Source organism: Epinephelus lanceolatus, chromosome 3 (assembly GCF_041903045.1).
Source record: "Epinephelus lanceolatus isolate andai-2023 chromosome 3, ASM4190304v1, whole genome shotgun sequence".
In the NCBI taxonomy this organism is placed as follows: Eukaryota; Metazoa; Chordata; class Actinopteri; order Perciformes; family Serranidae; genus Epinephelus; species Epinephelus lanceolatus.
The window spans coordinates 42,088,894-42,233,072 of record NC_135736.1 but is presented as its reverse complement, the minus strand read 5'-3'; the positions used below and the strand labels follow the sequence as shown (position 1 = coordinate 42,233,072).

General features: G+C 41.4%; 7 protein-coding genes and 2 non-coding genes across 15 annotated transcripts in view; 5 read left to right on the top strand and 4 right to left on the bottom strand.

The window, feature by feature from the left end:
* Window positions 1-5,277, bottom strand: part of c1qtnf6b (C1q and TNF related 6b) — a 25,150-nt gene extending 19,873 nt beyond the window's left edge. Inside the window, exon 1 of one of the 2 annotated variants that reach the window (XM_033623571.2) lies at window positions 5,130-5,277. The gene's annotated coding sequence lies outside the window, so the exon portion shown is untranslated. The other variant, XM_078166392.1, reaches the window with a different exon arrangement.
* Window positions 5,278-35,548: 30,271 nt separating this feature from the next.
* trnar-ccg (transfer RNA arginine (anticodon CCG)) lies at window positions 35,549-35,621 on the top strand. The gene has a single exon. It is a non-coding gene; the product is annotated as a tRNA-Arg (tRNA).
* A 3,265-nt stretch (window positions 35,622-38,886) lies between these two features.
* On the top strand, window positions 38,887-38,959 carry trnar-ccg (transfer RNA arginine (anticodon CCG)). The gene has a single exon. It is a non-coding gene; the product is annotated as a tRNA-Arg (tRNA).
* Window positions 38,960-43,217: 4,258 nt separating this feature from the next.
* Window positions 43,218-66,413, bottom strand: tmprss6 (transmembrane serine protease 6). Its single transcript, XM_033623233.2, has 18 exons — window positions 66,187-66,413; window positions 64,103-64,226; window positions 62,564-62,706; window positions 62,274-62,341; window positions 60,277-60,464; window positions 60,088-60,129; window positions 59,489-59,693; window positions 57,947-58,083; window positions 57,643-57,755; window positions 57,423-57,532; window positions 54,004-54,146; window positions 53,803-53,901; window positions 51,906-52,019; window positions 51,571-51,687; window positions 50,358-50,526; window positions 49,456-49,733; window positions 44,639-44,775; window positions 43,218-43,859 (listed from the first exon to the last, which is right to left on the bottom strand). Exons 1-18 carry the CDS (start codon window positions 66,259-66,261, stop codon window positions 43,695-43,697), a joined length of 2,427 nt encoding a protein of 808 aa, XP_033479124.2. The 5' UTR covers window positions 66,262-66,413; the 3' UTR covers window positions 43,218-43,694.
* A 1,169-nt stretch (window positions 66,414-67,582) lies between these two features.
* On the bottom strand, window positions 67,583-92,903 carry LOC117254604 (uncharacterized). Of its 6 annotated transcripts, none has more exons than XM_078166389.1 (11): window positions 91,975-92,903; window positions 81,058-81,115; window positions 77,499-77,766; window positions 77,295-77,406; window positions 77,086-77,206; window positions 75,824-75,911; window positions 75,602-75,732; window positions 75,193-75,391; window positions 74,812-74,902; window positions 74,579-74,657; window positions 67,583-72,453 (listed from the first exon to the last, which is right to left on the bottom strand). In XM_078166389.1, exons 3-11 carry the CDS (start codon window positions 77,593-77,595, stop codon window positions 71,458-71,460), a joined length of 1,914 nt encoding a protein of 637 aa, XP_078022515.1. In that variant the 5' UTR covers window positions 77,596-77,766; window positions 81,058-81,115; window positions 91,975-92,903; the 3' UTR covers window positions 67,583-71,457. The 6 variants fall into 6 exon arrangements, with proteins under 6 accessions (XP_078022515.1, XP_033478853.1, XP_078022516.1 ...); XM_033622962.2 differs by having other exon boundaries at window positions 77,499-77,742; XM_078166390.1 differs by lacking the exon at window positions 91,975-92,903 and adding an exon at window positions 87,443-89,125.
* Window positions 92,904-93,993: 1,090 nt separating this feature from the next.
* Window positions 93,994-102,870, bottom strand: LOC117254562 (3-mercaptopyruvate sulfurtransferase-like). Its single transcript, XM_033622915.2, has 2 exons — window positions 102,148-102,870; window positions 93,994-95,036 (listed from the first exon to the last, which is right to left on the bottom strand). The coding sequence occupies exons 1-2, from the start codon at window positions 102,725-102,727 to the stop codon at window positions 94,738-94,740; spliced, it is 879 nt and encodes a 292-aa protein (XP_033478806.1). The 5' UTR covers window positions 102,728-102,870; the 3' UTR covers window positions 93,994-94,737.
* A 1,060-nt stretch (window positions 102,871-103,930) lies between these two features.
* On the top strand, window positions 103,931-109,414 carry rps19bp1 (ribosomal protein S19 binding protein 1). Its single transcript, XM_033622916.2, has 4 exons — window positions 103,931-104,106; window positions 105,609-105,794; window positions 106,304-106,401; window positions 108,665-109,414. Exons 1-4 carry the CDS (start codon window positions 104,052-104,054, stop codon window positions 108,812-108,814), a joined length of 489 nt encoding a protein of 162 aa, XP_033478807.1. The 5' UTR covers window positions 103,931-104,051; the 3' UTR covers window positions 108,815-109,414.
* A 139-nt stretch (window positions 109,415-109,553) lies between these two features.
* On the top strand, window positions 109,554-125,611 carry LOC117256019 (apolipoprotein L3-like). Its single transcript, XM_033625306.2, has 9 exons — window positions 109,554-111,855; window positions 113,226-113,336; window positions 113,736-113,843; window positions 117,259-117,360; window positions 117,450-117,489; window positions 117,577-117,628; window positions 123,098-123,227; window positions 123,465-123,653; window positions 124,718-125,611. Exons 1-9 carry the CDS (start codon window positions 111,781-111,783, stop codon window positions 125,138-125,140), a joined length of 1,230 nt encoding a protein of 409 aa, XP_033481197.2. The 5' UTR covers window positions 109,554-111,780; the 3' UTR covers window positions 125,141-125,611.
* Window positions 125,612-126,682: 1,071 nt separating this feature from the next.
* On the top strand, window positions 126,683-131,371 carry atf4a (activating transcription factor 4a). The gene is made up of 4 exons (XM_033624724.2): window positions 126,683-126,841; window positions 127,844-128,023; window positions 128,406-128,723; window positions 129,548-131,371. Exons 2-4 carry the CDS (start codon window positions 127,975-127,977, stop codon window positions 130,555-130,557), a joined length of 1,377 nt encoding a protein of 458 aa, XP_033480615.1. The 5' UTR covers window positions 126,683-126,841; window positions 127,844-127,974; the 3' UTR covers window positions 130,558-131,371.
* The last annotated feature ends 12,808 nt before the right edge of the window (window positions 131,372-144,179 follow it).

The following is a 144,179-nucleotide window of genomic DNA, read 5'->3' as shown; positions in this document are numbered from 1 at the left end:
CTTCCACTTTTCTGTCTCCATCTATTCCTCGCCGACCATCTTCACGTTAAGCCTCTGAACTCCACAAATATGTTACAAAAATCCTCTGAAAAGCGAGATGTAAAAGTGAAACAAAAACAAAAGGCGGATATGAGAGAGAAAAAATAAACATGGGAGAGAAAGATGAGAGAGATAACGGAGAGATTCCCGAGGGCTTTTACAATGATGGATGAATGTTAACTGGATTTGTGATGATGGATGGAGCATGACTGTGAGAAATGAAATGACTGGAACTCTGGCCGCCATGATATTTTTATCCAGCTGCTGATAGTAAAATATAATCAAAACAGTTATTATCTGAATCTGCTTCAGTATCACAGCCAGCCAGATGTCAGAGGACACATTTCTGCTCACTTATGGAACATATTTGAAATATTAGTTCAGATTCATCATTTTTATTTGCATGACCCACATACAGTACCCATGATTATCTGCAATGGCCACAACTAAATTATGGCTTCAATTAGTTGGTTACAAACTTCATAAACCATCAAAAGTACACAAAATAAATTGCAGTATTCGTGTCATAAAGACAAAGGCATGAGCACTGAGTGGTTGTTGCAGCCCCATAGTGCTCACATTGGACCAAAAATTGCACCGTGTAGGAAAGATAACAGGTTACTTGGATTTCTTTCTTTTTTTTTCCTGTATGTTTTAAGGGAAACACGTCATCAATGTGTGTCAAAGCCCACTCACCCTTGAAGCAGGAGCCATTATTTCAACAAAACTGATTCAGGAGCAAAGGATGCTGCAGAGGAAATGTCTTCATCTGTGTGGAGGGTATGATCCGCTGCATATGGTGTACAAACATTATAGATGTTTTAACAAAGCTGATATACATTTGGTGCATTGCAGTTGCACTGGGAAGTCGGGGTATCCAGTTGAAAATTCAAAATCAGAAAGTTGGAGGAGTCTCACCAAGCCCGACCTAAAAATCCAAGATGGCTCTGCGATGCTGTATGCATCAGCAGTATTTAAAGCTGTAGTAATATACTGTTTGTAAGCACCTCTGTCTTATTTGTGTCTCATTTAAACAGTTGTACACACAGTCTCGTCCAACCTCTTTGTGTGGACATGTTGCTACAGTGTTTGTGTGCATAAAATATGGCGTTGTTATCAACTAGTATCGCTAACAATGGCTAATCTTGATCTTTCAACTTCTTGTACTGGAACACAATTAACTTGTATGTGATGTTATTCCCAGCTCGGACCCGACTTCTGAGGTTAGTGGAATACAGCATTTGACAGATTTATCTTTGCTGCCATTTTGTCCCAGTGACCAACCATGGTACTGCAAACAAATTACAAAGACCGACCAGTGCTAGTGATGTCCAAATAAGCTTCATGAACCACCAGTTGTCTTGACTGAACCCACTAGATGGCGCTCTTGGTGGAATGAAAAAGGCTCAAGGGATGGTAATGCAGCTTGGTTTTAACTAGCAATGGCCAAATAACACTTCATGAACCATTTCCTTTATTTTCTGAGTCCACTCCGGCACTCTTTGTTCAGCAAAGGGTTGAAACCAAACTGCATTGCCATCCCTTGAGCCTTTTTCATTACACCAAAAGCGCCATCTAGTGGGTTCAAAAAATAAAACTGGCTGTTCATGAAGCTTCATTTGGACATCACTACCGACCACCATTACAAAGAAGATATAAAACTGAATGGGCAGTAGGGAGAGACCAATATGGATTTTTTAGGGCTGATGCTGATACCGATTTTTTTCCATCACCCTTAGCCGATGACCGATTATGGACTGGCGATTTTCTTGAGCCGATATTTGGGGCCGATACTGCTTTTGCTTCCTCAATTTACATAAAAAAAAATGACACAATGATAACAAATATTACAGGTCTCAAGTTTAAAATAAGAAAGATTTATTGAACAGTAAAAAATACTAAAACAAGATGGAAAGTTGAGGTAGAACAGGTAGAATGTTGTTATTATTATTATTATTATTATTATTATTATTATTATTATTATTATTATTATTATTATTATAATACATTCAAATAAAAAAAAGAGTTCAGTGCTCTTAAATCTTCCAGTAATGTCTTTATAAAATAAACAAATATTTAAGCTGAAGCATAAATAAAACAACAACTACTGTACACAGTAGGATTCAACAGCTTTGTTCAACTTAACCACATACTTTCAAATGAAAAAAAGTGCCAGAGAAAAATAAATCCGCGAACCCACGCGCGTATCAGCTGATGCTGATACAAGTAAAAAACTCAAATATCGGCCTGATATATCGGCCGGCCGATGTATCGGTCTATCCTTAATGGGCAGCAGCTTGGAGTCTGGTATCCATTTAAAAGAATACATCCGTGACATAGGCTTTATAGAATGGGATTCAGCCATGTTTCTGTTACTTTACATCCATCTTACATCAGGCTCATTAACATTTTCATTACCAATAAGTGCCAGAAATGGCTGCTTCACCTAAAAAAGCCATCGAGTACATGTTGGCCATGCATGAGACTTTACATACTGTAAAACTTCACAAAAGTCTTGTCCCAATTAAACGCCCAGTCCCTTTCACTGTCCCTGTGTGGCTGCACATTTTGACAAATAAGCGCCTGTCTCAATTAGACGCCTGGTCTGGTTGCCAAACAGTTCATTTTGTTTGTTGAAGTTCTTCAGATGTATAAAACCAGGTTGTTGGCTACCTCAGATTATGTGTCAGTTTCTCGACTACCCTGTAAGTTATTCATATTCCTTTAGTCCATAAGAGTCCTCAGATCAAAAGAATCAAAAGGGTTTTTCATACAAATTAATCTAAGTTGTGAGTATAAACTATAAACAGCAAAAACTAGTGTTTGTATGCCGGGTGCCGTAATTCTTGACTCTCTCTCTCTCTAGCCCTTTTCAGATAGGAATTGTGCAAATTTGCAGGAAAGCCCAATCAGTCTTCTTTCAGCATTGGCAGTATAAAAACAAAATCAGGGAGTGCAGCAAAATGTTGCCTACCTACTTTTCTTTATACAGAATGCGCCTTTTTCGGGGCAATGGGGGGCGTGAGCAAGTAACAAAACATGTAGCTCAGCGTGTGACGTAAACAGTGATGTGGGAGGGAAGCTGCGGCTGGTCAGTCCTTCAGCGATTCTCTCGTAAGTCGGCTGTCCTTCACCGTCCCCGTCATCTCACGGTTAATGGCCTCTTCGTTTGCGAGGGCAAGGAGGGCGTGCAATTCTTTGTCTCCCCATTGGCTCATCTTTACAGTGTCTGTCAGGTTTGTGTTTCCCTCTTGCTACTAGCAACTTATTCTTGCTATCAGCTGTTTCCTGTTTATCCACCGCCAGTGGGTCGCACATGCAGCATCATCAACAGCTCCTCCCACAAGTCATCAACAGCCCCCCTGGAAGGCCGCCCCGTTCTGTTTAAACCAAAAAGGTTCTGCCAATATGTCTACCCTACGAGACAGAAAATTGAGCACCTCGGATCAACTCGCCAATCACGCTCGCAGCTTGCTGGCTGTCGGGGCTAGATCAAATGAATGATTAATAATTGGTATGTTATCTGAAGCCTAATTTTATACAAGTAATATTCATACTAGTTTAAATAAATATTTGATTATATTTCTCGTTTATTTCTTTGCTGAGCAACAGTTTTGTGTGAAAGGAATTGAAGGCCTGTCCCACATATAGGCCCATTAACTTCAGTGATTCAAGCAAATAATAGCTGGGGCTATTAATTGTAGTTTAACAGGTATACTTCTCAAAGACGAAAATAAATAGGGAACGCATAGGGATACCTGCAAGTCCAAACTAGCAAGCAAAAAATACTTTTAGCCTACTTACATATGATTGCTCTAATTTGCCCTGCCTTTGTGCAACGTATACATTTCACTGTCTGTTTTTCTCAGAACCTAATAATGTCAAATGATCCCACACACTGATTTCTTTGAAACTATGATCATGGATATGTTGAAAGTCAGGTTGCAGCGGTATACTGTGAAACGTATGCTACCGTGGTATGAAAATTGACCATACTGTGTACATTTGCTTATGTTCGGTATTGACAAAAAATGCAACCTGACAGTGAATCTCATCTGTGCATCTCCGTTCTTCCTCGACTGTCTGATGAAAAAGAGAATTCCTTTTGTTTCCATTCTCTTACGGGGAATTGTAACATATAATTTTAATAAGAATAATACTAATAATTGTGTAACACCGTGATATTTTCTGAGACATTTATTGTACCATGAAAATCTATCTATATTTATTTTCCACACCGTCCATGCATGAGTAATACCTGCTGTTTATAGATCTGTTGCAGGCTAGACAGACAAGTTTTGCAGGGGAAAAACTTCTTACTCATGAATTGTGGTTAGAATACATTGTGACAACAAACATTAAAATAATTTCAGCCCTTCTTAGAAATAGATTCCATCTCTACAACAGATTAAAAGATTTCACAGTGTGTTTGGTAACTTGATATTTCCTGACACCTCTGTGTGACAGGAGCTGAGTTACTGCCAATTCATTATAGCTATCCTGACCTCGTGTTACCTCATCAGCCCTCACCCCTCCTCAGGCTTCAGGACCCCCCCGGAGCCGTGTGCACAATTTGCACTATAGTCATGATGACAACATGCCGCTAATCAACTGAACACACACAGCCGCGTAATAACCCAACCACAACACACATGCAACACTCATAATGAAAACGTTTAAGGAGCCACGTCTACAACGCCAGAGCATCAGTTTGGCATGCAACTGCGCTCCGGATAAACCACACACAACTCAAGTTACAGAACATGCACACACACACATGCGCGAGCGCCGTGCGCTTTGAGAAACGTGTCAGTGAGCCGGCGCGTGAGACCGTGCACGAAGATGTTAGAGGTAACTTTTCCTAACAAAAAAAAAAAAACCTGCTGCCGAGTTGGCGACTTGTGAATAACTTCTTCAATCCTGCACGTCTCTGCAAGCACGCAAACGCGCCGCCGGGTGTTTCTTCTTCTTCTTCATAATTTTTTTATGCAGCTCCGGAGGGTTATGTTGCAGAGTCGCTTCGACCGCGAGACGGATTGTCATAAAGTCGTTGTCACATCGTGTCAGAGTGTCTGGTCGCTTTTTCTTACCTGGTGGAGTTTCACTGAAGTTGAGGAGGAAAAAGCAGGCTGCTGGTGTCAGACTGAGAGGAGGAACTACTGAGGAGCAACCTCACTCTCATATACACTCTCCCTCCCTCTCTGTCTCTACACACACACACACACACACACACACACACACACACAAGACACACACACCTTTACTCCCTCCCTCATCAAAGAAAGTCAACACTGTCCTTCTCCCCCATTATGTCCCCTCTACCCTTTTCCTCCTTTTCCTCCATCTCCTGTCCTCCACCCCTCCTTGCACACCATCACTCTTACTGAAGACACTGCTGCACCTCCATCCAGAAGTTTCATTACAGAGAACATGAGGGAACTGTCATCACCCAAACAGAAAAGCAGGTCAACTCTCCCTTTCCACTTTCCCTCTCTTTTTCTCCTCTGTCCACAATTTACTTTTCTGTGTCCATGACTCAGATTCTGGCCCGTTAACAACCGCCTTTCCTTCAATTTGTCCCGTGTCGTCCAATTCCGCATGCCAAAAATAACTACATCATATCACCTCTCCTGGACTCCCACTGTAAGTTCTTAAATCATGCTGCAGAAGCTTCTTTTATATTGCTGTCGTTTATATGAAGCTGTCATCCCTTTCAGCGCTCTCAGCAGATTCTCTTCCCCTCTGTGTAAAAGACCCTGTCAAGATAATCTGGCTCAGAAAATAAAAAAAATGAAAGAATTTGAAGAGTAGTACAGACAAAGTTAATCAGATACAGATCGCAAAACTGTGTTTGTTCCTCCCACACAGAAATGTATTTTTTTCTGAATTAAAGTTAGTGCTTCTCTTACTGTACTTTACATCCCATCTGTAAGTCTTGGGAATTTCAAAGAACGATCAGCTCTGAAACACATGGTGTTCCTTTCCAGATGAATCCAGCAGACAATGCCGGATCTAACATCTGGGTGACCTCTGTGCCTAGAGTCCCCGTCTGCCAGTGGGAAATAAATATATAATATGAAATTGAGCATCCGCCACATATGCACTTGTATTTGTATATAAATGGAAACCTTTGCCAGAACAGACAGCTGTGATTTGTTTGTTGCTTAATACATGTCCGTATGAAGGAGAGGTGTGTAAATCCATGCACAGTATTTAGCATGTTTGGGTTGGGAAAAGAAAAAAGTGGAAACATCCATTGAGTGATACAGTAAAACATTCAATTCAGTTCAGTTCAATTCAATGGAACTTTATTTATCCTGAAGGAAATTGTTGTGCAAGACAGCTTCAAATTACTGTAACAACCACAATTTGAACGATTCACAACCAGTATCACCCAGACAAGCAATTGGTTCCCTGGATCAGGGTCACTCACTGAGCCCAGTTTTAGAACAATACAGTATGAAATGTCTGGTAAAATATACGAGATAGAAGTTTCTCTACAAGCCTCAAAAGACCACGAGGACACAGCGAAGATTGCAGTGCACTGAAGAGTACTGATCATGTTTAGTACCAGCCTCAAGCAATTTCACTGTCGTAGACAAATTTCCAAAGTCAGAATAAACTCATGAGCTTTACTTTAGTTATAGTGCGCTCCTGGATCTCAATTATGCAAGGTCAAAACACACAGGTTAAAAATTTGCCCCTATTATTTTCCTTTTTCTGTGTGGTTTGCTGGGTGTTCTGTTGCAGACAAAAAAGCTCTTCAGAGAATCATCAAGACAACAGAAGAAGTCATTGGGTGCCCCCTCCCCTCACTGCAAACAGACGCACTCTCTCAAGAGCCAATAACATCATTGACTGTGTTTACAAGGTCTTTAGTATCCCGGCTTTGAGCATATACGGGACATGATGTTTACATGGAACACAGAGAAACCCGGTTATTCATATCAGTGTATACATGATAAATACCAGTAATCTGTTTTCTGATCACTGCATCCTATCTGCGCAGGCATGTGTTACGTCTTTTACGTCTTTTGTTTACAACAGATTGAGCGGGAAATGTGATATATTTATTATATTTAGAAGTAAGACAAAAATGAGTGGCTTCTAGCGGGCTTAGTGTTAGTAAATACTCACGTCGCATTACAGCTATGGCTCAACCACTTGATCTTCAGCAATGGGAGGAGAGAGCGACAACAAATATTGAATATGTCACCTTTGATAGGTATTCAGCTGTCACTGCCACCACGCAGTACAAGGCTGCCATGTTGCTTGTATATCTGGTATGTCACTCTGGCGCCTGCGCACACGGCAGGCAGCCGTCAGAGACCGGGATAAGGCGTATACATGCTCCAGTATCCTTGCTTCTATCGGAGTACTCCAGGTGACAAAACCGGGTTTCTTGAAACCGGGAAAAGGGCATAACCCGGTTTCTGAATTCGGGATATGGTGTTTACATGCACAAACACAAAAACGGGATACTTAAAATACCCAATCAAAACCGGGATACTAAAGACCTTGTAAACACACTCATTAAGGACAGCACACATCCCGGCCACCACCTGTTCGAACTGTTACCCTCTGGTAGGCGTTGCAGGTCCATCAAATCCAGAACTAGAAATAGCTTCTTCCCAAATGTAATAATTTCACTAAACAAACATAAGCCCTTTTTAAACAGGAATTGTGCATATTTGCAGGAAAGCCCAATCAGTCTTTTTTCAGCATTGGCAGTATAAGAACAAAATCGGGGAGTGCAGCAAAATGCCGCCTGCCTACTTTTGTTTATACAGAATGTGCCTTTTTCAGGACAATGGGGGGCGTGAGGAGGGAAGCCTCGGCTAGTCAGGCGGTGCTAGTCAGTCCTTCACCGTCCCCGTCATCTGACGGTTAATAGCCTCTTCGTTTGCGAGGACAAGGAGGGCGCACAATTCTTTGTCCCCCCAGTTGCTCATCTTTACAGTGTCTGTCAGATTTGTGTTTCCCTCTTGCTACTAGCTGCTCGCTAATTCCTGCTATCAGCTGTTTGCTGTTTATCCACCGCCAGTGGCTCGCACGTGCAACAGCTCCTTCCACAAGTCTTCAACAGCCCCTCCCGTGGCGGAAGGCCGCCTCGTTCTTTTTAAACCAAAAAGATTTCACCAATATGTCTACCCTACAAGGCGGAAAACTGGGCGCCTCGGATCAACTCGCCAATCCGGCTCTGTGTGTCTAAACGTTCGCAGCTTGCTGGCAAAACGGCCCAACATTCGCGGAAAATCTGGGAGTGTAAAAGGGGCTATAGTTAAACAAATTCAGTCCACTCACTGCCAACTCTTGCACGTCAACACCTGCACTTTATTTCATTACAGCTATTTTATTGCTGTATTAATTGTACGCACCATGGTGGAGAAGCACTCCTAGTTTAGTTGCATTGTAAAGTACAATGACAATAAAGACATTCAGTTCTCTTGGACTGTGGAAAAGGAGGTGAAACTGTAGCAGTTGTGGAGTGAAGAATTGGTATCTAATTCTTTGTTTATCTGATCCACTAACCAGTGCTTATTGTAGTGAGAAATCTTAATTTTTGGAATGGTTCGCCTCTCATTCCCATGGTCTCCTCCCACTGACAAAATTCAAAATGTAAGGTTTGTATGCAAATGCAGTTTGTCTGTATGGATTATACTGATGCAGAATTGGCATTTATCTTGTGTTTCAAAAGCTCTGTGTTTTTGCAGACATGTAAGAAAATGTTTACATGTCATATTTCTTAAAGGGAGTTTGGTGTAATATTTTCAGAATGTGAAATAATCTAGGAAACAATCTAATTGTAGTCCTGCAAATAGTGACCCTGCGAGATCCCCAGTCTTATTTGTGTGACTAAAAACTCATATTGTTTCTAGATGTGAGAGGGTGTCAGACTTTGGCTTTTTTAAAAATCTCTTTAGAGTCTTGTAGTGTATGGTAGGCATAATATGATGTTCAATCAGGGGGATGGCTCCTGTGGGGGATATTTGGGTGAAATATGTGGCCTCCATCGTTTCACATCCAGGAGCTCACAGATATGTGTGCTACACTGCAGGCAAGACTTGAAGGTGCTCTGAGGTACACGGCTACATATCACAAACGTCTGCCTGTTGAAGCACATTTGGACAGAATGCCATCAAATACAGATGACTCAGAGGCAGCAAAAAGACATTTCACGGCTGTGGCTGGACACTTTGAAAGCTACTGGCTAGGCCGAGTTGTTTCCACATGGTTGTTTGAGCATTTGCTACTTCTGTTATATCAAATAAAGCTTTTACTTTTAGTGTGGTTTAAAGGCATTAAGTGGTATCTACTGGTGAGGATTGCGAATTGCAACCGGGCGGAAACTACTCTCGGTTAGAATTCCCTCAGTGTTCTTTGTAAGGAGGTTTTTACCAAATTATCCGCAGAGATCTCCTCCTCTCCAAAACAAATGTAGCAGGGGTCTTATTTGTAAAACAATGCATAGGATCTGTACTATCTGTTTCTACAATCAGGCTTTCATCTCACCATCTGCGTCACCAGTTTCCTGTCTCCAAAAGGTTTGGAAGCATGGGTCAAACTAAAAATGGTAAAAAAAAAAAAAAAAAAGAAACCTGAATACAGCAGTTTCATGTTACAAATCAGTGTTTCTCCTACGCTGCTTTATATGTTTCCTGTTTTACTTGAAGCAGAATTATCTGCAGAGGTCTCCTCTGATCCAAGACAACACATCTGGTGATTCAAACTAAAAAAAAAACACTTAATAAAGCAGTTTCATGTTACAAATCAGTGTCTTTCTAGCGCTGTTTGGCATGTCGGAGACAGGCTGCTAGCATAGCACCTGCTAATGTGTGCTCACCTTTTTCCTCTGATAACTCAAGATCCAAATGTTCAGGAGGTTTTTTTTACCAGGAGCAAAGTTATCTTCAGGGGCTCAACTACGGTGGCCAAATCAAAAACGCAAATTGAAAATCTGCAAAAATGTGAGTGTTTTTTTGGGGGGGTTTGCAGTGAATGCTTGCAGCTTCAAAGAATAATCACTGGCTTCCTATATCTCGTTTTATGTCTGTTGCTCTTTGATACGTAGTAACTTAAATATTGCGGTTGAGAGGTAGGCTGAGGGAATCATCAAAAAAAGCAAACACCAAACACTCAGAAATTACCCCTTGATGATGGTGTAAGATCAACTGAAGGGGGGATTTCCATTGAAAAGCAGACTTGTGTGAAGTCAAACTGGAACACTCCTTTTTAGTGGTCCTGCCCTGGAGCCCACGTGTACTTAACACCCTCATTAGTTTAAATGCATATGGAAGGATGTCTGTGATGGTTAAAAAAAAGAAGAAAAGGCAGCTATTATGTGGCAAGCACACCCCACGCAGCCTCATAAAGACCATTTGTTACCAGCTCCACTTCACCAACTCACTGCCTCTGTGAGTTCTTGTAGCATGCTTTAGTGCAGTGTCAACAACCTGGAAACACTGACTCCAAGACCATTCCCATAACACATTTTTGGATGATGTCAAAGGTTTCTGGGGGGAGGCACTGACCCACATTCTGCCATCATCTCCCGTTCTCCTCTATAGTCTAGTCTGTGAAATGGCAGCATAACAGCAACATGCCTTTTTCCTCTTTATATTTTTGGTTAATGATGTCTTAGTATATCTCCCCCTCCCCAAAATTTCCCATGCTCTATCTTTACCCCACTTCCACTGCCCTCCCTCTTCTCTGTGTAGCTATCCATCAGCTAGACTTTCCTCCTTTCCCTCGAGGGTCTGGCTGTGTTCTGCTTGTTCTGTTTCCTGTCGGCCTGCTCAGCTTGGTGAGTAGCCGACCAGATGCCTCAGAGGTGCAGAGACAAAATACAGCAACACGTGAAGAAGAGTGAAGTCTGTGTGGTGGGAGGTTGTGTTTCTATACTGACGACAAAATGTTTTGACAAAGCTTCAAAGATGGAGAAGCACAAATTATTACCAACCTCCACTTATGCAATAAATTTACAGTGACATTGTATTATGTTTGAGTAATATCTATTATTACAGAACATGACTAAACCATATAATAGGCAGATAATTACTAGTGCAGGGAAGGGCTTTGATTCTTAGCGCAAACCTGATTTGGTCTGACCTGATGAGGTTGGGTTTAGGTTTATATTTTCCTTGACACTGCAGAGGCTTTAATTGGTCAAGTTTTGATTTATTAATTGTATAATTTATTGCATTTCCCTCAGGTTAAGTTGTTTTAAAGTTCTTTTTTGTTAGGCTTATTGTGAAAATGAACATTTCGTGTCACATGGAGCCTGAATTTCAGGGCCCATAACACTGTTATAGCTTAGTGCAGAGATGATTGGTTTTGTTTAAAGGTCCAGTGTATAGGGTAAAGGGCGATATATTGGCAGAAATGGATTATAATATATTAAGTATGTTTTTTTTAGTGTATAATCAACTGAAACTAAAGCCCTTTTTAGATAGGAACTGTGCAAATTTGCAGGAAAGCCCAATCAGTCTTCGTTCAGCATTGGCAGTATAAAAACACAATCAGGGAGTGCAGCAAAATGCCGCCTGCCTACTTTTGTTTATACAGAAGACGCCTTTTTCGGGGCAATGGGGGCGTGAGCAAGTAAATATGTGTAGCTCAGCGTGTGACGTAAACAGTGATGTGGGAGGGAAGCAGCGGCTGGTCAGTCCTTCTGCGATTCTCTCATAAGTCGGCCCGTTCTTCACCGTCCCCGTCATCTGACGGTTAATGGCCTCTTCGTTTGCGAGAACAAGGAGGGCGTGCAATTCCTTGTCTCCTCAGTTGCTCATCTTTACAGTGTCTGTCAGGTTTGTGTTTCCCTCTTGCTACTAGCTGCTCATTCCTGCTATCAGCTGTTTGCTGTTTATCCACTGCCAGTGGGTCACACGTGCGGCGTCATCAACAGCTCCTCCCACAAGTCTTCAACAGTCCCTCCTGTGGCGGAAAGCCGCCTCGGTCTGTTTAAACTAAAAGGGTTTCGCCAATATGTCTACCCTACGAGGCGGAAAATTGGGAACCTCGGATCAACTCGCCAATCCGGCTCTGTGTGTCTAAACGCTCGCAGCTTGCTGGCAAAACGGGCCAACATTCACCAAAAATCTGGCAGTGTAAAAGGAGCTTAAGAAAGGTTGTGCTTTCATTACACTAGACTGAGCCACTTATATTATATAGGTAACAGGTCCTAGTCTACAGAGATTTCCATGTTGCACTGGCATTTTTCTGCAGTAGCCCAGAGCGGCCACACCGAACACTGGCTCTAGAGAGGGCCATTTACAGCATCACATCGGCCACCATACCTAGCAGCCTTTCCAAGATTAGAGTGTCAGAAAAACACAGTTTTTTTTTTAAACTAAACTGCTTTATTCAATGTTTTTATGAGATTAAACCAGTTTGGTTTGTTTTGGAGAGGAAGACCTCTGTTGATAATTCGGCAACCATTAAAAATCTAAAAAAAAAATCGTAACTCATCGGAAAAAAAGGTTCGCACACATTCATGTGCTTGGTTAGAGGCTCGTTTCCGACATGCCAAACAGCATCAGAGAAACACTGATTTTTAGGTAGAAACTGCTTTACTCAGCGTTTTTGCCAGATTCAATCACCATTCCATAAAGTTCTCCTGAACAATGAACACTGAAGGAATTCTAACCGGGAGAAGTTTCAGCCATTTGCAATCTGCAATCCTCACCACTAGATGCCACTAAATCCCCCTAAATCGTACACACTGTTCCTTTAAGAGTTGGATTTAGGTCAAGGGTAGAGCAGGTCAGGAGGTGAATGAGTTGTGCAGTGTTCGAGTAACTCTACACAATTATATACGCACATGTATGGTGTAGACACAAAGTATAACATGGATTTCAGTTGACAAAACTGTATTTCTTTTTTATGACGGATAGACCTTGGAGGAGGAGACCTTGTAAACGGACAATGTTCAGTTAAACTTAATAACACTGTCACTTTCTGAGCCCGAGCAGGCAATATAAGGGAAAATTGCATTCCCCTTCCAAAAGGGTAAAATAAAATAAAAACCATGTCATAAAATGGATTTGTAAGATGTAACACAATCGCTGCATGCAAAGCAGAAGTTGCAACCTCAGTAAAATTCCATTGGAAAAGTATTCTTTATTTAGACATCTTTATTTTGGCAGCTTTGCTGAGCACACAAGTTCAAGAGTTCAACACTTGATTTGTGCCAAACTGGAACAGTTATGCAGAGAGGCATAACACCCTCACACATATTCATATAGAAAACTTAAATCCATCAAGTTTAGAGCAATGAACAATAAAAAGTGCAAAAACAACCCCAAAAAGTGGAGGTGACAAGACTGTCCGTCACGGCCCGACAGCTCTGCAGCATTTATAAATTAGATTTTAACATTATTTGCTTTAGTTTGTGGTTGTCCAGACCTGTGATGTGAAGGGAGTGGCTCATGCTCTCCCACCAATAGATATCCACAGAAACACCCTGGGCTTTGGCAGTGCTGTTTCACATATACACAAACACTCTTTTTCAGCTGTGAGTCATCTTTATAGTTACCCACAGTCACACTTTACAACCACGGTCTTCATCTGCTGCCCACTGAGTTGTACCATTTACATCAGGGTCAGACACAAAGAAAGTTTAGGGTTTGGTTGATCGTACTGGTTTTAATATTTTAGTATTTCATAATCTTTTTTATGTTTCTAATTGTTGTTACTGGTGTTATTCTGTTTTATACACAGAGGCAGCTCAGTGTGCTTTTACAAAGAGAAGTTGTTAAAAAAGACGAGGAAAAAAGTACATAAAACTCTGCCATTAAGTCCACATAGGAAGAATAAAAATCCTTTGGAGAACACAATCCAATAGTTGGTAGGGATGAAAAGTGAAAGTCCTTGTTTAATTTCTTAAAATAAAGAACAAATCCATTCTGACAGATATATAGCTGGAGCATTCACCTCGGGAATTCAGAGGCAGCACAAAAGTTAGAAAACTATGAACTTCGCAGGCTTTGTTTGGAGCTATGACTCTGTTGAAGAAGATGACAAGAGATGCTAAAAGATCAAAAAAGGAGAACATAGTGATGAGTTGATTGTTGAGGAAGAGGAGGCTGCTATCACTCACTCACTCTTTCAGCCCTGATTTAGCCAGCGGGTTTGTAAGTTGAACCGGCAATCCTCAAAGGCGGCATTACCGTGTGTTTTCTTTACAGACGATGCCTGCTTGGCATGAAATACACTTCATTTCATCTGATTCTACAATCACTGTTCTGCTGTGCTTTTGGCCTCCATATGTTTCAAGTTAATCCACACTTCCCCTTCTATTCATGGGGTTCCAGCTATACTGTGCATGTATGCATATTGATCATTAACAGCAGGCCGGGCAGGATCAGTGTGTCACATGACTTGGCTGCAGATGTGACTTTTCATGTCTTTGATCATTCAGTCTGTTGAGATGATCAGTTCATTGTCAGAGCAGAGAGAGGAGTAAATAAGGACACTGTGTCTTTTATGGTGTGTTAAACCGACATTAGATGAATTTAAAAGCTGCTTTGATCAATGTCTTCTTTTATTAACAATGCATGAAATTGTATTTTTGTGATTGGCATTGCTTTTAGTAAAAAAAAAAATCCATCATCATCCAACTCCTCAATTTTCCTGAGCTGAGTAAGTATTTCAGAGTATTTCAGCTCTGGTTTTCCAGCCCACGACATTATAGTTTTGGTTCACTCACACTGTTCTCATCTGTGTTGTTTCCAGCCGTGGCAGGCAGTTGTTTTCAGTGAAAAAGCTCTAAAATCCACCTTACCTGCCCAGCACCAAATGCAGATAACGTTAGCATTAGGCCTCGTTTCATGAAGCGGTCCACAAGCGTAGCGGCAACACACGTGTATTCACACCAAAACCGAACAGATGTGTCACGCAGCAGCCGTTGCTGTCCTGTCATAATACACACCACAACCTGAACAGTTGGTGGCAGTAGTGCACCATGTTTGCAAATCTCCAATAAACCCCAAATAAGAAGAAGTGAGTTTGAACCCAAAGCCCAGGTTGGACAGGTTCGCGCGCCAGTGATTATTCCAACGCTTGGAGAATTAATTTTTAGCACTAGTCTTTGTCTGCTTTGTATTACTAGCCTCAGCACAAAAGCCCATTCGTCTCAGTGTCTATGGTGGCCGAGAGAGGTCACAACACACACAAACACGAAAGCAGCACGACTCGAGTAGTGCGTAGAACAGATGCATTGTGAATGCTCTAACTTGTTGACATGCTTGCCGAAAGAAGACGCAAGTACACAGCGACCATTCGCAAGCGCTACGTGAACGCATCGCTTGCGGTGTAAATGAGGCCTTAGTTAGTGAACACAGTGGAGCATTTAGCAAGTAAAGCTGACAGATATTTTCTATTTATTTTATTTAACCTTTATTTAATCAGAAAAACCTCTTGTGATTAAAAATCTCTTTTTCAAGAGTGTACTGGCCAAAACAGGCAGTAACATAAGTTACAGACAGATTACATAGAACAAAAATACAGAATAAAAAATGTACAGCTCTAAAACAAGCAATAAAAAACACAAAATAAGATTACTACAAATAAAAGCCAAAAAGTATGTCAATAAACACTGAAATGAACCATAAAAACGCAATAAAGGGCAACTACACATGATTACAAAGACCTGCTAAGATACACTGTGACATTGGTATATAGAAGATTAGAAGATTCCTATAACGGTGCTTTGAAACTGCCGAGTGGAACCAAAGTGTTTGCCAAACTCTGTACGTACCCTCTGGACAGACAATAAAAACATGTTCTGTGAACAGAGAGCAAAGCCATTTTCAGTTTTTTGCTTAATATACACACATTTGTGTCCCTTTGTGGTTGTTTTGGCCCTTTTTTATGGTTGTTGTGAGTCTTGGTGTGTCTCTTGCATCTTTTGTGCATCTCTTCGTAGATGCTTTGTGTTTCTTTGTGGTAATTTTGCCCCTTTTTCATAGTCATTGTGAGTTTCGTTGTGTCTCTTTGCAGCTCCTAGCATCTCTTTCTTGTTGTTTTGGGTCTCTCTTTTCTTTTCTAAATCTCTTTTTGGCCATTTTGAATCTCGTTGTAGTTGCTTTACATCTTCATTTTGTGTCTCTTTGTTATTGTGTTGCCCCTTTTTCATAGTTGTTGTGAGTCTAATTGTGTCTCTTTGCAGCTTTTGTGCATCTCTTCGTAGTTTTTTGTGTCTCTTTGTGGTTATTGTGAGTCTCTCACTGGTTGATACATGTTAATTGAGTGACATTTTGCATGTAAAGGCCACCACGGCTCCTGACACTTGGGCCCCTGGGCCTGTGCCTGGTAGCCCCATTCAGTAATGCATTCATGAGGACAGCTGGGCTCTTTCAGGTAGCCGTGGTGCCAAATGCAAGACATGGGGCAGAGAGTGGCAATATTCAGGGAGGCATCTCCAGTGGAGAGAAGCCAGGGAGCAAACGTGTCTTTACATTTTCCCTGGTATTGCGAATATTTGCGACAAAAAGATCAACAGAAATGCATCAGACTGTGTGCAAGGCTTCTGTGCATAATGACTTTTATCAGATGATGAATTTAAAAATGCATATGCACACTACAGCCTTGGTTTGCAAAGGTCTTTAATGTTAAATTGAATTGGTGAAGCCCACCCGTAGAGGTTGATGAAAGCGGTTGTACTTCCCTTCAGCATGTTGCCTGCTGCAGCTGTGAGCTACAGAAATAACACTCATTGTGGAGAAATATTCCCTGTAACTATTGTAATAATACATTTCAGTGTGATGTAAGTGAGTATGTGTTCCTCCAAGCAACTCACATATCAAAGTGTTCACAATCCATCTGGTACCTCGTGTATGAATATAAAACTTTTATAATACCGCCTGTCTCTCTGTCACATTGTCTTTTGTTCAGTGTGAGCGTCTCTGTCTCTCTGCTTCGCTTTGTCTCTCAACATCGTTACCAGTTTCTTCTTTTTTTTTTTTATGATTGTGGAGTTGTATCATCTCCCAGCTCTGCGTGACACCTTTGGGTCCCATCTGTGGAAACTCAACATGGAAGAAGATGAGACAGATGGTGGGAGAGACCAGGGGAGTCAGCAGTGTGTGTGTGTGTGAGTGTGTGTAATGATTTAGAGGAGACCGCAGTGTGTGCTGTGTGTCTCTGCAGTGTGTCTCTCTCTCTTTTACTTTGTCTCTTTTGAACACCTTTCTTGCTGTGTGTGTTGTGTGCAGGAGAGTGTGTGTGCATGGTTGAGAGTAATAAATTAGGTAAAAGCTAAGAGCCACCTCTATGAAGCTGAAAGCTTATTGCCGAGTTGCAGCACATGTGAGTGCGTAGTTATAGGTGTAACACACATGCAACCACAAGCACACACGAACACACTACAATCCTTTTTTTAATTCCACTTGACTTTAGACAGACTCCCTCTAAAAAGCTGTATGCGTGCGTTTCACGAAGACTTTTTTTCCTTGGGGGTCTGATCTTAAGCTCTTGTAAAATCACAAGTGGATGGAAGGCTTTTAGGAGGAAGATTTTAATATCCAGAGATATAAACAGATAGATACTGCGAGGATTTTGTTCCTTAAAGAAGTATTTTACTGCTGGAAAGATGGTCTTTTCATTAAACTGGGTTGTCTGCAGTATTGGTGCCGTATGATTAGAAAAATCTCAGAAAAAGAGCTGTGGCATTTTGCTCAAGAGATGGAAGCCTACAACTACCAGAAAGCTCTGCACCGCACACGACTGATAAACGTTGTCGCTGAAAGGCTGTTTATCCACAGGAAACAATATGGTGGCCATCTGATCAGCACGTCTTTGTTTTACTGCTTTATGTCAGTATTTTTAGCCTCTGTTATGGCAACACAGGAAACAGTATGGCTCACACTTTCTGTTCTTAGATTCTCAAATGACAGCCAAACAGTGCAGTAAAATGTTTCTGAGGACATTTTAGGTGAGAAATAGGCAGTCAAATCTTAATATTTGATCAGCACTGTCTTAATGTTTGATCTCAGTGTTTTTTTAGTCTCCGTTTACACAGAGAGTATTGCACCAGCTTCTTCTCCACAAACTCTCGTATTACAGCCAAACAGTACACTAAAAATGTTTCTGAAGACATTTAAGGCAAGGTGTAGACAATACAGTAGCAAAAATCTTGGTCTATATTTGATCAGCACCGCCTGGTTTTAATGTTTCATGGCAATTTTTTCAGCCTCAATTTTTACAATCCAGGAAACAGTATGCCCACTTCTTTTTCCCAAACTCTTGTATTACAGCCAAACAGTGCACTAAAATATGTTTACTCCTTGAGATCAGGTAGAGAGATCCACCAATTAGTCCTCTCAGGAGAAAATCCAGGAAGAGGAAGGTTATTTAAGTGTGGGAGTGGCCTATTTGAATCCCTTTTGTTTAAGACCATGCTGCAAGGTGAGTGTGTTTGCTGATCCTGTGAGTTTATCAATCTCCTTTAACTTTAGCTTATATTGGAGTTATGCTATGTAGCGTGTGAGTATGGTGAATGTGCTAGGAAAGGTAGTATCGGCACTGTCTCTACCTGGAGCTCGCATGTACAGAGCCTGGGTTTGTTGAAGGTGGCAGTGCTGTTTGGGCTGAGAAAGCCATGTGTAAGTAAGGTAAAGGAGGTTGTTGGGTTGGTGCGGGGAGCAGTGAGAGCTGGCATTAGGGGAGTGTCTCTGGGACGCCAGAGATCACTGTCTAGCCTCCTGGAGGTGTTGCGGGATCAACTAGACGAAACACTGGTGAAAGGAGGTTCCCACCTGATGACCCCAAAGACATGTTAGTTATCACTGCTCACTGGTCTGTATAGTTAAGCCTTGCCATAATAGCTTATCATAGGGCTTAGGAGGTTATTCACTGAGTGCTGATCCTTTCTCTAGAGCACAAACTTCTTGTGTTTATTTGAATTGAATTATGTTTATGTTAATTCTTGGTTTATGTTTAATCATCACTGCTTAGTTTTAGCATTTAGTTTGTTCTGAGTTTGAAGGAGGTGTTTCTCTCTTAATTGGCTTTTATTCTCTTTGCAAAATGCAAAAGAGCAATCTGTAGTTCAAGCAACAGCACGGGAGCCAGCAAAAATCCAAGCAGGGAGATCCAGGTGTTGGTAACATGGAGGAGGGTTTACCACAGTTTGTTTACACATACTTAAGCCCAGTTCAGACCAGTGATTCACGACAAGATGATGCCGTATCAGAACGTTGCAGAGAAAAGTTGCAGTGTTGTGAACTGGCCGGCCTTAGCTCGACTCAAGCCAGCTGATGGTGTCACCTGTGACTTAGCTGGTCAGATCGTCAGCCGGTGGTTCTGGAACATAAAGCATGTCACCTGTTTCAACAGCCAGACAGTTTATATTGAAGTATAGTCAAGATGGTCGCAGACAAGCTTGCCGAGCACTCTGTTTCTGTCTCCATGGTGTGCCAGTGTCGGACAGTGGGTCGCTGCTGCTGCTCGCTTATACTCCTGTGCTTATGAGCCTGAAAAGCTGGGAATCAGAACAGAAGAACAGAGAGTTGCTGCATTGAGATGATACACCATATCATGTAGTTGCATTGGTGTCAACTGGCAGGTCTGAAGAACTTTGCAGAATGGTGCATTGCAAGTACTTGCCTGTTTTAACTCGTCTCATCACAATTCTTTGGTCTGAACTGGATTTTACACACAGTGGTTGAAAATCTGCAAAGTATCTCTTAAGTGCATAAAGATGCACCAACACATACACTCTGTTTCTGTTCCTACATCATCCTCCATCATTGTCATTATGCTTCTCTTTGTTTGACTTCTATTTATCTCATCTGTTTTTATCTCCCTTTCCTTCACATCAGCACAGAAATTAAGAACTGCATTCAGATTTGACGATATTGCAGCCAACAGCTTACATTTATAATGAACTATGTATAGTTCAGTGCCTTGTCCTTCATTCAGCCAAGTGGAAAGTAAAAAAAAAATCATACTTAACCAAGTGTTTTGGTTGCTTAATCATAGTTTGTTTACCTCACTGTGATCTGTCCTTAACCTCAACCATACTGTACATACCATGCGTTAGTACTGAGTGTTCAAGAACATTCTCACTGAGGCATGATATATACAGCTTTTGCAGAGTCGTTCAGTGTCAGAGTTCTGTTGGGCAATATGGTTACAGCCCTACACGTCTAGCTCTGTCCCTGAATTCCTTGCTAGAACAAACACACTTAGCTACAGTGGAGCTACAGTCAGCAGCCATGACACTGAATAACTCTGATGTACTGCGAGAGACGCAGCTCTGGCCCCAACTGTATACACCAAGGTTTCCTTCTGTGTGCTTTTGTTTAGTTTACTCTTCTGTGACTCTGAGTTCCACTTTGCCTCCTGACTGTTTCTGTCTGTTAAGTTAATTTATGAGCTCACATACATGTAGTCTTCTGCAAAGACTCTTTGTTTAATTGCGAAAAAATTGTTCGGGGTGTTCTGCGCTCTGCCCCTGATAACAATTCAGGTCTGTCCAACCCCTCTCTCTCAAATTCAAGTCTTGTAGGACTGTATGAACAACCACTGGATCAAAGCATAAGCACAATATTACCATAGATACACTCACAAGCTACTTTATTAGGTACTGAGTTGGATGGACTTTTGCTTTCCGAACTGCCTTTTTTTGTTTTTGTGGCATGGATCAAACAAGGTGTTGGAAACATTCTTAAAGAACTTGGTCCATTGACAGATTTATCAGCTGCACATCCATAATGCAAATCTTCTGTTCCACCACATCCCAGTGGTGCTTTATTGAATTGAGATCTGGTGACTGTGGAGCTCATCTGAATACCATGAAATCAGTGTCATGTTCAAGAAACCACATTGAGATGATTTGAGCTCTGTGGCATGGCACGCTGTCCTGCTGGAAGAAGCCATTGGCAAATAGGTACACTGTGGTCATAAAGGAATGGACACTGTCAGCAACAATACTCAGGTGTGCTGTGGCATTTATACAATGCTCAGTTGGTACTGGAGTATGGCTTTAAAAATCATTTCCAACCTCAAACATCACCAGTACTAGGGTTTGTTCATTTATGTGATTTTTGCTTTGAAAGTCACATTTAAGAGTTGAGTGCACAAAACAGCTACATGGCTTTAAAATATGATTATATTTTTCAGGTCATGCTTCTCGTTTAGTCTCTGTCACCATTTGTCTGAAATTTCTGTCTTCCCAGGTCATTTCCATAAACCCACTCTCTACAACTAGTTTCCATTTCATTTAACGCACTCTGAGGAAAAGGGAAATGTTTTGTAGCCCCCGTCTCCAATAACTCTGCGTTTATGAGTCAGGCACATAAACCTTGGAACAACCTTCAACAGATTGCTGTGCTCAAAATCAACAAAATCAAGCCAAATTTGGATGCAAAGGGGCTTACAAGTTGTTATACCACACGTAAATTTTTACTTCACTTTTAATTAAATGGCAATTCATGTAGGAATAGTGGGAATGCAAAACAGGGCTAAAACCAAGCATACGAGCTCACTGTATGCACTCTTCCCTTGATGAGTAATAGTGACTTGCAATACAGTATTTTCAGTATTTGAGTTTTTGTTACATGCATGTTTTGTTTATGTGAGAGAATTATGTTATTGGACTCCCTATTTTATGGAGATTCACGTACATGTTGCATTTTGATTTTCCATTAGGAAACAGCAAGTGCACAGCAACACAAATATTGCAGGGTAATGGAAGCTAATTGTCTAGAAATAAGCAGGTATTACAATGTCACTCAGTCCCTGAGGGGGGCTGTTGTAGGGGATTACAGAGGTTTAGAATTCATTATTACAGATGACAATCTTGAGGCAGAGTTGCCGAGCACGGTTCCAGTTCTGCAAACATGCACCTGCAAAGAGCAGTACTGGAAATCACCCGATGACAGTTGTATAACCAAGTCATAGCCGCAGCATGACCTGATCATAAACACACAGGCTACACAATCAGTCACTTTAAGGTGCTTTGTGCTCAACAGGAACATGTGACATGATTTCAAATCATATTTAACCATAGTTTATTTGGCAGAATCACTCACTTACTATGTTGACATTGCTGTGCAGAAAAGAAGAATATCAAAGTTGCTGCTTCAAGACCCAACATGTAAGCTGGTAGCCTGGTAAGACCATCCTGATGACGTGAGGCTGATGTTCTGTTTCACTCTCTGCATCAGTCTTGTTCCGCTGTTGCCCCAAACACTTTTCAGAAATTACAATCCAGTTGGGCCAATCAGGGAACTGCACCGTAGCTGACAATGTAAACAGCCAATCAAGGACTGTGTTTTAGCTGATGCTGTAAAATGCTACAGAATATTTTCACAGCTTTACCTTGCCATCAGACAGCCCTTAACAACGGGAAACCAATGCAGCAAAGTTATGCTCTCTTCAAAGCCGGCAGACCCCATTGATAGAAACATGTCATTTTACCCCACAGACCACAGTGAGTCTCTTTGCTGCCCCTTGATTGGGTAGTTAGTTTGTGTTATTGTGTGACTTTCAAAACTGACCTAACTGTGGCAGTTCTCCTGTCTGCCTGTCCAAAGCATAAAATCAATAACAAACAGTTTTCAATGTAGCCTTAAAAATGATCACAAAGTTGAACTCTGAATAATTATCACCACAAACCAAACACTATGTGCTTTATGAGCTTCACAAAAATGGAGCTGTTGAATTTGATTGTAATCAACTGCACAGATATACACAACAAACTGGTTCCTATGATATCTGACAAATTAGTCCCATGAACGTAAAGTTATGTGGGTTAGGTTTGGGAAAAGACACCTGGTGATGACGAACCTTAAAGTGACTCAGGGTTCACACATTTCCGAACATTGTTCTCTTGGGGGAAAGTCCTGTGTTTTGTGATCCATCCACCACTCTAACCTGCCTCCTTATGCAGACATCTTCCTTCTTTACTCAGCAACCTTCACAATTACATAGGTTATACACAAATTACTGGCTCATGATTGCGTGGGATGTATACGAATTGTGTTGCATTAATTCTCCTAAGTGTATGTAAGAACAGTGCATGAGAACAGCCGGCAGTGTGGACGCAGCCAGAATTCTAACTTCTTTGCAATTTGGAGCATTTTGGCTTCTTGCTTTGCAACATGCCAGAGGGGAACAACATTTCACCTGTGTGTGCGAGATAAGGCCTGTAGTGCCTCACTTCCTGCCACAGATAAACGCCAACTTAATGATGACACTGTCAGACAGTGAACAAACCAATTCATTAGGACAGAGAAATCTTTCCTTTAGCCAAACACTCTGTAACATTTAGCAGGAGGCACTAAGGCTGAGGCATTTAGTTGCTCTGTAAAAGATACCAAGGGACCTTTAGACAACTGGCTGACTTCAGTAAAGTGAAGAATCAGGGAGTTTTTTATCAGTTTACTGTTGCGCAAAAAGTGAACTAGGTCATATCTGTCTTTTATGCTCCAATTTCCATAAATCAAGACAAATTTCTCTTATGGGAGACAATAAATGTGACCTTGAACCTGACTTTATTTTTTAAAAGAAAACAAATGTATTCAATGCTGTACTTATATCTGGACTAAATGCCCTGTTTAAAAACATTTTGATAACTTGGCTTACAATGAATGACTGGCTGTGTTCCCATGTATGACACTGGTGTCATGTTTGACTGGAATAATGTCCAAAACAATGAGGCTAAGGCTGCAAAGAGAAACAGATTTTCCTTTCATTCCTTGTATCCAACTATTCAGAGATCTCACTGAACATTGTAGAATGTAATATCCCCTCATCTGTCTCTCTCTGCGTCTTTTCACGCCCACCATTTTCCTTCTTCCATCTCTTTCTCACTCTAATATCTCCCTCACTCTTTCAATCCAATTTTCTCCTCATCCTTCCTTCTGTCGTCCCCTGTCCCCCTTCCTCTCCACCCCCACTCCTTTGCATCGTTTAGTTCTTTTCATCTCCCGGTCATGCTGTCTGTTTGATTGGAGCTTGCTTATATAGAGTTTTCCATCCTGTGGCTTTGGGGTCATTCTCTGTCTGTCTGTTTCATTCCCATATCCTCCTCCTATATTCCTTTTTTTTATACAAAGAAAGCTTGCCCTCTGTCTTTTCTTTCTCTCCAATTTCTTCCCTTTTATTCTTTTTTTTTGCCCTATTTTCTCCCTTTCTCTATGCTGTCACATCCTCTTGTCTTTTTCCGACTCATATTACTGTTCCCTCAGCTCTTATACAACCCTCTTTTTGTACTTTTGCCTTTGCTTCTGTTCCTTAACCTCTCACTCCTATTCTCTCATATGACACAATCCCATCTTACTTAAACCATAAGTATGTCACTATTGCGCTCATCTTAGTACGGCATTTAATACACAAGAGATTAATGTACTGGAGTCAAACTGTGACCTTCTGTCATACAGGAAACTTTGAAACTTAAAGCTCTTTCTGTTTATCATCTAATAGTAAAATTTAGGGCTGCCACCCAGGGGCGGAAATCCCGGGGGGGACAGGGGGGACATGACTCCCCCTTCAGTAAAGCTGTACCCCCCTAAAATCATTTGAGACACAATTAATAATTTTTGAACAATGCAGTAGTATTTATTAAAAGCACAATGTAAGCGGTGCTCATTATAAAAGCGCAATAATGTGCTATTGAAATCTTAAAAGATTGAGTCCCCCCCTCCCATTCCTAGTAGTGGTATATCCCACACTCTTTCCAATGGGCGGGGCTGCTTGGCAGCAGTAGCAGCGTGTGGCTGGAACCGCTGTCCACATCGCAGGGTAAGATGTACACTCACACAGACACAGTTTAACCTAGACAAGTTACAACGCATCCCATTTACTGTTACAACAAGCCCCAGGCCCAGGCTGATAATATAAACTGTCTGCAACATTTCTCCTGCATTGTTCAAAAGCCTACTCAATTACGAGTGCTGCTAAGCTAAAAGCTAATGATTAAGCTCAGAGTTTAGTGATAGAGAGGACAGGAGAGAAAGAAGAGGGAGAGGATAGGACAAGAGCAGTGGGTACCTGTCTGTAGGCTCTCCACCTGCCAGTGAGACAAACATGAATGACGTGCAGTCTAACTGACAAGGAGCGGTCATTATGCACAACTATTACGCACGGTTGTGGCGGAGTGGCTCATATGGGTACCTGTCCGTAGGCTCTCCACCTGTCAGTGAGACAAAAATGAAAGACGTGCAGACGAGGAGCGGTCATTACGCGTGACTATTACGCACGGTTGTGATGGAGCGGCTCGTATGCGTACCTGTCTGTAGGCTCTCCACCTGTCAGTGAGACAAACATGAAAGACGTGCAGACGAGGAGCGGTCATTACGCGCGACTATTACGCACGGTTGTGATGGAGTGTAGCTAATGGGTACCTGTCTGTAGGCTCTCCTCCTGTCAGTGAGACAAACATCAAAGATGTGCAGATGAGGAGCGGTCATTACGTGCGACTATTACGCACGGTTGTGAGGTGCGCAGCGGCAGATCTCACAGCACACTGTTTATAAACCAGTTTACCAGTTTAATTGCAGGAAATGTTTAGTTTTAGTTTTAGTTTAGTTAGTATAGACATTCACTCTGCCTGTTGGAGAGATGGAGAGAAGCGTCAAATTGCGGTAAAAGATGCTGTATAAAAGACAGGCTACAACTTTTTTTCCTTGTCCCCCCCTGGAATTATTCTCTAAAATTTTACTGTTTATTGTCCCCCCAACTATGAAATGGGATTTTCGCCCCTGCTGCCACCGACTAAGAATTTTCCCAGTCAACCAATAGTCATCATTTAAGACCATTAGTCAACTAGTCGCCCACATGTTTAGGATATTAATTAAATCATTAAATTATATATTCTGGTGGTTTGAGTTGAAGGTGTGAGAAAGAATAGTATCAGTAACATTGTTAACACTGTGCTACATTACAGAGAAATACAAAACCATACTAATGAACCTTCATTAATATAGGCCTATATTTTATCTACAAGTGCACGTCACACACTGAGCGAGCTGCCTGTTAATGACGCTGTAGGCTAATGGGCATGTAGCTACTCCCATGTTTCAGAGGGGTCGACCCATTGGTCTGACAGCCCATTATTCTGACAACCCAGTGGTCCAACATCCCATTGTTCCGACCCATTGTTCCGAAGTCCCGTTGTTCCGAAATCATCATGATGCCCTGTGGTTAAGGTCTGGTTAGGTTTAGGCACAAAAACCACTTGGTTAGGGTCAGGAAAAGATCATGGTGTGGGTTAAAATGAAAAAGAAAGTGGCAAACACATAAGCCATGAGCCTGCTTCGCCTCAAGCCTTTCCCAGCTGACCCAGAGCCGGTCGCAGCGCACCATCAAGGCAGAAATATGCCCGCCGTGAGCCGTTCAGCACCGCGGAAAGCTCCCCACACAACCCGGACCCCAGAGTTAATAACAGGAGGTTATGGTGTTTCATTCTCTCCTCTCTATGACACTTGTATCTCGACCAGTAGCCTACTTTTGTTGCATTTGCTGATCCTCTATGGTACACAAATACAGTATAGCCTAGTATAATCACATATCGGAACATATCAGACTAATGGGATGTCGGACCAATGACATGGACCCGTTTCAGATAAAACATCATGTTTGTAGTCGACCAATGAAGATGAGTTTACATATCACTTGGGTTCGTCCTTCACCTTCTTAAAAGCGACAAATGAAATCTTTTGGACTAGTGACCTTTCTGGTCGACTAATGTTTGGTGACTAAACGGGGTACGCCCTCGTGAAATTATCATTTTAATATATGTATTAAGTTGGGTAATAAGTTACAGTGTCATCTCAATCCTTCTCATGAATGGATGGATGCTGGGCAGTGTCTAAGTTCGTCAAGTCCGTTCGTAGTTTTTAAATAACGGATCCAGGTCTGTTCAGAGTGACTCAACCAGCCCTGTCTCATAGATACTGCATTTACATACAACTAATTTGAGATCCATTTCTATGAATATGCAACCAGTCAAGATTAAAACAAACCATTATTGTGGACAGTAAGCTTTTAGACAATGTTCTTAAAGCGTTTGACATCTAAACTTCACTTTCCAGCTGATGCAAATTACCATGTCCCTTCTCTTCCTCCTTCCGCCTACTTTCCCTTCATGACAATAAACTGCAGTTGCTGCATCCCTTGAGAGTTTTGATTAAATGTCAGTTTCAGAGGGAGTAGATGTGGGTCAGACTAATCAGTCAGAAAACATAATGAGTTTTCTCTGCATTTGACAGTTTTTTATTACGTCTCAGTCTTCCTCTCATCTAAGAGTCTCTGTATCTCACTGTCTCTCTTCCCTTTTGCTTTGGTTCTGTTGTTATACATATAAGAGGAAAAAAATCTTCCCTGCGTACAAACAGTATAAACTGTGTTTATGTAACACCCTCACGTTTCTATCTTTCAAACAAAACTGCGGTATACTTTTTTTATGATGACTCATCCATGTGCGACTGTGATTTTCCATACACAAGCTTTGGTTATGTATTTGTGTGTCTGTGTTTTGCTTTTGCCCAGAGCAGAAACCCATACAAGTACTTCAAGACTCTCAAGAAAATCATCTATTCTTCTGTTGCTTCTGCGCTTCCTTTCCCTCTTTGTGCTCATTCTTATTATATCAGTGCTGTACGTATACATAACTGAAATGTTGATGCATACACACACACACTGGTGTTGTTTTATTCTGTCTTTTTGTCATTTAAAAATCCTAATTGAATAGCAATATGGGCAGCACGATGGGGATCCAGTACCAACAGGCAAAGGGAGCCATCAGCCTCCCAGCTGGAAAACGAGACACACCTGATCCCCATTAATTTGGAGGTATATACACAAGCTGTGTCTCATTTCAAGGGCTCGGCTACCTCCTTTAAAGTCTGCATTTCAAGAGTGAAAAATGTCATAAAGGTTTTCCCCTACCAAAGGCACCTCCAAATACGTCTGGGAACTGCAGACTTGTTTTGAATTTGTAGGAGCTCATCAGTGCATTGTTCCCAAAACAGTTCAGTGCAGAAGTCTGTTAAAAAAAGAGCTTTAGTTGCTGGAGGTTTGAGCTGTTGTTTTACTTTCCTGGGATTGAATTCAGACGGACTATAGCTCTGCATTTAAATTCTAGCCCAACCATTCACAGCCCCCAACAAAACCCTGAGTTGGGCAGTTATATACATGCAAACACATTTCTGGTCAATCCATTCTCACACCCAACTTGTCAATTAGTGACGCTTGGTCAGTGGCCCTACACCTCAGAATATGATACACTTGGTACCTCTCCTGCGTCAGTTTGGACACACAGGGATGACGTCAAGTTACACTTGTTACATACATTGTGTCTTTTCTGATGATGATTTTAATAAGAGTTTTCTGCCTAGCCCTGCCCTATTTTGCTGTGATTGGCTAGTACTTAAATTATCCAAATTATCTCTTCACCCTAACTGCTTCCAACCTTAATGTGCTGACATGACAATAGGTTTGTTCGAGATGAGCCAGGCCTGCACAGATTCGATCACCAGTGATCGGCGCACAATGCATGCCGGTGAGTTTTGTGTCGGACTTCATCCCGACTTGCTCTGACGTATTACAAAAGTGGACAGCGATAAAATGGCAAGAGCGAGGCGGTCGCAGTTTTAGAGCCAGGCGCTGCAGTTGCTCTCCATCGACTACACCGCCTGGCTCTCACCTGATCTAACAGCTGATTGGTTCAGATGTTGACTCAACAATATGACATTTTAGATAAATTTTTCATTTTTGTTGATTTTTTTGAATTTTGTTGTCAGTATCAGATGCCAGCCACTGAGCAAGGTGGCGTATTGCAACCCGGTCTCACTCCGAAGTCATCGAAAACCGACTCTTAGTCAGTGACTTCCGGTGTCAGACACAGACAGAAAAAGCTGTCTTTTCATGTTAGCATGATACGCAGCCAGTTGCTGTTGTTGTTGTCTGAGTAGGGTGGGCAGGAGTGGTGATGGATAGGTCCAACACCCACCTATCCCCGGGGAGGCAAGCGTTCGCCTCCCCCAACACTGTAAAGCCAAACCCTATTCTTTTTTCTTAAACCCAACAACGTGCATTTGTTGGCAAAACACAACCATGTGTGTTTGTTGCTGAAGGAAAAAAACATCAGTTCATGGTGTTGTATGGATGTCATGTTTTTCCTGTGAAAATTGAAGTGTATTTTGAAAACAGACAATGCATGTAAATTATCTTTATTGTCATAGTAACAGGCTGAAGTTGACATTGCATCCCAGAGCATCAACAACCAACGCACGCAGGATACCGTGCGAGTCATATCTTGATGTGGAAAGTCCATGACCAAACATCAATATGTGATAAGGTCAGAGTGAGGATGTGTTGGTATTTGACACCCTTGAAGTTCTGTGTATATTTTACTATTTTTGAGTGAATTAAGTGCTTCTTTAAACTTACAAATCCCCCTTTTGCCATTGGCACACTGTCAAAGCTGTATTTTTAAAATATATTATTTAGACTCTTAGCATCATGTTTTAGCTTTTAAAAAGATTAAAACTTCAAAAAAGTTATTTGAGTTGCAGAAACTTGTTGGAGGCTAGTGAGGACACAGGGCAGGACTTTAGATCTTTATTAGCATAGAAGTTGTACATAGCCTGTGGAAAATGCGCGCTTCAAAGTTTTGCTTCTTTCTTCTTCCTTCTATCTGTCTTTAGCAATTCTTTTGTCTCTCTTTCTCTCTCCATATTTCCTGCTGGACCTCTGCACACTCTCAACACCCTCCTCCCACGTCCTCCTTCTCTCCCAGTCTAACCACTACTCCCAAGATAAATCTAAACCACAATGAAAACACACACAGCCTTCAGCTGTTTAACCCATCATTGCACGGAACGAGAGAGGGAGAGGAGCCCAGGGGAGCAATGGAGAGATGGAGAAGGTGGAAAATAACAAGACAGAAAAGTATTTTTTCTTTTTAATAGAAAATACTATACTTGGCTGGATATTTTCATCATGGCAGCACAAGAGATACCACAGTTGTGAGTCAAAGTTCGATTAAACAACGTTACATCCAGTAAAAGTAAATATGACATGTATGTTGCAGCTGTTAAATGTTTGGTTTATTTTGTTTGTGTTTTTTGAGATTTGTTACAAGATAAAGATAAAGTTCTAGGGCCAAGAGCTGGTGTTTCACTTTCTATCGCTGCCCCTTAATTCTATTAATTGAACTCCTGTGTGCAGGATCTGTCTCAAACAATGTTTGCTGTTTGCTGTCAATCAGGGATCTCTGAGTATCTCCAACTCATACTCTTTTTCCACCAAAAATAATATATGTGCAGGTTTTCTTAACTTGGAAAACTGACTAACTTGGAAAACTGACTAAAATAAAACGTTCTTATCCCAAATCATCAAATACCGTCAGTGGACTTAACACGTCAAAAAATGACACGCTATATACCCTCCTGTGTCCGGTTTGGACAGTAAAGTGCAACACATACTGCTGCCGGTGCAGTGCTGTGGCCATCAAGTGTCGCCCCCCAACACACATTTGCAGCGGCACGCAGCAGCACTGTAACGGAAGAAGAAGAGGAAAAACTTTGAGGCAACAACAACTTGGATTTCACGGGTGAGTTTCTTATCAAAATCATCTTATAAAAAATTTGAAAAACTTAATAACGTTAAGATTCCAGATACCACTTTGAAAGCTGCAAATGAAACTACGGCGGCCAAGACGTACATAAAAGGCTTTTCTCGCAGAGCAGTGGGCTGAAGCAGAGCGGCGCGGCGCGTCGGCCGGTGCCGGTGTGGGTTTGTTTATAGAATATAATGGAGGCGGCATATGGTGGTGATGTGTGTTGCACTTAAGGGATGGCTTGTCAATGTTTGCTCATTACATGCATCATCTTTTTTCAAAATAAACTTACAACACAAGTTGTACACTTTGATTTAGGTTGACATCCTTAGGGTTTGGAAAAAAAATATGGGCTTCAGTGCAGTTGTTACGACCTTAATGTAACATCACAGAACAAACATCATTAACATAGCATGCTACACATACTAGCTAACGATGTTTTTGGTAATATAACGTGATAGACTTTTGGTTTCATATGGGAAATGAAACCGAGCTCCTGGGTTTAAGTCCAGAGTTGGTTTGACCCATCCAAGCCTCCTATGAAGACTTTCTCGTTCCTTATTCTACGGTAGTTGCTTGCAGTGTGCATCATACCGCTGCTAAGGTTGTCACCAGGAGTTGTTGTCTGCTGCTGAAGTCCACTGACAGAGCGTCAGTATTAGATGAGTTGGGAGTGAGAATGGACTGGCAAACAAGCAATTGACTCTTTTCCTATTGCCAGTAAATGAGTATGCATTCTGTTTTTGTTTTTTTCTGGTGAGTCATCTTTGACGTCACGAATGGGCCAGAGAACAGGGATGTTGAAAAGATCACAGTGGTCACTTCTTTTTTATATCTGTTATTTATTAAACCTCCCTGTCAAACTCTGTGCTGACTAATTCGGAGCAATGTTTGAGTGTTGCTTGGATGGAGACATGAATTTGTGGCTGAAATGACAAAGACTCACAAAAGTTACTGACGTTCGCATCCAGCACATCCAACTGGGTGTCATGTTTCCAGCACTGCTGATTGGAGCTGGAGCAGATAAATACCCATGACTACTGCAGAGTCACTTCTCCTGGGGAATGAATACCTACTGTAACCTTTGCCACTGAAGACAAAAGCCAGATGTTGGTGGTTGTTTGTGGTTTATATGTCCAGTGGGAAAGACGCTTAAAAAAACTGAATCAGGCAGAGTAATATCCCAGTGGGGTTTCACAGCTGTCTGTTTTTGAGAGGCCTATTAGCCTTCATCAGGCAGCTGGTTTTATCCACCTCAGCATTTGGCTCTATGGACAGTGATGTCACTCTGTCACTGTTTGTCCAATACTTTTGTCCAGGGTGTTGTATCTTCAAAAGCATTGGATGGATTGCCATAAAATTTGCTACACATATTTGTCCACCATTAATGACCTCTAAGTATACTTCTTAATCGTCCAACACTTCAGGATACCTCCCAAACTAATGCCAACCTCAGACGCACTGCATGATGGATTAATGCTAACATAGCATGACAACAAGTGAAAGTGGAAACAGACAACTTTAAAACCCCTCCCAAGCAATCCCAGTGGTGTTATTGTTGGCCCCACGTAAGCAAAGATGACTAAATCACTTTCTGTTTTCCTTAAACCCCAGTGACGGGTCTCTTCTTCTTTAGTTGTAACTAATGGATGTATGCACACTAGCCTACGCTCATGAACATGACTACATATTGACACAAAAAATATGGAAAGACAAAACTTATTTTAAATCACATTTCAGGGATGTCATACTTAAAGTATTTTCATTTGAAATGTAGTATTTTGATTACATCACACATACACACACACACACACACACACACACACACACGCGCACACTGCTATTATGTATGTATATATGTGGATATATATATATATGTGTGTGTGTATGTGTGTGTATGTATAGCAGGGTGTAAGATGCAGGCAGGAATAGCATACATAGTGGCTTGCATAGTGTACAGGAACATCTGCACTGAGTATGGGCTGGAAGTCCCGAGGTCAGAATGGAGGACACCTCCTAAAGCAATCCCGAGCGGCAGCAACATCAGGAATAAGGAACACAAGAAGCTTGAAAACCCTCAAGGGCTGAAAGAAGAGCTAGAAAAGATGTGGGGAGTAAAGGCAACAGTGGTGCCAGTGGAAATCGGAGCACCCCCAAACTGGGAGTTGCTCCGGCAGATTCCAGGTGCAACATCTGAGGTCTCTGTCCAGAGCAGGTCAGTCCTGGGAACAGCTAAGATACTGAGCAGAACCCTCAAACTCCCAGGACCTGAGCTTGAGGAGGTTGGGTACCACCAGTGATAGACGTACCATAGTTTGAGAACCAGTGGTGTAGAGTTATTATGGAAAGTGTAGTATGGTTTCTGGCTTCCTAGTAGCCATTTTGTATGAATCCTACTTACCTATGGAAATGAGTTTTATACTCGACCATGAATATCCAGTGGATATATCAACGCGATTGACTTCTCTGCGAGTCAGTACACCTGTTTCTATTATTCTGTTCCTAAAAAAAAATGAACATTGAACTTGATATCATAACCAAGATTCCCAACTAATTAAGAGCTGAATGCAACACGTGCCACTTTCTGCCCAGCCTGTGATCTTTGTCAAGAAAAACAGCAGCTTCCCTTCACGCTCCCGTGGCTTTTTTTGAGTGATGATGATAAATGCAGTGCATCTTAGCCTGCATCCATGGCATGTACTCAGTCGTTCCATAACTGTGAAAAATTGGTTTGTAAATCCTATTGTGCGCGAGGACACTGCTTACACTACTGCGCGGCCAGCGTGCACGGTTCAGTGAGTGCAGTGATGTTTTAATCTAGCGGCCCTGAGGACAGCAAGTAAACTACTGGATGGAGATTAGGTGGATTTCATGTTGCTGTGGACAAAGTTATTACCACGCACACACTCAAACACCCACACAAGCCTTAGATATATTATTATTGCAAAGACTGAGCAGAATCTATAGTGCGGTTTGACCCTGGTTATGAAGATGCATGTGATGTGTTAACCTCTAACAGTGCATTTGTGAACTTGTCCAGGGTTGCTAGAAACAGTACAAAAGCCGACACACACTGAGCCAGTCAAGGCCAGCATACTGTTCATGCACTGGACATCTCACTGAGCATGGGTGCATAATTTGTGGTAATGTTCTTTTATTCAAACAGATTATTAAAATGTCTTAATTCCACCTGAGGCACTTAAATGTGTGCCTGTGTCTACTTTGGCCAGCTGTTAACAGTAAGATATGGCTGTTTAGTTGCGCAGTGAAAAATGTGTTTCACTGAATGAGACCTACTCAGTCAATGTTTTGAGGTCAGAGACGTCATTTGGAATTGCTAAATACTTTAATAGCAGTTAGGGTGTTTTCATACTTGGCTTAAATACTTGAATCTCAACCCATCTCTTTGGAAAAGGGTTTTTTGTGAGAGTCATCTCCTTCCAGGCTGCCATGATTCATGCTGAACAAAGTGATACACATACAATCAGGCTTCATGGCTATGGCATGGGTAGCTTTCATTAAATCCAGCATTTTCATACAGATGTGAGGTCCCATATTCTGGACTACACCCAGAATTAACAGCACATTTACAGATTTAGTGAATGTGCCAAAATGAGGGGCTACATGTTGAGAGAAGTGGGGTTACAGAGCCACACAACTTCAATATTTTAGTGCAGGCCTAAACTGGAAGTAGGCAGCTCGGCCAGCAGAAGTCTTTTATGAGCATGCCCATTCTATCAATGACAATAAAAGATCTAACAGGAACCATTTCTGGAGTGTTATTTACCTTAAACATGACACAAAATGTGATAAACACTTACATGTTTGTTTGGGTCAAGGGTTGCAACCATATATTGCAAACCTTACAGGCTTAATCAGTCCTCACCAATCCTCTCCACACACATTTAAGTTTGAAATAAGAGAAGGTGGATAAGGACCTAGTCAAAAGGGTTTTGGGAGCCAACAAGAAAATTCAAAGTTTAAACTGAGTGCAGTGGTGAGGCATTAAAGAAATTGCTGTGAGGCTGTTTTTTACAGACTGTGTCCCTGTTTTGTTCGTTTCATGCACCCAACAAGTCTCACATGTGTCATGGTAATGTTGCACAGAGAAACAAGGCAGCACGACAATGAAGGCAGTGAAGAAGAAGAAGAAGAAGCCTGCTAGCATGGAAAACACAAGCGGGAACCTCCAGGCTGTAAAAATGAATCCAACATGAAAGTGCCACAAACTTCCAGCTTCTTAAATGTTGGTCACTTGAGGCTGGCTCCAAAAGTCCTCATAGACCCCCCGTGTTGAAATGTCCACAAACTATGGCTGACAGCTTGGTAGCTATGTCCATTATTTTTGTGTGAAAGCACGGATAGAAACAATGCAGGTTCAAAGTGTTTGGAAAATGTACTTCACAAATAATCTACAAAGATGCATCTTTAAATCAAAGCAGCATACATCAATCAAACCGCCAGTGTAAGAGCCAAATTATGTCAGCAAATAATATGTTTGATTTGCTGTTCGACCACATCAGAAGGCAAAAGTGTTTGTCTATGATATCTGTGTATATCTGTTCCGCGTGACCGCACTCAAAAGAGAGATGAAAAGCTGACCATCATAGAGGGAGGCAACATGCATTATCATTTAAATACTGGGATACAGTCTCTCCTGGAAGGCATTCATAACCAATTGGCCATCCGACAAGCACAACTGATGGAGGATACTGGCCCATTTAGACTCGCTGATATCATCTAATTTTACACAGCCCCTCAAAGTACTTCTTAGTGTGTATTTCACATACTGTTTGTCAATGCTTCACTCTTAATGACAGGAATAAGCAACAAAAATAAAAAAAAAACAATGTCAGACCCAAAGTCAAATAGCACCATAATTGACCATTCACCATTTGTGCCTGTCAATCACTGTGTTTTTGCCTATAGTACCTATGACTCAACCCAGTGGCCTAATGGATAAGGCATCAGCCTCCGGAGCTGGGGATTGTGGGTTCAAGTCCCACCTGGGTTATATAAGCAAAGTTATAAAGCACTGATGTGTGAAATCCCTTGGGATGAAGTGTTATTGTAAATGATGGTGGTATATTACCTACTCATTAGAGGCTTCTGTTTCATGGGTCTCATATCTAAAGAGACAAGATCCCCTTTGCACCATATTCAAGCTGTCAGAAGGTCTGATTTCATAGTGTCCTCACTTCCTGCTGTTTCAGCAAACTTTCTGTTGCTGCCATTACACAGGTTAGTACCAGCAGTCACCAGCCTGCTGACATCCCAAGTGCTGGGGTGTGCACTGCTAAATTCCACTTGCTACAACCACAAACTGAAGGTCCATCTCTGCAAAATATGACTGCTACAATAACTTAAAAAATAACGATATGGGGCACTGTATTTGATAATATTACTGTTTATCAGATTACAAATGACACAGGAATGAGCTAACTGGCGCACCCTATGGTCCCTTCACCTCACCTCACTTACTTCATTACTAGACTACACTAGATTTCACTTGAAGAAGAGTGGAAGACCGCTTCATAGACTTACTTTTAGTTAACAACTGTAGCAAGTGAAATTTATCCAGCACTTTGTTTCTGGAACACCCGGACTCCCTGCAGGATCAGCAAACTTTCTGTTGCTGCCATTACGCAGATGCGACCTAGCAGTCACCAGCCCACTGTGATCACTGGTTGGTGCTGCCACTTGCTACAGCTGCTAACTGAAGGCCCATCTCTGCAAAATATGTCAGCTACAGTAGCTTGGAAGATGGCCATGTGAGGCACTGCATTCAGTTAATTTACTGTTAATCAAATCCCAAATGACTGAAGAATTATCTAGCTAGCACACCTCATGGTCCCTCCACCTCTCTCCATACCGCTGGGCTACTAGACTAGACTAGATTTCACCAGGAGAGTGGAGGGCAGCTTCGTAGACTGACCTTTAGTTAGCAACTTTAGGAAATGAAATTCAGCCAATCTGATCCTGGAACACCCCGACTCCCTGCCAGATCAGCAAACTTCCCAGCAAAGTAGTTACCTGGGGAGTGAGGTGGAGGGACTGTGGGGTGGCTAGCTAGCTAATTCTCGTGTAGTCTCACGTGACCAGCCTCCCTTACTTCGGAATGGGAGTCTGGGGACATTCGTCTTTCGTTTTGTAAAAGAAATGGGCGGGGATGTCTAGACTACATGACGGCGTTACCATAGGTACGGCACGTAAACATCTGCTGTAAATCCTTAATTTATCCAGTCTTGTGGATGTTGCAGCTCTGCAATATAGCTGAATCAAATGAAATGATGTCCCTTTTAATCTCTTCTTGCGATGCACTGAACACTTCCTTTTCTGTTGTACTACGGACAACAATTCCGGGAACAGCAATTCCGGTGTAGGTGGATGTAAGGCAAAGCTAATCAGCCGTTGGTCGAGGAAGTACGGGTGAACACGGATTTGGATCCATTCACATCACTGCTGCTGGGAGCCAGTGCTGGTTCTATTACAACTTTCCTATGGGAATGTCCACAGACGACAGAGTCAGCCAGCGTGCTGACGTCATCGTAAGAGACTAATTCTCGTGCTGTTGCTGAATCTGTAACATAACCACGATCCATTCATTTGAATATAAGAAACAGACATAAACTGGGGAAAAATGTGGTACTTGGAAATGAACAAATGTGGAATTATAAAATAGAAGAAATATCAGTCACCCTTTGGAAACAATTTTATTTTCAGGATTTATTTTATAGGCATTTTATTTATTCATATATTTTTATTTTTTTTTAATATTGTCTTAAATAGCATTCCAAAGCTTACCAGTCCTCATATGTCTGTTCATTTCCCAAACAGGTGAGTGACCACAGAAACATCTGCGGACGGTCAACAGGGTCTTTAGCCAAGAAAAGTTGGCCACAGCTTGTTTTTTTCCAATCTACCTCCACCTTCAGCTGGCAGTCACTTCTCTGCTTTCCCTTGTTTGTTAGATTTTTTTTTTTTTTTTTGGTCACCAGAAACAGTTTTGCCAGTTCGAACTTGATTCCAGCTATTCAAAGCTTCCAAGTTATTCTCAACTTTTTGTCGTCCAGACTGAACTGTCCAATGCTGGCGTCCACTGTAAACTGTGATGTCATTTTTTTTCTGTAATTTGGGTTATTGTGACTTGATTTGTGGCCATAACAGTGACTAGCTTCTCTGTTAAACAATGAAATATTGTGAAATCTAAGGCAAAAATCTTTCCAGCATCTTTTCCAGCAGGAGTTTTGTTGTTCTTTGCTTTAAAATTTTGTCACTCATGTTAACACACAGAACTTTAGGAAATATGGCTCTGGAAGATCTCAAGATTCCTAAAAAAAATACACCCCCCAGTTTTCATGTGGATGATGGTGGTTCAGTGTTGTAAGTTTATTCACACCTGATATTAATATTGTGGTGAGTGTCTACAAAGATTTTAGTTGAGACAAGGCATGCATTATGCTGTCCTGTTTAGCTGGTTAATATAATCAGCTCCATCTGTCTTCCTGTTTTTATACGCAAAGCAAAACATAAGAGCAGCAAGATGGCCGATGTCCATAATTTAATCAACATCCCACGCCAAGTCTGTCGGTCTTTTTCTTTTGGCTCTCTCCTCTGCACAATTTTGGTAACCACTCCTCTACTTTGGACTGCATTCATTTATATGTTTGGACTTTCCTGATTAATATACAGATCAATTGTTTGGTTGATGAACAGTACATATGGATGGATTGCTAAGTTGTTTGAGCATATGATTGATTACGTGACTGAAGAGTAGGAGGTTAAAGGAGCTGCAGGCCTCCTTCTTAACTCAGTCATGCATACATCTTCAGTCTGGCATGCTCCTCTGCACTGTGAGTGGGAAACAGCTCATTATGCAGGAAAGCGGGGCGAGATACTGCACCATTTCTTTTTACCTCCCAGGGAAATAATGTTTATGATGTTGCATAGTTGATAGTGACACATTTTAAGAAAAGCATAACACTTTTGTGGGTAAACAGACACCAGAACCTTGATTTAAAGACCTCTGGGGAAATGTGCATGACGATGTCTGGGAGGCTGAGAAAGTCTCCATGCTACAAGTTCAGCTCATTAGCCCAGTTTGGTAGACTCTGAAAGAAAGACTGAATCACAGACGAAAACAACATTAAACAGTTTTATTCTTTGTCTATCTCAGTGGACTGGATTCCTTCTGCAGATTCAACATGGGACAGCCCTGTGGCATTTTGAATGTTTTGTCTGACAATATTTCTTTTATTATTATAGATACTTACTCCAGTGGCCCAGTGGCCTAATGGATAAGGCATCAGCCTCCGGAGCTGGGGATTGTGGGTTCAAGTCCCACCTGGGTCGAGAAAGCTGTTTATGTTGAGTGGCTCATACTAATACCACACCTTCATGCACACTTGGTATTTCTGTTGCATTGCACCCCCTAATGGCAGCTAAAGGAAGAGCTTGACAACACTTTCAACTTAAACACTTAAAAATCCTGTGATGTCATTTACAAACTAGAACAGTGTGCTCAGTGGAGTGCAGCTCTCCACCAGGAAGCTGACCAACTACTGCCACGATATGGCTATCCAAGAGGATCACGGCCATTCTAGAAAATTTCAGTAGGCCCAGGAGCCTTTAAAAATATGCACCTTGTTAACTTTTGATGGAGCTGCAGTGTGTTGCACAGAGTAGATTGAGTTTCCCTGCTAACAGGCACTGTATGTGAATTATAGATGCAATGTAATTATGAAGATGAATGTATTTAAAGTAAAGCCCAGTTCAGACCAAAGATTCATGACAAGACAAAACCATTTACAACGTCGCAGAGATAAGTTGCAGCAGTGTGAACTGGCCGGTCTGACTTCAACTCAAGCTGGCTGATGGTGTCACCTGCAACTCAGCTGGTCAAATCATCAGTGGCTGGTTTTAGAATGTAAAGTTATCTGTTTTAACAGCCAGACAACATAGTGGTAGTAGTGGAGTCCCCTGGTCAAGTCGAAATTACCAAAGACAGCGTATTGGCTTGCTGTGGCAGGCGCTCCTTCCCTGCCGATCACCTCATCGTGTGCCGGTGTCCGACGGTGGGTCACTGCTGCTGCTCGCTGTATGTGCTTATACCAGGGTCTCATCTACTTGCACTGGTGTGAACCTGAAGGTTTTTAGCACGTTGCAGAATGGCTCATTGCAAGTAGTCGCCTGTTTCAACACCGCTCGTTGCGAATCTTTGGTCTGACCTGGGCTTCACACCACAGCCACAAATATTTGATCCATGTCATTCATGACTGGATGTTTAGCGGTATAAACTTTGTCTGTGGGCACAGTCAAACCCAATTCAAATAGAAAAAAAAAGACATAGTTTAACTCATAGCGAACTTACTTACTGAGGGTACACAAATATCAAAGAAAAATGAAAAAAATCAACAAAATCTGCAATTCTACAACATCAGGCAGGCAAGACACTCTGCTTGTGAGACACTCCTGGTGTGATATTACACTGTGCTGTGCAGCTGCGTCCAGTGCCATTGTCCCTCCTTACAGTCAAGATGGAGGTGAAGATAGCAAAAATGGAGATTTACTGATTTTGTATTGTACCTCATTTTAGTGGATCATAATGTATTGATATGGATTTAGTCTGCAGATGCTCCAGTTCAAAATGAGACCAAACGTTTCTATGGATCTCTGTTTTGAGCTACAATGAAGGTCAAAATGTGGCCTGAATAAGACAGTAAAGCTTCTTGTTTTTAGCTGAGCCATTTCTGGAAACTTGTAGCCTCTACAGGCCGGTTAAAAGGAGTGAGGAATCCGCAGTCAATGATGGTATAAAGAGTCCATAAAACTGTTTTTCTTTAGCAATTATGAATCACTGCAACCATGAGAGGTCCTTGAGCATACAGTAATTAATGTGCACACAAAATATTAGGCTGATTGGTCCAGTAGTTGACATAAGCTGGGGTCAGACAGATACACACACACACACACACACACACACACACACACACACACAACAAGTGCATGGTCCCCTCCAGGCTTACATCTGGTGGAGATAATAACACTGGACAACATTTAACAGATCTATAGAATATTTGAGAAATGTACCTGCTATTTTACAATCCAAATGTCAAAATGAGTCAAAGCAGCCTTTTAAACATGCTCCATAGCAAATGGTAAAGGTCATTTATGAGCCTTGAATATTACTGTACAGGCAACTGCCATGATGGATGGTTTCTGTGGCCCCCAGAGGCCAGTTTGAGCACTGTTCTTATGCCTCATTGAGCAGAACTGTCATTATGGTTTACAGCCTAATAAAATACCAATTACACTGAAAATGGGAAGTTCCAAATATTGAAACATCCCCCGAGGATTAGGGCTCATTTCCAGAGTAAAAAAGATGAGCGTGAGAGAATGGAAATTAATGAGACACAGAGGAGGAGAGGGAAGGGAGAGAGATGGACAGGGAATAATGATAGATAGATAGATAGACAGATAGACAGATAGATAGATAGATAGATAGATAGATAGATAGATAGATAGATAGATAGATAGATAGATAGATAGAGGAGGACTTGAGGTCCCTGGTTGTCGATCATTCAAACACTCTCTTGTTCCAGTTTTATTTACAAATCACAGTGAGTGAGCATCCAGCCGCGGGGAGGAATGCCAAGCTCTGGCACCTTCTTCCAACCCCCTTGAGAATATTGTTGCTGTTGATAATAAAATTCAGCTGAAAAGAAAAATTGCCTCTCTTTGGGTGCAGTGATTCATAGACCCTTCAGCAGTTCCTGTAGATCAGGACAGGTCTTTATTTGGTGGTAATAATCATTAAATAGCTAAAGTAGCATGTGTATACATCCACATACATTCAGGCTATATCTTCAGTAGCCAGTGGTAGCTAGCCAGCTAACCCTACACCTTTCAGGATTTGAATTTGGTTTTGGAAAAAGGCAGAAATGTATGTTTTCCTTACAACCTGTCCAGGTATCATTAAATTTGACAGGATTGCATTACAGTCAGTGGAACACAGCTGTGATTTTGTCGGCCCCTTTTTGGAGCTGGCTGATGCTACGCTTTGATTTTGGCCGGTCTGTTTTCAAGGGGCAGGACTTAGCGAAGAGTCAATTTCGGCGGTATGAAATTACCTGGATCTTCTGCATTGTGGGGCCCACAGAACACTGTAGACTTACTGCAACCAAGCAGCTATCTTCCATTTTAGCACTCAGCTCAAGCCTTGTTCACATTACACGACTGACCGACCAATCTTGAGTTGCAGAGATCTTTTCAGTGTTCATACCTGGCGAGCGTGTGTTTCTGTCATTGGGAGTCTCGCCAACTGCGTTACCACCTGTGTGTGCGCACACCACAAGATTTCACTACCGAACCCTCGCCGACAGAGCCCGAGATAGCACGGTGACGTCACCAAATTACATTTTGTCAGGCGTGACCAAAACAGGATATTATGAGGTTCCCTGGCCCTACTTGTCAACATGGATGTCTGACAGCTTGGAGCTCTACAGGTTGTTTGTGCCCTGCTCTGCACTGAGAAGAAACAGGAAAAGAAGAAAGGGATTTGGGTAAAGGAATGGGTCACTGCACGCAGATTGCGCGGGTTGTCAACTCTGCAGAGAGAGTTGGAGGTGAGTTCTATGAATGAAACTCAGTTGCCACTGTGCCACTAGCCTATTAGCTTTCATCGTACTGTCTATATAGTCAATGCATGTATGCTGACCCAGATTACCTTTCAAAACTGAATGATCAAACGGGTTTTCAGGAAATGCTACAGATGACAGCGGAGGACTTTGATTTCTTGCTCGGGCTGGTAGAGCCATACATCACAAGGAAAGACACCAGATTTAGGCTTGCCCTATCCCGTCTGTCCTTGACCCTGCACTATCTGGCTACAGGTGGGTTATTTAAATTGCGTGGAAGTAAAAATAAATGAATTAGATCTGCCTCCAGAGCCTGGGTCCAAACATAAAGTGCAATACATGCTCCTGTGGACGCCGCTATTGTTGTTGTTGCTCCTCACATTTATTCCGTCCTCCTGCGTGCTGACGTGGGACGTATCCCGCCTCTCATTGGCTGATGCTCTTTGTCAGTCGTGTCACACCTCTCCAGTTTTCTAGCATGCCAGATATCCAGTCCCAGTCTCAGACGAGGGGGCAACTGGCTTGGAGGGTTGTTCACACCTGAGGGCAGTCTATCTGCTGACTCACCTCTGACCCAAGGTGGCTCTCAAGATCGTCTGCGACGTCAAAGTCACGGTGAAAAACATGTAATGTGAACTAGGCTTAACTTAAAAGTGATTTAATCTTGTGGCTCCTCCAGACTTCCGAAATGCTCTCGGACCAAATGTATCAAACCTCAGTAATGAAATGAATCATTTCATGGGGGATGTTACATTTCAAAAAATGTATCCACTGATTTACAGAGGTCTCTTTGACAATGTAAGTCTATGGGGAAAAAGTCTGCATCACTGGCATCACGTGACAGATCTGGAAGTTGTAATTCCACATTTAGCCACTATGTAAAATTGACTTCAGAGTCTGGTGCTGTTCCTGGGGGCTTGGTACAGTCTCGAAACTCATACTTGCAAACAAACAAAAGTACATTGCAAACTGGATTACAAAACAGAAGGATGTTTTAATGGGAAAATGCTTTAAGTTCAGTATCTTTAAAATATAGAAGATACAGTCTGTAGAGAAAATAATCAAACAAGGGATTACGCAATCTGATTTAAGTAATTCAATTTGCATTTAAGAGCTTTTCTTAATCACTTCTTTCAAAAAATTCATCATCTTCTGTGAGGCCTACTATCATTCTTACTAACATTTCATCTAACATTTCTACTATTTTGGCATGTCTCTTTTTACTGCATGCATCAGTTCTGTGCTGTATAAATAATGTTGGCTGTTATTAGCTTTATTACTTCATGACTTTGGAATAAACCCTGTCATGTTTTACCACCTAATGTTTGGCTGAGAAGCAATCTCAAATCATCCTCCAGCACTTTTTATCCTCACGTTGTTGGTATTTTCATTTGTACCCAGCTTCAGCTTATGAGGGTAGTGACGTAAAGACGATGAACATCCCCAGTGTCTCAGGGGCTGCTGATGACCTGTTTGATCCAGTCAGTGAGCCTGGTGATGCGAGTGTAGACGCCATAGTAGTCTGGACGCCCGCAGCCTTTGCCCCAGCTCACCACCCCAGCCAGGAACCAGCGTCCCGACGGCTCCTGGCACACCAACGGACCGCCAGAGTCTCCCTGACAGAGACAGGTGATGTTTGAGGGTCAGGGGGTTAGATTTTAATGTCTCTACAGCACAAAATGACCATAATAATTGACAAGGCTGATGACTAATAACAGTGACTCAACTATGATATCATGGGATGCTGGGATGTCTGGCTTTTAAAACTCATTTAATGGCCTGTACTCTGTTTAGCCCAAATTCTCCACCATGAGATTTTCAGGATGTCAAATCTGTACCACTTTTGTTCCTCCTGGCAGATAAAAATTACATCCAGACAGAAAATAAAAGAGACTAAATAAACCATGAGTGGATGATTCTACCCAAACTAAATAAACTATATGTAGTGCCAACTATAAAGCATTTTATTTATACTTGCAAGAATGTATTTGTGTATTTATTTTAGCCACTTGGGGGCAGTGTAACTCTAAACAGCAAAGAGGCCTTTTTGAGTCGTAAAAGTGTCAGCAAACAGTGGCAGACACAAATCAACATTAGCAATCACAATTGTGTTTCTGTCCACCCAATAAATATAAGTCCAGTATTCACTCTACAGCAACTCCTGAGGAAATCTGGTTCTTAAGATGTTAAATGCCCCACCATGTCTACTAGCCAGTCATTCACAGTGGGCCTTTGGTGTTTTTTCACTAAAAAACAGCCTCCTGAAGGTAGAAATAAGATATGAGAGTGGGGAGACTGAACCAAAAAAAGGTGGCTTGTGGGGGGACTGCAGTCTGAAACATAATGAAAAAGAACATTATATATTCTGCTGCTGTATGTTTGTGTTTCAATTTACCTGACAGGCATCCTTCTCGCCACTGCGGTAACCAGCACAAAGCATTCTGGGAGTGACCAGGTGGCCGTAACTGCGGACACAGGCTTCCTCGCTGACAAGGCGAACATCCACCTTCTGAAGCACATTACTGGTTCTGCCTGAGGAGGTGAGAGGTGAAAGGTCAACTGGTGAAGGCCCACAGATTCATCTTCTTCTAATCATTTTCATTTAAACACCAGAGACCATGCATGGAGGATATTTTTAAGATAAAGTCAAAAATCTGAATCTAACAGAAACTGACATCTTCACTGCTCAGTTTTCATTCACTTGTAGAGCTGCTGATCAAACCACACAGCCCCACGGTGAAAGATGCCACAGTGCAGTCGTATTGATTCCTCAGCTTTAGCAGAAATCATTAAATGTATTTATGTTTGACACAGTATAACCAGCCTGAAAACTTCCTAACAGGCTGTAGTTGCACTTTTTATGTGCTCGCAGTTACCAACCATCAGTAAAAGAAAGCAAAGTCAAGTCTTCATCCTTGGCGTGAAAAGAAACCACTTCATTGGATAGTGGTGTAACCACACTATAACATAGACAAATCTCTGAAACTTTTCTACCATATACAGTACAGGCCAAAAGTTTGGACACACCTTCTCATTCAATGCGTTTTCTTTATTTTCATGACTATTTACATTGTAGATTCTCACTGAAGGCATCAAAACCTTGAATGAACACATGTGGAGTTATGTACTTAACAAAAAAAGGTGAAATAACTGAAAACATGTTTTATATTCTAGTTTCTTCAAAATAGCCACCCTTTGCTCTGATTACTGCTTTGCACACTCTTGGCATTCTCTCCATGAGCTTCAAGAGGTAGTCACCTGAAATGGTTTTCCAACAGTCTTGAAGGAGTTCCCAGAGGTGTTTAGCACTTGTTGGCCCCTTTGCCTTCACTCTGCGGTCCAGCTCACCCCAAACCATCTGGATTGGGTTCAGGTCCGGTGACTGTGGAGGCCAGGTCATCTGCCGCAGCACTCCATCACTCTCCTTCTTGGTCAAATAGCCCTTACACAGCCTGGAGGTGTGTTTGGGGTCATTGTCCTGTTGAAAAATAAATGATCGTCCAACTAAACGCAAACCGGATGGGATGGCATGTCGCTGCAGGATGCTGTGGTAGCCATGCTGGTTCAGTGTGCCTTCAATTTTGAATAAATCCCCAACAGTGTCACCAGCAAAACACCCCCACACCATCACACCTCCTCCTCCATGCTTCACAGTGGGAACCAGGCATGTGGAATCCATCCGTTCACCTTTTCTGCGTCTCACAAAGACACGGCGGTTGGAACCAAAGATCTCAAATTTGGACTCATCAGACCAAAGCACAGATTTCCACTGGTCTAATGTCCATTCCTTGTGTTTCTTGGCCCAAACAAATCTCTTCTGCTTGTTGCCTCTCCTTAGCAGTGGTTTCCTAACAGCTATTTGACCATGAAGGCCTGATTGGCGCAGTCTCCTCTTAACAGTTGTTCTAGAGATGGGTCTGCTGCTAGAACTCTGTGTGGCATTCATCTGGTCTCTGATCTGAGCTGCTGTTAACTTGCGATTTCTGAGGCTGGTGACTCGGATGAACTTATCCTCAGAAGCAGAGGTGACTCTTGGTCCTCATGTGTGCCAGTTTCGTTGTAGCGCTTGATGGTTTTTGCGACTCCACTTGGGGACAGTTTTTGCAATTTTCCGGACTGACTGACCTTCATTTCTTAAAAGTAATGATGGCCACTCGTTTTTCTTTAGTTAGCTGATTGGTTCTTGCCATAATATGAATTTTAACAGTTGTCCAATAGGGCTGTCGGCTGTGTATTAACCTGACTTCTGCACAACACAACTGATGGTCCCAACCCCATTGATAAAGCAAGAAATTCCACTAATTAACCCTGATAAGGCACACCTGTGAAGTGGAAACCATTTCAGGTGACTACCTCTTGAAGCTCATGGAGAGAATGCCAAGAGTGTGCAAAGCAGTAATCAGAGCAAAGGGTGACTATTTTGAAGAAACTAGAAGATAAAACATGTTTTCAGTTATTTCACCTTTTTTTGTTAAGTACATAACTCCACATGTGTTCATTCATAGTTTTGATGCCTTCAGTGAGAATCTACAATGTAAATAGTCATGAAAATAAAGAAAACGCATTGAATGAGAAGGTGTGTCCAAACTTTTGGCCTGTACTGTACATCTTGAAATATTTGTGAAACTGTGTGTGCCGGAAGATGGTTTCCAGCACCTTCTCTCTCAAACAGCCTTCATCTCTTTATTGGGTTCATCAGAAACCACAACCCGCTGACACTTCCACACACATCACTCTATCTCTTCCTGCCTCTTTAATTTTTCAAATTGTTATCATAGTAGCATGCCCACTTTCCACCAAATTACTAAGACTCCCCACATCTTGCCTGCTATTTCAAACTGTCAGTGACGAAATGGGGTTTTTACAGGCTGCGCAAGTCACATAAAATCACTTCCTGTGATTGAACTGCATATTACATAAGTCAGTGGAAAAAAACTTAACTGTTCATCCTGTGACAGAGATAAAAACAACTTTATAACAGAACAAATACTGCACTTGGATTGTAGCCTTTATAAAATAAACCTGCAAGTCAAAAGCACCAAATAAAAGTCTATCTTAAAATGGTTCATGTTTATAAACCTGCAGTTTCATTAAAAGTGCCCCTTTACGAGGCGCAAGGATGTGTTCCTGTAGGTCACACATACCAAAGCCTGAGGTTAACTGGAGATGAATGAAAAACAAATTCTTCTACCTGTAGTCCTCAGAAAAACTTTATACGGATGGCAGTTTTGCAGCATTACAAGTTCTTGCAAAATAGTGTGCTGAACTCACTCAGTTACACTCATCTCAAACTTTTACGTTACAGCAGTGGGCGCTAGCCGAGGTACATTCAAGAGGTCAGACAATAAATCAGCCACACTCTTTCTTCCCCAGCCTCCTGCATTTCTATTCTCTATCATCCACCAAAGGCCCTCAGATTTTCCCACCTGTCCCAATCCCCTGTCTGATCTAGCCCCTCCCTTTTGCCCTGCAGGAATCCCTTTACCGCCTTTACCATCACCTGACCTTCTCCGCCCACATACTCACCTGCTTCTCATTTCCCTAATCAGCCTGGCTGTGTATTTACCAGCCCATTTCCACCCACACTTTGCCAGATAGTCATTGTTGTTCATGCCTTTGCTTTCGGCCATTTCCAGCCTGATTTAGTAAATTACTAGATTGAAACCAGCAAATAAATACAAAGAACTTGGATTCATGAAAAGCTGGTGCAACTCAATCCTGTTCCTCACTTCACTGCCTGTTTACTTTATACCAGACTCCAACAATTATTATAGTTAAACAATCTTGAGGGGTTTTGAGGGGAAAATTACTCTCACAGTTTGTAAACACACAACCTGTGATGAGGGATGGCAGACCTTGCTTCATTTTAGGAGTTTACAAGCCAAAAAAAGGGGAAACACTGCTATAGGCCTCTTGGAGAGTTAAAGTGTTTCTGGTTTAATATTAAATCCCCCTGACTATCAACAAACAGCCCAGCCGCCAGAAAAAACAAGTGTTGCCATTGTTTCTGCAAAGCACACATTTGTTACATTTGTACATTTTATATGTATCGTATCAACTTTTCTAAAGGGATGTAGGTCTGATTACTTTTTTATGAGTTGGCTGTCATCAGAAGATGGAGGGGATGGTGGATGAAGTGACATCTTAGCAAGACAGCTGCCAAGCAGCAGACAACTGTTCAAGACCAACACAAAACAAAATGGGTGTTTTCTTGCAGCATTTCTACTGTTGTGGCACCAAAGCGGATGTTTCATATCAAAACAGTGTGGCCTTTCCACCAAATGCAGGTATTTTCTAATGACAAATCACTGTATTTCCAGCCACCATTGTAACACATAAACAGGTCTTTTTAATTGAATGATCATGGCATTTACAGCCCTGACTTTGGCACCAGAAGAAAGTGTTTTATACCAACACGTCACAGCATTTCCAGCTGTGATTGGGCACTAAATGCAGGTGTTTTTTGTAGTAACACATTGCAGCATTTTCAGCCTTGATTGTATCACCAAAAGCAAGTGTTTTGTAGCGACACATCACAGCATTTCCAGCCATGATCGGGCACCAAATGCAGGTATTTTGCAGCAACTTATTGCAGCATTTCCAACTGCGACTGTGGCTCCAAAAATGGGTGTTTTGTAGTTAACACATATCAGCATTTCCAGCCATGATCGGGCACCAAATGCAGGTGTTTTTAAGTGAAAGATCATGGCATTTTCAGCCTTGATTGTGGCACCAGAAGAAGGTGTTTCACAGTAACATATCACAGCATTTCCAGCCGTGATTGGGCACAAAATGCAGGTGTTTCGTAGCAACTCACTGCAGCATTTCCAACTACGATTACAGCACCAAAAGCAAGTATTTTGTAGTGGCACATGAGAGTTCTAGCCATGATTGTGGCACTAAAACCAGGTGATTTTTAACAAAACATCACAGCATTTCCAGCCGCAATTATAGTGCCAATAACAAGTGTTTTGTTGTGACACATTGCAGCATTTCCAGCCATGATTGTGGCACCAAAACTGGGTGTTTATTAGCAACACATCGCAGCATTTATAGCTGCAGTTTTTGCTATTTGGTATCTTAAGCCAAAATATGATCTTTTCCTAACCATAACCAAGTGGTTTTATTCTGGAGATTGTGTTGAACCGCACTATTTCCACAAAAAAATGTTCACCCTCTATACTCTCTGCACATCCCCCCGTCCCTCCTCACCTCCCTCTTGAAGAGCCCCCCAGCCGGTGACCCAGCAGAGCAGGCCAGGCTCCAGCTGGTGAGCGGGTGGAGGCAGGCAGGCGGGTCGAGCATGTCCAGCCAGCACCATGGAGGCAGGCCGATCCAGCTTCAGCAGGGCCAGGTCATAGTCATGGGACTCGTCATCGTAGTACTGGTGAAGGTGGATCTGCTTAACTCGCGCCACTTCTTCAGTAGGGCTGCTGGGGTTGAGCAGGAGTTTACCCAGGTAGACCGTCCACACCGAGGGGGAGTAGAGGCTGCACAAAGAGGAGGAGGAGAAAAGGAGCTGCTATGTGTTACAGGGCCAATAAGCAATAAGTTTATTTCTTTCCTTTGTGCAAATTAAAATTATAGTTTCAAATATGACTTGAACATTGCCAACAAACACTTGAGCAACTGTTTCTGTGTCTCTAAACATACTTCTGTTTCCATATGTCCACTGAAACATCAACACTCACTGAATGCTGCACAAGCTTTTAATCACCATACGAGGAACATTAAGGGAGAAGAATAGTTAATCCTCTACAGCATGTTGCAGCTATAGTTTTGGTCACGGTCCAGCCAGCTGAGTCTGGCTTTGAAAGACAGTGTATATAAATACATAAATATGCTGGCTTTGATTCAGACATGCTGTTACAGCTAAACCCTGTACAGCAAAGACACAACAGCAGGACTGAACATAAAAGAAGTTTGGAGGGAACTGGAAACAAAACTTATTTAAGAAGTGCTAAGATACTAAAAGTGTTTCATCATCACTGAATAAACATCTTTAGCTAAAGACAAAAAGCTTGTAGTTTTCTGCTCAAACTGTCTTTGTTTTGAAAGTAGATTCCAACACCTCAATCAACACACCACTTCCTCTCCTCTTTTCCTGCACTTACCGGTCGTCATAGAAACAGTGGGCAGCAGACACCACCCATTGGCTGGATATTAGTGCACCCCCACAGATGTGGGTACCCCGCACTTGAAGGCTGGCCTGCCATGGCCACTCCCCCTCCGTTGCATTGGTTCCCCCCACAATGCGGCTGGAGAACTGCCTCAGGCCGCAGTCTGAATACACACACAGGAACATTAAAACTCACAAGGACGCATGTGGGCAACAGGTATATGCTTAATAAATAGAAGCAGCATAGTTGTATTGAGAAAAAAAAAAGATTAAAAAACAATAACCAAAATTTAGTGTGAGTTGCACTGTGTATATTTTTATTTTCTACGATAAAAGGAAAAAAAGAAAAGAAAAGCAAAGAAACAAAGACTAATCAGATTTAGGTTTTTTTCTTTCTTCTTTTTCATAAAGGAAGTATTTCACTGCTGGAGAGATGGTCTTTTCATAAAATCAGACTCTCTATTCAGTAAGAAGATGCAAATACTTTTGAAATTGGTGCTACATCACCGGTCAAAAAAGAGAGAGGGGCTGCTTTTGCTCAAGAGGTATAAAAGTACAAGAATGCAGTGCACTGCATCAGACCAATAAAGGCTCCCACTGGTGGGTGACGTAATGCAAACTTGGCCATTTTGACACAGGTAACAATATGGCAGCAAGTGGTAAGAAACAGATAGATACTGCGAGTATTATGAGGATCCTTAAAGATATATTTTACTGCTAGAAAGATAATCTTTTCATAAAACTAGGCTGTCTGCAGTACTGGTGCCATATGACCAGAGAAACACTCTTGCTCAGGCAGTAGAAAACCTACAACTAACAGAATGCACTGCACTACACAAGACCAATAAACGCTCCTGCTGATGGGCGACCATTGATCTGAGATTGGTCTGTGTTTAAGAGAGCTCGATCCCCTACTAGACTTTTTTTGTGGTGGTGGGAATATGAAAATGTGGAAGTACGACACAAACTTCGAAATCTGCTGGATGTGGCATGATTCGATCAGGGAGATCTGGGCTCTGGTAAGATGGAGGAAGTGTACCACAGTTCATTTACACATACTACCTACATTGTACCTACAGGCTGACAGTAAGTCTAAGAAAGTCTTTGGATAACCCGTCCAAGAGAGCCCGAAGACATCACGAAATTTGCCAGAACTGAATTAGTGTGAAATAACAGTACATAAAAAGTAGGTGTGTTCATCTTCTCACCACAGTGCTTCTCATCCGAGGCGTCGGGGCAGTCAGTGACAAAGTCACACTCTGGGTTCGGCTTCTTCAGACACGTTCCATCAGCGCACACATAGGTCATGTCCGTACACGGCACACCTGGACACAGACACACACACACACCAACACACACAGACTTGTATGTTTCCTGATTTGCTTTACTGCTGTTTAAGTTGCTGAGATCAGAAATCTCTTTGTCCAGGAGGTAAAATGATGCCACAAAAAAGCTTAAAATGAAGGCACGAGATTTTGCAACAGGCTGGCACCTGATATTTTGTGGATGTGAGAGTGAGTACATGCAGCTTTGAGTGTGTTACCATCAGTACAGTTCATCTCATCTGTTGCTTCCGGGCAGTCTGGGAGCTGGTCACACACCTTGTAGTAGTCCACACACTGACTGTCCTCTGGACACTGGTACTGCGCCACACACACTGAAACACACACATAATGAAATGTACCAGCTTGCACATGTGTCCATATGCTCAATAACATTCAATCATATAAGAAAAAAACAGAGACAGCATTGTGTTTAGCTTTTATGTAACAGGAGGCAGCAAGCAGCCTGCTGTGCTTTTCATTAACCAAGGTTTCTACAGCTTAAGGCAAATTAGATTTAATACTTTTTAAGACTTTTTAAATGCCACTCGGGAACAAATTTAACAACAGTTTTACAGCAACTAAAACTCAAGAAAAAAAACATGGATGAACTTTTTTTTTAACCCAGAGCTAAGGACAATTTTGCCCAGACGTTTATTGTAACATAAAACTTTGGTGTTTCTCACTCAGCATGTGGCAACAAACAAAGCTTACTTACAAAGCTTTTGCTTTTTAATGTGTTTATATCACATGATAAATGCTTTTACTCACTATTGAGTAGTGACCCAAAAAGCCAAACCAATAATAGTGCTGTGGCTTGACAAGCTGCCAAATCTCACAGGTTTTCCCATTGTTAGATAGGCCTACTGTCCAGGAGCCAAATAGATTCAGAACATTTAGAAAGAACAGGCCCGTCAGATTAAATCACACTTAAACTTTTAAGCCAGACAGTTACAGATGTTTAAACAATAGCCTCCCTTGCAGCTTGAAAAAACAGCAACTTTTTATCTTCCTAAGTGACATATGAGGCAATATAGTGTGGCAGTGGATGTTTGGTTCACCCCTGTTGATCCTGTGTCCTTTTCCTGAAGTGTGCTGCTGGATCCCAGTGGCTGCAATTTAATCATTTTGAAAAAAAAACTTTGATTGTCGTGAACACCAGATTATTTTTCTTGAGGAAACTCGGATCATTTGACATCAGCAGATCTCTTCTAAATGTTTTTTATAATGGTATTTTAGCAAGTGTCCTTTTTTATGCGGTCGTTTGTTGGGGTGGCAGCCTAACATTGGAGGACAGGAACAGGATCAACAAACTTATTAGAAAGGCGGGATCTGTTATTGGTATGAGCCCTGCTTCTCTGGAGGTCATAACAGAGCAGAGGACTAGGAGGAAGCTTAGAGCTATCTTGTCTCAGGATGATCACCCCCTGCATAGCACTTTTGTTAGAAGTGGCAGAAGTAAGCAGTTTCTTTTGCCCAGATGCTCCACAGAAAGATTAAGGAAGTCCTTTGTTGCTGCAGCAACCAGGCTTTTTAATTTGAATTGCTGATGTCATGTCTTGCTGCTATACTAGTCCTTGAACATTGCACTTTAAATTGTAGCTACACTCTCTTGCTGTCATGTCTTGCTGCTATACTCGCCCTTGAACATTGCACTTTAAATTGCAACGACACTTTCTTGCTTTTATAACCTGCTGCTATACTCGTCCTTGTACATTGTACTTTTAATTGCATTTTTACTCTTTTTATTCTTTTTAATCTTTATTTATTTATTTATTTATTTTTCTGGTCATTTTGCTATTGTTGTATTGGACCACTGCACTCCTAGGTGATGTTATTGTATATGTATATTTTGTCTATGTCTTATTGTTGTACTGTATGTTGGCCATGGTGGCAATCCAGTTTCCCCTTGGGGATTATTAAAGTTAATCCAATCCAATCCAATCCAGTCCAAAACATTATCTGACAGTAAATCAGTTGGTAACTAAATGCATTGGGCCCCTTTTTGTGTGGTTCACTTTTGAGGCTCTTCCTGTACCATGTGTCAATTTCCTGTTTCTGCACAACAAGTGAAGTGTGAATCAATTTAAATAAACCATTTGAAACATAAATAAATACCACAGTTCCTCTCGTCAAGTCCGTTGGGACAGTCCTTGATTCCATCACAGGCAGGAACACAAAGGCCGTTAAAAGTGCACAGAAACTGGCCTGGGCAGGCTAAAAAACATGCACATACACATTACAAAAAATCCATTCATAAACATCAGTGAAACACAGTAGAAATGTTAAGTGGCAGTTCATTTATCATCCACAACTTACGGTCTGATTGGTTGAAGACACTGTAGCGCAGCTGAAGGCCCGGCCCTGTGAGTGACACCTCTGATGTCATGACAACAGTGGTGGACGTGGAGAGCAGGAAGAGGCGTTCATTGTATGGCTGCAGGCTCCTGGTGCCACACAGTCTGAGAAAAGGACAGAGACGCTAAAATCAAATGGAAACTTGAGTTTCCCTGCAGAGACAACCGGAAGGCTCTGGAGGAAGTCCACAGGTTTGAGAAGTGTTGTGTAAGTAACTGTGGTGTGCCCTTAAAGCAAAGCACTGCACTCCCAGTTTGTCTGAGGCACTAATGACCAACCTAGAGACACTCTGGTAAGAAAATCAAAAGATATATCAGATTGAAAATAAATAGAAATAAAAAAGGCCTCATCTGAAAAGTCTGTATGAAGCAGGATGCTAATATGGGACACTGCTGCCCCCTGTTGTGCAATACAGAATAGAATAATATGACCAAAACATCTTTACAGTGTAATTTGGTCCATTTGTGTTTTTTATTTAGTATGAAACCAACTGAGAAGTCTGCACATCATGTGTGTGTCTGTATGGAAACCTTTAACATACACAGATGCTTCCTGTCAGACACCAAACCACACACAGGTGGAAGTTATAAATAGACATTAGCGTCATAAGCTACACAACTTTTTCTGATCTCTCTGCTCCTAATAGTACCATCCTGTCAGTGTATTCATATGTTGTTGATTTATTGCTGTTGCAGGATAAAGAGGAAGTAGGGCTCGACATAAAACAATTTTTGCTGAACTTTTTTAGAAGTTGTGGTGTGCAGACTTTTCAGCCATTCTCTACTGAAGGTCCGACACATGTGCACCAGACAAATTTAAAAAAAGAGTTTTAATAGGTCTTAACACATGGCCATTTTGGGCAAGATGAGGATTCTGAAATTCAGATGTTTTAATTTTTTTTGTAAAAAGATTAGTTTGCAAGTTAGAGTATATAAAGTGAAGACAAGAATTTGTAAATGCACATTTGTGTTGTAGAATAATATCTGCCTCTTGTGGGAAACTCTCACTGGCTGCTATCAATGTAGCTCTCTTATCTCAGTATCAGCAGTGTTGGGAAGGTTACTTTTGAAATCTTAAGTGCTATCTCATAGGTAACTGGACTTGCTTGAGTTTCTTGAAGACGTTTCACCTCTCGTCCAAGAGGCTTCTTCAGTTCTAATTGACTGGTGCAGAGTTGCAGGCCTTTAACTCACAGAGTCGTTGAGGTCACATGTGAGCTCAGAGTTTTCAGAGTTGTTTAGGTCACCTTTGACCTCTCTTGGATGAGAAGTGAAACCTTGTCAAGAAACTCATGTCCAGTTGCCTATGATATAGCACTTATGATTACCATGACCTGGATGACAGAGAATCTTAAGCAGCATCTTACTTTTAAAATGCAATAGGTTACAGATTACCTGTTACCCTGTTAAAACTGTAACAAGTCATGTAACTATTTCCATTACTTCAGTAGAGTAATGTGACTTATTACATTTGATTACTTTATGATTACTTAGTAGTAGATAGTAGAGTTGTTAGAAACTGGGCAAAAAACGCTGCCCCTAGCACACACTGGACGCGTTGCGCTGTAGCTCATCAACCTTTGCATTAGTTTAAAGCCCCTACAAGGAACTTTCATTTTGAGTTGATTTTGGCAACCCTGTGGACAAAAGTGGTAGTGTTTTGCCGGAATGAAGCCTACATTTCCCATGAGCTCTAGCGCGTATTGTCGTAAAGACACTTACCTGGCTTATGCATGTGTTTGTTTTGGGGATGAATGAAACGACAAGAAGGGAAAACTTTGCCCCCGCTCCTATCGGGGATCCCAGCTCACCTCTGCCGCGCCCCAGCTCCACCTCTCCGGCATAAGCGCCACCGCCACCGGGGTAAACGCAGTGGTCGTGCAGCGGTCGCGCAGCGGTCGGCTGGTAAGGCTGAAGGCCTGTTTGGCGAGCACTTCCACGGCTTCTTGGACTGAGTATGGAGCGGTGCCTCGCCTCTTTATTTCTCGGCACTCGCTGGACCCTGTCGACGCCTGGCTGGTACCTGTCATCGGCCCCTTGTCCCCACTGGCACGGGGTGAATCTGCGCAACCTGCAGCCTCTGTGTGTGGCTCCCCGGACAGCTTACGCTGTGGACCCACCGGCTCCTGCCAGGATTGGGCTGGTAAATGCTAGATCGCTAGCAAACAAAACGTTTATCCTGAAGGATTTCCTGACTTCCCGAGGATTGGATTTTCTCTGTGTGACTGAGACGTGGCTGACTGTTGGTGAGTCCAGTGCTTCCACAGAACTTTTACCTGATGATTGCTGCTATTTTAACTCCCGCGGACGTCGAGTCGAGGAGGAGGAATAGCGGCTATTTATAAGAGTCACTATAAATGTAAGCAGCTAGGTAAGATGACATGTGCAGTCTGAGTGCCGTAAATCGTTTCATCCTGGAAGCGACCTGGGGCGGACCTGGAGACAGTTTCCTAAAGGTATGGATATACACTATATAGAAATAGCTTATCTTCACACCGATGGTCTCATTTGCTGTTGTAGGTCACGCGCAGACATCAGCAGAAACGAGACTTTTGCATATCCAGTTAAAAGTTCCTTGTAGCGGCTTTAAAATCATGTGTGGACAGCCCCTACTTAAACTTGATTTCTCACCTCAAGAGCCGATCTCCAGAGCTATGGCTCACCAGGCAGTATCTTTTTGGCCATTATCTTTATGACAGAATTGGGGGTCTTTAAACTCGGGATATCTCTGGACTTCAACAACGAGTCTCTCCTCATCCATTCTTTGTCACACACGAGACAAAGCAACAGCTACAGTTGCTACAGAGTCAAGGTGCCATTGGAGCAGAGAAAAAAAGCTGCTATGGGAGCTGATATGTACAAGCAGAGAGCGAATGGGGGAAAAATGCATTTAATTCCGGGGGCAGCGAGGCTAGAAATAGAACAGCGACATAAAGTGCAACAGGACAACACATCTAGCCGCCGCCAGTGTGGGGTTGTACACTGAAAATAATAGGTTTGTCCCACTCACTTTGCTGTTGTCCAGAAAAATGCCAATAGGTGGCATTCCTGTACGGCAAAAAGATGCAAAGCAACAGAATGATTGTTATATTCTACATATAATCTTTGTACCAAAAATTATATATGTGGATGAAGCCCCTCTTTAATCAGCAATATTTTGATTAGTAAATGTAATTTCATTACATTTTTTTTCTCAGTAATCGTACAGTTGCATTTTTTACTTCCCAACACTGAGCATCAGTGAGGTTTGGACTATTCCTCATAAAATTTAGTTGGGCTCTGTAGTCTTAGATCCATTCACACTGCAGCTCAAAGTGACCATCAAGGCAGAGTCACCCTCAGTCCTCACAGACTACCTCGACTCTTTGAGGCACGGCCTACCTGCGGTGCTGGATGATCCACTGCCCCTGGGTGCAGGCCTGGTTGTAGCTGGCTCTGCTCAACTCATAGCCGTCAAATTCCAGAGACAAGCCCATCCCTACACTGGGCAACTGAAATCATACAGGACACAAATACAATACAGTGCAGACACATACTGTAAATGGTAATTTAATTAATGAATCAATCATTGAGTTGAACAAGAAGTGGGAAAGTGTCTTACTGTAAAGCTCCAGGTACAGTTGGTGTCAGGGGGGTAGTAGCTGGGGAAGAAGGGTGTCCTCAGTGTCCCCTGGACATCTGATACTGCCTTTAGCTCTATATTGGAGTTACATGCTGAGAAAGAAAATGACAGACAGAGAGAAAGAGTGAGAAGTACTTCAGTCTGCAACAAAAATCTATTTTACTTTGTGGCATCAATTTATTTCAACTTCAATACATAACATAAAAACTCCTTAGCTCTCTCCCCACAGAATGTAACATTTGCAGACTGGTAAAATAGGGCCTGTGCCTTCAGAGGGTCTTACCCTGGCGGTCCCGGGCCTGTGCAGACAGAGAGAAGGGGTCCTTGTAGTTGTACAGACCCTGTTTCCAAACCACCGTCATCCACTCGCCGGAAGACAGGACACGCACCACACGCTCATGTCTGCTGCAGCCATACACACTGGGAGGACAGAGGGAGAGATGAACGGAGGGAGGGTGGGGTAGATAGTTAGTGCAATTCCACTTAAGGGAAACATTCACGAGTTTAAGTATCAAGCACAAATTTGCAATGGCTGTGACCAGGTAAAGTAAGTAATGCACCAGAATTCGTATTAAACTCACACAACTGGGAAGGCTGCAATCACGTGACCAATGCACTGACAGGAGGAGAACAAAAAGTCCGCATAAGGGGGTAAGTGTATAGGTCAACAAACACAGGACTTTGGGTCCGTCCCCATACTCACACTTCCCCTCAAAATTGACCGCGTTACCGTGAAGGGCTAGGGTGTCCAAACTTTAGGGAAGTGCTTTTTAGCCCTTAAAATCCCCACTTAATTTGAAGGGCCGTGCGATGCACACTTACGAACCCATCTCAACTGAGGGGAAGATTGAATGATTGAAGTTTTCCAAGAAGATGGCAGCCTCCATCCTCCGCATAATTTAAGTACTATTTTCACAAATAAGCATGCAAAAATTCCAAAATATGTCGGAATGTGTTATGTTTCTGCATATGCATTGTTATCTGTAAGCGTTGAGTTAGAATATGAATGCTTGAAAATCGCTAATTCACGAGACGTAGGTGAACACGTCTACATGCTAATTTGCATGAAGTGGCGTCCCAATTCGTAGGTAAAATTCCCTACTCCTCAACACTACCCCTTTGTCATTGAGGGGAATCTATCTGGCAAGTGCACTTGAAACCAAGGGGTAAGGTTAAGGGAAAAGAATTGGGATTGGCCCTTTCACTGGTGTTTGTGTCCCATTTGAAACCAAGTGAACTTTAAGTTATTCTAAAGTAAGTCATTGCTATGTTTCTTTAAACTGTGAAGTAACTTTCCCAAACCTAATCTACAAAACTTGCCTAAACTTAACCTACGTAACTTAATGTTAAGTGTGTAACTTTACATTAAGTACATAATGTGACAACATCATTTGTGGGGTGCTAATTTGTTAGATATCATACAAACCATCAGGATATGTTGAACCATTACCCTTATCCTACCTCTAGCCCTCATTGACTAGCTCGCTAAATGCTAACTTAACATTTTCAACAGGGCTGCTTCCAGACCATGGATGAACATAGCTGTGGTCATGTAGCTGGTGAGTGGATCAAGAAGCTATTTCAGCTGCAGTTATACCTACCCAAAAGGTTGTGGAAATTTTTGTGGGCCGACTAACCAACAAACAGAGCGAGCTATAGAACTGTTGGTCACAGCTAATAAAAAGGATTAACATGATGCACAGTGGCGACAGGGGTGAGAAAATATGTGTTTCTTTAAAAGTGGACAGGCCAATATCCACTGTTCAGCAGAAGGCAAATAATGTAACAGGACATAAATCTGTCTAACTTTGTGAATGAAACTTACGATGTGATGAGGTGACTGTCGGAGGGTGTGAGGGAGTTGTACACCACCAGCCTGTCCCGGCATTCTGGCAGCAGCCACTCCATGTGGAGCTCCAGCTGGGAGCCAGGGGCGGCCTGGAGGTGCCACAGGCAAGAGGAGCGCTGCGTGTCGGGTCCACGGAGAGGCAAAAGGCTGCTGGACACCACCTTCTGGTAGCGGTAACAGTCTTGTGGAAAGGATGGCGAAAAATAAGAGCTAAGCTGGTCTTATGCTGGATTTATATTGAAATAAATGTATTAAAATTTTGCCTTGATTTTATGTTTGGAGCTGCTTAATAGAATAAAACACAAAATTAACACCAACATCAACAGCTCCTCCCTTAAACAGTGATTGTGCAATCATAACATAGCATCTAAGACAAATTATTGCAGATCAGCTGCAGATTTCTCTACATGCTGAAGCATCGTACATGTGGCTATAGCAAAAGAAATATTCCATATAAAAAGAGTTTGGAGGGTGGTGCACATTGTGCTGCATGCTAATCACAGTTTCATTATAGTGAATGCATTGATAATTAAATGGTAAATTATGAATAAGCAAAAGAAAATAAAGTGCGATACCAAATGAGGCTTTCAAAAGTTCTATAACTTTGGTGTCAGTCTCTGTAGGGAGCAGAACACAAAGACGGGAGAGAAATTAAAGCAACAAAAAACACTTTTCATATCCCTGTCTCTCACTTTTTCATCCTTCCTCACACACAGTCAATTTCTGCCTTACACATATACACTCTGTCCCTCTCTTGCTCTTACCACTGACGGACAGCGAGGGGAGGTGGAGGAGGTATCCACTGATGCTGGCCGTCTCCTCCTCCCCTGACCCTTTGTACCTCCTCAGGCCCTCCTCCAGGCTTGTGGTAATCTTCTCCAGTGTGACTCTCCCAACATGGCTTCCTGGTATAGACATCACTATCCAGAAGTGAGCCACAACGCTCCCCTCACTGCAGAAACAAAGTCCAGACCAAAATGCACACAGCAGTTTAGGATGAAAAATGATAATGCACATCATTATTGAATGGACAGATCACCCTGAAATCAAAATTACATATAGTTCCTCTCACCTGTACTGACATTAAAGGGAAATCTCGGTTTATTTCAACCTGTCTCCTGTCGTCCTAAATTTGTTTCAAGTGACTAGTGACATAAAAATAATAGTTACCATGTTAGCCTTTAGCCTAGATACAGCCGGGGCGCATAGTAGCGTCAGACCTGTTAAAACGTAAGTGAACGGGCAACCTTCAAGTGCAAAGTTAGTCCACTAAACAAGCTTTTTTTCCACAAAGACCGCCTCATATCGTTAGGATAAATGTCAGAGAACATATAGAAAACGACATGTAAATGTGTTGTCTTACCTTACCGGTGTGCTGCCATGTTTGTTTACCATTTAGCTCTGCTTTCCAAAGCGCGGCTGAAATATATCTCGCAAGCTCTAGATAAAGCCCAGCTGGATACTACTCCAGGTGGAGGTGTCTCGTCCTCGGTCACATCCAGACCTTGAAAATAAGGCTGCAACCGGTCCCATTCCTTGCAACAGAGGCATTCCTCTTCTGTGGGCATTGGCGCACAGCATTCACAGGTACACCACCAATCTCCAGAGCTACGCAGCCTTGCAGCAGCCATTCCTCCTCTCTCGTCCTCTACCTGTTGCGCCTCTCTCTCTCTCTCTCTCTCTCTCTCTCTCTCTCTCTCTCTCTCTCTCTCTCTCCCTCCTCCGTTCTTCAATTTCACAAAGCTCTTCGTCAGTGTATTCTGGCTCAAATAAATAAGGGCGGCCATCAAACTCTGCAAAATCAAATTCGTCCTCCACAAAGTTGAAGTCTGGCAAAAAGTCAGCCATTATTCTATAAATCTTTCATAAAATAAATGAATGAACTTTTCAGGCTACTGTCCGGTTCTGCCTTCCAGCTGTTGCTGCTTGTTCTCACGAGATTTCAGGCACGGTATGAGATCGCTGCTTGTTCTCGTGATATTTCGGCCGTGCTTTGGAAAGCAGAGCTAGATGGTAAACAAATATGGCACCACACCGGTAAGGTAAGACATCATTTTTACATGTCATTTTCTATATGTTCTCTGACATTTATCCTAACGATATGAGGCGGTCTTTGTGGAAAAAAAGCTTGTTTAGTGGACTAACTTTGCACTTGAAGGTTGCCCGTTCACTTACGTTTTAACAGGTCTGACGCTACTATATGCCCCGGCTGTATCTAGGCTAACGGCTAACATGCTAACTATTATTTTTATGTCACTAGTCACTTGAAACAAATTTAGGACGATAGGACACAGGTTGAAATAAACCGAAATTTCCCTTTAATCGATCTAGATTGTTTTGGTGTGAGTTATCGAATGTTGGAGATATCGAGATATGTCTTTTTCCAGAATTCATGGCCTGGTCACTCAAGATAATCCACACACATTGTTGTGGACAGTCTCATGTAGGAACTATTTTCTCTCTACCGAACTACCTGCTAACATTTATCACCACATAGAAGAAAACATGCATCTACTACTAGTTCACCGCACTACTGAGTTAGCTAACGTTTAAGCTCATGGGCAGATGCACGAGTAGATGGGCAATCAACAAAGCATATAGCCTGATCAACTGAATAAATGAACTGAATATTAATCAGCATCAACATGTGGTAACGGAGTGAGCAGTATTTACTGTATGCAAGTTCTGTCACTCCAATCTTGCTAGTATTCTCCACGGGTATTATTACTGCACTGTATATGAAAGAGTTTGATCCACATACCCAAAGGCAAACACAGTGGTGTAGTTGAAGTATCGAGACAGACTCGAGCACTTCATTATCTTCCCTACCTGAAAGACAGAGAAAGACAATATGACCTGTTCACATGAGTCTCATTATGTTATTTCTAACCAAAGTGCTGCTGCTTTTCTTTTAAGCCAGGTAGTTTAATTGCACAGTAAAAAGCACTCAGGAAGGTAGAAAACTAGCAGCAGTCCTGGTCCCTGAAGACATTCAGCTGTTGTTCTCGTTAGTGTGCATTAGTATCAGAGGAATTCATGGTCCCTGCTCACCATGTTCTGTACTCCCTTGGCCTCTTTCTTGAAAGCAGGGCTGTTGTGAGAGGACAGATCAGCAGAGAAGTTCCTGTTGAGGATGGACAGGTAGGCTGTGTACTGCTGCTGGACACGCGGCTCCAACACCCAAACCCTGTAGTCTGTTACAGAGGATGGTGTGAAGATCAACAGCATGAATAAACAAGAGTCTATAGCCATACGAGCAGCTCTTTGAGACAGCATTATGGGCCACATCCACAATACTACGCTTTTATTTTGAAAGAGTGGTTTAAAATGAAAACAGCCTCAGAACAGTTTCAGAAATAATCTCCATGAATACTTACTGGCCTGATTACACGCCTACTGAATGGCTGGTTGTTTAGTTACTATGGAAATAGCTTCAAGTAAGACTAGGGATTTCCTTGTTTAGGCCAACAAAAATGTGGAACTTTACTGAAGGTAGCAAATGAATAGCCTATACGGCGGTCAAGGCAGCGGAAACAGATTGGGAGTCGTTGCAAAGCAAACAAGGCGACATATTAGGGTGGCGCCAGGAATATAACCCATCACTGTAGGAAGCCATGAAAATGGGAAAGAAGTGACATTACCCATACAAGAAGGATAAAATCACAAAAGGTATGTAGACCTCAAAATAGTGTTTTGGACTTGAAACATCTTGACTGATAAGACCCAATGGGAAGTGAAGGTGGGTGTCTGCGTAACTGTGTTCAAGAGTTTCCATTCACACCCATCCAAACTCAATGCAATCCCTGATTTTTCAAAATATAATGGGTCAGCAGTGTTTTCAAAGGCTTTGTAGGTTGTAGAGGTTCCAAAACGTCAGAGTAGTGTGGACACTCGGTGGAAACATAGCGAAAGTTATCCATTTTAAAACAGAAATCTACGAGCGCCTCAGGCTCAGCAGTGCTTTGAGATAAATGCTAGGCTAGATGCTAATGTCAGCATGCTAACGTGATGACATTGCTAACATGCTGATTCTTAACAGGCATGATGTTTATTATGCTACTATTTGCTTATTAGCTGTAAATACAAAATACATCTGAAGCTGATGGGAATGGCATTAGTTTTAAATGAAAAATTGATGAGTCACCAATGTTACCAATAGTTGTTTAGTTGTTGAGATGTTAACAAACCACAAATGTCAGCCTCATGGTAGTACTACAGGAACAGTCATCGCCAGGGAGCCATGAATATCTGTACAAACGTCACTGTCAATCCATCAATCCATCAGGTATTAAAGGCATTATCATTAATCCTCCTAGACAATCTGTGCCAAATGTCATGAAAATCCATCCAATACATGTCAAAATATTTAATTAAAAGCCAAAAATGTAATTTGGTAATGGGGCTAGAGGAAAGGTCAGGGCATCACTAAACTCAGTGGGATTCATCCTCTGGGGAACATGAGTATCTGTGCAAATTTCATGTCAATTCACAGTCGTTGAGAAGTTTCAGTCTGGACCAAAGTCGGGGACAGATTGACTTACAGACCAGGACTGCCATCCATAAATAAAAGAAAGAGAGAAAAACCCTTACCCAGGAAGTACCAGGCCAGTGTTGCTCCTGCAGCTGCGAGGATGAGGACAAGGAAGGCCAGGAGACACTTGCAGAACCGAGTCCTTCTGGTGGGCGGAGCCACAGCTTGGCCCCCATCTTCTACCTGGAAGAAAACACAAAACTTTTGGTTTAAAATTTAAAATCTGCCATGTTAAATCAAGTCAGGGGTGTCTCTTCATGCAGTGTCTGAGTTTGTCTTTCCTGGTGAAACCTATCCTTAGACAATGGTATGATCTAAACAGCCAGCATAAGTTTAGTTTTTATAACTCTCCTTACCCATAACTTATTATGTCCCATAGTATTTAAACATAACCCCTGAATTCATTGAATTGAATTCATTGCTTCTGGAATGAATCAGGAGTTAAATATCAAATCATTTATATTACCAAAAATCCCAGCATGTAGATATTAAAATATAAATCTAGTTTTGTTAAGAAAGTACAGCTAAAATAGTGTTCTATGATGATGATGGTGATGATGATGGTGATGTATTTTCACTGTGATGTGGGAAAAGGTAGGTGACTTTTCCCACCTCCATTACATGCCTCAGCCACTGATGAGGTCAAAGTCAAAAATAAATGCATGCCGAGTTTAAAGGTCTAATACAGCCACTTTCTCTACTTTTAGTGTCCCAACATGACCTGAATGTGGCATGATAATGGCTATAGATATTAATCATTGGCACAATAACATATATTGGATATTTGCAAATTCACTTTACTTTTATTTGTGCCTCCAAAGCAAATCATCACAGTTTGGGGACTTGTTTATTTATTTATTTACTGTTACCCAAATTCATCATGAATTCAAAACAATGTGACTTAAAGACAAGTCTTACAATATAGATATGCATCATATTTATTATTATACTATTATTATTATATTTATTATACATATAATATATACATGGCTACTGTGGTGTCATACATTGGTTTGTAGACTCCCATTATGAAGCCTCTAGGTCGGCATTACAGCTATCGCCATCTTAGTTTTATGGAGGCAGAAGTGAGCATATTATGACGAGAGGCTGGATCTGTGGAAGGCAAGGACACTATTGGCGGAGCCTTGTTTCTGGTTTTTCCCGGAGGCCACTCATGACATTACAACGAAAAAACACCCCGAGGCCAAAAGGCATTTTCCCCATAAACCGCACATTATAAAAGAGATGTCTGTAAAAGTGTTGACAGGACACCTGGAACTGCAAACAAGACAAATTATGACTCTTTCTATTATGAGTTTTTGATCCATGGTGGTTTTATATTTGTAAAACTTTCCTTAAACCGAGAAATTTAAGAATTAATGACGCCATAACAATGTAAAGTCTATGAGTTGAGTGGCAACACGTGGAAGGACGTGCGAGAAACACAACTGTGCATATTCAGTGGGCCGCAATGGAAGTAAACCAGGAGGCTAGAAACCTTTACTGGTGAATGCACCAGGCAAGCATCTCTCTTGAGGTCTGGTGTCTAGTTATAATTATGCATCTATGCTTCTTCCCTGTCAACATCTGGCAGCCACATTACCCACAATGCAATCTGACCTACAGAGGTCTTTATAGGGTTCTGGTAAGCCCATCTCTCTACCTCCACAGTCATAGGTTTTAGTTTTCAGCTCCAACAAGTGCAAAAAAGGCTGGTACTGTGTACCTTGATTTGTTATAATAGTGGAGTTCCCCTTTAAGGTTATTTTTGCATGGTGTACTGTAAAAGGTGTAGCTCATCCACTGAGGAACACATGACAGGAAGAGGTTTTAAGTGCAGGAAACTGACAAACAGACATTTGTCAGTTACACCCATGAGCCTTGAGCTAGATTATTTTTAATAGACATAGTACCTTACCATATTTTTTGGTCATATGATTTATTACTGCATCTGTATTAACTGGCTGTTAAGCTGCATGAATGCAACAACATCCAAAACCAAAACAAGTGCCTCCATTTTGAAAATAGCCTACACAAAATTCTGTTAAATACTATACTCTAACAACTCCACAGGTTTGATAGATGTTATCTGAACATACTGACTGAGCTCACTACATACGTAACTGTTATTAGCAATACTGACCTCACTGTTCAGAGAAGCAGGTGTGACCCCCTGTTCACATGAAATTGACTTCTTAGAGCCTTGCCCGAGTGCCATTGCATCACTCCGCGTCCTTTGTTCCTTGAGAAATCATCTCATGGTCCATTGGGGCTTATCGATGAATTTCCAATTTAACAGCTTTTATTTAGCATCTCTGGTAAGCACATAACCAGACATGTTGCTCCGACAGACAGCCAATGGCTCCCTCTCTGTTTGTAAGTCCAAAGGTTAAAGGAAAAAAAAAAAAAGTCAGTCAATATTTCCCAAAGCTCATTTGGATCTGTCCATGGCTTAGGCTGAGTTATTTGTATGCTATACCTGACAGTGGGATGAAAATAGAGTACATCCACAAAGTCATACCTTAATCATAACTACATGTCGTAGAGCACTGTGTCATCTAAAAGGAGCAGCAGCAAGTCAGGTAAGCACAGGTATACTGATGTCACTATCATTACCTAGCAACAGTGATGCTCCCAGTCAACTCCCCCGCACAAGTAAATCAGATGGGAATGAAGCAGGGTCAGGCTATTTACGTACTCAAATCGTTTCCCAGAGTTCATTTCACTTTCCATGCAAACAAGGAATCCCAATGGGAGAGAGAAAGCCTGAGGCTGAGGCAGAGATCTGTGTATTAAAGACGCAGTGTGTTTGATTTTGGAGAAAAATACTGGCAAAAATGGAAGATAAAGAAGTATGTTTAATTTACTGTATAATCACCTGAAAATAAGTATTGTTGTGTTTTTGTTACCCTTGAATGAACCCTTTAAATCTACATAGGGCGCAGATCCTCATCTGGTTCAGCAGTAGCCCAGAACCGACAAACCAGACACGAGCTTTAGATAGGGCCAATGGCATTTTCGCATTGCCCACCCTAGTTGGCAGCCTCTCTGCCAACATTTTTTTAAAGTGAAACTGCTTTTTTTCTAGTGTTTTTACTGGCTTTAATCACCTCTGTGGATAATTTGCCTCCTGCTAAAAACCAAATCACTGATGAAAATTGAGGGGATTCTAAATAGGAGACGTTTCAGCTGGCTGCAATTTGCAATCCTCACTGATATGCCACTAAATCCCTCTAAATCTAAGACGCTGTCCTTTTTAAAAGAGACTGTGAGTTGACCTCATGCATTAATTTCAATATTTTTCCTCAGATACTGATTTCTTCTTTCTGTGAGCAGACAAACATTTTTTTCCCCAGTTCAATTCACCCTCTCCTAATATTATCAAATTAAACAGTGTTTGCTTTCAGCAGTACGTGAATATTTACAAAAAAATCTATCCAAGTTTAAGTTTACAATAAGTTGACAGCATGCCCCAAAATACTCTCATTTCTCTCTTCTCGAACACAAAACTAGAACAAAGCATGACAAGACACGACAAATAAATGCCAATATGAGTTTCCTTTATTGTGAATACATGAAAACCTTCATCCCTTCAATAATAAATGTGAACTGATTTATCATTCTTCAGTCAAACTGAAGTCAAACCCTCAAACACATTCTGAGTTTTATACACTGTTGGAAAGAGATTTTAATGTTTACGATAATATCAGAATTCTTTTTTTACTCCAAATATCAAGCAAAATACCACGGTTGAGCCGAGTACTCGGATGAAATGAGTAAATTTCCAAATGACCAACAATCAAGATGACATAAATCCAGGTTTATCTAGAAATGAGCTGTTGCAGCATATAATAATTTTCATAGAGCATGCCACATATTTTCAGCAATATGAAAATAAAAATAAAAATAACAAAAAACATAATCATACAATGTTAGATGAGTCTTAACGTAGTTTACAGAGGTTAAATACCAACAGTACTTTTTAATATAGTTGCCAGTTTACACATATTTAACATGTGACTAATGACGCCATTACAATATCCTGTGGAGGTTTTTTTTACCACTAGTGGCACTAGATAGCAATGTTTTGATAAGTGGGTTGTTTATGTCCTCTAGAACCAGCAGAGAACACACACACGACCCACGACAGACTCAGTGAACATTTCTGTCGACTCCAGAGGGCACAAACAGTGGATGCAGTTAATACAGTAGCAATGCACCAATAAAAGAGAGAAAGACTGCGACACACAGTGCAGGTTTCAGAACATTCAAAAATACATGCTTTGCAAATGTTTGAGGTAGGAAATGCATTCAACATGATTGTTGGCCTTGAACAATGAATACAGTGACAATATGACAGGATACATTTATGACTGACTCAGTAAAAAATAAAAATAAATAAATAAATCACATAAAGGTTCCGTGACTTACTTTCAGAAAATCCTTGTTTTTAGTGACACCCCTCTCAGGGGGCTGTTAAGTGAACCACAGAGCTGAACTTGTCAGATGCCCCATTTCTATTTTCATTCTGTCACTCACATTGAAAGCAACCCAGTGGACAAGGAACAGCAGATTCATTCAGTTGAAATGAGGAGTTATTTATCTGATACTTCCTCTAATCACTACAAAAACCTAAATAAGGCCACAGCTGGCTGGAGGGAGATCGTTTGGGAGCTGAATGTCAACAATACTATGTCTCGCCATAGTATTGTTGAGAATATAAGGACGAATAATAAGTGAATAATAAGGACGTACCTACTTGCCCATCTTTTCAGGGGTTAAGCTGAGACCACAGGTTTTTACATGACGTGACAGAGTTCCATATTTAAGGGCATCCAATGTAACACAATGTGGAGGGATAGTCTGAAGCAGCTGCCAGTTACAAAGGAATCAACAGCAGATCCATGAAGCTTTACAGCTGGCTATCCTTAGCTGAGAATAGACTCATTAGCCGCCCAGCTAACTGTGCTGCATGGCCCTGAGCCCCTGAGGTCTGGATGAACTTGCTGATGTTATCCACTTAGTACCTTATTTTGCAACGTTTGCTGGCTAGCAATTCATCTGCGTTAGAAAGCAACCCAAGGTTAGCTAACATTTGCCTGCTAAAACCACAGTATCGCAATGTATTTCACATGTTTCCTGTGGAATTTTTTTCAGCACAATGGGGCACTGATACTATGATATGGGGCACTGAATTGATTAATTTACTGTTTATCAGACAACAAATGAGACAAGAATTCGCTAGCGCACCCCGCTGCCTTTCCACTACATGATTACTTTCCATGAAGGAACATGGATGGCAGCTCCTGGGATGGACCTTCAGTCAGCAGCTGTAATGGCTCAAATTCAGACAGCGCAAACTGAAGCAGTGGGTAAAGGTCTTATACAACAGAAAAACAGCCAACATATTCTCATTCCGACATTGTCACATATTGACGTTTGGTCATGGACCTTCCCCTTCGACATATGACGTGCAAGGTACCCTGGGTATGTTGCTTATTGACGTTCTGGAATGCTGTGTCAACTTCAGCCTGTTACATGCATTGTCTGTTTTCAAAATATACCTCTGTTCTCACAGGAAATGTAGTTTGCATATATTCTGTTTCAAAATAAACCCACTACGCCGATATACAGCACCGTGAATTGACATTTTCAACAAATGCACGTGATTACATTTTGCCAACACATGCACATGGTTGGGTTTAGGCAAACAAAAGCATGTGGTTGGGTTTAGGAAAAAAGGAAAATGCTTTACAATCTTTCAGGAGGTGAACACTGCCCTCCCTGGTGAAGATCGGTGGTATCGAGTCACATCCGCCACCCCTCCCGCCCTTCCTACTCAGACTCCCGCTGCCTTAACTTTCATTATGTTTCCATCCAAAAGTGATTTGAATCATTGGGAAATGCGCATTAAAATAAATACGAATCCTGTGTGTTTCCATTAAATGTACGGACTTTGGTGAAAACTACGAACTTGCGCGAGTTTTCCGCAGAACCGAAACAAAATAAGTCTCGCATTCTTCTTCTTCTACGTTTTCTGGTGGTTGGCAACCGGCTTGTAAATGCGTTACCGCCTTCCCGCTCCAGAGTGTGGATATCACCACGGAGAGAGATGCGCTACGTCAGACTTAATTGGAACATAATTGTTTCCATCCCCCGTTTTGCGAATCAACATTTTTTTTAATCAACCAAAACCTGGCTAAAGGGAGCGTATTTTAGTTTGTGCGAATCAGGGGATTTTAATTCGAATTTTGGTGTTTCCATCATAATTTTCCGATGCGATACTTCTAGATGCGCATCTAAACAGGCTGATGGCTGATGGAAACATAGCTATTGGGCACTGTTAAACAATAACGGTAGCTGACCACGTATCATGACGATGTGGAAGGACAGCTTTTTTATCGGTGTCTGGTGTCGAAAGTCACTGACCAACACTTCGGAATGAGACCCAGTTGGTGTGGACTCTGTGTTGTGGTGGGTGCCGGTCGTTTGTTGACATTAGCGGACTCCATTTCTTAGCTAACGTTAGCTAATGTTACGGCTGCACACTGTAGCACTGTAGCGAAGCTGAAAAGAGATGCGTCACATTGCTGGGAGAAGTTTGTCCCAGACGGCTTTCTGGCAGAGAGGGATTTCCTGATCGATATTTATCACATCCTTTGCATTTTCTGTGAAAAATTCGGCACATGTCCTCTACATAGAAGTTGGTCCACAGGCTGTAATATGCAATTGAGAAATTTGGGGGAAGGTCTCAGGTTTTGAGATTCGTTACAATCAATTCACATCATGCGCTTTAGAGATAAGTCAATCTACACTTATGGACAGTATGCCTTTGGTGCAGCCACATATTTGTAATTTTTTGAATAAAAAAAATAAAATCTATTAAGTTACCCAGCATTCCATATAATCTGCATGTATCCATCTTGAATAAACAAGTAAAAAGTGTCTCTTGAGCTATTGTATTACAATGGCTGATTGTGAAGACATTATACCATCTCACCAGCAACACAGCAGTGTAAAAACCCTTCAAGCAGGTACAGTAGACATTGCCCATACATCTTTCTCCCTGCAAACTGTCACAATAAGTAACACAAAAGTACATATTTTTTTTCCAAATTTTTTTAGTATAAAAAACAACCAAAGCATAATTGGAAAAATATTAGCCTCTTGTTTTCTCAAATAATAAATACACATGAGAAATATGCTAAATAAAGCAGTGTGAAACAAAAATACATTCATATATTGTACCGTCTTTGAGAGTCGGGCATTGAGCGTTGAATAAATGCCCTTTTAATGTTACATACTACTGCGAACAGTGAACAAGCATGTCTGACTTACTCTCTAGTAGTCAGGCTGTCATGATGTGTTGTACAGCATTTTCTATTAGGCCTGTTGGAGAGATTTCTTTTTGTTCTCAGCTCTGTTCCTGTCTTACCGGCATGTATCCATCACTAGAGGGCTCTACTGACCTGTTAGTTGGCAGTAGAGCAATCCTCTCAAGTAAATGACTTGACAAAGGTCGCAGAGCTGGACTAAAACCTGGCCCAGAGAAGTTCAAAGGCAGTGGTGAGAAAGAGGGCAAGGAGCACGGTAAGGTGCTAAACGGAGGAGGAAGAAGGAGGCTGGTAGATTCAGTGGACTTATCAGCATCCTCCAGACTCTCCTCCTGACTCACCTGCTCCTCACCTCCACTGCTAATGTCTGAATCCAAGCTAGGGAGCTCGGGGCAGTCAGCCTGCAGCTTCTGGACTTGCTCGTAACCAGAACAAACCTGAATGGACCCTTTGCCAAAAATATCTCCACCGCCCCCAAACAACTTCTTTAAATCTGTTTCTTTCTCATTCCCTCCCTCCCTCTCCTCCTCACCTTCAGGCTCCTCGTCGTGACTATCACTCATAGTGATGCTATCTGCCTCCAGACTCTCTTGACTGACCTCTTCACCACTGCACATGCCTGAATCTAGACTCTGGAGCCTGGAGCGCTCGACCTGGACCTTTTCAACCTTCTCATAGTCTAAAATCACCGGCATAAGCTCACTGCTGTTGCTACATTTGGAGAGCAACTGGCGGGTCTCCACTTCTCTCCTTCTCTCTTCATCCCTATCCTGTTGTTCATTTTTCCCTTCGCTTTGACTAACAACAGGCCCATAAGGTGTATCAGTGTCACAGGGCGGCAGATTCCCCGCAGTGAGCGAGGTGACAGGAGGAGGAGGACAGGAGTAGATGGGGTTGGAGTAGTTGGAACTGGTCGACAAGTGGCTGCTTTCACTTCTCATTTTTTCGAGCAGCGCTGCCTCTGGCCCGCAGGGTGTGACAGCGTCCACAATGGAGGTCACTTCTACAGAGACGATTTCCACTGGTTTAAAGATGGATTGAAAGGATTCATTGTTGAAGTGAGGGCTCAACCAGCTCTGTAGGAGAAAAGGTCAAAGGTGGAAAAGAAGAAATTGTTAAAAGGTTAAAAATACAGAAGTAATTAAATTTGGATTAGGCTGTAAAGCTGCATAAAACTGCCAGTCTGTAAATAGTCTTTAGTGTTTTATCTCTGTTGCTACAGTGACACTGTTTTCACCTTTTGGCTCATAAAGGTCATGCAAGATGACTGATCAGTCAATTTTTTGTCTGGTTTCACAGCCTACGTGATTCGCACATCCTGCTGTTATATTATTCATGTTGAGCTCTGCCTTTTTTTAATGTTGCTATCTTTGAAGCTGCACTAATATGTATTTTTTGATAAACATGGATCAAACGACTACATATGCCAGCAAACCCTGACAGTGATGAACCCTCAGAAAGTTATCTCCCTACTCTGCACTTTCATTAAATAAGTATTTCACTGCTGAAAGAACAGTCTTTTCAGAAAATCGGGCTGTTTCTGTAGTAGAGAGACTTAAAATTAATGCTATATGCCAAGAGAAAGCTGACGAAAAAGAATGTAGCCTAAAAACTACAACTGCCAGGATGCACTCTGCCACACCACTAGTTGGTGACCCAATGCAAATTTGTCTGTTTTGACATAGGCAACAATATGGCAGCCAGCTGGTACCAAACGATCTGGAATTACAGTTAAACAGTAAGCTATGTGTCCAAAAACATTTTAGTTGAGAAACAGGAAAAGCAGTATCAGAATCTTAGTTCATATCTGATCAGCGCTGCTCAGTTTTACCATTTGATCTCAGTATTTTCAGCTTCTGCTTTTACGACACACGAAATAGTATGGCGCTCACTTCTTGTTTACAAACGCTGTTACAAGCGCTAACATATGTTTCTGAAGACTTTCATCCACCCATTTCCATCCACTTCCATCCCAGGTTGCGGGGGCAGCAGACAAAGCAAAGCACCCCAGACGTCCCTCTCCCCAGCGACACTTTCCAGCTCCCAGACCAGATGAGAAATGTAATCCTTCCAGCGTGTTCTGGGTCCGCCCTGGGGCCTCCTACTACTGGAACGTGCCTGGAACACCTCTACCGGGAGGCGCCCAGGAGGCATCCTGATCAGATGCCCGAACCACCTCAACTGACACCTTTCGACGCAAAGGAGCAGTGTCTCTACTCTGAGCTCCCTCCGGATGTCCGAGCTCCTCACCCTATCTCTAAGGCTGAGCCCAGCCACCCCACGGAGAAAACTCATTTCGGCCGCTTGTATCCACAATCTCATTATTTCGGTCACTACCCAGAGCTCATGACCATAGGTGAGGGTTGGGACATAGATGGACCAGTAAATCAAAAGCTTTGCCTTCTGGCTCAGCTCCCTTTTCACCACGACAGACCGGCGCAGCATCTGTATCACTGCAGAAGCCACTCCAAACCACCAATCCATCTCACGCTCCATTCTACCCTCACTCCTGAACAAGACCCCGAGATACTTGAATTCCCCTGCTTGGGCAGTAACTCTCTCCCAACTAAAGACATTTTAGGTTAAATATGCTTAGATTCCAGTTCGTATGTGATCAGCACTGCCTCGTTTTAACGTTTGATCGGAGTTTGGTCTGAATTTCAGAGAAAGAGCTCTCTCGATCTGCGTCAGTGCTCTCTGTCCATGGTGGTGGGCAAACAAAAATGCGGTAGTAGTTTTGTATTTTGAGCAACAGCCAGTGAAAATCCGTAGGATGATGCATTTGAAAAAAAAAGATGATCAGGGAGATCTGGGTGCTGGCAAGATGGAAGGAAGTTTACCATAGTTCATTTACACATACTACCCCCCTTGTTGTGACACAAAGCTGGCTGAAAACTGGCAAAGTATCCTCTTAATCTTCATGGAGCCTTTTGGCATCTTTTAGCTAATAATTATAGTTACTTGGCATGCAATTTTAGAGTCAAATTGTGTTTCAATCTCATTGTTATTCACAACCTTGCTTACAGATGCAGATGGCAGCTGTTTTCAACAACCCACTCTGATAATCTCACTATATGCTTACTGCTCAGCACCAAATGACAGACAGTTACCATTAGCGAGTCTAGGGACAGCAAAGTTGGTGGACAGCAAATAGAGATAAAAGAAGAGTGAACAGTGAATAAACGTGTATGGTGAACTCACCAGGAAATTTCCATTCTGCTGGAAGAATTTCTCTGGGTTCGGAAGGGGCGGACCTCTGATTCGCTTAACTATGTAAACCCTGAAAGACAGAATGACGTAATCTTAAAGCACAGTTGTCAAAAAATACATGTGTATATGCTGCTCTTGAACAAAGAAGATCAAAATTCAACACACTTTGCATCCAAAGTGACACAAATGTCTTAGAAAAGTACTTTCAATTTGTGTCTTCTTACCAGGTGGTTTTGTCGGTCTTGTATCGTAAGACAACCAGAAACACAGCCAATGCCGCCGCACCGCCAACGATGCCCAAAAGACCAGAAAGATCTGACAGACAGGATAGAGTATTTCACATTAGCCAGGAGGTAAAGACACTCTAAAGAACAAACTGGGTAACATGTCTGTGATCTTCATACAATTATCCTGAAAAATTTCTGTTTCTCAACTGGTTTCCTTTGCAGGAATTAAAAGCAGAGCAATAAATGCTCAGTGGGACTGAAGGTAACTGAACTCCTGAAACTGATGAAAATGATGTGACATTCATAAGATGTTGCTTTCCACTGACTGCATTTGTTAAGCTAAACCAATTAGCTTTGTTCATATTTGGCAACCTTTACCTGATGTTTGTGGTTTTGGTCTTCCGATGGGTGATACCCATGATGTAGTAGGGCCCCAGTCACTCCAGGTTGACTTGGTGTTTCTTGAATTGTCCTTTACTCGAACGCGTGCCTTATACCTTTCGCCTTTTATCAGCTGATCAGGGTTCAGTTCTGTTGTGCAGTCCCATTTACACTGTATGCATGATTCCTTAGGATCCTGGCAAAGAAGAAACATGTGGATGGTCAGTACGCTGTTTTTTAAATGTCTGTTCATGCACTGTTGCTTAGATTTGCTATAACCACAAGGTATGAAAATCATTTGACATTCAATCTCAAGATCTCTGCAACACGTGTGCTCATCTTTGACAAAACGCACACACTTACTTATGCATTCACATACTAACATAGACACAAAATAGATACACACACTCCATGACTGATCCTCTTGTGTCCACTGCAGTTGGGTGCAGTAAGAACTACTTCGCTGCTGCAAAATTTGAGGAAACCAGGAAGCGGTGGTAGAGTTGATAGCTGGTTTTGGTGGAGGATTCAGCTTTACTGCAGTATCACACAAACATAGTTTGTTTTAGGTCACACACATTGTTTGTGTTAAGTCACAAGGAGGCAATGTATTCTTCATTGTACTCACTGTGACAAGCTGGCTTGAAGAAAATGTTCAAACTTTGGGTCCCAGGCTTACAGCTCAGATTAATGGAGATGTTATGAGAGCGCTGAAACTGAGAACATTTTAAGAAAAGAACATTGCTGTTAGAAAATATTTAACAATATGAAATGGAATAGGAACTAAATAAGTGTAGGGGCTTTGAACACCATTATGTTTTGTTTAATGATAAAGCTGATGATCTGCTGGACAGGTGAACTCATACTGATTAAAAGCAGCAAACAGCTTCAAATGTAGACAGACAGAAAAGCTTAATCAGAAAACTTTAAATAAATGACAGGACTAGGTGTTGAATGTCTGTCTACTGTACACCTTCTGTCTTTCTTGTCAAGATCTGATGAGAGAATTGATACAACTCTTAAGGTTTGTAAATTTACGCTAACTACTGTGTTTCTTGTATTTGTGGTTGTTTTTGTTCCGTGTAGGTTATTTTTTTTGTTATATTTACTTAGTGTGTTTTTGCTATTTATTATTTGGTTTGATTAGCTTAACTATATTCGTTTAGTTTCATTTTGTTTGTTTGTTTTATTTTTTTTCTCTTTTCTTTATTTTGTTTTTTCTTGTTCATATAGTTTTCTATCTTAAGTTGAGGGGAGGTCTGTTGTATAAGCTTATAGCTTCTTGACCTCTCCTGTCACGTCCTTATTTTTTTCTATTATTTATCTGGATTCTATGTAGTTTTTACTATGTGTGCAAATAATAAAATAAAATAAAAAATAAAAATAAAATACTGAGCTACAACCAGCAGCCAGTTAGCTTAGCTTAGCTTAGCATAAGGACTGATAATGGGGAAACAGCTTGCCTGGCTTTGTTCATGGGCACCTCTAAAGGTCACCAATAAACAGTAACAAACATACCAAAAAAAAAACCTGAAGTGCAATTTATGGTTTTATGGGGAGTTAGCCGGCCACAGGAGCCTTGTTGTCACTGTTGGGTAAATAGTCAAGCTGATAGCCCCTGTAAAACCACAAAGTGTTGTTTTTCCACTTCAGTTTTTGTACAGGTTAAAGACATGAAGTATACTTAGTGAATTTTTGACAGATCTTGTTATCAGGCCAGAGTTTCCCTGTTTGCAGTCTTTAAGCTGCAGTCTGATATTTAACAGATAGACATGAAAGACATATTGGCCTTTTCATCTAACAAGGAAAACATGTGCAAAACAAGTGCGGCCACTGCCTTATTCTAATCTCAGCTGATACGCACAGATATTATAGTGTTTGATTACTTACTACAAAGTCGCTGGCTTTCAGAGCGCCATCTCTTTTGAACATCATTGAGCACTTCCTTAGCGTTGGTCGGGAGGCATCAACAGGCTCCAGGTCACATGAATTGCTGTAACTGATATATTGACTGTGGGGAGGGAGGGATGTCCTGTTGACATTTTTGCTAAACTCAGTGTCATTTTGCTAACTGTATATTTGTATCAAATCTTAGTTACCTTTTCCATTCTGCGTAAATTGTGCACACACTGTCTGGACGATCAGGCACGCTGTTCCACACACAAGTGATGGTACGATTGTAGTCAGTGTAGCAGGTGAGATCTCTGTGAACTAATGGAGATGAGAAGACAGATGAGAGAAAAATTAAACTTCAGTTATGCTAAAAAATATAACAAAAATTAAGTTATCAGAAAATTACTAACCGTTATCTGGTACGCTCGGACAATTTTGGATAGGGCAGACATGAACAAAAGCCAAAAGAAGAAGACACAGCAGAAGGGTTTCCTTATTTCTCTCCATTTATGATGTCATCAATCTTCCTTTTTTTGGGAGATCTCAAACCAGCTGGATGGTTGGTTTCCAAAGCTAGGTGACTCACAGATGCGGCGGTTTGATGGATTGTTCTTGCATCGGGGCGTAACTCACTGCTTCCATTTTCTTCTCATTCTGTGCAGAGAGATGGCAGACACTCTGAAACGGTTGTGATACCAACAGGTGATCGGAAGGAAAAAAAAAACAGAAATAGAAATGTTTCAGATCCTGCCTCAGCTTGTCAGTTTTATGTTTCCACTTACACAGACTGATAAAACTCCCCTGTAAAATGCAATAAATACCCAGTGTGATGCAGTGAGAATTTAAGGAAATCCCCTGTTAACTCAGGCTTCAAAGCTCAGGATCAACACCACATTCGATATTTATCTTTTTAGTTGTATTTTTCACCTGTTATTTCATTTAGTTTATTGACTGATAGATTGAAAGCAGCATCCCCTAGCTGTGAACTGGGCTCCTGCTCAACAGCCCTTAAAGCCACTATGTTCAGAAGTAAAAAGTAATGGCCGAAAAGCTGTGTTTCGCTGCCGTCTCTCGATAAACGTGTCAAGCCTGTCTCACCTCTGCATCACTGCTTGTTTTAAGGTGAGATGTTAAACCACTTGAGGAAAAAAAGGTGTCAAGTGGCTTTGGGGAGCTGTGAAACAAAACAATCAAGGGCCAGTTCCTACATTTTGGACCTTTCAAACACATCTTACAGGGATTGGGGGGGTCCAGGGAAAAAAATTTACTGGCCCGTCTGGGGGCATGGGTGATCAGGGGAAAAATATGGAGTGAAACAAAGTTGAATGAGTACGGAAAATAAACAAAGGAGTTTGTTGACTCTCCATCCATCCATTTTCGTAACCACTTATTCTCTTGAGGGTCGCGGGGGGGCTGGAGCCTATCCCAGCTGACATTGGACGAGAGGTAGCGTACACCCTGGACAGGTCGCCAGACTATCACAGGGCTGACACATAGAGACAGACAACCATTCACACTCACATTCACACCTACAGACAATTTATAGTCACCAATTAACCTACTCCCCAATCTACATGTCTTTGGACTGTGGGAGGAAGCCAGAGTGCCCGAAGTAGTCTCGCCGCCACACAATCAGAGATCTCCACCTTCTGATAGTCTGGGGACACTCCTTTCTAAAGTGTGTTTTACACACCGGAGAAAACGGCCGGCAACAAAGCAACGCCTCTTGCATTTTTGAAAAGGACACACCCTCCCGGAAATGTGCGCTCCCCCTTTTCTCGTCTGCAAGGACACAAACACACAGAGATCTTGAAAATGGATGCCGAGAGATTTAACTCCGTTTTATCAAACATGTGCTCAGTCCACAAGATTGTGGAAATGAAGGACTTACAGTGACTTGAGCCATTTTGTACCGCTGCACATGTTTCTAGTTGGACTATGTTTACGAGCACAAGAGCCCTGCGGATTTACTATTGGTTCTGCAACGTAGGGAGTTTTTTTTTAACTCTGAAATTGTATTCGCCCATCTAAACACAAAATCAGGGAGAAAGTCATCAGTCTTTAGTTAAGCAAAGCGTCTAAAGACTGACTTGTGAGTCTATGCCCGAAGAGAACCCATGCTGACACGGGGAGAACATGCAAACTCCGCACAGAGGGGCTCCCACACCCAGGATCGAACTGGGAACCCTCTTGCTGTGAGGTGACAGTGCTAACCACCACACCACCGTGCTTAGCATTATTTCTCAAAAATTCAACTCGGATCCTTTTTTATTAGTTGCATCCCACATTGTTGTTAATTATTTATTTAAAAACAAATTGCAGGACGGGGAGCATAAACTTTTTTGGACTTATGAAAGGGAGCATGACAGATAAAAAGTCTGAGAACCACCACAGCTTTAAGCCCAGAGGACTTCTTTATATATGCACCATGTGAGCGCAATATACCTCAAACAAAGTCTTCAAACTAGACTTTGACACCCAGTCCCTCTACAAGACAGGGTCACAAGACACAACAAAGGTCCTCAGCTGGACTCCAACTGGTGACATCGAAGCTTATGGTCTAAAATCGAAAGCCATGACGCAACCCAGTCACGGGAGAAATGTTGGGATTGTGCAACCATGGATACGTTCTATTTGTACATTATTTTGTAGCAGCTGCATTGAGACTTTACGGTGTGGTTAGTTTTAGGCACAAAAATCACTTCGTCAAGGTTAGAAAAATATTATGTTTTGACTTAAAACGCCCACGTTTGATAGCACAAAAGTCGCTGAAAAAGTGTTCACGTTCGGTGGCTTGAAGGCTGCTGGGAAATGCCACCGTGTGTTGGTGAAAAACACCTGGTTCGGTGGTGCAATCGCCCCTGGGAAAAGGCTGCAATGTGCTGCAAAAGACACCTAAGTTAGGTAAAAAACATCCAGTGCCACAAACACCAATGGAAACATCATCAAGTGTCACCACAACACAACCAGTGATGTTGATCTCAAAAGTGGCCGCAAGCTTGGCAGGCATCTTGCCTATAGGCTACACAATATCCACCATCCTCTTCACCTCCCAATATTAAAAGTCAGCTTATAGTCTACGTCACTTTAAAATCGTTGATTTGAAATGCATGTAAACATGCAAATGTAACTTAGTTTGCAGAAACGTAAACATTTTCTTCTAGTGACTGGGCTGCACAGGGGCCCCCGGGACCCAGCTTGGTTGATATGGTACTGTAAGTTATAGAAATTCCTAAACATGTCTACCATTAATAAAACTGATTTGATTTGATTCAACTTTAGTGTCAGGAAATATTCTGAAATTTGTCTTGCTTGCCAGGACTTCAACTGTTTTACATAAATGCACATAAATACCAAAAAACAACATTTAACCAAACAATCAAACCATACTACACACACCTCTAAAGTCTGCACATAAGTTGCTTCTTGTTTTGGGGTGAATTGTAACCATTTGATGTGTTATTTGAGCACCACCAAATCATGAAGCTGATACAAATACTGACTAGTCAGTCAAGAATCACAATGGATATATATATTGGATACTGTGTCATTCATGATGTCTTTGTGGTTTGATTTAACATGCTCCTTCTTATAATGTTCAGTAAACTAAACCAAACTCGTAGGCTATACTACCTGAAATGATAAAAAGAGGAACAGCAATAGTGCCAGTTGCAGTTATGGATACATGAATAATCAAAGTCTCATTGGATGTAGGTGTAAAGATTTGCAAACCAAATGACTTATGGTAAAAACTGAGCAACCTTGAGAAAACATTTCCAATAATGTGCTCTAAAGACAGTCATCATACCCGTGTGTCATAAAAAAAACAGAATAAAATACCCGACATTTAAGCAGAGCAGCTGTCTGCCTGCTCAGGTATCACATCCTCTCTTACCACCTGATGACATGAAACAATAATGTGATATGCCACCTGTTACATGTTAGATCCAAACAAACTTTATGTCTTACCTGTCGGTGAGCTGCTCAGGCTGTGCTTCAAAGTGCTGGTTTCACTCCATTTGATGTCCTGTGTAAAAAAAAACATGAGACAAATAAGGTTTTTCCTCTGCCAGGAAATGGCAAACCACCACCTCGTAGAATCTGCACTCTTTGAAGGCCACTACTAAGAAGTTTAATCTCAAGATCAGTTGTCCTCCTACGCTCTGAACTCAGACTTGAGGGTGTGAAAACTGAAGTCATCTTCACCTCTCAGTTTTCGTGGTTAGGTTAACACCTCAGAGCATTTTCCTCTATCCTTCGACCTATTATTGAGGACATATGCTAATGGTAGTACTCGTTGCTTACCTTTACCGTTTCTGTAACTTGAAGCGGATGATTTCAATAAGAAAAACAAAAATCCACCACACGGTCCTAACACAGGTGAATACTGGCTACCTCTGTGCTGATGCTACAGTCTTAATCCTCTCCTTTACTTCCCTGCAGCCTGTCATTTCCCCCAGTCTAAATATGTAATTACACTGAGCACACACACACACACACACACACACACATGCAAGCAGGGTGTAATGTTTAATATTTGATATTGCATGTGTGTTTGTCTCCTCTTTCCCTACAGTTGACACATGTTAAACAGGTTGTTGCTCTCGTATCTGAACCACACTGACATTTAAACTGTCAAAAACAGGATGAAAAATAAATGTGTACGTGTCATAGGTATGATTTGTGGTATGTGGTTATTACAGCCCACTGCACATCGACCCACAAACACCCGCAGCCCCAAATGCAGCAACTAACTTTCACTCACTCTGCACAATAACAACACCAGTGGGCTACATTGTTACAAGTGCCCAGTAGACATTTTATCTTAGTAAGAATTTATTCTTTTTTCTCTTTTTCCATTTCCGTTCACAGGGGAAACAGTTCTGCAAGCGCCCAGGTCACCTGTTTATGCGGTTTAATAAAGGGCAAAGTGTTTTTTTTCTGAGAACTCAAATGTTCCATCAATTTGACAGGTGCACTTTCTGCTCAGAGTACTTCCTTTTCTTAAAACAGCTCTAATCTGATCGCAGCTAATGTCCTCAGCAATTCTAATCATTAGCGTATCATCACAATGAAGGAGTCAGCAAACAAGCAAATGTGCCCATCAGGAAGTTGACATATTTAACAAGTCACTTTGTCCTTAGCTGACCATTTCTGAGTGTTAAAAAAAACCTCACTTGTTAACAAAAAGTGAGAAAAGGGAAGCTGAAGTACACAGATCCTCTTATAGTGTAACTGTGTATTAGATTTAGCCCACTCTCTCATAGCTGCTGCTTAAAGGGGTCAGAGGGTTTCCAGTATTGCTCACAAGTGGTTTTGTAGCAGAGTCCTTTTCTGTGACAAAGTCTGTCCTATTGTGGCTCTGGATACCAAAGCTGCAGTGGCGCCCCTGCTCACGTTCTCCAGGCCTTACAGTCCCCTTTCACCTCCCGGACCTTGGCCTCGAGAGCACTTTTTGAAGGTCACGGCCTTGTCTTGAACCCAGACCTTCTATCCTCAGACCATCCACTAGATGCCCTCAGACTGTCTTTCCAGCCCATGTCACCTGACGTCCCTTCCCACTATACACCTGCTCCTACTTTGCTCATCAGCCCTTCAGGCATATATACCAGCACATTTCTACTTGTTTCCTATCAGATTGTCTAATGTACTCTTCACTAAGTGTCCCAGTGTCTTTGCTCATCTGCCTGTTGACTGCCTTTGGAGTCCTGCCTTTTCGCCTGCTCCCTGCTTGGATAAGTCTGCCTTCTTTGTGTCCCTGCTTGGTTCCAGTAAAGACAGTCTTTTATCTCTACCTGCTTGAGCTTTGAGTCCTGCTTTTGGGCCAAAGCCCACATCTACCAAATCATGACAGATCTGTAAATTCACCAACCTGACAACTGTAATCCACTACTACTCCTCAGTGAGGATAGAGGCAGGATTTTGCTGTATAAAACCTGAATTAAGTGCAATCACAGTAATCACAACAAAATATCCAGATGCATTAAAGGCAGAGAAATCAGACTGCTGAAACACAGCACTTTGCCCTGACAGATGCTGGATGTGGATGTATTATCATGCTCATAGAAAACAACTTGCCTGTATTCAAATCATAAACCATTTATTAGTTAAACTGAAAGTCAGGTCAGTTTCAGTACAAGTTTATATCTGATAGGAAAGCATCATTCAGAAGAATCGGTGCTATGGTTAACCACAGCTAGTCTTATCAAGTGATTACTGTTTGCCTGAGCTTTAAGGTTTCCTGTTATACAGTTTTGATTAGTACTTGTCTGGGAATCAGTATTTTCCACAGAAGTGATGAGATTTTGACGCTCCATGAAAACTGACAGTAGTGCCAACAACAGACAGTGATGACGATTCAAGATACAGCTTTTATGTAATTAAAATTAAGAGCCCAAGTTATCCACTGACTTGTGTCCTAAATACAACTTTGTTTTCCAATAAAAAAATATATATAAATGCAAATTGGTTCGATTCCAGGAGGGAGGCCTTCTGTGTGGAGTTTGCATGTTCTCCCCGTGTCAGCATGGGTTTTCTCCGGGTACTCCGGCTTCCTCCACAGTCCAAAGACATGCAGGTTAATTGGTGACTCTAAATTGTCCGTAGGTGTGAATGTGAGTGTGAATGGTTGTCTGTCTCTACATGTCAGCCCTGCGATAGTCTGGCGACCTGTCCATGGTGTACCCTGCCTCTCGTCCAATGTCAGCTGGGATAGGCTCCAGCCCCCCCGCGACCCTCAAGAGGATAAGTGGTTACAAAAATGGATGGATGGATGGATGCAAATTGGACTGCAGATGTGAGGCTGGTTGGATGTACTGCCACATTCACAGACATGACAAGACAGCTTCATTGGCAGCAGCTCTGGCGGACATTCCTGCAGCAGTGTTGTAGTGCTTGAGATCAGTCTTGGCCTCGAGACCACTTTTTGAAGGTCTCGGCCTTGTCTTGGACTTGAATGCATTCAAGAGACCTCTGGATTTTGTTATTTTAGGACTGGTTAACACCCAAACTGCGAGGATATCACAAAAAGGAGTGCTGAATATGAAGATGGTTAAGTTGATTTTGATTTAAACTTCAATTGGGCTTGGGAAATATTTTAAAAGATCAAAGTCTTTACTAGTAAACCTTGCAACCTCACAGTGATTTAATTTTTGTTGAATAGCATACATAATGGGTATCAGGAGGTAAGATGTGAAGGAGAAAAGTTATACTAATTTCACAGCAGTTGTGCTGAGTAGCGATTGTATTTTTCAAAGTTGCGAGGAGTTCTCTAAATACCAATCAAGATACTCATTTTTATATCATAATTCCTATTTAGTTTTGATTTAGGAGGGCTATGGAGTTGACCTGTTATGGTTGAGACACACCTAATCGCAATACTTTTTAATGAATTTAACCTAAAATAGAAAGCTTTCCAGTGCTGGAGAAAAGCAGCTAGAAGCAGTTAGCAGCTAACTCAAAGAAGAACAGCAGCTGATGCTTATTTAGTCTGTCTTTCAAACTTGGTGAATTTTGAACAATGTTTGAGTGCTGCTTGGATGGAGACAGACGATATTTTGTAATTGCATCTCACTGGTAAAGGGGCTAAAATTAGTGTGTTCAACCGGGTGCTGTATTTCCATAATTGCTGATTGGAGCCAGAGCCAACCCATGATTACTGCAGAGTCACTTAACCTGGTTGGGAATGCCAATAGTAACCTTTTGTTCAGCGTAGGTTATTTGGTCTCAAAAATGGATGGTTGTGTAAATTACAGCACTGAGATCAGGCCGTTACTTTGTGTTGTCAGATTACTCCAGTGACATCATTTGAGTAAGCTAGGCATATTTAGTTGGAAACTGGCATTTACCAAGCAGTGTGTGACACAAGATACTATGAAGTTGCATTATAAGAAGTGTATGACCTAGTGTTATTTTGCAGCTTGGGCCATATTAGGAACTAAAAAAATTGTAGCTGGTAAACTCTACCTTGAGTGGAACTGTGACGAGAGCCATTCAGTGTCACGACACACAATGGCTTGATTGTATGTCACTCTGTACAGTCCGCTGAACTTCCCCAGCTGACGGTCTATACTTATCCAGCACATGATTAGCAACTGGTGGTGGGAAAAACCTCTCTGGGGAGGCAGCTCTTTGAATCAAGCCAACAAGTCGAGAGCTCTTTCAAGTCTCACTTTGTCAGCCACTATCTGCTTAACTGTCTACCTCTTTCTAATCCCTTTTACCAACACACATTTTCGTTCTCTTTATAACTGTCTTCTGCTGACATTTGGACTTCCCCTCTGTCACTTTCCTCTCTTTCTTTCTGAAAAGCAAAGAAACAACCACATACTAAATACGCACAGAAAAAACTCACACAAAACCACTTCCTAACCCCTTTCTCTTCCCAGAAAGCTACTGTTGTTTCTAATAAGCATATAGAAAAAATGAATTTACTACCCAGCAAGTTTGCATTTCCTACCCTGTAGTCTTATATACAATTTTGTCTTGATGATACTGATGCAAAGACTACTGAGGTCACAGTCTCTGACAGCAGCCATATTGGCAGAGTGAGGATGAGGCTCAGTCCTTTTAGCAATTATATGTATTAGTACTGACCGCTGAGGCAGCTAGTTTGATTCAAATCTTTGTAAAGCAACATTTGAATTTTTTAAGAACTCGAAGATACTACTTAGTGAAACTACTAGAATCAGTCAGTGTTTATTCTAAAAACATGATCGTTACTGATCCTTAAATGAGTAAATCTGGCCTGAAAAAGTGAAGTCAAGTTGAGTGAGAGTTTGTCAATGGGTGTTTTAATATCATTTTGCTGTTGTTAATTGTTGACCCCATTTACTTCAATTCAATTTTTTGGATACTCTGTTTACTGTGGAGACAGTTTTCTTCACAAATTCAAGGTACCACGCAGTGAGTAACTGCTGTACGACAGGTCATTCTGTTGGTAATTTATTTTTATGGTGCATGGCAAAAAGGATCTCAGTTGGAATCCAAGTCTTGTGCACAGTGCTAAGAGGAGCCCATTAAAGCCTGCAACCCACATATTTCAGTGAAATGTAGAATAGACATAACGCACAAAAGGCGTTAGATGCCTTTGTTGGTTTGGTTATAAAGCTATAAGTGAAAGAGTGTGAGGTGAAGGTGGGAGAAATTAGCATAACTTGCAACAGCAGCATGTAGGAGTGAGCATCACAACCTGAAACAGCAGCCGCATGACTGATGGGCACAGTGAGACTGTGAGCTTGAATTATTTATTCAACATTTACTGGACAGATTGCCATAAAATTTGGTACAGATATTCAGACGATGTATCCCAATAAATTTGGTTGACATTTTTTAAATGAAATGTCATGAAAACTGTAGGAAGGATTGCCCTGAAATTTGGTACAGACCAACATTCCCTACAGGATGAAATGTAAAAACTTTGACATCCCACGGTCAAAATTTCAATTTGTCCTATACATGTTAGCATTAACATTGTGAGCTTGCTGACTTTAGCATTTAGCTCAGAGCACAGCCTCACAGAGCTGCTGTGGCTGTAGGCACAAGGAAATGAGTCCCTTCTGTCTCTCTCCTTACTCCCCCACACTGTTTGCTCTTCCCCGTCTCGTGCCTCCTCCACCTTCTCACACCTTCCCACATATGAAACCCCACACACCTGCCTTTCTCTCTCTATCTATCTTTTTATACGAAAACTCTGAGTGTATGTATGGCAGGATGTCATCTGCTATCTGTCAGCATCACAAATCCCTGGCTCTTACTGTCATACAAACACACCAAACTACCTTTATTAATCAGTATTTCCAAAACATATAGTTGGATGGTTTAAAATGGTTACTTGGATGAAACTCTTAATCAGACTGTCTGAAGTAATATATAGTCGCTGATGTGGCTAAAAAAAGTTTGTGACACACATGTAACACAAGAGTTATATCTGCTGTGCAAAGGCTAAAAATTAGCTGTTAGTATCGTGTTTTTCTTGGCAGACTGGAGAGGACATTGGTAGCTCGAAAAAGCAAAAAGCAAAAAAAGAGGATCTTGAATTCAAGTAATTTTGTCAAACTTCTGTATTCTACTAAACAAAGGCTAAAAGTTCTCAAAAAGATCTTGCTGTTTCATCCTCATGACGTCATTGTCAGCGTCGTCATCTTTAACACATTAATCCACTTCCAATCCGTCATCAAAAACACCCCATGATTAAACAAAACTCACTTTATCATCCTCTTGATCAATATTACCACTTCTGCTTTAGCATCATTTCCCATCACCAAGTCATTCATTCATTACACTGAAAGATAAGGCCGATCTAGCCTATGTCAAAAAGTAACCACGACCAAGGATGATTTAAACAAGAACATACCTGTCTATTTTCTTTCTGTTGAGAGCTCTTCCCCTTTCTCTACGTTCAAAATGAATGATCAGTTGTTTCCATGTGTGTAGACTCATTCAGCATGTGCTGATAAGTTCTGTTTCTGTAAAACTAGATCATCTCGTCTCAGAACTTGTAGGCCTAGTGACGTGTAGGAAAGGTTTGTGAGCAAAGAAAAAAAAAAGCTGTGGTTTGTGGCTTCCCTGACTGGTGATATCCAAGCCTCAGTTTCAAGAAACAGTGTGAAAGATTAGGGTGGAAACCCCTTTTAGAGTCGGCTTTTTTTTCTCTTCTTACTGCTGTTCATGTTCCCTTTACGTTATGACATTCAGTGTTGTCTCAGAAAATGTCCTTGTGTTACTACCATTCATCATTTATGAGAAGTAACAGTATGCTTTCCCCTGACACCCAGATTAGGCCCTAAAAGGCAACCTTCAAACCAGCCAGGGGTCCAGGAACCTCCGGGGGTTCTTGGGGGAGTTCTAGGGGGTCTCCAGATAAATGGGGAATATTTGTTTCACTATTTTATTATCTATAGATGAGCTTAATGTAGGTAAGAGTCATATGAGTGACTGTTCTGATCGCAGGTTTCACTTCCTCCACAGTTAGCTCCTCAGCTGTAGTTAACAACTATAGAATTCTGGTCTTAATAATATCTAACAACCAAAATCTTTTCAGATGGAGGTCCATCAAATAGGGGTCCGTGACCTCATGCGTATCAGTTTTGTGTCCTTGATATCAGTGGCTCCCCTAGAATTTTTTCAAAATCTTGGGGTGGCACACCAAAACCAAAAGCGGGGGAATTCTATTATGCTGTTGTATAGGCACCTTAATACCTATGTCGATGTGAGAGCTAAGGAAACATATACTTCAAGGGACAACTCAACACGGTCTCACTCCGAAGTCGTCGTCGAAATCCGGCACTTGGGCAGTGACTTCTGGCATCAGACACCGACGAAAAAAAAAACGTCCTTTCACATTGGCATGATATGTAGCCGGTCCACTGACAGTGTAAGGGGGAAACACGGCGGGACAACAACGCAAGTTAAGGTGGCGGATGTCTGGGCGGGCGGGGGTTAGGGATGGTGGATGGGTCCAAAAACCACAGACTTTCACGTGGAGGCTGGTGTTGGCTTCCTGTAAGATTGTAAAGCCAAGCTCTGTTCTTTCCTCCTAAACCCAACCACGTGCATGTGTTGGCAAAACATAACCACATGCTTTTGTTGTTGAAGGAAAAAAAACTTCAACCCGTAGTGCTGTACCGACGTAGTGCATTTAATTTTTTTTTTTTTTAAAAAGACTGTATTCAAAATGGTGTAGCGATTGTATCAGGGGCCCTCCTTGGCCCCCTGTTGGGGACGCCACTGCTTGACATGAAAAAGGTTGTGAACCACTGTCTAAAACAAATCTTAAAACACAAAAATACCCTTACTTGTTCGCCTTCATACAAACTCTTGATGGACTCTTCATGTTATGCCTCCTTGTATTCCTTTGCAAACCTAAAGGACAGGTCCTGTTTTAGTCTATTTTAAAGAAATAGTCTTTGGGAAATATGCTTATTTGCTCTCTTACAGAGAGTGCCATGAGATGATTGATACCACTCTCACATCAGTATGATAAATATGATAAAGATGGTTAGCCTAGCTTAGCATGAGACTGGAAACAGGGGGAAACAGCTAGCATGGCTGTATCCTAAGGTAACAAAATCTGTGTACCAGCACCTCTAAAGCTCACTAATGTTGTATTCCTGTTTATTTGTTTTAAATGGAGAAACATCAGATGACCTTTAAGTATTCACAGGAAATGGAATGGGTTTTCAGTGAGCTACCTGCTCGTACAAAAATGTGGTCATTGCCGTAATGCCGTGCATGTTTTTACAGGAAGAAAGGAAACAAGGAGTGGCCTCAGCGGTTGTTAGATGAAGAGCTAAAGGCAACAGGCTGTGCACCTCCAACTTAGCAAGGTAACCACTTAATGGATGCAGAATATCATAAATCATCCTCTGCCACAGCTCAAAGAAGGCATTTTGTACCAAAAAAAAAAAAAAAGATTTCATATCTAAGTCAGACTGCTGAAGCCCCATGTTAACTCCAGCTTAACTTTGCAGGCATTTCTACATAGAAACAGGATTGTGGATTCTGTCTTCTGTGTTTTCACGAGTTCGTGTTTGGACAGAATCATTTCATGGCCAGTATGGAGAGGAGGAATACAGCAGCCACTAACTCTTTCACCATGCACATGTGAGTGCTGTCTTATAACAGACTTGCAGCTGTGTTAGCTCACGCTACACACTGAACTGACCATTCTCTGGGTAGAGAGAGGCTTGGAGTAGGCCTGTAGGAATGCAGCTTCCAAATTCTCCCAGTGGCCACTCATGGTATTACAATAACAAAAGAAAAATGCCCTGCGGCCCAAAAAGCCTTTTCCCCATAGAACACTGTTGTTAAAAAGACATCTGTAAAGCTGTTGACAGGACACCTCCAACTGCAAACAAAGTCAATTATGATTCGTTCTAGTATGAATGTTTGATCCATGGAGGGTTTTTTTTTTTTTGGGGGGGGGGGGGGGGGGACGACTTAATAAAATAAAACCAGACCAGGATATTAAAATGTTTTTGAATACAGTATAGAAATCTGCACATAACATCTTTTCAAATGCTGTGGTTACAACCAGGTAAATAATACAGTCAACAAAAGGGAAGGTTTTTGATATGTTCTGTAAAAGGACTCCAGATTAAGAGGAGCGATCACTTCCTTTAACCACTGTAAGAATGATGGGGCTTTGTCTGATGAATGAGTTTGTGAGCCACCAGTAAACCTACAGAGCTGTAACCTTGCAATCTGGGTATGATCCATGACGGTTTAATATGCGTAAAAATTTCCTCGAGGTGAAAACTATTTTAAAATCTGACATCATCACAACATAAAGTCTAATAGCCACGCAGGAACTTTACTACTGCACATATTCAGTAGGCTGCATGTAGTGGAAGTTACCCTGAAGCTAGGAACTTTTTTGGCGTTAGCGCCAGGTGAGCGGCTCCATTGACATGAATAGGCACCATCTCGGGGTCTGGTATCTAGTTAATATCATACACCTATGCTCTGGAGACAGTCCTTCAGGTCTGCATGTGTGTAACTGCAGCAACACAAAGTTTTCTTATCTGGTGGGGAGTCAGATAACTGAGGATGTCAGCTGAGAAGGTGGCCCATAAGTGTGTCCCAGGACACATGAGCATATATACTGCTGAAAGAGTGTGGCCATATGCGGCCCAGTCCACCTATAAATGTGGTCTGAGTGATTAGATCTCAAGACGCAATGACGACGCACTGAGTGCACTCCTGTACTTAGAGCTGTCCACATGTGATCCAGTCACAGAGGATGCATGCTAATAGCAGGTGTAAAGAGGGCCCAAAAAGACTGGCATACAGCAATGCAAACTGCTCAGCCAAATGTTGCAAACAATCTTTTAAGTTACAGTGCAAAATAGTTACCCTTCATAGGTGTTATTCAGACTGACCATCATAAGCTGTCGTGTGTTAACTTGCAGTTAAAAATCAGTCCTTTCAGCTGCAGGAAACCAGTTCTTATCAGTGATTTTAAAGGTTTGTTTTTCTGTGACAGATAACAGGATGAAACATGAGGGGCTGCCCCATATCACGTCCCACATGCACATTGTGCCACAAAACATTTCAACTTCAACTTTTTTGAAAACCGACAAACGTAAATTCAACTTCTGCTTTGGCAACAGCAGCTCCCACGTGTTTGCAGTGTCAGACTCTTAGCAATATTTCATGGCAACCGTCATGCTCCTGCTGTTTGTAGTCCAGCAGCATTTGCCCATGAATATTCAAATATTCTCCAGTACCCTGATTCATATTCAGAAAAGTTCTGGTGTGACCTCAGCAGACCGCACTTACCTCATTTATTCATCAGTAGGAAGAACAGCAATTCACTAATGAGCCTATCTTGAATTTTATAAAACAAACCAGAAATTGCAGGCAGCATTTTAACACACTTCCCTGAACTGTAAAGTAACCAACACCTGAAATGCCAACATACATATATATTTTTCAACTGAGTTCAAACTCAGTCAGATGTTTTGCTGCCCTCAAGTGGCCACTGTTTTAATTTACCATCCTGATCAGGATTTTGTCAGGTCTGTTTTTAGCACATGAAATCCAGACATTAAATGATTTTGTTATTAGAAAATGGAAAGATCTTTATACATTCATTCATTCATCTTCTAACCGCTTCATCCTCTTGAGGGTGATCTTTATACAGTGTTCATGAAACTATTCTAATTCAAGTATGCATGTTTTGTCTAAACAAATCGTGCTGATCTTAAAACATGAAAGTAGCAAATTTATATGGTATATAAAAGTGACATCTGGTTCATTTCTAAAAATTGATTTCAGAAAGGTTTTGGCAGTGCTCTGCCCCGTAGCTCGATCTGTCTTACCACTGGACCTCATGTTCACAGCAAGATAACTGAAACTATTTCTTTATCAGATCAACACACTCACCAGTCCGGGATGTCTCCTCCCTCAGGCCTCAACAGCAGAGATGAAGACTTCAGTTGACTCTCTTTTGTGACTCCTTTTTGTGTCATTTGTAAAACATCCATAAAAGAATAAAGTACGGCTGTTTAACTCAGAGATGACTCGTACTCAACAAGAGGCAGCTTCAGACTAAAGTAGAAGAGGAAGTTAGGAATTTTATGAGCTTCACTGTAGTTTCATTTTCAAAGTTTCGGTGTGCAGTTTTGGAGAAGGACAGCTGATTGTTGATTGTTATTCTGAGGGTGCAGGTCCCAAACCAGAACCCCCTCCATAGATCATATCACTCCTGTTCTCCAGCAGCTTCACTGGCTTCATTTCTGCTTTTCACCGTTAAGGCCCTTCATAATCGAGCGCCTCTCTTCCACACGACATTTGCAATGTTAACCCCCTTTCCACTTCCAAACCCTGTCTGAAAACACAACTTTTCAAACTTGCATATTCGGTCTAATTTAATGGAGATACACATACTGTATGGTGACCTGCACTGATGATGACTTTATGATGCAACACTTTCTCACTCCGACCTCTCATGGCACATATTAACATGCTTGGTCATGGACTTTCCACGTCCACATACAACGTGCAAGGTACCTGGGTGCATTGGTTGTTGACGTTCTGGGACACCATGTCAAACTCTGCCTGTTACATGCATTGTCCTCTTTCAAAATACACGTCTGTTTTCACAGGAAATGTAATGTTTACATACAGTCTCTTTCAAAATAAATGCACTACATCGGTACAACTTTGTGAACTGACATTTTTTTCCCTTCAACAACAAACACATGGTTAGGAAGTGGTTAGGTTTAGGAAAAAAGAACAGGGTTTGGCTTTAGAATCTTACGGGACATGAACACTGCTCTCTCAGGTGAATGTCGGTCTTTGTTGGATCCATCCACCACCCCTCCCATTCGCCCCACTCAGACTTTTGGCGCCTTAACTTTCGTCCTTGTCCCGCTGCATGTCCCCCTGATGCTGCCAGGCGGTGTTAAACTATAACGGCAACCAGCCGCGTATCATGCTGACGTTAAAGGACGTGTTCTTTCTTTGGTTTCTGACGCTGCAAGTCACTGCCCAAGCGCCGGATTCAACGACTTCGGAGTGAGACCGGGCTCTATGATGATGATTTATACCCAGTATTTATAATTACGATCTTTGTTTGTCATTTTATTAACTTTTATTGTGTATTACAGTATTGTTTGATTTTATGATCTATGGATACACTGCTGCTTGTTTTTTAACTGTGTCTTGTAAGGTGTCCTTGAGTGCTCTGAAAGGCACCTATAAATAAATTAATATATTATTAGGACCTGAGTTAGAGGTTATTTACGTTTATCTTAGAGTATCTGTATATCAATACTTGAAAAATATGTTTTATCAAAATGCATTTAGGTGATGAGTGTATTGTTGCAAAGCAAGTCTCTTTTTTCTGGTTTTACTGGTGACACTGTTCATCACTGTTTTAAGGAAAAAAGTAAAGTGAATTTCAAGAGTGAATGACAATAATGTTGAGTTATAGTATTATAAAAATGGAATATTATTTGCTATCGACAAAACTGCCTGGAAACCTGAGAAAGTTTTCAACAGATAAAAAAGATAACAAGCTTTTAAAGTAGTGTATTGTAACTGCTGTGGGGCAGTTTGAGGAATCAAAGAAGAGTCTGTTTAAAAACTAAAAACAACAAAACACTACTATAATTCTGTTGTATTATAAGCATTTACTGGACTCAGTCATTCAATGAGAGCACTTTTCTTTCACAGGTGGATATCTTAACTAATCAGCACTCCCAATATTCAGCTCACAGGTCTAAAGTCCAACGGTCAAACTCAAAACGCACTTTTCTACCAGCCTGCCAAACCAGACTCTGCTCTCAGGTCAGTTCTGTGACCCCTCTGTCAAGCTTAAAGCCCCTTAAAATACACACGGGCCTAAACACATTTACATGAGGAATAGCTGTGCAAGAGATATCAATACCTTCCCGACTCTTTGTGATTCAAAGCGCAGCTCTATTTTATTACCAACACAAGCATTACAGATGTAAACAAAGCTCTTGTAGCGTCACTGATCAAACAGTCATCAGGTTTAGTGTTCACTTATTGCTGGCTCTTTAGTCAAGTCATCTATTCATGTGTTTGGAGTGAAAAAAAAGTCTCTTAGTGATGTATGTTTGGATTACACATTGTTTTCAAAAGGCGTTAAAAGAATAGTTTAAAGGAATAGTTTGACATTTGGGGAAATTTGCTTGTCAGCTTTTCTGATATAGCTCTCATATCTGTAGACTAAATAGGAAGCTGCAACCAGCAGGTGGTTAGCTTAGCTTAGCATAAAAGCTGGGGGCAAGCAAAAACAGCTAAGCTGGCTCTGACCACCACTTGTCGATTTTACGTTTCTTTGTGTGCACAGTAAAAAAAAAAAAAGACATAATGTGCAAAAAAATTAAACAGAGGCTAGCTGTTTTCCTGTTTCCAGTCTTTATGCTAAACTAAGCTATGCTAAGCTAACTGTCTGCTGGCTGTAGCTCCATATTTAGCAACCACACTTGAGTGGTATCAATCTTGTCATCTGCCTCTTGCCAAGAAAGCAAACATGCAGTAAAATCAAAAGCTATTTCCAAAAATGTCAGACTATTCCTTTAAACGTTACCACATTCAAACAATTAAAGAACATCCAGTGTTTTCCAGTCAACCAGTCTTTACCCATCAACTACAACCCCTGCTATCCTTAACCGATCACACGTGTTTCCCCCGTCCTTCAGATAAAACATGCTCGGGCACGGCGCGGGTGTACCACTCCGACCACCCGCCGTCGTACACTGACACCCCCGGGTGCCCACACTCGTGGGCTGCCAGTGCCACATTACACGCAGTCACGGCCGAGCCACACGAGACACAAATAGGACGGCTGAGGTCCACGCCAGCCCGGGTGAACAGAGCCTGGAGTTGCTCCTTGGACAGGAAGTGACCCGACGGGGACAGGAAGGAGTGGAAGGGCATGTTGATGGAGCCGGGGATGTGGCCTGGTTCTGTGTCTGTCAATCAGAAAGAGAGAGGGTAGAGTAAGAATAAGACATTTAGTATAGATAAACAGCCCTGCATCACACTGGATGTTGATTAAGTTCATAATATTCAGAATCTGAACATGCAGCGTTCCAACACTCAGACTGCAGCTTGTGCTTGCGTCACATTAAGATTTTCCAGCTGACACAGTCCAGAACACAACAACGCGTGAAATCGATCTTGCATAGCTGGAAGTGCTTCGTTCGCATACATGGGTGGAACACGTTTGTGCCCTAAGTGTCTGGTGGTACAACAGGTTAGGGTAGCTGCAGCTGACCCCCAGCACAGCCAGGCTTATGATATTGGCGTTTGCTGATTTCTTTATCTCCCCATAGTTTCTCTCCCGCTGTGCCTCTCAGAACAAATAGATCATTTATTTACTTCCAATTCCAATCTGACAGCAGTGATCATGATGCAAACACAACCACACATTTTGAGACAATGGGCCCCTGGACACAGAAATGCAAAAGGCCCCACCACCTGTCCTACATCGGTGCAGACTTTATGGTGATTTCTCTCTCTTTTTCTAGTTGTTTTATGTCTTTCTGTTGTAGTTGTGCAGCTCTTTGTGGTCATGGACCATCTTTTGGTTGTTTTGCATCTTTGTTTTACCACTTTTAGTAGTTATTCTGAGTCTCTTCCTGGTTGGTACATGTTCCTTTCGAGTGACATTTTGCCAAAGGGGGTCCCCTGACACTTTGGGCCCTGTGGGTCTGTGCCCAGAAGGCTTGTTCAGTAATCCATCCATAAACAAAACTTGCAGCTGTGAGCTCTGCATGCATCACACAGAGAGGTCAGAGGGCACAAGAAGAGTTACATCACTCCAGCTGCACACTATGAACTGTAGGACTTGACATCTGACTTGTAAACATGTCAGATGTTGAAGGGATTGAGTCTGCAACATCTCGGCTACATTGACACATGACTGTTTCAGCAGACTCGGTAATCTTTTATCACCAAGACACTGATTCCCACAGGTGGCTCAGATACATGTTCTTATCGGGACAGAAAGTACATTGACTAAGTGCTGTTAATGTATTACTCTGACATACTGAAGACTATAGCTATAGGGCTAATCCTCGATTCATTTATTTTCAAAATGATCACCAATATTTGGTCCCTGGATTTTAAAGGGATAGTTCTGATTTTTTTTTCAGTGGGGTTGTGTGGGGTACTTATCTACAGTCAGCATATTACATACAGTAGATGTCAGTTGGTGCGCCCCCAGTTTGGAGAAGCAGGCTGGAGTCTGAGAGGGACGCTAGGCAATGTACTGCTGTAGATGGGGATCAGCAACAAAATGTATTTTAGCCGCCTAAAAGTAATCAATATCAGTGTAAGTGTATGCTACATTAAGAGTATTTTCACCACTTTACCTTTCCATCAGGAGCCAATTCCGCTGGGGAAGGCGTTAACGGCTTCAGTTCCCCATCTATGCTCTCGTCAAAGCCACCAGACTCCATTGACAAAAACAGTAATTTTAGCTGCTGTACATGGGAGCTGTTGCTGTACTGCTGCTTTGGTCAGTTGGTTAGTTTGTGTTATTGTGTGGCTTTAGTGAACCCAAACCAACCCTTTTAAATGCCAAAGTCACACAGTAACACAAACAAAATGACTGATTGAGGCAGCAGTACACCAGTAGCTCTTGTGTTCGGCAACGTTAAATCACTGTTTTTCTCAATGGAGTCTGGCTTTGAGGTTTGCGATATAAAGGCTTAATTTTCCCACTGTAAATCACTGTCTGACAGCAAGGTAAAGAGGTGAAAATATTCCAAATGTAGTGTACACTTAAACTGATACTGATTTTTTTGGGTGGGAGTTTTTATAAGTGGCTAAAACGTGTTTTGTTGCTGAGCCCTCCACAGCAGGATGTTGCTTAGCTTCAATGTCGGACTCCAGCCTGCCTCTCCAAACTGGGGGCGTGCCGACTGACATCTGCTGTATGTGATAGACTGTTTAAGGATAAGTACCCCATACAAGGCCGCTTTAGGAAATCTGAACTGTTCCTTTAATACCAATACTGAAACAACAGTTTTTCAAAACTTTACTCAATAAATATGAACATATTTTCCACAAAAACCCTTTTTGCATTTCAGAAAAACAAGACAATCTTATAGCTGAACAAGAACCTTCTCTCAATAAAAGGCTGTTTTACATTATATTTTAAATTTGTAAATGTGGTATTTAAAGCTACTGAATGCCACAGACAAATTTTGGTCTGTACCAAAAGTGTATAAAGTTTCATAGCAAGCTGTAATTGTGAGCAACACCCTTTGTCTGATCCTGTGTCTGACAGCTAAACAAAAATGGACAGTCATGAAAAATAAAGGGGATCCATGCAGCTAGCTTGATTTGCCAGAGAGGGGAATACCAGTTCCTCTCCCACTTCCCTAAACTATCCACTGCTTGGAAAACATCTCATTTTTTATTAGCAACAGTTACTTTGCCTGAGGTCAAAGTTCACTCTTCTTTTATAAATGGAGTTTCACCTGTGGATGGGCACTCTAACTGCACGTCTGTGTGTATTTCTCTATGTGTGTATGTGCAGTATGTAGAGGTGGAGTAGAAGGGAGTGAGCAGTGTATGGAATAAGATAAGGCACGTACAATGGGTGTCTTATCACTACAGACTGCTATCTGTAAAGATCTACTAAGGGTGGACAATATCTAAATTTAGACCATTTAGTCTGTCGGCTACTGTCCTTCTGTCGTGTGTGTGTGTGTGTCTGTGTGAGCATTCAGGTCAGTGACTGCAGATAAAATGCATGGTTATGGGAGCATGTCTTTATTGCTCACTCTCCTTATGTGTTTGTGTTGTTGGGTGATTTATTCTCAGCTTGCTGCGTGTCTGTCTCTGTGTTTGTCCTGAGCAAACTCTGCATGAAGCCTACATACCAGGAAGTCGTGGACTCAGGGGACCATTATGGTTTTTCCACTGAATGCCTGCGCTACGTTGAACCCATACGGCCACAGAATGTGACTGTCGTGTTTTTGTTTAGATTTTGTTGTGGGGGTTTAATAGTTACATCTCTATTTGTTAAGATGCTTGTCAATATATTCCCTCTGTTTTTCATGTGCGTTCTATCCGACACCACTGATTGCATTAGAATCAAAGTGTTAATGCATTTTATAGCTTTTAAAGCAGCTACAATTATACTTAGCACAGAATAACAGGCAGTGTTGGGGTTTTTTTTATCCTCAGTTGCTCTTCCTGAGGTTTCTACCATTTTTTTAACCCATTAAAATTTTTTTTAGGAGTTTTCCCTTATCCACTGTGAGGGTCGAAGAACGGAGGGATGTCATATGTTGTAAAGCCCTCTGAGGCAAATTGTGATTTGTGATATTGGGCTTTACACATAGAATTGAATTGAACCACTGAGTGCAGTGCACACAGACATTTTGCAGTGAGCACAATGGCTGTGATTTGCGATTATTTCGCTGACTAATTCGTGTTTGGTAAGTGACCGTATCTACAGCTGTTTATGTGCAATAGGGTTGAAACAGTATGAAATTTTCATGGGACGATAACCATGTCAAAAAACATTGCGGTTTCTTGGTATCACTGTATTTCAGTGTTATTACTATTACTGCTCAAGGAGTCAGGCCCAAAAACGGGAAGGTATGTTCGCAAATAACTTTTGATAGGAAGGTCGTAGATGGATGGATCATGTTGACAGAGCCCACCCCCGACCTTCCAGGACATCAGGAAGTGGGTGAACTTGACACTCGAGGAATCAGGTCCAAAAACGGGAAAGTATGTTCATGAATAACTTTTGATAGGAAGGTGGTATAGACTTGAAACCAAGCTCTACCCCTCATTCCCGACCCTTATGTATCGATAAAGCCCACCCTTGAACCTCTAGGACATCGGGAAGTGGGTGAACTCAACACTTGAGGAGTCAGGTCCAAAAACGGGAAGGTATGTTCATGAATAACTTTTGATAGGCCCTTCCGCGTCGATAGCGCCCACCCCCGACCATCCAGGACGTCGGGAAGTGGGTGAAATCGACACTCGAGGAATCAGGTCCAAAAATGGGAAAGTAAGTTTGTGAATAACTTTTGATAGAAAGGTGGTATAGACTTGAGCCAAAGATCAAAGTGACCATTAGAAGGATGAAAACAGAAGGGTTAAATTTGGTTGAACAAACAACTTATTATTACAATTGAAACTTGAATACACTGTTTTTATTATGGAAGTGTGTGTAGAAAGTCTTCCTTTTGAAAATAACTAAACTAACTTTGAGATTATCCGTCCAGTTGCATTTCTTTCTTCATATTGCCGATAACCAAAAGTACAGGCTATGATAACCGACAATTTTAATATCACAGAATACCTTAAAACCGGTTTATTGCTTCAACCCTAATCTTTAACTTAGCATATTATTCAAATATTGTAAATTAAGGACCCACATGATGGAAAATGACTTTGTCTAAATGATAGAACATTTGGACAAAGTTCACTGCACTGAACACTGATCTTTTTCTGTGGTTTTGCATTTGCCACAGTATCAAAAACCCTCATTATTGTCATGATATTGATTTAGATTGTGTTCCACGTTGTCACACGCAAGCAATCGTCTGCCAGTCCACCAGCTCCCTTTAAATCAAAAGACAAACATACTGATTTACTATCAACAGCTTCAGGGATTCAGCTGCTGTTGTGTTTGTGTGCAACAAAAACCAGCAGATCCGTGTGTCACAACATCACATGATTGATAGCCAGTGGTTTCACAACTCGCTGCAGTCCACCTTTGTTGTCTGATCAGCACATCTGCTCTTATATCACTTCTCCTGATCTGATCAATGAATGAACAGTGTCTGATAAGTGAGGGTAGCTTGGTTAATGTCATCAATAAGAGTATGGACTCATTCTTAATGGGTCAGCCACTAAAGGCATTCTTTTAAAGATTATATGTTGGGCTTTTGGAAAGGACAGATTAAGCATGGCAGGGGGCCAAAAAGGGGATGACATGCAGCAAAGGGCCGTGGGATGGAAGTGAACCCCTGGCTGCTGCTGCAAGGACACTGCCTTTTCACATGAGATGCCAGCTCTGCCCAGTGAGTTACTAGGCACCTCAACTAAAGGCATTTTTAAATGAACACAGGCAAGTGACTGGGGGAGGGCATCAGCAGAGGCCCCACAATCACTTAAAGGTTCAGTGTGCAGGATTTGGGTAATGTATCGTCAGAAATGTGATATAATACGTATGTTTTTTTAGAGTATAATCACCTGAAAATAAGAACTGCTGTGTTTTCTTTACCTTGACATGAGCCATTTATATCTACGTAGGGAGCGAGTCCTCGTCTACAGAGATCACCATGTTGCACCGTCATGTTTCTACAGTAGCACAGAAAGGATAAATCAAACACTGGCTCTAGATAGGCCCATTCATGTTTTCGTGTTGGCTACCATAGCAAGCAGTCCCTCCAGATAAACACAGATATTTCATTGTGAAATATCTGTGTTTTTATTGGTTCAAATCACCGGGTGCATTTGTTTTGGAGAGGAAGACAACTCTGTGGATAATTCAGCTCTCAGTAAAAACCTCCTGAATGTCTGGATCTTAAGTTATCAGAGAAAAAAGGTGAGCACAAATTAGCAGGTGCTATGCTAAAATCCAGCTGTGACATGCCAAATGTTGGAGAGTTGTAATGTGGAACTGCTTTAATCTGTGTTTTTATGGTTTAATTAATCACTGGTTGTGTTTGTTTCAGAAAAAAAGAGACCTCTGCAGATAATTTGGCTCCCGGTAAAAAAACTTTCTGTTAAAGGGATAGTGCACCCAAAAATGGCGCACACATAAGCGCGGTGGACATTTGAATCTGGGGCGCTGTAAGCCTCCATTAGGTGGAGTTGTGTTGCTACCCCCTCTCCTCCAGGATCTCCGCAAGTGATGTGAGGACTCTAAAACTTCACCTGAGCCTCCCTCGGCATATGGGTGAGTAGATAATGGCTGAATTTTCATTTTTGGGTGCACTATCCCTTTAAGGAATTCTAACCAGGAGAAGTTTTAGCTGGTTGAAATTTGCAGTCCGAACCTTAGATGCCGCTAAATCCCCTTAAATCTTACACACTGCTCCTTTAAGTCACAGTACAATATTACTGTGATTTTAAATGTTTTATAATGCTGAGTATTGTGATAATATCTATTGTAATATATTGTGATTTTTTCCCTTTTTCAACCACAAATTAGGAAAACTTTGCCAACATCTGTTTCACTTAATTAGAAAGAGGTTTCCAGTCTGTTCATCTCACTTTAGCCATGTTTATTGCAGCAAAATGTATCTAATGTGCATAATAACTGACTAATAACTGCCTGCCAAAATTTATTATTTATTCTGTATTTGCAATAATAATAACTATTATAATAAAAAAAAATTAATACTTGCCATCTGGGTATCAATACAATATTGCCACGCTTAATATAGCATGCTGTATTGATTTTTTCCTCCACCTCACACAAGTTACACAATTATGTATAAATCAGGCTTCTATCACATATTAGATGCATGGGTGAATTTTGGGACAATGGGTCCCTGGGCACAGATATGCAAAAGGCCCCACCCACTCTCCTACACAGAAGCAAGACACACAAGCTTTGTGGTTTTGCCTCTTTATGTTGCTGTTTTGTGTCTTCTTGTTGCTATTAGGCATGTTTTTGTGTCGTTTTAGGGCTATTTGTTATGTGGCTCTTTGTGGTGTCTCTTTTTTGGTTGTTTTTTGTGTCTTTGTGGTTATTTTGCATCACTTTGTGATCATTTTGAGTCTCTTGGTTGGTCTGTGTTACAGTAATTTAAGTGACAGTTTGCAGATGAAGGTGGGGGGACCCTGTCACTCTGGGCCCCTGAGCCTGTACTCAGTTGGCTCATTCAGTAATCTGTCCATCAGTGGGTGAAATATGCTGTTATTGTTGTGTGAAATGTCACTAACGTCACTTTTAGCCGTCATCTATTATGTAAATAATCTTCCTGAGTGTGGGATTCATAATGTGTAGCTGCACCACTGCTCTCACTTTGGTTGTAGTTCTATGCTTAAAGCTGAAAGAGACCTGAACAGAGCAGCGTCATCATGCAGACTACTCACTGTCTCTGGGTTCAGGGTCCAATCCTTTGAACCTGCCTGCGGGCCTGGCGTCCACCACCTGGAACTTTTTGGTTTCCAGGTTATCCAGGATATCCTCGTAGGTCTTGATCCAGGAGCGGTTCAGGGAGGCCTTAAACTCGGACGGTGCTGGTCTGACGTACTTGTCACTCACCAGTCGCCCCTCCAGCTCCCAGTTCCTGAGCCCCCCGTCGAGCAGCGAGACCGCGCTGTGCCCGAACACCCGGAACATCCACCACACACGGGGCGCCGAGAACGCGCCGAACTCGCTGGCGTCGTACACCACGACGTGCGTGTCACGCTCTATTCCCAGATTACCGACATAATCTGCAAAAAACTTCTCAGACGGCAGCATGTGGTCCAGAGGAGACGTTTTGTCACAGCACTGGTCTATGTCAAAGAAAGCTGCTCCCGGGATGTGCCTCTGCTTGAACTCGCTCTTGGTGTTGCGCCGCAGTTTGGGCAAAAACCAAGAAGTGTCCAAGATGCGCATTTTGTCCTGAACCTTTATAGCCTCCGCGAGCCACTTAGAGGTGACCAGAGCTCTCGCTTGAAGCGCCATGGCTAATTCTGGAGAGGCAGACGGGCCACAAAGTTTAGCGCACTAAAACTTGATCCACCTAATCTTGTGCCAAAGGTTGAGGGTGGAAGATGGAGCATATAGATAGAGAGCGCGCCACAGCCACTACGCCCCTTAGTTCACTGTGCAACAGCTGGAAGTGAATGGAGGCGTGACGCGTTAGTTACAGTAGTGTGATTACTTTGTAACGAGCAACTAGGAGGTCTGTAAACTGCATTAGGCATTTAAACTCATTCATATATTTAAAAATAAACCTGCTGGTCACATCAACACCTGCCCTATTTAACGGTCTCAGTTATTACTGATAATAAGGCTTTTATTCATTATGAGTCAAAATATTATTTGTTTATTAAACTATTCCTACGTAAAAGACAGTGGAAACTTAATATTCTCACGATCTCTCTAATTTGATGCACTGATTCATTTTCACAGCTCATAAAACACTTTATTTGCTGCTGATATTTCACACTCCTGCTGAGTCAATCCATTGTTTTAATTTTCTCTCAAGAGTGTGGAGGCTGTTTATTTAGGCTATATAATGTATTTATACAATGAAATGTGCTGGGTTGGTGTTTTTTATTTGATGGAAACTGATGTATCCTACCAGTTTGCTGCTTTCGTTAAATTACCCTAATTCAATCAACTTTAATTGGTTATTATTATTATTGTCATTATTATTAGTAGCAGTAGTAGTAGTGGTAGTGGTAGTAATAGCAGAGGTGGAGGAAGTATTTATATATTTTAGCCTACTTCAATAAAAGTAGCAACACCTCACTGTACAAACTAATACTAATAAGTCCTGCATTAAAAATACTATTAAGTATGTGAGTACAATCAGAAAAATATATTTAAGTATTAAATGTAAAAGTATTTAAAGCACTTTTTTAAATAAATCACATTATTCAAAATAATCAAAAAATAATTAAAAGGAAAAGCAGCACGTTCTTGTATTTGAGAATCAGGAAGCATGAAACGTTTTTGCATGGAAAATGGCTTTAAACATTATTGAAATAATTGCCAATTAATATTATAATTAATGAACTAATCATTTTAGCTGCTCTTGTAAAAAAAATAATCTTAACTCGTAAAGTCATTAGTAACTAAATTAATGAAATAATGGCTCGGCACAGGAGCTAGACGTTATCAGGGAGGAACTTTAGGCACCTTCGGCTGTTTTCCAGCCGGTTGCTTTCAAGTGGTGCACAAGACTCGCTCACCGGATGTTGATAGACTCACACGTTGCTGGTGAATTCTTATCCATGTAGCTTGTAGTAATTTCAATAAAACCTCATATTATTAAATCAGGATGTCGGCGTCGTTGATCAGGAGAGGACTGGAGCTGCTCAGCGATGATATTAAAGGTTAGTTTAGCCTTTTAGCTCGCTAGCTTAATTACAGTTAGCTAACATTAGCTTTGGACAGCAGTGCCGCTCTGTTGGTGGTTTTGATCGTTACAGTTTGGAAATAACAGATGTGGTTAACATGTCCCCTCACTGCTGACTGGAAATAGAAAACGGACGACTTAATACTTATTGTTGCTCAATTGGGGCAGTAACTATTGTCAGTGTGTTTTATCGTGTTCTTCAAAAACGGTGACATATGCTCATGACAAATTAAAAAGCTCCATTAGAGGGTTCAAGATGTTTTACCTGTACAGAAATAAGTCATTCATGCAGTACGAAACACAGAAAAACAAACCGAATTTACCATTTGTGAACCACTGACATACATGTTATATGTTTGAAAATAAATGTTAAATATTTTATACTAGAACCAGATTCAGGTTTATTGCCAAGTTGGTTTTCATACAGAAGGACCTGGTTCAGTGTGGTCTACATGTGAAAAATGCAGTGACATGTCTCTTTTTTGCATTTTCATAAACAGAATAAAGCTTTCACCAATTTGAAACTGTGTTTTAAATAATATTTAGCATCTCTGGGGTAATCTAGTCCAGATTTGACCCATTTAACTGTGATGTTTTTTGATCTGGATCTGGTCTAATGTTGTCTACATGTGAAAAAGGTGATGCAATGTCCCTTTTTTGCATTTTCACAAATAGATTGTAGGGTTTCACAAATGTAAAACTGTTTTTATCATGATTTAGCCTTTCTGATGTAATCTATCAAGATCAAGATTTTAACCCATCTAAGTGTAGTGGATTGTGATCTGGACCTGGTCTAATGTGGTATACACATGAACAATGCAGTGAAATGTCCTCTTTTTGCATTTTCAAAAACAGAATAAAGGTTTCAACAGTTTAAAACGGTCTTTTAATCAACATTAAGCCTCTCAGGAATAATCTAGTCCAGATTCGACCCTTTCAAGTGTAGTGGTTTTTGATTTGGACCTGGTTCAATGTGGTTCTGCATGTGAAAAAGACGGTGAAAGTCTTTTTTTGCATTTTCACAAATAGTATAAAGGTTTCACCAATTTGAAAGTGGGTTTCAGACAGTGTCAAGCGTTTACCTTAAATGTCCAACAGTCTTTCACAACAGTGAGATGTGCAAAAAGCCAAGGATCGGTCACTCAGCAATGAATGTTATTTACCCCTTAACTCTCCCCTTAAGTGCTGCAATAGAAGCCGCGAATTGGAAGTTCTCTTCAGCGTTGTGAATTTGATTTGGTATTTTGGTGCATAATGGTTATAATAAACTCAGTAAGAGAAACGAGAAATAAACAAGTACTGCAAGTTACTAAAATTCATTAAAAAACGAACAATAACAGATCTATATCAAAATCATCACAAAATAACCGTTTTCAGTACATTGGCTGATCGGTTACACAGGCACTTAGAGCAATGTCTTGCTTTGTTTGTTGTAAATGTGTTTTTCTACCTCTCTCTATGTCCTGTGCACCCTGCCAGATGCCAGTAAAGTGAAGAAGAAGCAGCAGCAGCAGCAGCAGCAGACACCCAGCTCAGCCACAGTGATGGAACTGGTGGACACGAAACGACAGGGTGTCACCAAGCAGGTCAAACGGCTGCAGGGTCGCCTGGGTCCTGGCAAGAGCAAAGCTACAGTCAAAGACAAGAGAATCAAGTCTGCAGTGGGTCAGTCAGCTCATAGTCCTGCACAGCATCAGTGCTCAGAGGAAAATACATCCAAATTACATTTGTTATTTCAGCAATGTGCAGCTCAGTTTAATTTTGTGAGCTTAATTATTTAACTTGTGTGCCAAGTCAGTGTGATATTTATCATAGTGTCCAAAATCATTGGAATAGACGAGTGGTAACTTGTGTTTAGGATGTTTTTTGCATTGAATGGGAAACACAACATGAAACAACATAAAACTGATCGTCCTTATGTAGATTGTATGTCGATAGTCTTACTTTCTGTTAAGTTTACGTTAGAACCACTAGATGGCTCTGTTAGACAGCTAGCAACCTGTAATTGGATAAATAAAATCTGTAATCTAAATAACTGTTCTCACAATCAGAATCTCTTTTATGTGCCATAATGTGACTATCTCACCAGTATTCGTAGTTAATGTAGTTGCAGTATGAGTATGTCTCTGGTGTGTGTTTTGTTTTAAACTCTTTCTTTGGTATTTTCTTTGAAGAGGAGTTCAGGAAGAAGCAGAGGAAGAGTCAGATGAGCGCTAATCTCAAGTACTTTATGGAAACTGGCTACAAAGCAGCAGATTCTGACACTTTGAAGGTAAGAAAGGCAAACATCACTCACTTATTACAGCGATCATCGACTCCTCTTTACTTTATGATCAGTAATTTGCTTTTAAATTATTGAAATGTTTATATCGAATTGTCTGGTATTTTTCAACCTAGACTGTTTTCTCCATGTGTTTATGTCGAAGTGACAAATAAGAACAACAGTTTTTGATCCAGTATAGAGGGAGACAGCTGCAGACGGCAGCGGTGAAACAGGCTGCAATGTAACAGCTCGGTCGCTGTTGGTTTGAACGTACAGTTAGTCATAAAAACCTTTGATGGACGTAAGTTGATAGGGCCTATCCCTGTCAACTTATGTCCATCAAAAGTTTTTGTGACTAACTGTATGTTCAAACCAACAGCGACCAAAGCTTCCAAAACGGCGGAAGTCATTCATTTTTCAATGTGAGCCCGGTGACTTGGGCGACCTGGTCGTCAGCCGGAGGGGAGTTAAAACTCATTTAACTTTTTGGTAATGAGCTCTGACGCGGTTTGGCGACAACCAATCGGAATGCTGACGTGCTCCGATGAAGAGGGTCCCAGAGAACAAGCCATGTAACTTTGGTTCCTACAGCACACTTGTTCTGACAGTGGATATCGAGAAGTTGATTACTTGCGTTCGCGCCCACTCAGTCCTTTATAATGTGTCGCTGTTCAGTTACAGAGACCAAAATAAAAAGGATGAGGCTTGGGACCGCGTCGCGGACGTAGTTGGTTGGCCTGGTGAGTTTTAAAGTGTGTAATGTTAGTAATAGAGGAGAGAATTGCAGGCTAATGTTGAGACGTAGCATGCAAGTCTTCCTTGCTTGGTTTGAATGGGATGACAAAACAGTTTTCTGTTTTCATTGACCAAACTTAACTTTCTGTAGGCCAACTATGAGCTTTTTGACTGGACAACAGCAAGCAGCAACTACGCTGCTTTCAAGCCAGTAGTCTGCTTTGCGGCTCCTTTAAATTGACAAACATGATCGAACGTGCAATGATTCACGTGATGAGCAACTAGAGCAACCAAAGCTGACACAAATATTTTTGACAGTTGTGCTTCTTGGGCGTCCTCGAGAGACTTTGCCTCTTTGGAAGCTTCTGTTTTGAACGAACAGTAACAGAGTTAGATTGTTACTGAATGATGTCTTAAAGCATTACAGAAAGAGCCTACAGAGAACTGAAACATTTTTTCCATACCCTTTTCTTGTTCTGGTCTGTTTTTTGTCCAAGTCTCACTAAAAGTCTTGTTCTGAATTCTAATGAGAGGCGACTTGTTGCAGGACGAAAACAGTGAAAGCACAGGTGAGAGTTGGAGAGAGCAGTGCCATAAATAGTTTGTTGTGTTGGAGTACAGGAAGCGTATTTTAGTCTTATCTGAAAGACTTTGAGTTCTGAAGCTGAAGATTTAGCTGATTTGGACGATGTGAAAAAGTCTGCAGGGTTTCAAAATGAGACTTCTGCTTTTAGCGAGACTTGGACACAAAACAGAACAGAGCAAGTGAAAGGCACTGGGAAAACCTCTCTGTAGGGTCCTTTCCATATTGATGTAAGACACTCGTGATAACAGTCCGAGCCTGTTAGTGGCAAAAACAAGCACTTTTACTGGATGTAAATTAAAGGGGCACATCAGCCTGGAGTGGTTGCATTGCAGCCTGTTATGCAGCTGTTGGCTGCAGCATTTTCGATCAATACTGGACCACAAAATAGCGTCCGTCTCTGTCCAAGCAGCGCTCAAAAAACATTCCAAATTAGACAGCACCGAGTTTGAGTTCGAGACTGAATAACTAACAGAAAATAAAAAAAGTAGTAACCACAGTATCATTTTCACTGGCCTTCATGATGCTTTCTGCTGTTTACTAACCTGTTTTCCAGCCTGTCTGTGACGTTGAATGTGACACACCAGGGGGAAAATAACACACACACACACACAGAGGCATACTTGTGTGCCACAGAGCTGTGTTCAGGAGTCTGTCACCTATTTTTATCGGGTTTTACCGTGTTTAAAAATCCTGAATATAGATGTTTATTTTGGCAGAAAAGGGATATACAAAACAAAAACATGCGGAAATAGGGTTCAGGTTGAAAAATACTAGCGTTCTTCTTTAAGTACAATTAATGACGGATCTCACCATGTCTGACAGAAATCTGAATTTTTTTTCTTTACTGACACTGAAAAATTTACCAGTTTGTCAAAAGTCTTAAACTACATAAACCTGTGTCTGCTGTCACACTTCGTCACATAGTGCTGACTCGCTCTCTGTCTCACTCAGATCCTGAGCCACAATACAGGGAGACAGTCCAGGAATCGCCCGGAGACGCCTGCCAAGAAGGCCAAGGAGCCGCAGTCTTTGTTCACTGAGGATGAGTTCCAGCAGTTCCAGAAGGAATATTTTGGCAGGACTGTGGAGGAGAAGAAATAAAGTGTACCGAAACACAAAGACACTGCAGCCACGGTGGAAACACCAGGGCTGCGTTTTGTGGATCCAAGTGGATTCCCGGACCAGATTACAGTTCACAGGTGTCAACAGTGGAACAACAGATCTTTGGGGAGAAATGTTTTGAATCTGTGCTAGTGTTATTACTGCAGACACATGGAGTCACATACAGGGTCATATGATTGTTTCACTCCAATATGTGATTCTGAAAATATGTGTCATGATGATATTGTGGCGCTGACTACTGCTGCTTTCACAAAATAATTACACAATGAGAGTTTTGATAAATGGTCATCAGTAATGTGGATATAATGACTAAGTGGGCAAACAGTGTGGTGAGCTCAGTAAATTACATCACTTTACTGTAATGTGGCCTTTAAAACCAGGAAAAGACAACACTTGTGATGAAAAAGAAATCTAAGACAATATGTAGTGACACATCACCATATGGATATAATGTCGTTTTATTGCCCAGCCCTAGCATTACCTCATATTATTGAAAATGTAACCTACATTAGATTTGACAGGAAAAGATTCAGACACAATAAAATGTTTTTTTTGTTTACAACTTCTGCATAATTATAATTAAGTTGTATTGTGGTTCTTATCCATGTTGTTCAGGAGGTTTGTCAGGATAGACCAGTTTTATTAGACTTTAATTGAATTAAGACTTTTCTTATGTCTCCACACCGGTGAGAGCTGGGAGGCTTCATGTTTTCATGTTGTCCGTCCGTCCCATTCTCGTGAACGCAATATCTCATATTCTTTATTTGAATATATTGAATATAAATTCAGTTTTTTCACTGTTGTTGAAAAACACAGGTCCGAACACACATGCACAAACCTATACATGCACTAAGTGGAGAGATGTCAGAGTGAGGGGACTGCCTTGGTCAGGCGCCCCAAGCGGTTGGGGGGGTTTGGTGCCTTGCTCAAGGGCACCTCAGCAGTGCCCAGGAGGTGAACTGACACCTCTCCAGCCACAAGTCTACGCTCCATATTTGGTCTGGACGGGGACTTGAACAGGCGACCCTCCAGTTCCCAACCCAAGTCCCTATATGGACTGAGCTCCTGCTGCCCCCAACTCATAGTTTTTGAGATATGAGTTTTTCAAATTTGGTCCACCTGGACTCAAGAATGACTGCGCTAAAGTGCCCTCTTGGGAGCCAAAACGCTCGCTGAAGTGCCCTCCTGGGAGCCAAAACGCGCGCTAAAGTGCCCTCTTGGGAGCCAAAACGCACGCTGAAGTGCCCTCCTGGGAGCCAAAATTCGCGCTAAAGTGCCCTCTTGGGAGCCAAAATGCGCGCTAAAGTGCCCTCTTGGGAGCCAAAAAGTGCACTAAAGTGCCCTCCTGGGAGCCAAAACGCGCGCTAAAGTGCCCTCCTGGGAGCCAAAACGCGCGCTAAAGTGCCCTCTTGGGAGCCAAAAGGCACGCTAAAGTGCCCTCCTGAGAGCCAAAACGCACGCTAAAGTGCCCTCTTGGGAGCCAAAACGCGCACTAAAGTGCCCTCTTGGCAGCCAAAACGCGCGCTAAAGTGCCCTCTTGGCAGCCAAAATGCGCGCTAAAGTGCCCGCTTGGCAGCCAAAACGCGCGCTAAAGTGCCCGCTTGGCAGCCAAAACGCACGTTAAAGTGCCCTCTTGGGAGCCAGAACGCGCGCTAAAGTGCCCTCTTGGGAGCCAGAACGCGCGCTAAAGTGCCCTCCTGGCAGCCAAAACGCGCGCTAAAGTGCCCTCTTGGGAGCCAGAACGCGCGCTAAAGTGCCCTCTTGGGAGCCAAAACGTGCGCTAAAGTGCCCTCTTGGCAGCCAAAACGCACGCTAAAGTGCCCTCCTGGCAGCCAAAACGCGTGCTAAAGTGCCCTCCTGGCAGCCAAAACGCGTGCTAAAGTGCCCTCCTGGGAGCCAAAATTCGCGCTAAAGTGCCCTTTTTTTCTTTTTGCCCCTGCCCTTCAAAAAGTCTGTGCACGCCACTGGTCACTGTGACATAACAAAACATGTTTTTGGTCATAACTTAAGAATTCATCTGCTAATTATGACAAAGTTTCACACATAAGTCTGTGATGATGACATTTTATATCCAAAAGGTCAAAGGTCAGATTCACTGTGACATCGTAATATTCAGCCAAAACATTTTTCTGGCCGTTATTTAACGTTGTAACTCTGGAACAGAAGAGGAGACATTTGGTCAGATACTGAATTGGTGACACTAATCTCGGGTGCTCACCTTAAAACCGTGATGATTGTATTGATCATCTTTGCTGCCGGGTTGAAGGTGTGTGTGAAGCATCCATAGTTTAATGATTGTCTACTGTCATGGCTGTTTATGAGACTGGACAGACATGGATGTAAGCCCTAACTGCATCTTGACTGGTTTCTAGAGGCATACGACAGTGACACTTTAATCTAGGTTTTAGTATTGAGCAGAAATTTAAACACGTCATATTTTTTCAAAATCGAGAATCACAGGTTGACTGTTATTTTCATTCAGGGTGTAACAGCAATACATCTTCATGCACAAAATGGATGAATTTATATAAGTGTAGCCATGATCAGAGCTCACAGGATTCTAGAGAAACGGGCTCAACTCAAATCAACACCATAAACACTCAGTTCTGTACGTTAAGACAGGATTAAGTTTTAAGTTAAAAAATGATTCCGTTAACCCTCACTGCTGGTTGGTGTTGCAAAAAGTCATCTCCCACTAAGAGATGAGCACATTCACTGTGTGGCTATGCGTGTCATGTCGCAGTCAGCTGTGTAATCTGATGGACATGTATTTGACTTTGAAGATTTTGTTCATTCCAGCAGCAGCAGAATCCTTAACGGGTGTTTAAACCTTACAACAACAATGCACATGGTTGAATAGCAATGAATGAACCAGTTCAGTCCTAAGATGCTTATCGTGTTCAGGTCTAACCTGTTAAGACTTTGGGATCTGCATTTATAAGTTGATGGTGAAAATGACAGTGAGGGCAGTAAGTGCAGAACGACTCGGATACAACGGAGAAAGTTACACAATGCCAAAGGTAAGAAGTTAGATAATTAAATCATGTGTAACTTAGTTTTTAAGCAAGTTTGAAGCTGCATTGCTGTTTTCAAAAAGTGCTTTTGAACAAATTTGGGTGAACGCATATTTAAAGAGTTGCTTTTATCATAATTTCTCTGTTCTTGTGTTATGTAGCTTTTTAGTGATTTCACTTGGATGTTTGAACTGTGCAGAATGACGTATGTGCATCACTGTGCAGGAAAGTTTCTGTGTCATCTTAAATCTCAGTTTAAGAAGTATTTAGAGGTGTTTTTATTTAATTATTTATTTTTTACATCACAAGTAGTTTAGAGCAAATCATGATCCAAAATCCAAAATGCAGCTTATGCAACTGTGAGCCTTCTCACTAGCACCCTTAGTGGAGAATACTGGCTGAAAACACCTTAGTAAACAACAGCTCCCGTGTAAAATAATAACAGTTATTATAGTTGCTGGAAATTGTTTTAATTGCAACTAGTTGATCTAGGGAAATGTTACTTTTTGAATCGAGACGATGGAAGTAAAAATGTGAAGAGTCCAAAATCTCTAAAATAGGCAAAAGTATCACAACTAGTTTGGAGCAAATTCTGCAATTAAAACAAGTGTGGTGAGGAAACTTGAAGTGAAGTGGGAGACATCGTGTGTCCAGAGGTTAAACCTTTGAATTGAAAATATTTGCATATTAGATTCTGTATTTTTCAATGAAGGGGAAGATTAAAAATTGAATTGAAATTGAATTTATCTGTGAAAATCAGACACAGTAATTATTCCGAGCAGATTGCTTTTTGATGTCTTGAAACACGTCTGGAGAGAATCTAATTACCGTCAGTTGCAAAGGTATTAATAAAAGGGCAATGAAGGTTTTTGTTCAAAGCAAAAGTGAAAGCAGGAAGTAAGACGAGTGTGCCAACAACAAAGACATTTGTGTCTGGCGTGTTCAGCAAGTTCATTGAACAGTTCAGTTGTCTTGAATTCAATCTCATCAGGTTGAATCCCCTTGATGAAACTGAAGTATGTGCGGGTGTTCAGATTAGGAATGCAAGTTAAGAATGTTTTATCAAAAATAAATCTGATAAGAATCTACAAACTGTTGCTTTGAAACTCTTTTTTTCTGTTATGTAGTAAATCTAATCTTTAAGGCTAGATCGTCGTCCTGATAGTTTGGCTGGAATTTGGTTTCTGTTACGTTTAATTTATGCAACTGAAATTTTAAATCACAAATTGTAGCGTGAATTAGTACTTTCCTTATAAAGTCTTGTGATTGGCAAAACGTATTATGTTACAGAATGCGTTCTTAGATACTCCAAGCAGCTTCAGTATTTAAATTCATGTAAGTGTTTGAGTGACGCCCCCCCCCCTCTCTATCTGCAGCCAAAACCAGTTCCTTTGCCAAGGACACAGTTTTTCCCTTCAAACAAAACTGAGGACGACGAGCTGCCAAAATGTAGCTCCGCTCCTCAGTCTCCCACGACATCTTCACAGGTTGGTGCTCAGTACTGTACACATTCAGAACTGTTTTATTTTACTCTGCAATTAGATCAAATCTGCAGAGCACAGTCTTAAACCAGGGTTCATCATATTCTGTGGTCAAATTCTAAAAGTCTTTTATTGGTCCAATATTTCTGGATGAGATACAACATTTGGTATCTGTATTGTAATGTAAGACTAATGGCATATCACTGAATTTGTGCTGTATGCATCTGTGCTCCTGACATACACGTCCATACAACTTCTATACATCACAGATTCAAACAGATGTCTAATTAAGTGTCACACACATTAGACAGTAGTAACAAGAATAGTACTTTGTATATAAATCCCACATTAAGACTCTGTCAGAGACTCTTGTAATGTAGAGTGTTTATTTCCATTTGATCTCAGGAAGGTTTGGTCTGCCAAACTCCTCCACCAGTGTCACCAAAGAGGTGGACTGTCAAAAGGAGTTCAGGAGGATATGACTCTGTAAATGGCACTCTGGAAATAGTAAAGGTAACGTTGTTTTAATGCTTTATTTGAAAGATAGCATGATCTACTTATGTACTCAGAAAAGTCAGTGACAAACTAATATTGTCAAATTGCCCACAAGTGACCCCAAATCCCACACGTTCCTGGTCCATCCATGTTGCCAACAGTCATCAGGAATGTCTGGGATTTGGGCCCCCCTGGTCACCTGGCACATGGCACTCAAACTAACATATATGAACCTCAAAGAGAAAAAAGACCACAAACAGATACAAAGGAACTACTCAGAGACACATAACAACTACAAAGACACGCAAAGGGACAACAAAGGGACTCACAACGACACAAAATGACCAAAAAGCATATAAATATACCTCAAAGACTCACAAAACGACTACAAAGAAACACAAAACAACCAAAAAAGGAATAAATACACCTCAAAGACTCACAAAACGACCAAAAACATATAAATATACATCTAAAACTCACAAAATGACCAAAAAGGTACAAATATACCTCAAAGACTCATAAAACAACTACAAAGAAACACAAAACGACCAAAAAGGTACAAATATATCTCAAAGACTCATAAAACGACTACAAAGAAACACAAAACGATCAAAAAAGGTACAAATATACCTCAAAGACTCACAAAATATCCAAAAAAGGTACAGACATACCTCAAAGACTCAAAACGAATACAAAGAAATACAAAACAACCAAAAAAGGTATAGATATACCTCACAAAAGGACCAAAAACATATAAATATACATCTAAGACTCACAAAACGACCAAAAAGGTACAAATATACCTCAAATACTCATAAAACAACTACAAAGAAATACAAAACAATCAAAAAGGTATAAATATACCTCAAAGAGTCACAAAATGACCAAAAAGGTACAGACATACCTCAAAGACTCAAAACGACTACAAAGAAACACAAAACAACCAAAAAAGGTACAAATATACCTCAAAGACTCATAAAACAACTACAAAGAAACACAAAACAACCAAAAAAGGTATAAATATATCTCAAAGACTCACAAAACGACCAAAAAGGTACAAATACACCTCAAAGAATCAAATCGACTCCAAAGAAACACAAAACAACCAAAAAAAGGTACAAATATACCTCAAAGACTCATAAAACAACTACAAAGAAACACAAAACAACCAAAAAAGGTACAAATATACCTCAAAGACTCAAAATGACTATGAAGAAACACAAAACAACCAAAAAAGGTATAGATATATCTCAAAGAATCACAAAATGACCAAAAAGGTACAAATACACCTCAAAGAATCAAATTGACTCCAAAGAAACACAAAACAACCAAAAAAGGTACAAATATACCTCAAAGACTCATAAAACAACTACAAAGAAACACAAAACGACCAAAAACGGTATAAATATACCTCAAAGACTCAAAATGACTACAAAGAAACACAAAACAACCAAAAAGGTACAGACATACCTCAAAGACTCAAAACGACTATAAAGAAACACAAAACAATCAAAAAAGGTACAAATATACCTCAAAGACTCATCAAACAACTACAAAGAAACACAAAACAACCAAAAAAGGTATAGATATATCTCAAAGAATCACAAAACCACCAAAAAGGTACAAATATACCTCAAAGACTCACAAAACAACTACAAAGAAATACAAAACAACCAAAAAAGGTATAAATATACCTCAAAGACTCACAAAACGACTACAAAGAAACACAAAACAACCAAAAAAGGTATCGATATATCTCAAAGAATCACAAAACGACCAAAAAAGGTACAAATATACCTCAAAGACTCACAAAACGACTACAAAGAAACACAAAACGACCAAAAAGGTACAAATATACCTCAAAGACTCACAAAATACCCAATAAAGGTACAGACTAAGGATAGACCGATACATCGGCCGGCCGATATATAGGGCCAATATTTGAGTTTTTTACTTGTATCGGCATCGGCCGATACGCGCGTGGGTTCGCGGATTGATTTTTCCCTGGCATGATTTACAGACAGGCATCCACAGGCAGCTCTGTGTTGCCGGAAGACCCTGCAGCGCACATGCAGCAAATCCTACTGTGTACAGTAGTTGTTGTTTTATTTATGCTTCAGCTTAAATATTTGTTTATTTTATAAAGACATTACTGGAAGATTTAAGAGCACTGAACTCTTTTTTTTTTATTTGAATGTATAATAATAATAATAATAATAATAATAATATTCTACCTGTTCTACCTCAACTTTCCATCTTGTTTTAGTATTTTTTACTGTTCAATAAATGTTTCTTATTTTAAACTTGAGACCTGTAATATCTGTTATCATTGTGTCATTTTTTTGATGTAAATTGAGGGAGCAAAAGCAGTATCGGCTCAAGAAAATCAGCAGTCCATAATCGGTCATCGGCTAAGGGTGATGGAAAAAAATCGGTATCTGCATCGGCCCTAAAAAATCCATATCGGTCTATCCCTAGTACAGACACACCTCAAAGACTCCAAACGAATACAAAGAAATACAAAATAACCAAAAAAGGTATAGATATACCTCAAAGACCGACCAAAAACATATAAATATAGATCTAAGACTCACAAAACAACCAAAAACATAAATATACATCTAAGACTCACAAAATATCCAAAAAGGTACAAATATACCTCAAAGACTCATAAAACAACCAAAAAAGGTATAGATATACCTCAGAGACTCAAAACGAATACAAAGAAACACAAAACAATCAAAAAAGGTACAAATATACCTCAGAGTCACAAAATGACTCCAAACAATTTGGAATTTCTTCACAAAGGTTGATAAAGGGCCTGTAGACAAGCAGCCTTTAATGTTTCCAAAGGGTGCAGCATGAGCAAAGCAGCTAGGTAGTTTTTAAAATATGATATGATACTGAGACGACAAAAGAGAGAAACAGTTTTGATATTCTTGTTGACATGTGTTTTAATGATGTACTGTATGTATGGTTAAACAAATGTAAGCAAATGTCATAAGACTTTCTCAAATTCATTCTGATATGGAAGCACTAAAACCGTTAAAACCGCAATTATGTCAACAGTGTAAGTCCTGCATGTAGGTTTAGAAAGGGTATTTAGGTAAATGTGAACAGTGGATCTGCTAAACACAAGTGGAGTGGTAGAACATCACATCCACATTGAGTTCTTGGATATGTGGCAGAACAATATCCTGTTGATTTGTGTTAGAAATTAGAAATATATTAAAATGTCTGATGGCTACTGTTGCAAAATTTGCCTAATCAGAAGATGATGGAGGAAACTCAAGCATTAAAATAATAAAAATAACTGTCAGACTGCCTCCACCATGTCAGATAACTGATACTGTAAAAAAAAAAAAACTGGTCCCACACAAAGCATTATATTTTTAGTCATTTAATGAAACCGGATTGTCTCTCATTTCCTCAGGTGGCTGCTGAACCACCAAGATATGCAAACTGTAAACCACAACCTCCTCCGCTGCCTCGGAAATCTCCAAAAGAACAGCCTGAGGCTGCATACAAAATTCTGGTAAATATTTTACAGTCATTAAACCATTTCACTAAAACAGTATCAAGAGAATAGTCTTTTAACTGTGTTTACATTTCTTCTTCTATCAGGAAGTTAACTCTTTGTCGGACCGGCAGAACGAACCGATACGTGAGTCAAAAAACAGTTTGAAAAGATTTGTTAGATGTTTTAATTTGATAACTTATTGTTGCTGACCTGTATTTTATTGACATGCAGCCTGGAATTCTCTGTGCAAAGACCTTAAACTAAGAGGGGAGACAGAAACAAAGTAAGTAGATTATTACATCTTTTATATTTCCAGTCATAGTGGTGCTTTGAGCAAAATGCTAACATCAGCACGCTAATATGCTCAAAATAGCAGTTCTGACACATACTGATGCTTACCAGGCACAATGTTTGCCATATTAGTTTGGTGTGTTTGCATGCTAACATTTTGAAATTAGCTCTAACACAAAATACATCTGATGGGAATGTATGCATTTAATCTTGTTGGTATTTCATCATGAACCATGTTAACGAATTGCCATGGTAATAATGAACGTGAATGCCTGTACTAAATTTCATGGCAATCCATCCAGTGTCTGTTGAGACATTTCCCAAAAAAATCACAAATGTGAACCTCATGGTGGCGCTAGAGCAAAGTCAGCAGGATTCATCCTCTAGGAACCATGAATTTTTGGGGGGAAATTTTTCAGTAGATGTTGAGCAATATCACAAGACAAATGTGGTGTCACAGGGAAGGTCAGGGCATCACCAAAGTCATTTGTACCAAATTTAATGGCAATTCATCTATTAAGTTCAGATATTTCACTCTGGACCAAAGTGGTAGATCAGCCAACCAGCATTACCATCCTTGGAGCCATGCAGCTAGTGGAGCTAAACAACTCAATCACCAGAAAAAAAAAGTTGGCATTGTACATTTCTGCAAACCACAGATTCGTATAACTTCGATCGGTAATATTGGATACGTTGAAACTTTACGTTTCATTCATTCATTTTCAGTAACCGCTTATCCTGTTAGGGGTGGCGGGGTGCCTGGTGCCTATCCCAGCTGACACCGGGCGAGAGGTGGGGTACACCAATGGACAGGTCGCCAGACTATCACAGGGCTGACATATAAGCCCTCTCTAAACAGGAACTGTGCAAATTTGCAGGAAAGCCCAATCAGTCTTTTTTCAGCATTGGCAGTATAAAAACAAAATCAGGGAGTGCGGCAAAATGCTGCCTACCTACTTTTGTTTATACAGAATGTGCCTTTTTCGAGGCAATGGAAGGCATGAGCAAGTAACAAAACATGTAGCTCAGCATGTGACGTAAACAGTGACGTGGGAGGGAAACCGCGGCCTGTCAGTCCTTTGGAGACTGTCTTGTAAGTCAGCCCGTTCTTCACCGTCCCGTCATCTGACGGTTAATGGCCTCTTCGTTTGCGAGGACAAGGAGGGCGCGCAATTCCTTGTCTCCTCAGTTGCTCATCTTTACAGTGTCTGTCAGGTTTGTGTTTCCCTCTTGCTACTAGCTGCTCGCTAATTCCTGCTACCAGCTGTTTCCTGTTTATCCACCGCCAGTGGGTCGCACGTGCGGCGTCATCAACAGCTCCTCCCACAAGTCTTCAACAGCCCCTCCTGTTGCGGAAGGCTGCCTCGGTCTGTTTAAACTAAAAGGGTTCCGCCAATATGTCTACCCTACAAGGCGGAAAATTGGGCACTTCGGATCAACTCGCCAATCCGGCTCTGTGTGTCTAAACACTCACAGCTTGCCAGCAAAACGGCCCAACATTCACGGAAAATCTGGCAGTGTAAAAGGGGCTATAGAAACAGATAACTGGAATTTCTCAATTGTGGGATCAATAAAGGTGTATCTTATCTTAACTGCTCACACTCACATTCACACCTACGGCCAATTTAGAGTCACCATTTAACCTGCATGTCTTTGGGCTGTGGGAGGAAGCCGGAGTACCCGGAGAAAACCCACACTGACACTGGGAGAACATGTAAACTCTGCACAGAAAGGCTCCCCCTTATCTAGTGTCAAAGGAAAACCCCACCCCGGGTTTGAACCAGAACCCCAGAACCCTCTTGCTGTGAAACAACAATTCTAACCACTGCACCATCGCTCCAATAAAAAAAAAAACGTGCTTTTTGTGGCATCATCCCGGCTGGAAACACACCAATGTCTCATTATAACAGCCGCTTTTCGTGGCACTGTCTCCACTGGAAAATGGAAAGACCCTGATAAGTCACTACACCCTCATTTGGAGCCTAAAAGCCGATAGAAACACACAAAAACTTGCTAAGTTGAAGACTTAAGTCTAAGACGTGCTAAACAACCGACATTTGTTTGTTTTGAAAAATGGTCTTCAGTGGTCTGCAGCTCGACTCACCGTCCACCATCCCCTCCACCTCCTGATGGCTAATTCAGCTTATAAATTGGGTCACTTTAGAAACACTGATATGATACTGTGAAACGTACAAATGTAACTTATTCATGGTTGGCAGAAATACAGACTCTTTCCAAAAAATTAGAATATCATGGAAAAGTTGTTTCATTTCCATAATTCCATTCAAAAAGTTAAACTTTCATACATTATAGATTCAGGGCCCACAATTTAAACGATTTCAAGTATTTATTTGTTTATTTTTACATAATTTGGGCTTCCAGCTCATAAAACCCACGAAAACAGGAATTCAAAAAATTAGAATACTGTGAAGAAATCAGCCCAAATTTTGCAGGGCATGATTGTTTTAAACTGAGTGTCACACACTCATCATCTACTAAACTCAAAGCACCTGCACAGGTTTCCCCAGGTGTCATTAAATTGCTTCAGTTTGGTTCAATTGTCTCAGTTCGGTTCAATATGGGGAAGACTGCAGACTTGACAACTGGCCAGAAGACCATCATTGATACCCTCCATAGGATGGGTAAGCCACAAAAGTTCATAGCTAAGGAGGCTGGCTGTTCACAGAGTGCTGTGTCTAAGCATATCAATGGAAAGTCTAGTGGAAGGGCAAAATGTGGCAGGAGAAGATGCACCAGCAAAAGAAATGACCGTGGGCTTCAGCGGATTATCAAACAGAGAAGATTCAAGAATCTGGCAGAGATCCAGAAAGAGTGGAATGAGGCGGGAGTCACAGCTTCAAAAACCACCACATTCAGACGCATCCAGGAGATGGGCTACAACTGTCGGGTTCCTCGGGTCAAGCCACTTCTGAGCCTGAGCCAACGTAGGAAGCGTCTCAACTGGGCCAAGGAGAAGAAGGACTGGACTGTTGGCCAGTGGTCCAAGGTCCTCTTTTCCGATGAAAGTAAAGTGTGCCTTTCATTCGGGAATCAAGGTCCAAGGGTTTGGAGGAAGACGGGTGAGGAACAGAACCCAAGCTGCTTGAGGTCCAGTGTGAAATATCCACAGTCAGTCATGATTTGGGGTGCAATGTCCGGTGCAGGTGTTGGTAAACTCTGCTTTCTTAAATCCAAGGTCACCGCAACAGTCTACCAGAATGTTTTAGAGGACTTCATGATTCCTTCTGCTGAGGATCTGTATGGAGATGCAGATTTCATCTTCCAGCAGGACCTGGCCCCTGCCCATACCGCCAGAAGCACCAAAACCTGGTATGATGCCCATGCCATCACAGTGCTTAACTGGTCAGCCAACTCGCCGGACCTAAACCCCATTGAGAATCTATGGGGTATTATCAAGAGGAAAATCAGGGACACCAGACCCAAAAACAAAGAAGGGCTGACAGCAAGCATCAAGGAAATCTGGGCTTCCATAACTCCCAGGCAATGCCACAGGCTGATTGCTTCAATGCCACGGCGCATCGAGGCAGTGATTAAGGCAAAGGGATTCCCAACCAAGTATTGAAGATTGACATATCGTTTTGAAAGTACCATATTTTGATTGATTTGATGTGATCCTAATTTCTTTCTTTTTTTTCTGCAAAAACTGAGAAGTAAATGGTGATTTCTTCACAGTATTCTAATTTTTTGAATTCCTGTTTTCGTGGGTTTTATGAGCTGGAAGCCCAAATTATGTAAAAATAAACAAATAAATACTTGAAATCGTTTAAATTGTGGGCCCTGAATCTATAATGTATGAAAGTTTAACTTTTTGAATGGAATTATGGAAATGAAACAACTTTTCCATGATATTCTAATTTTTTAGAAAGGGTCTGTATACAGGGCCAACATTTCCTTCTAGCTTTAATAGAAGCCAATTTTCTTATCGACAAAATGCTTCTGTTTCAAAACTTACAACTTACTGGGGTTCTTAGGTCAACATGTTATATATTTAAAAGCCACGCTGTTGTATTTGCTTTGGTGCACCCTGATGGATGATGTGTGTTGTCAGTGACTGACGCCCAGAGTTGGGTATAACGCGTTAGAGTACTTTGATTACTTTTTGCAGTAACGAGTAACCTAACGCGTTAGTTTGCTGTTTGAGTAATCTTAAGTACATTTTCAAATAAAACATCAGTTACTTCCGTTACTTTTAGAACGCTGGTCCTTCAGCTCCGAAACAGCAACGGCTGTCGTTTGGTTCTAATAACGGAGATAACGTTAAACCTATCAGTCTGAAAGAAGCCACGGAGCTTGTGGCTCGCTGGTTGTCTACGGTGGAGTCTAAATAGGTGGAGTAGGACTCGCTGACAGACATATTTCAGACTCAGGGCTTGCATTATGCCTGGTACACGCTACACGCTGGTACTCACCAATTATCCCCGGTCGTCTTTCACGGCGTGTGTGATGTCATCGGGTTATTCTTGTCCTGTTTTTATCACTTTGACTATGATTTGAGTCACTGTGTGTGTCCATGTGCCAGCCGACATGTTGTTGTAGTCACCTAAAAGCGTCAGCAGATGGCAGGAGCTACATTTGAAGCGCCATAAGTAAACTGTCAAGGTCCTCTATCTTCCACAGGAAGTTTTGACAAATGTTTCAGAATAAAAGCCTACTTAGAAAATGGAGGGATTCTCTCAGCCGAGGTTATAAGGAGCTTTTAATTTGAAACAAGTGTTGAGTTTGAAATGATGGTGCGATATGTTAACTTTACAAAGACAACGGAGCTGATAAAAAGTAAATATATAAACACACAGAGAGATTAATAAATAACGGAGCGTCTATAATGTAGTTTGTTTCAAATGAAGCTGGGAGCCTCTGCAGTTGTGGTGAGTAAAAGCCCCGCCGCTATTTGTTAATGTTATTACTTTATGTCCGACCCTGAGGATGTACCATTGTTTGCTAGCTTGATGCTAATGACAGTAACGTTAACTCAGCGGGTTGACAAAGGGCCTCTGCTGTTTCACACCATCATTTCCGCCTTTTACTCTGTGTGGTAACATCCCTAGAGGAAATATTAAAAACGCTGGGGTGTTGTTGTCATACAGTTGTCTACGGCAGCAGATCATTGTGTGTTTCTACTGGTCAAAGTGACGGCTGTGATGGGAGAATTGGATCTCAGTGAAGGGCAAGTGGTCCATAACTTTAATTTTGGAGACAAAAAAATGTAGGCTTAGTGCCCTGTGGTCCATTGCCCAATAGGAAATGTCAAATACTCAAAAGTACTTTAAAAGTGCTTGAGTTACTTTTCTCAGGGAGTAACGTTGGAAGTACTTTTAAAGTAATTGAGTTACTTTACTCAGGGAGTAACGCAGTAAAGTAACTGGTTACTTTTTAGAGAGTAACGCAGTAACGTACTTTGATTACCTTACCCAACACTGCTGACGCCTACCCAACATTTCAGGATCATCCAAGTTAAAGCCGAAAATCTCTACAAGGCTATCCAGCATTACATCTTCCTGCTGTCTGAACATGGTGACAAACTAAAGGAACACACTGCTGAGCTGCTCTGCATTGCTGACAACTTGGACAAGGTAACAAGATCACATATGCCAATGAAAGGTCATGTATATTACACTCAATGCAATCATAAGACTGTAAATTAAAATGTAAGCCATTTAAAGAACAATGTACCAAAGGCTCTACAGTCATGACTCCATGCAGAACAATTAGAATTTGGCTGTTTCATATGTGTTGGATTATGGAGATAAAAATTGTCTAATCAAGTACTTTTGAGAAAATATATCAAATTAATTCTGTTTAATTTTAAGGTTTCAAAGGGGACCAAGATTGCTGGCATCACAGGAGGGGCCACAACTGCAGCGGGAGGTGTGGCAGCAGTTGCTGGGGTGATTCTGTCTCCATTCACAATGGGAGCCTCACTGGCTCTAACTGCAGTCGGGGTTGGTGCGGCTGTGGCTGGCGGCGTCACCGGTGCATCAGCAGCCATCGCCAATAAGGTGACCAGGCAATAAACAAGAGATGGTGTCTGTTTGGTGGATGAAGGATTTGCCAATGTTTTTTGGGAAGATGTGATTTAGAGCAGTGGTCCCCAACTGGTCCAGTCATGAGGTCCAGATTTCTCCTTCGTCATTAGTTCAGGGTCCACACAGTTTAATACATTCAGCATCATACTTGTGTCTGGCCATGTTGTTGAGCTAGTTTACTGTCTCTGTTAAGTAGCTGTCGGTCAGTCAGTCACTCTACAGCAAGAAACAGCACTTCAAAATAAAAGCTCTGTGCCACAGATTTACAGTACTGCAAAATAAAGTGTGTTCTTTACAAACTTGACACGTTCGCAAGTCACTTGCGGTGCATTCAGTGTGAACCCGCAACCCACCAGTTGGGAACTACTGATAAAAGAGCAAATGCACTTAAGACTTTTGCTAGCCAAGCTGCTAACTTCTGGTTTAGCCCTTCACTAACTTAGATGGGGATAAAAAGATTTAATCGTGCATCTCTTCTAGACTTTAGAAATGTTATCTGACTGACAGAATCAAATCCCGATAGTGAAAAGAGTCATTTTGCAGAGATTGTGACACCCCAAAAAATGTATCCACTGTTTTACAGATGTCTCTTTCCCTATATAAGTCTTTGGGAAAAAGTGTTTTTGGGGTCCAATGATATAATTTGATGGACCAGGAAGTTTTAATTCCACTCTTTTAATTACCACTACGAAAACTGGCTTCAAAGCCCTGAGCACTTCCTGGGAGCCTGGTAGAACTTGAAACATTTCTACTGTGGCGCCCCCTAATGGTAGTATTAAAACACTAACTTGGAGACGATGGGACTGGGAGGGGAAAAATGCTCATTTCCAAGTTTTAGGACACATTCCTGGCGCACTCTTTTAAAGCAACATCTAGACTCCACCAAGGTTTTTTTGTTTCTTAACAAACACAATTCTAGGCCATCAGAATAATCAAAAGATGCTATTAAAAAAACACGACACATAGTGGTTTTACTTTTTTACCATGGTGTATTTAAAGCTGTTGTTCAACAGATTTTATGAAATCTTCTTTTCCAGGCAAAAGTCGATCAGGGTAAGAAGATAGTAGAGAAGACCTTCCAGGAGTACAAGCACCTCATGATGATTATTCAGGATTCCTTGAAGTTCATTAACGAGGGCATGGAGCAGCTGAAGCAGCATGATCTGTCTGTTCTGAGTGAGGCCAGGAGGGGCTCAGTGAAAGTAGCCAAGATTGTACAACTGGCCACGACAGGAGGAGCAAGTGCCAGGGCCATAGAGGCTAACAGCAAGGCCTCTGGGCTGATGGAAGGCTTTGCCCTCGGCATTGATCTCTACTTATCCCAAGGAAAGAACAGTCAGAAGCAAAAGAAGGGCCTTAAGTCGGCACTTGCAAAGAAAATCCGTACGCTAGCAGTGGAGCTCAATAAGGGTTTGGATGAGCTCATGGACCTGTTCAGTGAGCATTGTTCGGAGGAGTGAAGCGTTTCCAAATTTTATAATTGATACTTGAAAAAAAGAGGGAATACAGTGCCTGGCATCTATTTAGCCAACTTCAAAGGTCAGAATTTTAGATGCTTCTCTGATATTTCTTTTTGTTTTGCTTTTAATGTTATATCTGGACACAATATATAATTATCTCTATCTATCTATCTCTATCCATTTAATTTGCATTTTGTTTTATATGTTAAATTTCCAGCTGAGTTTTTTTAAATAGACTTTAAAGTGCCTTTGTGTAGGAAATGTGCCACACAACTACACTTGCTTTACTTTGTTTTTACCTCTCCTGCTTTAAATATTTGGTATTATTGGTATGTCACTTTGAATGATTGTTCTCTGATATAAAAATTCAAACTGATTTAAAGTAAATGGTAGTCCTATCTGTTTTTTTGTACAATGTCCAGAAATGTATGAGGATGGAAAGAATTAAACACTTTATAGTACCTGCAGCTAACCACTAGGGGGCAGTCCAGTTCTTGCCACTGTGAGCCATAACTGGGTTCAATAGGTTTAACCACCAGCTGCAAAGAATTCTCAAAAGAACTGCATGTTGCTGAAGCAGAGACGTAGTAACAACTAATATAGGACTACAATATATTGTTATGGTGCAGGGACAGCCCGCAAAAATCTGCAAATGTAAATGTCTAGATTTTCTTTCTCATGCCTCTGATTCTTGAGCTACTGTAACATGTGGGATCAATAAAGTCTTAAGTGAGGGAGAGTAGAATACACAGGTGTGAAAGATTTTTCGTCCCATTAAAAGTTAGTTGGTAACTTATTGTCCCCATTCAGTGTGTAAAATTGTCATTGGCTTCATCACACGCTATTAAAAAAAACAAACGACCATTTATGAGTTCAAGAATATTTTAACATTATTTAAAAATGATTTAAAAGCACAGTTAAAAATCATGAATATATTTAAAACACGTTGCTGGGGTGCACAATTTTTTTTAAAAAAAAAGTAAAAGAGGCTAAATTAACTGTTTATAGTCTTATTTAATTATACTTCTAGAATAAATGGGGCGTCATAAACAAAATAGCCTACTAATCTAAATTAATATAATTTTTAACAGATGGAAAAGTATCTAGAATTATGTATTATGTAATATTTGTTGTAGTCTAAGTATCTTCATCAGTCGCTGACATTTGTTAAAGCTTCATAAAATGGCTTCCTTTTTCAATGTTTACATTTTGCATTTGACCTACATCTGACGTAGGAAGCACTCGTGTTTAGGTTTAAAGCCCCATATATATGGATCTATTTTGTCAGCTGTATAGACTTATACATCTAACCAATCACAAACCAGACTCAAGCGGTGTCATCACAGGGTACGCGTGTTTGGTTAACGCCGCCACTCCTGCCCAGCAGGAAGTCCGTTGCTGCTTGTAGTCCCTGAAGCGGAAACTCCACCCGCCGCCCGCGCTGCTAGTGGAAAACAAACGCCAATGCGGAGTGACACCGCGGAGGAATACAGTTGGCGGTGGTTCGGTTGTTTATATAGCAGCGTGACCCTCTCCTCGCCCGTTCTTCGTTCTCACGTTTGTATAAAGTGAATATCAGCCCTCGGCGACAGCTCTCCCGCGCTAAAATGGCAGTTTGAAGGCGTGCGGCAGCTATCTTTGCAGCGGCAACAACCCGGCAGTGCAACGGCGAACTGCACTGGCTATTTCTGGCAAAATGGCGTAAGTATTTTTTTTTAATCGGCATCCGCCTTCGTTTAACTGGTCTGGCCAGTGTTGATAAAGTTAACATACCTGTTGAGTATGGTCACTAACGAGGTCAATAACAATGTGAAACTATTTTTATGTGGATAAAAAAATGTATATGCCGATGTGGAAATTGTCTAACGTGGAGTTGGTGCCTTGTTACAGACTGCCAGTTGAAGTTAGTCCCAGCCGGCGGGTTAGCTTGGGTTGTGCTGTTTTGTGTTGACGAGGCGTAACGTCAACGGTCGTCCCGGTAGACAGAGCTACCTTCTCGAGTCCCTCTTATAAAAATGTTATGTGTTTCACGGCGACATTATGGCTCAGCTTCTGCACATTTGTTGTGTTTGTGTATGTTAGACAGTGACAACGTGGCGTGTCCAAAATGGCGCGCACTGTCCTTTCATCCCAGCCCTTGCACAGATGGCTCTGTTGTGAAAATGGCGGTTGCCCTCCCACATCTCCGCGGTGACTCATGGAGGGGGGCGGAGTCAGGAGCAAAGCATGACCAAATTAGGAAATGTTATCCCCCGGTTGAGGGCGGAGTGTTTCTCGTCAACTCCGCTTTTTCGCTTCAGTGGAACGGATTAGCCAAAATTAGCCTCCCCTCCCCCATGAGAGTCACGCTGACAGCCTTACCAACCCAAGCACAAGCTGAGGAGAAGTTGCATTGTTTGCATGAGGGTTGTCAAAGTCACGGAAGGTGTACTTGTTTCAGGAAGTGCAGACACAATGGGGAGTGTTTCAGGTGTACAGATAAGGTTGGCCTACTTTTAAATGGTGGCAGCCACGTGGCATAATATTTTCATAGGACATCAATACATTGATCCTCTTAAAAATGAACATGCCTATTAATATTTGTTGATGTGGACAGCTCCCAGAATCCTTCTACACCTATTCAACCCAGTAACTCAACTCTTATTATATGTATATTCTTTATTTTCACCCCTTAACATGCATCTCTGTGTGTCCTTTACCCAGGTCTCTCTCGGCAACCACCTACAGCTTTGCTGCCGTCGACAGCAGGACCGAACCCCTCGACTTGATAACGTTATCAGACTCGCCTTTGATTTTATTCACCCGTTCACGGCTAACACTGACCAGCAGCAGACATGACACTCTCCCAGCTGGCCTTGGAGGACGTGGAGGCCCTGTACTTAGGTTGGTGTTGTGATGATAAATGGTCCCAAAGCACATCTACATATATAACTATATGTAGTGTAGAACACTCAGTTTGGATATCAAGCTGGAAAGTGTTGCAAAAACTGCAAAGTTTAGCAGTAATTAACGCATACGTTGGTCTCAGAACATAAATTCATGTCTTGGTTGTATTTTGTGACATTATCTTATAATAAATCTCTTGTAATATATCTTATTTCATCAAAGCTGTCACCGTGGCTTTGATTTTTGAGTCTGATTATGTTAGTGTAGTGTCAGATGGCTAGACTCAGCACACATATAAACTGAATTGGATCATTTTTCTTAGTTAAAGAAATATTTTGTGTAGGACATTAAGCACTCAATGAGGAATTCTTGTCCACAGGGCCCTCGTTTCTGATGGCTGACCCCATGGGGCCCCTTCTGGACCAAGATGAAGAAGAAGCTCTTTCTCCCTCCTCCTCTCTAGAGGGGAAGGCGCCAGCTTCGCCTCCCCTCTCTTTCTCTTCCCACGCATCCTCCCTGTCTCCTTACCAGACGTTGTCGTCCTCCCCACTCTCCTCTGCCTCCCCACCTCCCTCTCCTCCTCCCACCCATCCCTCCTTGTTCCTGGGAACCAAGGCCGGAGCGGACTCCCTGTGCCTTCCCTGGCTGGATGCCTGCGACCTGCTCAGCACCCACGTTGGAGCAGAGGATGGCAAAGGTGAGAGTGATGGAAAATTCTCATGTCAAATATTCTTAATAATCAGCTGTTCAGTTGAGTAGGATTACAGGAACTGTTAGATCAGAGGAAAGTCAAACACCAACTAAAAGGGAGCTAATTTAAAAAGCAAAATTACAGGCGAAGTTAGAAACACATGCTTGAACAGCGGGTTCTTGTGAGGAAAAAAATCCAGGGCTGTAAAAGTTTCCACCACTGTGAGGTGATTGCTTTCAGGCCGACGGTAAATATTTTATGAGGGCTCTTTTGTGTCAGTAAAGCACTTCAGGTTGTCCTGCAGGCACCATGTCCTAGATTCCATCAGGATATTTCTACAACCAAAGTAAAGTTGCTCAAACAAATATAGCCTCAGTATTTTTTGCAAGACACTGCACAAACTTCGTCGAACTCCAAAATTAAAGGCATGAATGAGTAATTGGTGGGTGTGTTGGGCAATGAAGAGCAGTCATTGGTTCGCAGCTGGCAGGTGTGGTTTAGACTAGCTCAAACTGGTTTGTTAAATGGGGTGTTACACAGTGACGTCTATCCCTTTTGTTGGAAGACAGTTCACTGGTGTGAAGCTCATTGCACACGTGTTGTATTTGCATCACTAAATTATAATAGTGGGTGGGAGTCTCAAGTGTTTATTTGCACTTAAGGTAATCATTGAATGTATTAAGACACTCAGTATGACGTAAAACAGAGTCTAGCTGTTTGCGTTTGTATTCTATGAAAATCTAATCAAAAGGATTTTAAAGATGGGTGAAATTTTATCAATTTCATAATTATTTTAATCAAATTATAATGAATAAATCATCTGTCACCAGATGACGCTTTTGAGGGCATGGACTGGATGTCAGAGAAAATCGACCTGAGTGAATTCGATCTGGATTCCCTCATTGGCTCCTGCTCCTCCGATGAGTCACCCAGCTCCCCCGAGGATCTCCTGGCCTCCCTCGACTCCCACATGGATCTGGATCTAGACTCCTTCCACACATCCATCCCCGCCCCGCACGACAGCCTCGAACTGGGTCTTTCACTGCCCAGCATCCCCTGTATCCCTGTGGAGTCCCCTCTTCCCAGGGTACACGAAGCGAAGAAGACAGAGGTGGCTCCTGATCGGGAGGTTGTGATGAAGTCTGAGCCTCCCTCCCCAGTTCCCTCTCCCTCACCTCCCTCTCCAGCCTACACGTTGGAGCTGGGGAGTGAAGTGGATGTCCTGGATGCAGAGAAAACCACCACATCCCTCACAGCCACCATCATTCCAGATCCTAGTGGAAGCATTCAGACGACCAGCCCCATTGTCCTCTCTCTTCCCCCCTCTGGCCACTTCGTGGTGCTGCTCACCAACAAAGAAGAGCCCTCCATCATATCTCTCCCCGACCAGTCCATTAAAACCTCTCCTCCGTCAAGCGACTGCGACAGCGACTCTGGCATCGAGTCAGCTGCCGGCTCACCTGGTCACCTCCCATCTCCTCCTCCCACCCCCTCTCCAACAGCTGGTTCCTCCAGGACCAAACCCTACTCCAAACCAGAGCCCACCACCACCACCTCCTCCCCCTCGGCCAAGACCTCCAGGGTCAAATCGGTGTCTGGCGCTCCCAAAGTGGTGGAGAAGAAACTGAAGAAGATGGAGCAGAACAAGACGGCGGCCACTCGCTACAGGCAGAAGAAGAGGGTTGAGCAGGACCTGCTTAACACAGAGTGTGAAGAGCTGCTGAAGAGGAATCAGGAGCTGGCAGAGAAGGCAGAGTCTATCAGCCGAGAGATTCAGTATCTCAAGGACCTGATGGAGGAAGTTCGTAAGCGCCGCGTTAAGACCAGCTCAGTGGCTTAGAAACCAGAATGTGTGTGAGGCACAGTCTGCATTTAGTAGTGATGGTGTTTCTGCTCCACCACTCACATGCCATAACGAAGCACCACTTTATTGTTACAAGTATGTCTTAAGAGATTACAGAAGATGGCATGTGAGGGTGGATGTACGAAACACCACTGAACAGAAAAGAGTGGCTAGATGGAAAGTTAAAAAAGCCTCTGGAAGTTAATGCAATTGTTAGTGTAGTGCAGGGGGCTGGGAGGTAGTCAGGTGAAGCATCTGTACATGCTTGTCTCTCAGTCCCCTGTTAGATCCCCATAATGTACTCCCTGTCCTTCTAGCAGTACTTGTACAAACAGGCCGGGTGTACATTTGTATTTGTAGACTAGGCATGCAAAACATGAGTCACCATAACTCCCAGTAGTGATTTAGACCATGAAGAGATATACCGCCTCACACTCAACAGTGATCAACAGTCAGACCCCAGCTCAGCTTCAGTAAAGTGACTCCTGTGTCAGTAAAGTGAGAAACCACTTGGACCTTGTTGCCCACCCCTTTTTAACCCAGTGTCACCCAATTTCCACCTTCCTCTTAACAGCTTCAAGTCCAGAAAGGGGCCTCAATATATTTATGAATTCTTGATGTTACACTGTCAACATGGATTTTTTTTGTGTATATAGTTTTCTCCTCCTTTGCTTGCAGATTTTAACTTTTGTTATTTAATGCTGGATAAAACCTGATCATGTCTTGAGTAGCTCAGAGTCTCTTAGCACAGTCGTTTGGCTTGTAAAAATGCTTGCTTTTCTTTTTCTAATAAATATCTATCAGTACTCAAGTGACGTGTGTGATGTGCTTTACTGACCCTTAAGAGTATAAAACAGAAAAGCAGCATGTTTGGAGGTTGATGGCAGGTAATTAACCAGAGTGAGTGATTTTTACAATTGTTGATTTAGCGATAGTTTTGTGGAGGCTCTTAACAGGGTTCCCACCGATCCTTAAAAAGTGTAAATGGCATTGAATTCATTAATCTAAAGATCTTTGAAAAGTCTTAAATGCTAAATAGAGAAGTAGGATATTATGAATTCTTTTAATTTGATGTTGCAGTGTGAAATTTAAAATAAAGGTACGACATTTTTTTTTTTTTTTTTTTTTTTGAGACAATTCACACGGCCACATTAATGTGATGCAGGTCAGGACAGAAGAACCAGTAACACCCAAAGTTACCACATCCAACAATATGACAAAAGCTAACTTTTGACCAAAAAGTCATGGTTATGTTTTAGTAAACAGTTGAGAAAAAGCCCTGAGCATTTGAAGTCGGGTTTTAGGGATGTTAATTATTTTTTCCACTATTTTGGTTACTGTAAAATTGGTCTTAAAATTCACCCCAAGTGGCATTAAACAAATATATTAAATCTAACCTGCCTTAAGTGTTAGGGACCCTGTTTTAATAAGGATATAGCTATCATAACATAAATATCTATAAGCCAAAAGGGTAGTGTGTAGCGTGACAACTAAAATTTAAAATTGGTCTTGGGAAATGATTCCTGCACAGTTATTAATAACAAAAGATTGTAAACTTGAGTATCCATCAATGAATTTAAGGGCATCATAAAGAATATGTTTTTCTTGAGAGGCCACTATGTTTGAATAGTTGTTTAATTATGGATTTTTGTATTACATATTGTATTTGTTGCTTTTTAAATGTGTTCTGATTGGCTGCTCCCTCAGCCAGGTCTTTCTTGTAAAAGATTTTCAATCTCAATGGGACTTACTGGTTAAATCAAGGTTAAAGAAATAAAAACAACTGGCCTCTTTTATATGTAAATATGTCAGCCATACATGTACCCATAACACAAAATCAATCTAGTTTTAAAAAAGGAAACAGTGTCATGGAGACAAAGTTTAGAGAAATCCTGCTCTACTGGTTCCATTGTTTTTAGCAGTTGCATGTTACCACTATTTACATGTTCCATGCATGAGTCATATTACTCCTCTCACTAAGCTTTGGTGCGTCAATGCCATTAAACATAACTGAAATACAGCTGGTTTATTGGTGCCAGGAAAAGGGTGTGAACACTGAGGATTACGCTTGGTATCAAAACCAAAGCAGAGTAGTTAACTAGACAGGGCAGCAGTCACCAGTGTAAACACAGCGGGCGTTACAATCCACAAACACAATCACCTTTAGAGTTTGTGTTAATGTGCGCACAATTTCCAGTGACTTAACCTGGAAGATAAGTTTAAATTGATCAACTTTCAGCTGCACAGAGCCGAGGTGAAGTCCCATGTCACTGTCTGGAGCTCAACTAGAGCTTTCTATCAGGAAACGAGAGGCGAAGAAGACGAAAGCGAGAAACATCTGGGCAAATGTTTTATGAGAAGGTCCTTGTAGTTGTGAAACCAGACTACACTCAGTTTCACAGGCGGGTGAGAGGGGGGATGGAAGTAAATATAACATAGGGGTTGAGCTACAGATGTCTGGTTTAAAGCTTGCGTGCCACAGATGCTCATATGAACCCTTTGTGTGTGTGTGTGTGTGTGTGTGTGTGTGTGTGTGTCTGTGGTCACATTTGGAGGCATATTTTAGACGTTGAAGCAGTTGATTGAGGAGAGCCTGAAGAACTTGTTTTAAAAGTGGTGCACACGTTAACATAGTTTCTCTTGTAATTGTGACATTGTTTAGATGGGTATTGGTTGTGATACAGCTACACTTCCTTGGATTGAAAGTAAGTCGGTGTAGTATCCCTGAAAGTGATACTAACATGTGTGTGGGTTCAGAGTCAGCTCAATGTGCTGACTACTGTCAAGCAGCTGTGTAAATTTAGTCTTGGCAGTAAACCCCCTGTAGCACACACACTGCTCCCTGACAGATTCCACAGTAGTGAGGCCTTGCCTTCCTGAGAAGACACAGATAAGGGGAGTGACCCTGCTGTCAGCAGAGACAGATAACTAAGGCCGCTTTATTATGACTCTAATATGGAGGAGTAGACATGAGCTTAATACTTGAATCTGAACTAATTGTTGATGATAGATATTGTTTACGTTTTTTCATCCACTAATGACAAATTATATTGTGTGTAATTTGTGGTGTGAATTCAGGACTCGGCCATTCATGCACATAAGCAGCAGCCATTTTTAATGTTTGCTTACATCTCTGCTTTGCATGCTATGGTGTGGTAAAAGGCCTATTGGAATCTAAATGCTTTGCAGCCTGTAAAGATATCTCATTCACCTTAGAGTTTTTGTGCACTGGTTGTATAAGAGTACTCACGCACAATTAACAGCTTAAAATGATCATTCAGATTTTTTGGAGTGGGGTTATATGGGGTGGCGGCACGGTGGTGTGGTGGTTAGCACTGTCGCCTCACTGTGCGGAGTTTGCATGTTCTCCCCGTGTCAGCGTGGGTTTTCTCCGGGTACTCCAGCTTCCTCCCACAGTCCAAAGACATGCAGATTGGGGATAGGTTACTTGGTGACTCTAAATTGTCCATAAGTGTGAATGGTTGTCTGTGTCTATATGTGTCAGCCCTGCGATAGTCTGGTGACCTATCTCGCCCAATGTCAGCTGGGATAGGCTCCAGCCCCCCCGCGATCCCCAAGAGGATAAGCGGTTACAAAAATGGATGGATGGATGGATGGATGGTTATATGGGGTACTTATCCATAGTCAGTGTATTGGATACACTGTCCGCCCACTCCCAGTTTGGAGAAGCAGACTGGAATCCGACACAGAAACTAAGCAATGTGCTGCTGTGGATGGCGGTCAGCAACAACTTATTTTAGCCACTGGGTCCCACCAAAAAGAAAATCAATGAGTTTATAGTTTTGTACGCAATATTAAAAGTATTTTCACCGCTTTCCCTTTCTGTCAGACATCCCCTTCCAGCAGAGAAGTTGTCAACAGCTTCAGTTCCCCATAGGTGCTCTCGTCAAAGCCACCAGACTCCATTGACAAAAACAGTAGTTTTAGCGTGTGGAAAACAAGAGCTGCTGGTCTACTGCTGCTTAGATTAGTTAGTCAGTTTGTCTTCTCGTGTGACTTTGGTGAAATCGAACTAATCCTTTGAAATGCCAAAGTCACACAATATTACAAACAAAATAACTGTTCGAGGCAGAGTGGGATCAGCAGCTCCCGTGTTCAGCAATGCTAAATCACTGTTTTTCTCAATGGAGTCTGGCTTTGAAGACAACAATATAATGGCTTCATTTTCCCATCTGAAATCACTGCCTGACATGAAGGTAAAGCAGTGAAAATAATCTAAATATAGCATACATTTAAAGTCACTGGGTTTTTTTAGATGTTTTTTTTTAGGTGGCTAAAATACACTTTGTTGCTGGCCACTCCACAGCAGTAAATTGCCTAAACAGCCTGCCTCTCCAAACTGGAAACTGACACTTACTGTATGTAATATACTGTCTATGGAGACCCCATACAACCCCACTTCAAAAATCTGAACTATCCTTTTAAAATGTTGCCTTTTCCCCTATTTTACGTCTGAACTTATCTGACTTTTACTATGAATGCCTTTACGCGCTTGGCCAATGATATCTAAAACAGTATGAAGGGAGTAAAACAGGTGTGAGTATAATTTATGTGCGTTTAAGAAGTATCTGGAACGCATCTTTTCAGTTTCATTCTCAAAGAGACAACCTTAAGAAATCCAGAGTAAAGCTGAACCAAGTTACCGAGAGAGAAACATCGAACATGCTTTACACATGGACCGCACACAGCTTGAGAAGTTCATTTCAAAGCACCAAGAAAATATGTTTCATGTTACAAAAGTATCTGGTAAAAGTTAGTTGTGCTTCAGGAAGCTGACTGATGAAAAGAAACAATCCATGGGTGTGGTGGCTCCAAGCAAAACAGTGAAGATAATTCTTGTCTTGTCACATTCCTCTGCGGTCCACAGTAATTAGGATTATGACGGTTTTATTCAGTTCATTTGTTCACAGCACGGGGATGATGCGTCAGTTTGTTCTCTCCATACGCAACTTGACAAAGACAGTATATGAATCTATGAGCGCTTGTGTGCAGTCATGTGGCGCAGTTCATTAGGGTTTCATGACTGGATCGGTCTGAATTAAAGGCTACTTTGTAGTCGGAAGATTTAAAAGAAGAGGCTTCTGTACTAAAGAGGGCCAGAGGGAATGAATAAACACTCATGTCATGACACATAATTTGATGCTTGGTTTTGGTTTTGCACACATATTTTTAAAAGGGCAAAACAGTTCATTATGTATCGACTCCTGAAAAGCTCTAAAGGTGCTGTTGTTGCAAAGGTAAACAATTGAGAATCTGTTTTTCAGTTTGGACCAACTTGGTCAATAAGAAGTGTATTTTTTTAGATGAAACTGAAATCCTAGTTTTTGACTTGTAATGGAATAGTTCAGCATTTTGGTGGGTACGCTTATTTGCTTTAATGCCAGGAGTTTAATGGGTTCAATAACAGGCCTACTACTAATGCTAGCAACCAGTTAGCTAAGATAGCATATAGACAGGAAACAGGGGAAAACAGCTAGCCTGCCAGCTAGAGATGGGCAGGTCAATCCTGCAGGATCAGTCCCTCAATACTCAAGCTACTCATTTTGTATTGATTCCTTTGAAAAAAAAATTGAATTAAATTTTATAAGTGCAAAATGTGGGTGGCTTTAAGTACTTCTGTGTAACGTTTGTGCCAAAGCAGCCCTGATACATTTAAGCAGGCCCATCTAGCATGACTGTGGAAATCATCAGAACAGCCATGCACAGTCGCACATTAGGCTATTTGTTGTCCCCTGTTTCCACTCTTAATGCTAAGCTAAGCTAACCACCTAGTGGACAAATAGACTGGTACAGGAATGAGTCCTAAAAAACGATTTTTGGTTAAAGGTTTGAAATGAGGTTTGTAGTTAACACAGGCTTAACAGACTTTAACGTTTCATTCTAGGACATAAAATATGTCAGTCACTTCCCCCCTTGTGAATTATGTAGATGTCTTGATAAAGGCGGTTGCTATCAAGTGGCTTAATGAGACTACAGAACGTCATCACCCCGAACATGGCTTTAAGACCCAGACACAACACATCTACTGTGTAACAGATGATACTGCATTACAAGCTGTGCCAGTGGTACAAAATACAGTAAACCTCCTATCTCCTACGTGGGCATAGCCGTCCTTTCCTTACATGCTGCCACCTTGTTTCAAAGTGTAGTGAACATCGTGTGGATGGATGAAATCAGATTCAAAACAATACAACACTATATAGTACAAATTTAATGTTTGTTCCTTATTTTGCTGTTCGTTTTTATCTTCAGGTTAAGGTCTGATATTAACCAAGTGTAAGATTACGTCAGTTGTTGCCAGATCTTGCCAGAATATGTTGCTACAACAGAAACTTGTCTCAAACAAAGTTAATTTTCTCCCTAATTGTGTGTGTCTGAAAAAATGCAGTTTCTGTGTCAGAACATCTAGAAGGGTTGGGGTTTGTGAAAAATGGGTCCAGTATTTACTTCAGTGACAGTGGGGCGAAGGGAACGGTCATAATATGTACTCGTGTTCATTTCTCCCATTTGAATAAATAGACTCAGGACTGCTGCTAATCTCCTAATGGATGGGAGCAAGGACGAAACCCACATGATACAGATACAGGAAATGAATCTAAAGTGGGCCGTATCAGTTTATCAGTGGTCTCTGACAAACTGACGGCCAACAAGAATGTATGTTCTGAGCCTGCCTGAGAGGACATACTACCTCCATACCAGCAGATGGTGGTCATCTGTAGTCGTCATTCAAAAAGGGAAACTGGAAGACCGTCTTGACGCTAGTTAGCTAGTTAGCCAGTTGAAAGAACAAAGCGTATTTACCATGCGCCAGTGAATGATAACACAGACCATCAGGAAATGTTTCTGCTTAAGAGCTCAATGGCTAATGAAAAACAATCGTACCTCATACAACATACACAACATACACCTCTCAATTTAGCTCTTTGTTTACATTCCTCACTTCCGTTTCCCCGCTTCCTCTTCTCTTGCGCTGAACTGCCAATCAGAGTGATTTCATTCACCGATGGGCTCCACCGTCGCCAATGCTGATTCAACATACTGAATCGGCAGGAAAAAAAAGTCAACTTGCACGAAGGAGGGCAACGGTGTGAGACACATCGCACCAACAAGGGCGACAGAGATCACCAACGGCCTAATGTAAACTGATGGCTGATCGACGGCTTGGTGCATCGGGGCCTTTACAGCCCTGATGCATTGGTGACGTTGAAGTCATGCGACTGTGGTGTAGGTAGTTTATAGCCTAATGTTAGTTTTTCACCTCTGGTGATTGCATTTACACTTCAAAAACTATGAAAGTGGTATGAATTTGTGAAAATTAAAAAAAAAGTATCATAAGCTTTATTTTATTTTTATTTTATTTTATTTTTTTTGCGACAGAGCTTATTTTCTATAATAATGCAGAACCCAATGGAAATTCAATTCAATTCAATTCAATTTTATTTATAAAGCCCAATATCACAAATCACAATTTGCCTCACAGGGCTTTACAGCATACGACATCCCTCTGTCCTTAAGACCCTCACAGCGGATAAGGAAAAACTCCCCAAAAAAAACCCCTTTAACGGGGAAAAAAAAAACACACACATGTGAAAGATCACATTGGTCTGACTTCCTTGTCAGCCTTCAAGAAAACGCCGTCCCTGCAGCACTCCATATGAGGGAGGTAAAAATATTCTCCTCTAACTCTAAGCAACAAAGGGAATTAGCATCAAATTGTATTGTGTTTATCCGAGAGGTGTTTAATAATTTTTTTTGCCTCTATAAATAAAATATAACCACAATATACTTCATGAAGTTTGGGTTTATTTCAGGGTTCTTGCATAAGACCACATTAGTTTTAGCTGGGGGTACCTAATAAACTGGCAACTGAGTGTATAGCCCTCAGACTCTCCTCTCATTCCTTTTCTCTTTCAAATATCACATCTGTTAAGACCTGTTGCCTGGAGCCAAGCCAGTAAAACCAGTTTTTAAACGGGTGGGCCTGCACTTTGATGTTAGGAGCTTTTAGGCAGAGGCCGTCGAGACAATTCTCAGCTATTTTTCAAATTACATTACATGACTAGATGGCATTTCCCTTACTGAGGGGTGAAACCTAGTAAGGCTGTAAGGCTATTCATAGTTTGTCTACTGTAAGACAGTAATAGGCAAGCAATCTGACACATTCTCATATTCTGACCTCGGGCTGTTGACGGGTCTATTCCTGGCTGATATTAACACATGTAGATTATGTTGTAGATAATATAGCATGTATAAAGTCTGCCTGTGGGTACTGTCTTTAAAAAAATGGGAGTGTAGGATAATATATTACAGCTACAAATTAGAGTCGTTCAACTGTTGAAATGATTTTTATGTATGAAAAAGTGAAATGAATATCAAGCATTAATAAAAACTGGATGGGGGGATTTTTTCTTGGACTTTAAATGGTTACCGTTTGTGTTGATACATCTATGATACAAAACAGAACTGATTTCCACCTGGATTTGGATCTTCCCTGACATCAAGAGGTTGTTCTGTTTATATGTATGTGCTGTCTATCAGGAACCGTTCTTTACTTATCAGAGGATGGAGGTGGTTTGTTTGTTTTTGTTGTTGTTTTTTTGACCCTCCCCAAAGCTCAAATATTTTTCCTTGAGACTCCCTGAATGACTGGCAGAAAATGCATGACCCTTAGTTTTTAAAAATCATCCTTTGATGTTTGAAAGATAAAAGTTAAAAGTTGAAGGGGAAATCCTGGAGCTGAAAAACACCTTACTTTTTCACTCTTTTTTTTAATTAAGTAATTTCGATGAAATATCACTATTCTAAGCTCGGAATATGTTATGTTCGGTTGTTTTTTTCTGACAGAAGCATTGGTCACACAGGATGTGTCCAAGGACCGTCCAACAGTAATTTCTGTTTTTACAGTTCCTGCCTGTGATAAATAGCTTCATGTTGTCAATTTTTAAAAGAAAACACGCCCTAGCAGGTTTAGAGGGCATGTTTTCTTTTAAAATATGCAATAAATAAATACAAATAAATACAACCATTAAATTTTGTATGCCCCTCCCCCAGGCCAAAATATAAAAATGCAAGTCCCTCCCCAGTGCTTAAAAAATGATTTGACATGCCTCCCCCTTTGTGCACCACCCTCTCCCCCCACATAGGTAACAAACAGTCCCTAATGGAGAATAGGTGAAGCCTGGTGGGTTATGGTAAGCTTGAACACATGACACTTTCCCGCAGCTCCTGCCATTTGTCAACATGCCCCAGTGGAGCCGGATACACTCATAAACGACATGTGGCCAAAGTATTAAACAAACTCTAAACTAGGTAAACGTATGAGTTTCACAGTGAGTTGGTTCCAGTCAAACAGAGAAAGGAAAAGACCAGTTCCGCTAGATTTCTCTAACCCCCATGACCCCAGGACCAGGAAGTGAAGCAGTCAGTGATGTTTTTCGGTTTAATTCATTTCAAAGAGCTTGACTTCCTCCCACAGTTTGTGTTGGTGGATAGCCAGACATCTGGGCTTGACTGTGTATAAAGAGTTTGTTACTTCACATCCCGTGTTAGGAAATGTTTCATCCTTACTGTGTTTCCTACTTTACACCTCTGCCCTGCAACAGTAAACCACAAGAAGCAGGGAGTAAGAGTATCCTCCTGAGTTTGACCTCCTGAGCCACAGCCGCCCCACTGTAGCAGAACTCCCTAAAAAATGCCAAAGTTTATTATTCTATCCTTAAATTCAAACAAGTCAATATAAAGGCTGTCCTGTCTGCCTGTTTTAAAGTGTAGTTAGCTAACTCTTGAAAGAGCTGGCTAACTACTCTTTACTCCAAAGAAACTCTTGAAAGCCCCATGTAATCTTCTGAATGCTGCTCCTTCGTCAGTCTAGCATGACAGTAAACCTAAAAGGAATGTAACCAGATTTCCTTTAATGATGTACTTCTATAGAACGCTCCAGGGATGACATTTTTCTATAGGCTGACGTGGCAGCTAGCGTTGCCCCGGTTCTCGTGTCAAAAGGCCCACGGGACTTTTCCATTTAATTTTGGATTATTGCAGAAAATAAGCTCTGTGACAAACCAACGTTTATGATACTGACATGTTACGTTCAGGAAGATAATCCTTGCAGATGAACATCACTTTTATGATTTTTGAAGCCTGAATGCAATCACCAGAAGTAAAAGCTAACGTTGAGCTATAAACGAACTATAGCGCGGTCACATGACTTTATCGTCGCCATCACAACAAGGCTGTGAAACCATGTTCAGTGTGATGACGTCCTGTAGTCTCACTTAGCCACTTGATAGCAACCTTTGTGCCTTTTTGAAGACACGTAACAGCTTCAAGATTCACAAGTGGGGAATGTGAAAGTGTCCTAAGCTTGTGGTACCCACAGACCTTACTTCAGGCATCTAACTAAAACCCATTGACTTCAAGACGAGGGAATCAGGAGTTTTAAAGTGCTAATTCATTTCCGGGTTTTAGGACTCATTCTAGAGCACTCTGTAACTGACGCATTCCTGCTGAAAGTTAACTTCTTGATCTTGAGCAAACTTTTACACCAGAAATTTAAATATAACATGTTAGAGCACTTCTATCTTGAGAGATATATTTGAGTATTTCTGTACTCCACTCTTGAATTTCACTCTGTGTGACCCTCTGCCCACTCTAGCTGGGTGAATCATCGTGCTGCTCTCCGGCTGATATGCTCCGCAGAGGATCTCTGAGCAGCTGAGCTCATTACTGAGGTCATGGGCTGCAGATTAGGAGGACAGATTTACTCCCAGAAAGTGGGACGACACATTTGCAAACTGTCTTTCATGCGAAACCACATGAAACCAAACTTAATGTTTAACATACCACGCATATTTTACAGCACAAACAAGTAAATCGTCAGTTTCTCTAAGAATGGATCACTAAATGAAATGACGAGACATCCCATAGTTCCCTTATACATGAAAACTATAAAGAAAATATGAATGACATTTGCTGCAGTATATGAGGAGTGATGTCGTGTGCTATATGTTTGAAATAGGCCTACAGTATGTGATCAACCCCACTCCATAATGTAAAATATTTGCTTTGCTTAGAGAACATGCTTCCTTTATTCTCTTCCTTTTATTTTCCTCACATTAACCATAATGCTTTCGAAAATTCAAGTGTGCAAGAGTAGTGAAAACATTTAGCAGCTTGGCACTTAAAGCAATATTTGTGTGTGTATGTGTGTATGTGTGCGATCTTGTATGTCTATCTTTGTGAGGACCAGTGTTGTAAAGTTGTAGAATGAGGACATTTTTGCGTGTGTCCTCGCTTTTTCAAATTGCTGTTTAAGGATTTTTTTTAGTTTTAAGGTTGGAATTATGTTTAGGTTATGTTTAGGGGAAATGCAGTAATTGTGATGGTTAAGGATTAGATGAAAGGCTAAGGAATGTTCTTTGTCAATGAAGGTCCTCACAAGTATAAAAATTCAAGTCTGTGTGTGTGTTTGTGTGGCTTTGTGTGTGTGTGGGTGTGTGTGTGTGTGTGTGTGTGTGTGTGAAGTGAGTCATTTCAAGCTGTAGTAACTGGAGAAGTGGGTGGTGACCTAGTCAGTGGGGTTTTTATGTTGACATTCCACAGAAAGAGGAAGTCAGTGTATTTCAGAGAACGAGACAGAAATAAGAGGAATTCATGCTCCACTGAAACAGGAAATCAGATAAAATGGTGTAAATGTAATGTGCGCCAGTCAAAGAGTCATAAGTTTGAAGGTTTTGTTGCAGCAGTGGGGTTTCATTTGTTTCAGAACTGTTTTTCCACCAGTGAGTTATTCACTCCTCTTTGTTTGCAGCTCAAGGGTGCCCTCTGGTGTCATTTCTTCAAACTGCAAACAAAGGTTTTATGTTCCAACACAAGGGGCTAACATGCTGGATTTAAAAAAAGCCCTAAACCAGAGTCTCTGCTTGACATCATCACTATCAACATTTGTTGTTGGAGAGTCGAAAGCTTGTCTGTCTTGACTTTGAAGATGTCATAACCTTTTGACAGAACACTATGGCACACTTTGGGAGAGCAGTGTCAGCCTGTCACATGAATATAAGCTGTGTTGACACAGGTCAAAGTGACACTGTGACACAGAGGCAGACTTGTTGATTTGTTCATAGTAGTCAGCGCCTTTAGATGTATTGAACTGTTCAGTTGATCAGATTTTAAAATTTTAATATTGTTTTTGCCCACTTTATGCAACGTGTCATTTTAAAGGCGACTATTAGAATTGGCCAAAATGCTTTTAAAAACTATGTTAATTATAATAATTCCACTACAGAAGAGACTTGATAAGCACTTAAATTAGGTAAGGAAAAAAGTGGATATGTTGATATCAGTATCAGTTATCTGCAAAATCAGTTGTTACATATTGACGTATCGGATATCGGCAAAAAATCCAATATCGTGCATCCCTAATAAAAACACAACAACGCTTATTTTTGGGTGATTATACTAAAGAAAACATAATAATTATATTATATTCCATTTCTAAATCCTACACAGTGGACCTTTAATAGGCTCTGGGGGCTTACAGATCTGTCACTGTGGGTTTGAGTACCGATTGGTGTTTTCGTTGTTGTTGTTGTTTTTTAAAGAAAATTGTTAGGCATTATGTTACAGAGTCTATGTTAAAGGTGTTTCATATACAGTACAGGCCAAAAGTTTGGACACACCTTCTCATTCAATGTGTTTTCTTTATTTTCATGACTATTTACATTGTAGATTCTCACTGAAGGCATCAGAACTATGAATGAACACATGTGGAGTTATGTACTTAACAAAAAAAGGTGAAATAACTGAAAACATGTTTTATATTCTAGTTTCTTCAAAATAGCCACCCTTTGCTCTGATTACTGCTTTGCACACTCCTGGCATTCTCTCCATGAGCTTCAAGAGGTAGTCACCTGAAATGGTTTTCCAGCAGTCTTGAAGGAGTTCCCAGAGGTGTTTAGCACTTGTTGGCCCCTTTGCCTTCACTCTGCGGTCCAGCTCACCCCAAACCATCTGGATTGGGTTCAGGTCCGGTGACTGTGGAGGCCAGGTCATCTGCCGCAGCACTCCATCACTCTCCTTCTTGGTCAAATAGCCCTTACACAGCCTGGAGGTGTGTTTGGGGTCATTGTCCTGTTGAAAAATAAATGATCGTCCAACTAAACGCAAACCGGATGGGATGGCATGTCGCTGCAGGATGCTGTGGTAGCCATGCTGGTTCAGTGTGCCTTCAATTTTGAATAAATCCCCAACAGTGTCACCAGCAAAACACCCCCACACCATCACACCTCCTCCTCCATGCTTCACAGTGGGAACCAGGCATGTGAAATCCATCCGTTCACCTTTTCTGCGTCTCACAAAGACACGGCGGTTGGAACCAAAGATCTCAAATTTGGACTCATCAGACCAAAGCACAGATTTCCACTGGTCTAATGTCCATTCCTTGTGTTTCTTGGCCCAAACAAATCTCTTCTGCTTGTTGCCTCTCCTTAGCAGTGGTTTCCTAGCAGCTATTTGACCATGAAGGCCTGATTCGCGCAGTCTCCTCTTAACAGTTGTTCTAGAGATGGGTCTGCTGCTAGAACTCTGTGTGGCATTCATCT

Coding starts and splice junctions, on each gene's coding strand:
- LOC117256019 (XM_033625306.2), top strand. CDS start 111,781: ATGGTGAAAATGACAGTGAGGGCAGTAAGTGCAGAACGACTCGGATAC. Junction 113,337..113,735: donor CTCCCACGACATCTTCACAG/GTTGGTGCTCAG, acceptor ATTTGATCTCAG/GAAGGTTTGGTCTGCCAAAC. Junction 117,629..123,097: donor AGAGGGGAGACAGAAACAAA/GTAAGTAGATTA, acceptor CCAACATTTCAG/GATCATCCAAGTTAAAGCCG.
- LOC117254604 (XM_078166389.1), bottom strand. CDS start 77,595: ATGGAGAGAAATAAGGAAACCCTTCTGCTGTGTCTTCTTCTTTTGGCT. Junction 75,912..77,085: donor TGAAAGCCAGCGACTTTGTA/GTAAGTAATCAA, acceptor AAATGTTCTCAG/TTTCAGCGCTCTCATAACAT. Junction 75,733..75,823: donor CTTCAAGCCAGCTTGTCACA/GTGAGTACAATG, acceptor GTGATACTGCAG/TAAAGCTGAATCCTCCACCA.
- atf4a (XM_033624724.2), top strand. CDS start 127,975: ATGACACTCTCCCAGCTGGCCTTGGAGGACGTGGAGGCCCTGTACTTA. Junction 128,024..128,405: donor CGTGGAGGCCCTGTACTTAG/GTTGGTGTTGTG, acceptor TCTTGTCCACAG/GGCCCTCGTTTCTGATGGCT. Junction 128,724..129,547: donor TGGAGCAGAGGATGGCAAAG/GTGAGAGTGATG, acceptor ATCTGTCACCAG/ATGACGCTTTTGAGGGCATG.
- tmprss6 (XM_033623233.2), bottom strand. CDS start 66,261: ATGGCACTCGGGCAAGGCTCTAAGAAGTCAATTTCATGTGAACAGGGG. Junction 57,533..57,642: donor ACTGTACCTGGAGCTTTACA/GTAAGACACTTT, acceptor GTATGATTTCAG/TTGCCCAGTGTAGGGATGGG. Junction 50,527..51,570: donor CTCGGATGAGAAGCACTGTG/GTGAGAAGATGA, acceptor GTGTGTATTCAG/ACTGCGGCCTGAGGCAGTTC.
- LOC117254562 (XM_033622915.2), bottom strand. CDS start 102,727: ATGGCGCTTCAAGCGAGAGCTCTGGTCACCTCTAAGTGGCTCGCGGAG. Junction 95,037..102,147: donor GGACCCTGAACCCAGAGACA/GTGAGTAGTCTG, acceptor TCTGATTGACAG/ACACAGAACCAGGCCACATC.
- rps19bp1 (XM_033622916.2), top strand. CDS start 104,052: ATGTCGGCGTCGTTGATCAGGAGAGGACTGGAGCTGCTCAGCGATGAT. Junction 104,107..105,608: donor GCTCAGCGATGATATTAAAG/GTTAGTTTAGCC, acceptor GCACCCTGCCAG/ATGCCAGTAAAGTGAAGAAG. Junction 105,795..106,303: donor GAGAATCAAGTCTGCAGTGG/GTCAGTCAGCTC, acceptor TTTTCTTTGAAG/AGGAGTTCAGGAAGAAGCAG.